Genomic DNA, 144179 nt, shown 5'->3' on the forward strand with positions numbered 1-144179 from the left:
TGGGAGATTGAAGGGGATAAGGGGCCAGTCTGATTGGGAAAAAGCATTGTGATGTGATTGTTGGTCTAGACAGGGTCACAATGTGTCTGTCTGGGGACTGTGGCATTTGTGGCTAATTTGAGGGCTGGTATTACCACTCCTGATCATGTAAGATTAAAGCTTGCCCAAGTAAAGAATTGAAAACCTTCAAAATATTGTTGCTTTTTCCTCCTCTGGATACAGACTTAAAGAGAAACACTCAACATCTATTGTATAATAGTTTTATTTTATTTTTTAAAAGATTTTATTTATTATTTATTCATGAGAGACAGCCAGAGAGAGGCGGAGACATAGACAGAGGAAGAACCAGACTCCCTGCAGGGGACCTGATATGGGACTAGATCCCAGGACCCCAGGATCACAACCTGAGCCAAGGGCAGATGCTCAACCACTGAGCCACCCGGGCGCCCCTGTATAATTGTTTCAAATTATGAAAAGATTTTTCAAATGCATCTTATGTGAAGAGTTCAAGACAAATCGAAATCTTACATGGAAGATTTCAAGGTGGTTTAGCTGGAGTGTCTCCCTACTCAAAATGGACTACATAGTATATCTTTTCTCTGTCGACATGGGCTGATGATGGACATAATTCACCCTTAATGGTCCTGAGATATATTCCTCAAAGAAAAATGAAGAACAGCAAAATATCTGAGAAGATAATAATCTAGAAATAAAAATCAAAAGGAGTAAGACAATTGATGTTGATTTCTTTTAAGCATTCCAGGGGAAAAATCGCATTTTCTAGCCGTTTAAAAAATTGGGATGTTATACAGTAAAACAGGAGTTGTAAGAGCCTAGGCTTTGGAGTCAGGTTGCCTGGATGCTGTTCTTGGTTCTGCCACTGACTAGCAGCATGATCTTAGGCAAGTAACATTGCCCATCTGTGCCTCAGTCTCCCCATCTGAGAAAAGGGGACAGTGACAGTACGTATTTCATAGTGTTGTTTATATGGATTAAGCAAAATAATACATGTGAAATGCTTAAACTGTTCCCGGCATGGAGTACCCAACAAAGCCTACTTTACTACCCTGCTTATGACATTCAAGTCACTGTAGCAAGTTATCAGACTACTGCTGAGTCCCCAAACCAATTTCTAAAGTCCCTGAAAATGTTTGTTTCAAAGCAGTTGATTAGAAGCATTGTTACAGAAAGCATAACCTTGAGTTCTGGTTTAGCCAATGAAACTAAATTAATGTGAAATGACATCGGATCAGACTGTTGTCAGGAGCATTTTATAAACTGAAGAATATTGAGGACGTTCAAGAAATCCAGATGCTGGGATGCCCGGGTGGCTCAGTGGTTAAGTGTCTGCCTTCAGCCCAGGGTGTGACCCTGGAGTCCCGGGATCGAGTCCCATGTCGGGAGTCCCATGTCGGGAGTCCCATGTCGGGAGTCCATGCAGGGAGCCTGCTACTCCCTCTGCCTGTGTCTCTGCCTCTCTCTTTCTCTGTGTCTCTCATGAATAAATAAATAAAATCTTAAAAAAAAAAAAAAAGAAATCTGGATGTTTTCAGGCTTCCAGTTATTTTCATGTCATGGTAAAATAATCCTCCCTTTGGTCACATGAAACATTTATCTTATCTGAACTCAAATCTTTTTCTTTCTTTTTCATTTGCTTTTATTTAAGTTCAATTTGCCAACATATAGTATAACACCACTGCTCATCTCATCAAATGCCCTCCTTAGTGCCTATCACTCAGTCACCCCATTCCCGGCGCCCCCCCCCCCGCCTCCCCTTCCACTACCCTTTGTTTGTTTCCAGAGTTAGGAGTCTCTCCTGGTTTGTCTCCCTCTCTAAATTTCCCAGCTTAGTTCCCCTCCTTTTTCCTTATAATCTCTTTCACTATTTCTTATATTCCCTGTATGAGTGAGACCATATGATGATTGTTCTTCTCCGATTGACTTATTTCACTCAGCAAAATACCATCCAGTTCCATCCACCTTGAAGCAAATAGTAGGTATCCGTCCTTTCTGATGGCTGAGTAATACTCTGTTGTATATATGGACCACATCTTCTTTATCCATTCATCTGTCGAAGGACATCGTGGCTCCTTCCACAGGTTGGCTATTGTGGACATTGCTGCTATAAACATTGGGGTGCAGGTGTCCTGGCATTTCACTGCATCTGTATCTTTGGGGTAGATACCCAGTAGTGCTATTGCTGGGTCTGAACTCCAATCTTTTTCTCTTTCTACATTGCTTTTGGAAGCAATCAGTGCAAGTTTCCCTGACCCCACCCCATGCACACACATATCCATTCTTTACTGTAAGATGGTACTTCCTTTTAATTGAGGATTAATTTTTAAATTTCTTTTAAAAACCGAGATAGAATGTAAAATATTATCTAATCATTTTAATGAACTGTTATCATGCTGGACAGAATTCATGGTCCCTTTCTTTGAAATTCCATAATCAGAACGCATCGCTTCTAACAGCCCTTTACTGAATGTACTCAGAAACATTATACTATGATATAAATGCTGCCATGGGCCTAGAGAAGCAGTCAGAGAAGGGAACAGTCACAAGATCCGGGATGATACAGGGAGGGAGAACACCTAAACGTATAAAGTTATTCTATCAATGTCCAATTTGCAAGGGGGAGAAAGCCAGTTATTGTCAGAACTGTGAAGGATCTGAGACTTTCTCCTTTGCAAGCTAAAACTATTAGCCTGTCACAGTTTCTTCTTGAATGGTGGTAGAAGACCGAAACTCTTGGATCAGATGAAAGTTTATTACTCAGCAAGAGCAGAAGCCAGAGTATTGGCATTTTTATGTTGGCTCCTGGAGTCCCAACACAGTGATAATGGGTTGTGTTATAGGAGAGGAACCATAAATTTAGGAAATCTGAACATTTTTTTAATGAGTGTAAGTATGCCTGCTTCGTGCTCTGAAGACGAACATTATCTTTATTATACTGGACAGTAGGTTGGCTTGCCTTTTGCTCCAGAAGAAGACAGTTTCTTGAACTTCAAAGGCTGTTCACTCTACAAGTATCCTTGAATTTTACTCTGGAAGAAAGGGCAGTCAGTGCCTTACTCACAAAATGTGAAGAAATACCAGAGACCCACGGAGAACTGTCCTCCAAATCTTTAATAAATAAACTATTATACACCAGCCCTTTAAGTACTTAGAATGTGTTTGTCTTATACTAGTTTCAAGTTTCTAAAAAGGATGTCTTATTAGTAAAGGCAAGGAAATACTCCTCAGTGTAAAGGAATAAGGCCCCACTATTCCTGAGAATGGGTGCTCTTTGTCTATTAAAGATGACAAGCACTATTTACGGCTGATGTTTGTAAGGAAAGTAGCTACAAAACACATCTACCAAGAGGGCTTAGCTTGGTAGGCATTAATTAAACAAATTAATAGGGCTGATAATTTCCTGCTCTTTCCAAAGGAAAAAGAAAGGTCATACATATTAAGGTTCTGCAGTCTTTAACTCTAATAGTTCAAGTGTTCTATTCTGAGAGATTTTGTTCTTCCTGGAATGTTGGTAGTTGTGACAAAGGAAACAGTTCCATTGTTCAATAAAGTTTGGGAAATACTAGGGTCAGCAAAGTATTTTTAACTCAGGACTTCTCAGACTCCTAAGCATATTATCATGAATCTCCAAAAGCGATAGAGTATGCTACCAAGGAATTTGACCACAGACCCCTATTTCTCAGGATGCCTGAAGGGGAGAGTTCTAAGGAAAGCTCTTGGAAATGCGTTAGCGGAGGAATGGCCCTAGCTCACTGGCCATGGATAGTGAAGGACAGAGGTGCTTTGAGAAGATATTGCCTGATGGGTCTGCCGTGCTCCAGGCAGATTTCCTACGGATAGCAGCAATGGGTGCCTTCCCTCTTCCTTGATCAAATGTTGGTGATTATACCCATTACTGACTGAAATCTAGGGAGGATACGTATGTATCATTTTAAGATCATTCTGAAAAGTTTTAGCACTGAATAAGTCCTAAGAAACCACCTATTCCAACCCCTTCATTGCAAATAAGGAGGCTGAGGATACAAGGATATTAGGAAACTTGTCCCAAGTCCCCAAGTTAGTCAATGGCAGAGCCACACCTGGAATCCAGGTCTCATTAATCCCAAGCAATGCTCTTTTCACTAATAGCAAAAAAATGTGACCATTAATGACCCCTGAAAAGGAAAACCAGGCTTTCTTGGTTTTTTGTTTTTGTTTTTGTTTTCTTTTCTTTTATTTTCCCAGAGAGGTAAACAACATGAGTAAATTCAGGAAGTTAATAAATGAACTCAAGAAACTACATCATGTATCAGTATGGGTGGTAGCTTTAAGAAGAGATTGGGCGTGGTTAAAGCATTTTCTAAGTTCACAAAGCACCTTCCGTGACAGTTTTCTTATTTTAAAGGTTTTATTTATTTGCTTGCTTGTTTGTTTGTTTGTTTGTTTATTTGAGAGAACACAAGTGAGTGAGCATGAGCAAGGGGAAACAGAGGAAGGAGAGAGAATCTCAAGCAGACTCTGTGCTGAGCGTGGAGCTGGACACAGGGCTCAATCTCACAACCCGGAGATCATGACCTGAGCTGAAATCAAGAGTCAGACACTTAACTGGCTGAGCCACCCAGGCGCTCCCGTGGTAGTTTTCCAAAGAGAGTCATGTTTATGTAACAAGAGCATCTTCGATTTCATTACCCTGGTAAGGTTTCTTGAGCCATCGATATTCATGCCTCAGAGAGAAAGCAGCTCCTTAGTCAAAGAGAAGAAGCAATTCTTTAGGCTTGAAGTTAGGTGCTTTGTCAGGGCTGATGTCACTGAAATTCGAAGCAAGTCAATGTTAAACTGTGACCTGAGATGTTCTAGTACATTCTATATGCATAATAAGATAGGGTGTTAAAAGACTGGAAAATGTTGAGCATTGGAAAAATTGAGTTACCTTCATTAGGAGGTATGTTTTGTTTTAATAAATAAGGAAGTTCTAAGCCCCTAAAGAATGTTTTATTACCTTTAGAATAATTCAGTGTGTGGATACAGCTAGTCATTTACAGATTTAATTAATGAAATAAATGTAAAAGTTCTTAGAGCAGTGGTTACACATGCTTAATAAATAGTAGCAGGAAAATACTAAATACTACATATACTATTTAGTAATAGTATTTTCAAACTCATTTTTTTAACTTTAAGTTTATATGTACCATGCAAGAGTTTCTTATTATCATTGGCCCATATGAATAATAATTCTAAGAAGGAGTTTCTCTGCCTGGTATATTTCATATTGCCCAACCTCAGAGCCACAGACACTTTATGATCTTTCATTAAAAAGTTTGTTTTCAGTCATAAAATGCTTTTCAGCTAAAGAGTAAGCTAAAGAGTAAGCTGTAAAAGTGCCCCATGAAGACACATTTGGGATGTGAGTACGCTTTTGGGAAAAGCACAAACTAATGCCATTTCAAAAACCACTGAAAAAGTACCTTATTGAATATATCGAATATACTTGATGGATTCAATTTTAAAATATTCATTTTTTTCATATGAATGAGTAGTGGTTAAGCAGAACTCTGAAATTAGGGTCCAAATCTTTCTTCTTCTACTCAGTGGTCATATGACCTTTGATTAGTGACTTATTATGTCTGAGTTTTCTCCTCTGTCAATAGGAGGAAATAACTGCCTGGATAGCTAGGGTAAATAAATCAGACAATGCATATGAAGGTAGTACCTAGCACACAGTATGTACCTAGTAAGTGCTTATTTGTTAATATTGTTTTTTTAAGATTTTATTTTTTATTCACGAGAGACAGAGAGAGAGGCAGAGACACAGGCAGAGGGAGAAACAGGCTCCCTGTGGGGAGCCCAATGCAGGAAAGGATCTCAGGACCTGGGGATCATGCCCTGAGCCTAAGGCAGAGCCTCAACCACTGAGCCACCCAGTGTTCCTCATTTATTATTTTTTTAAATTAATTAATTTATTTTTAGAACGAGGCAAGGGGAGGGGCTGAGGGAGAGAGAGAGAATCTTGAGCAGACTCTTGGCTGAGCATGGATCCCTCCACAGGGCTTGATCTCATGATCCTGGGATCGTGACCTGAGTTGAAATCAAGAGTCTGAAACTCAACTGACTGAGCCACCAAGGTGCCCATTATTATAATTTCCAAAGCATATCACAAATTAGTGGAACTGATCACCTCAATCTTTTGCGTCTATGTGTATTGACGGTGGGCAGGAGCTGGGGGTGGCAATAAGACTGATTTTATAAGCATTTGGCCCAAAGTTTTGTCGTATCCTATTTTTAGGCCCTCAGCACCACCAGCTTCTCTGGCACAAATTCAACTGCCATTTTAGGGTCAAGACCACATTTGACCACATTACCTCTTGGGCAACTTCCTGTTCACATGATAGTTTCTAGGGGTGGTTTTATTCTCCCTGTCTTAGCATTTTTAATGGCATAGAGTCAAGGATTTCCAAACTGTTGCTAAAGGTGGATTTTAACTGGCAGCTATTAATTCTGAAAGTGCTAATGGTTGCAACAGAGTTAAGAGCTGAAACCTAAAACAATCATGCTTTCTGTTGGTTCAGGACCCTTCCAGAAAAGCTCAGAAAGGATCTGGGGAGCAGATGCGCACAGGGTGGGTAGAGAGCGCGGAGTTAAACCCTGCTGGTGGTTTTGGTTTAGAATTTAGATTTTACTTTCACTATTACTAGGCAGGATCAACTGACATCAAATATAAGACAAAATATGCCCAGCAGGTTGTCAAGAACAAGACCAGCACTGAAAAAAATCAAGGCTTAAGCAGATACATATACATAATATCTATTGTCAGTAGAAACCCTATGAGTTAAAGGGTTCACATTCTGAAGCCTGAAGTCAAATACAAATTACTGTATACCAAAATACAGTACAAAAAACTGAAACTGTAAAAAACTCATGCTTTCAACATTTAATACCAGGCTGTGGGCCAGGTGTTGACATAGAGATGAATAAAGATATAGTAGTGAAACAAAAATGTAAAGAGATAAATGGCAGCACATCATGGTACGTGCCATGGGAGCACAAGGAAGGAGAGCGCTTGTCTGGAGCCTACAGAAGCTTCAGAGAGAAATCGATTTTTGAAATATGCCTTTAAGGAATGCTATGGCCCAGCCTACGTTTTCTTGAAGCTAACAGAAAAATATAATTACCATTTCCATACACCCCACCATAGGAGTTGCAGATATTCTTTCTAAGTCTCACTAGAACCTTAAAAAAAAAAGTAGGTACTGATTCTAATAGACAGATGGAGAAACTGGGGTTCAAAGATTAAGAAGCTCGGGGTATCATAGATAGTAAGGCCTACACCGAGGATTTGAGCCCAGATCTGTATCATTCCAAATCCCTTACTTTGGCCCTACACTGCCCAGAAAGATCTACTTCAGCTCCCTATGGCCAAGGAGTACATGGTTAACTTGTAGCCATGTGGAGTCTGGGTGTGGGAACTCACCCTGAAAGCCCATTGAGAATGTCAAATTTTGGTCTGAAGAATTGGGGGAGTGAAAGGTGAAGATGGTGGCTCTGTATACATGGTTCACCTGGGCTACCACGCCCTCTCCTTTCTCTGAAATGCAATCACATTTAGTTCAAAATGGTTTATCTTGATTCATGGGCTGCCAGATTCCCTCTCTCAAGCTCTGTGAACATCTTGAGGTCAGGGAATAAGCCTTATCCAGTAGGTTTTGCTTTCCATGGTTTCAGATACCCATAGTCAACGGTGGTCCAGAAGGAGATGATCCTTCTTGTGACAAACTGTCAAGAGGTTAATAGTAGCCTAACATTACATCACAAAGCCTACATCATTCACCTCACTTTATCTCATCATGTAGGTGTTTTATCACCTCACATCATTGCAAAAAAAAAGGGGGGGGGTACAATACAATATGATCCTTTGAGAGAAAGAGACCATACTTACATAACTTTATTATAGTATGTTGTTATAATTGTTCTATTATTGCTGATTTCTCTGTGCCTAATTTATAAATAAAACTTTATTATAGGTATGTATGTACAGAGAAAAACATATCATATATAGGGTTTGGTACAATCTACAGACTCAGCCATCCACTGGGTGTACTGCTGCATATTCCCCCACAGGTCAGGGTGTCTACTGTGCTTCTTTGAGACCCTCAGAGTCCAGCACTCACAGGAGTTGGCTGATTGATTGTGGATTCACCTGGTGCTATTCTGAGGGCTTGGTAAGTGTGGATGTTAAGTTAGGTTGCCTGGGGTGAGGTGACGAGAATTAGAGGTTACACACTCTAAAATAAGAAAAGGTGACCCAAGCAGTACAACACAGTGCCTCTCAGACTTTAGAGTGCATGTGAATCACATGACTACATGTAACCCTACCCAATACGCCCTAGTAAAAAACAGGTAAAGAGTAGACAGACGTATTGTAATCAAGCATCTGGGGGAGGCAGGAGACTCAATTTTCAGGGTTCATATCCCATTTCCAAACCTTGTTACCATTCCTGGTCCTTTTGTTTTTAGGTCTATGAAGAGTATAGTAAGTACATAACAGTTACCACCTATTGCGTACGCATAAAGCGCTTGGTACTATTCTTGCTGCTTTAAGCATGTTATCTAATTCGCACAGCCCCCTAGAGTACTATCCTTATATTGCTGATGATGGAAAAATAAAATAAAATTAGCAGTAACTCCCTTACATTTACACAGGAAGAGTAGGGATTTATTCTTGGCTCACCTGAGTCCAAAGTCTAGCATGGAATAATAGTTCCTTGCCAGTGAGTAATAAAAGAGCATTTCGGGGATGTGTAAGCTTGAAAGCTTGAGGTCAGGGTGACAATGGTACAGAAGGATAGAGATGCTCAGAAAGCACCCGCAGAACAAAGCCCTCGATGGGAGGCTCGTGCTTCTTTGAGCATTTTAATCCAGGTAAGGTATTTGAGAGCTGGCTCTACCTTAGATAGCATCTGGTAGCTTGCAAGGTGCTCAGGATTTTAGCAAATTGCTGAGGCCAGCCTCTGCTTTCCCCCACGAACTCTTCAGGAATTTTCCACCTGCGCTCTAGGGAGAAAGGCCCCACCCTAGATTTCCGTGTGGCTCTAGGTTCATCAAGGCCGGTGTTAGAGTCCTCTCCTGAAGCCTAAGGGGGTTTAAGGTTGACTTGCACAATCGTACTCGGCTTGAAACAAGGGTCGTAGTGGGCCCAGCACAAGCAGGGGAAAAGCAGTTAAAAGCTTAAGAGGACAACTTCTGGGCACATTTTCTTTTCATTTCGACTTGGAACTAGAAATGGGGTTAGAGGAGGTGCCTGCTTTCTGAAGGCTTGCCGTGCGAGAACAAATCACCTGGTGAGACACGATTAGGGTACAGCAGCCTTTTCCCGACGGCCAGGACAGGGTGCTAGGTGGACTGGGGGTTCTCTTAGCATCGCCAGCACCGCTAAGCATCCCAGCCGACGTTATACAGCTTGTAGTCGTGTCTGCATGTTCTTCACGGGGCAGAAGACCTTCCCCACACAGAGCTGTCAGCTTTCAAGAAGACAGTTTGCTTCCTCAACCTGAAATTGGGTCGGAGACTACGGAGGAGAAAAACACGCTTGGTTCACGTCCCGCGAGGGAGCTCCCCGCCCCCCCCCGCCCCCCAAGCTCTTGACAACAGGTGGTTGTGATGAGCGCGGTCCTGGCCTCGGTGCAACTGCGAACACGGCTGCAGGCGGGCGCCCGCTCCTCCCAGGGTCTCTGGGACCTGCTGCTGAGAGAAGAGGGGGCCCAGCCACGGTGTCCGGGACCTGGGGGGGGCCGGAGAGGAGCCTCAGGTGTCCAGGGAGACTGGTTTGAGCCTTTCTCCCCGTCTCCCGCAGTGCGCCCCCCACCCCGCGCCCCATTCTGGGGCTCCTGGGGGTCCTGCTGTTCTCCCGAGGGCGCGGGGGGGTCACCTCTCCTGACCCCGGTCCTGCAGGGGAGGTGCCAGAAGGGCTATTTTAGGTGGCGCTGCCCCCCCCCCCCCCCGGGTTCCCGCCGGCTGGGGATGATGTGATGGGGCCGGGGCCGGCGGGGAGCGCGGGGGGGGGGCGCGGGGTGGTCCCCGGGGCCGGCGGGGAGCGCGGGGCGGGGGCGCGGGGTGGTCCCCGCAGGGAGGACGTTCCCGGGCGGCGGCCTGCGTCACAGCGGGGCCGGGCCGGGCGGCGGCGGCGGCGGCGGCGGCGGCGACCCCGGGCCCGGGCGCTGGGCGGCGCTGGCTGCCGCGGGCCGGGCGGCGCGCGGGGCGGCGCTGGCGGCGGGAGGAGGGCTCTGCGGGGCCGGGCGGCAGCTGCGTCCCGGCTCGGAGCCCGCGAGGAGGACGAGGAGGGAGGCGCCGCCGTGGCCGCGGCCGCAGTGCTCGGGCGCCACCCGCCCTGAGCGGCGGCCCCGCCGACGACCCCGCCGCCGAGCCGGCCCGGGAGACCGCCCGCCGCTCCCCAGCGCCGTCCCCGCCGGCAGCCCGGCGCCCGGAGGTAAGGGCGGGGACCGCCGAGGGATGCTGGCGAGGGCGGCCCGCTAGGTGCGCGGGAGCCGCGGCCCCGCCCGCCCCCGCCCTCGGAGCCCCCCGCTGCCTGGGCTCGGGGACCCCCGCGGGGCGCCCCAGGCTGGCGCCCAGCTCCGCGCGGCCGCCGCAGGTCCTGCGGACTTGGGGGGGCGGACGGTGGGGGGGCCGGGAGGAGGAGGGGGCCGAGGAGGAGGAGGAGGACGAGGAGGAGGAGGGGAGAGGCGGCCACCGCGGGGCGATCGTCCTTCTCCCCTACCTGGAGCCCCCCGCGCCCCCACGGCCTGTCCCTTCTGGGGTGCTCTCCCCGTGTACCCCCGGGCCCCTGAAGTTAGCACTTTCGGGGAGCGAGGAACCGGAGGGCCCCCGACGGGAGCGCGAGCGCGGCGCCTGCCCCCGGCGGGACCGGGGGAGCGAGGGTCGGGCGGGGCGGGCGGGCCCGGGAGCCAGGTGTCCAGGCCGGCGGTGGAGGAGGGGACCGCCGCCCTCCGCCCAAACGCAGGCCGCCGCGCCTTCCCTTTGCAGCCGGTTCCCGGCAGCGAGGTGGCCGGGGGTGGAGTGCGCGACTCCGGAGCCCTCGGACGTGCTCCCGGGACGCTGGTTCCTTTCTGGCCCCCCAGCACCCCCCCAGCATCCCCTCCCAGCATCCCCCAGCGCCCCCCCAGCATCCCCCCAGCGCCCCCCAGAACCCCCCAGCACCCCCCCAGCACCCCCCCAGCACCCCCCCCCCCTCCCCCGCCGGTGCGCAGCACCTCGCCGCGCCTTCCACAGCCCGCGCGCCACCCGGCCCTGAACAAGCCCAGGCACCTAGCCCACATCCCAGGACGGTTATTTCGGGGTGTGAAGACCACACTTCACTTGGTTTCAAATTCTTTTTAGACACTGGAAACTCAGCAAACCCGTTAGGGAAACACTTGCAAGTTTCCATCCTCCTTAAAGTAAAAAATAAGAACCAGTCCGTTTTTTGGGGGGGGAGTGGAGTGCCAGCGTTGGGCAAAGGCAGGCTGAGCTACCCTATTTATGACGGCTTTATGGGGGAGGAATAGATACAGGGAATGACAGTCCTGTTTTGTTCCCATGCTTCTTGCAATGTAAGAAATGGAGCCCCAACCAACGGGCACCTTTGCGGACAGGTATGGAGTGGTTTTGTAAGGCTTCTATGAGCTTCTTCTGGACAAGTCAGTGGGATGCTTGTCTAGATGGGAGAGGTGGCAAAGTGATGGTTACCCTCTTGCTTGGCCAAACACTGCAAAGTCTCCGGAACCAAGGAGCTTTATATGCATTGTTTTCTTTATGTTTTAACGATTTGTGTAAACCCAGAATGTAAGTTGAACTTCCCCAGATTTGCTCAGATTCATAAGCCATGTGATGGATGTGTGGATAGAGATAACCCATCAGAGGTCTACAGCTCTAATCTGTGATACTTGTATTTCTTCTGACTTGCTTAATTGGGGAAGACCTACGGTGTGACCCAGATTTTCTTTACTTTGGAGTGATTAATTTCAATACTGTCTGCTTTGTGTGTTTGCTTTTGAGGGGAGAGTTGGGGACCAGCTTTGCAAGGATGGGTATTTTTCATGGTTCACATAATGGATTGACCACAGATGGGTCCTATCAATTCAACAGTGTTATCAGAGATAGCAAGCATGTTTAACAATTTTCTTAGTAATACAATTATCCAAATCTTTGTTAATGGTACTAATCTTTTATTTCTCAGATTGACTAAGTACTTTGTTTAATGGAATGCTTTTACAAGGGAATGCTTTTAGTGAAAAGAATGTATGAGGGAGTGTAAAAGAATGAATAATTTTCCACTTATGTAAATTTTATCTTTTAAAAACAATACAAAGTTAGCAATTCTGAAAACGCCTAAGGTGCCTAATTTTTACCAAACTGCTGTTATGATTTTCCAGTAGTCTGTAGTGTTTTTAAATTATAGTCACCAATAACGTTATAATAGAGCCCAAGTGTAAAAAAAACAAAAAACAAAAAAAAAAAAAACAGATGGGGTGGAAAGTTATACATATTTTGCCAAGCATTGTGTTGATGATTTAATATGGTAGGTACATTGCTATAATATAGTCTAGCGCTCTAGGTACCTGACATACATTATACTCAGATTCGTACAACAAATGCTTAAAGTAGATGGTGCCACCTATGTTTTATAGAATAGAGGGTCAGAGTTTGTGACTTGCCCAAGACAAGACAGCTAACTTAATGCCTGAATGAGGCCAAGTCTCTTTAACCTTAATGATGTACTTTTCTGATGTCCAAATCTGCCTTTCTGTTTTCTACAAAAATTTATTCTTGTTGTAATGACTGTATGAAGAAGCTGAGGTTGAAGAAGTAAAATCACCTGTCCAGGGTTTTCCATGTAACCAGTATATAGCAGAATTCACATTTGGAATCGGGACCATCTATTTTCTAAACTGGTGTTCTTGCCACTGATCTCTAAAAGGACAGATTAAGAACTTAACCTAAGGGATCCCTGGGTGGCTCAGCGGTTTAGCACCTGCCTTCGGCCCAGGGCGTGATCCTGGAGATCCGGGATCGAGTCCCACGTCGGGCTCCCTGCATGGAGCCTGCTTCTCCCTCTGCCTGTGTCTCTGCCTCTCTCTCTGTGTCTCTCAGGAATAAATAAATAAAATCTTAAAAAAAAAAAAAAAAGAACTTAACCTAATGGACATTTTTATTCTTTTTTGTCAACTCTTCTCATCCACATGACAGTGATGGTCTCATAGGCTGCAATACACTCTCAAGATTTTATACTCAGTCCCTGGAGTGCTGGCTGTATCTCTATCCCTAGATTACTGATGAAAGCATATTTGCAACCAACGAGGGTGACATTATTATGGAAATATCCTTGAACCCACTCAGTTACTGTTAAAATATAAATCACGTTAGATTGGCTTGTGGGAAAGAGCATGGCCTCAAGATGGGAAGGGCTGAGAACAAATTTTGGTTTTACTGTCCAGTAGGAGCATAAACTAATTCACGCTGTGCAACTTTCCCGAGTCCATTTCCTCATGTATACTCGAGTTAATAAAATCTACTTAGTTGGAGTATTATGCAGACTAAATGTAGCCGTATAAAGGATAGCTTCCTACCACCTACTAGGTGTTCAGTTAAGTGGTAGGGATTAGCACATCTGTATCCCAGCATTGATGGAAATTTCAGCTGTATTTTGCTGCATCTATATTTTACATCCATATAATGATATTAGTCACTGCTATCACTGATTCATTTTTCATATGGCTAGACAGAGATCTGATTTAATCTGGCCTCTAGCATCTTTAACTTTTGAATCACATCCTTTTTTTTGTAGTCCTGACTTACAAACATTTACTCACCTTATGTAGTTTTTCATTTGCTCCACTCTGCATATTTTTTTTTTTTTTTTTTTTTTTTTAGAACTTCACTAGCCATATTTCAGCGAGGTGGAATTTAATTTTTGGCAAACACACTTTCCTGTTTTCTGCTTCTCCTGATTTCTCAGCCTTGCTTATCACTCAAGGCATCATGACAATCCCACTATCTTCCCACCACATACCTCACCCTTGACCAGATCTCCACTAGCCAAAATTCTGCATGTCCTTCAAGGCCTAACCCAAATGGTGCCCCCTTCCTGCACCTCATACCTTCCATTTTAAATCCTTTCTCAGTTCACTTGTAATTCGGACACCATATACATATACTCCTAATAATTAAAAAAATTTTTTAAAAGATTTTATTTATTTATTCATGAGAGACAGAGAGGCAGAGACACAGGCAGATGGAGAAGCAGGCTCCCTGCGGAGAGCCCTATTCAGGACTTGATCCCAGGACCCCAGGATCATGCCCTGAGCCAAAGGCAGATGCTCAACCACTGAGTGCCCCTAAAATAATGTTTTTTTTTTTTTAACTTTTAAAGTTATTTGCCCAAATAATATCCTACAAAAGTCTGTACATTCTTTGAGGACAAGGGAATTTTTCTGTTTCTTTATATTTCTTGCTTTGTATAAAATACAAATGGTTTCTCATTTCTGAATGAAAGTTGAGTCAGATATTCTGAGTGAGAGCCTTATAGCCATTAGGAGAGATGCCTAAATTGTCTCTGTTACATGATTATTAGTGACACCTTCCTCTTTGAGACTTGTTTGTCCCAGCCATCTCCACCAATTTAACTGGTATTACATTTACTGGAAGGCATTTTTTTTTTTTTTTAAGGGAAGGAGAGTGGGGCACAGAGGGAGAGGTAGAGAGAATCTCAGACTCTGCAGAGCCTGACCTGGGGCTCAGTCTCACAACCCTGAGATCATGACCTGAGCCAAAATCAAAAGTTGGTTGCTTAACCGATGGAGTCACCCAGATGCCCCTGGAAGGCCATATTTCTTAAAGCCTTGGCCCTTTAGTACTAGGTAAGATAGCTATGTTTCATAATAAATGGCTCCTGTGGTATAAGAATCTCATTAAGTTTGCAAAAGTATTGAACACACCAACAGTATTTGAGTAGTTTGGTATTTTCAATGGTCCAGATGAATTTCTTTAATTAGGAATAGGATTTACCTGAGGGAAAGGAATACCTGTCTTAGAGAGAAGGTTGAGGCAATGAGCAAGGAGGATTTCAAACCACTGTGGTTGGAAATAGGACTCACCATGACCCGGTGTGGAGTCTGCAACTGGAAGTGACCTTCATGAGAGAATCAGCACAGGGAAAAGATGTGGACAGTTTCACACAAGTAGAGAGGTGGAAAAAATGGAAGAGGTAACATAAATGAAGCATGATTATAATAGTATATGACTGAGGCCTGCTAAATATTGGTGTTCCTGGAGTATAGAAATAGGAAAGAGATTGTGAGGTAAGATTGGCAAGAGAGGAGAGGAACTGGTGTGGTATCAAATATCCAGTACCTCGGTATACTCCCATTTATACCCCAGGCTGAACAGAAAGACAAGAAGATAATCTCAGAGGTTTCTTAGATAGTTTGGCAGGAATATATTTAAAGTTTACTAATTATTAAAAGTAGGGAATGACTGAACTCTTGTCCAATATCAGACATGAAAACAAAGAATCTGGGCTAACTGCTTCGAAGTGTAACATTGTCACAAATTCTGGGAGTGAATTTAGGATCATTTTCTGATGTTGGATGGGCGTCCTAAAATATTTAAAATATGGGGGCAGCCCTGGTGGCTCAGCGGTTTAGCGCCGCCTGCAGCCTAAGGTGTGATCCTAGAGACCCGGGATCGAGTCCCAGGTCGGGCTCCCTGCATGGAGCCTGCTTCTCCCTCTGCCTGTGTCTCTGCCTCTCTCTCTCTCTGTGTCTCTCATGAATAAATAAATAAAATTAAAAAAATATTTAAAATATGGTACTATGGTCTGATGGATCTAATTGTGGATGGCAGCTGGTAGATAAATGATAATATGAGTTCAGAGAATGACTAGGACTAAGAAAAGGGGGCAATGGCAAAATTCAGAAATCAATGTTAAGAAAGATGCCTTACTACTTAGAGAAGTAACTGAAGTATTTTGAGTCAAAGGAATCCAGAACTATATGTTTGAGGAACTCTTCTAAGAGCTCAGAAGAACCAGAGCTGTTCTCCTAGTGGAGAAGAGTGGGAAAGTAGAGCAAAAAGGAGTTATTTTGGCTAAGCCAGAAAACTGCCCGAAGGCTTGAAATGCCTTTCTTTTTTCTACAAAAATTTATTGTTAACTTGCTGTAATGACTATATGAAGTAGCTGAGCTTGAAGTTCTCTAGGGAGAACATAATGGAGCTCATAGAAAAACGTTTCCCAACCTTTTTTTTTTTTTTTTCATTATTACTCTCCCTCCAGGAGTGTTTTTTTAGATAAATTGTAATACTGCAGATACACTGTATATTTGTTCATGAACTGTGTCCTTTTGGCAGGCTACAAACCATTATTTAATATATTTTTTTTTACACTGCCCCCAGAACTAATTTTTGACAAGGACGAGATTGCCCACAAGTTGAGGACACATGATATGGCAGGATTCTGTATCATGTTAAAAATTTGAAAAAAAACAGGGTGGCTCAGTGGTTGAGCATCCGCCTTTGGCTCAGGGCATGATTCCTGGGGTCCTGGGATCAAGTCCCACATCAGGCTCCCCACAAGGAGCCTGCTTCTCCCTCTGCCTGTGTTTCTGCCTCTCTATGTCTCTCATGAATAAATAAATAAAAACTTTAAAAAAATCATAAAAGAGCCATATAGAACTAAAAAACATAAAGAAAAGTCAATATATTTATTTGTATAAATGTGTATGATACCTTAGTTGACAAATTCTCTAGAATTAGATTGTTGGTTTTTTTTTTTTTTTGCCTTTATAAAGAAAAGCATACTTTATTTTCATTGGCTCCTAAGCTGAAATATACAAGTAAACAAATAAATATAAGGCTTCTGGTTGTCCTAGTTCTACTTTGGCAAAGTTACTAAATTTATAAAGTTATCTTTCAAAGCCCCCTCTACCTGCATTCTTTTGTTTCCCAGATAGGAAGCCCTCTCCAAACCTTAAATGCTCAACACTCTTTATTTACTTGGGAAGGCTCTGCTATTAACTACTCATTCTTGTGAGAGGTCAATTATACATGAGTATAAATTAGTTTGTCTTTAATACAGCATTTGGACTTCAAGTTGTTTATTTATACTTATGAAACACCATGTTCCCTACCAAAGATATTTCAGTTCCTAACAAGTAGGTATTGCAGGGAGTGGGGCTCTGAAGTCATTCTTAGCTTTTTCGTGTTCTGGTCCTTAACCCAGTTCCCTAGGGAGCAGAAGCCTGGGCTTCTGGTGTCCAGTCACAGGAGCTGCAAGCATTAGAAGAGCTTGGCTTCTTTGTATATTGACTTCTTTCAGCATTTGGAGCCCATCAGCCCTTGCACTCTCCCTCCCCACCCCACCCCCAACAGCTCACCCTCATCTCCTCCAGCTTTTGTTTTACCTGTATTGTTCTTTTCCCTTTCCTTCACTCTCAAGCCGCCACTAATTGTTTTTCAACATTTTTATCTTTTATTTTTGGAGATGCTCTGAAACCTCCCTGAGGGCAGAGATTATATCTGTCTTGTTCACTTCTGTATCCACAGCACCTGTACAGTGTCTGGGATGTAGCTGCTCAAGACATAGTTGTGGGATAAATATTTAATGATAGATGTTACAGCAACATTTCTAACCTACCCGTTTGGAGTGTATCTTTCTCCCTTTCTAGTATTTTAAATTCTGATTATGAAATTTGATAGTGTGATGGGAAGTCATCCTTCTTAATAGGGTCATGAAATATGTACAGGAAAATATTTCTATATGTGATTGGAAATTAGGGGCAAGTATTATATAAAATATTAAGTCAGGACACCAAAATAAATCCAAGGCAAAAGTCACTAAATAAGCCAAATATATGAAAATTCATGAGTCCGGGATCCCTGGGTGGCGCAGCGGTTTGGCGCCTGCCTTTGGCCCAGGGCGCGATCCTGGAGACCCGGGATCGAATCCCACATCGGGCTCCCTGCATGGAGCCTGCTTCTCCCTCTGCCTGTGTCTCTGCCTCTCTCTCTCTCTCTCTGTGACTATCATAAAAAAAAAAAAAAAAAAAATTTCATGAGTCCTATGAGTTTATTCCGTATATTTGAAGATCTTGTCAAATCAATAACAAGTATTCTCTTTCAAATATTGTTGATATTTATGAAAATTAGAAACAGGCTCAAAGGGTGCTTGGGTGGCTCAGTTGGTTAAGCATCTACCTTCAGCTCAGGTCATGACCACAAGGTCCTGGGATGGAGCCCTGCATGGGGCTCCCTGCTCAGTGGGGAACTTGCTGCTTCTCTCCCTCTGCCCACCGCCCCTGCTCATGCTTTCTCTCTCTCTTTGTCAAATAAATAAATAAAATCTTAAAAAAAAATTCAAATATCTTTTTTTTGAAATGGGAAATATATAACCAATAAATCCAACTTCTGGAAAAGTATTATAGAGGATTATTAAGCTAATAACACCTTGCTGTTTCAAAATAACTATGAGAATAGCTTCATTAGAAAAACACTGCCAGGCTAATTTTTATTATCTCCCTTGACATTAGCTCCAGGATGATGTTCTTATCAGCAAAGTTAGGAAATACTCTCCAGCACACACAGCTTTCTAATTAATGCAAAGCTGTGTGGCTCCCTGTAACCAGAGAGTGGTTAAAGCTGAGGAGTAGCAGCGGCATGCGTGTCTAGGGTTTGGTTCTGAGTTGAGGGTTTAGGTATTTTATCCACGAATCTAGGTGGAATAATAGAAAGCATGTATCTTATATTCCTTTAAATGGCTCCACGGTGGTTAGAGTGACTTGGTGTTGAAGCAAGGATTGAAATGAGCTTCGCAAAAATAAAATGAAAAGAAGCGGTCAAAATGAAGCAATAAAATTTACTTAAGGAGGGACGCTTGGGTGGCTCAACGGTTGAGTGTCTGCCTTCGTCTCAGGGTGTGATCCCGGGGTCCTGGGATCAAGTCCCACATCATGCCCTCCTTGAGGAGCCTGCTTCTCCCTCTGCCTGTGTCTCTGCCTCTCTCTCTCTGTCTCTTATGAATAAATAAACAAAATCTTAAAAACAATTTACTTAAGGAAAGTAAAGGGTTATATCTCGAAGAAAAATAAACAAGCCAACCATATAAATATACTAGAGTTTGGTTTGGGTATGTTCATTTCTGCATCACCAGTATTTAGAAAAGTGCCTGAAATGTAGTAAATGATCAATAAATATTTGTTGAATGAATAAATGAATGAAATGCAAGAGGGAAAAAGACTATACGACATGAGGGCAAAAGTGAATTTATTCCTAAGGAAATGGTGCTGGATAACTAGCAGACTGAATAGACTGTCAGAAAAATCTTTCTAGGCAAATCATTTATTTATAAGCATATGTTAAAGTTTTATTTCAGTCTGACATATAAGAGAAAAGGTTTCTGGTATGTCAGCTTGAACATTCATTCTTACAAGGGATAGTAAGTATAAAAATAATGGATGGTTAGACTAGATAAAAATATGGGTTGAAAGTTACTCTTGAGTAACAATTGACAGTTAACTGGGTTGCTTAGTAGCTGGTTTCCAAGGACAAATCTTATCCACATTCCACATTGTATGGGAGGCTATCTAGTGCAATAAGGACAAAAAAAATTAAAGACATAAAGAGAAAGGGTGATGTAAAAGTATCTTTCCTTGTAGACTTTGTGATTAGAAATTAGGTTTCCATATCCTAAGGAATCTACAAATCAGCGATTAACAATAAGTGCTTTACTAATCTCCTAATCTCCGGTTGACCTATAGGTGTTGAAAATTTACCCAAAAATATGTTGACAGTCACTATTTTGGTCAGCCCTTGTACATAAACATGTAGAAGATTTTACTTGCCCTGAGAGCATATCCTAATAATGTAATCACATTAATAACGTTTTATCCATTAGCTTTTTTTTTTTCACATGACAGCTTTCGCCACAATGTGATTGCAATGAACAGAGCAGCCTACTATTCACCCAATTAAGGACTTAGGGAGCAAATCAATTAAAACTAATGATTTCTAACATCTCTTATGAATGCCGTATTCTGTATTCTGGATTGTAGGAGAGGGAGCAAACCTTTGATGCTACCTGGATATTATCTAGGTGTATCAGAAATATTCTGAGTATAAAAAATCTCCTGTCTTTATTGCTCCAAATTTGGAACATAATCTTAAAACAGCAATATAAAATGTTGTCAGAGAAGAATCTAGATGCCCAATGATAAGAGAAGGCCATATTCTGACTTTTAAAAAGTCAGAATTTTAATTTCTTAGAGGCCAGGAATCTCTTATTATTCTGCTTATTTGCTTTTAGTTATTTATAATTTCAGAATACAAAAAGAAGAAAACAAAAACAGTGTAAGAGCAAAAAAGCTGGAGTGCCTTCAAGGCTCAGTCTGTTTAAAAAAAAAAAAAAGGCTCAGTCTGTTAAGTGTCTGCCTTTGGCTCAGGTCATGATCCTAGGGTCCTGGGATTGAGCCCCAGATAGAGCTCCCAGCTCAGTGGGGAACCTGCTTCTCCCTCTCCCTCTATCCTACCCCTGCTTGTGCTTGCTTGCTCTCTCTCTTGCTTTTGCTCTCAAATAAATAAATAGCATCTTTTAAAAAAATAAGCAAAAAAGCTAATTGCCCCTTTTGAAAAAACACATTGAGTTGGCTAAAGACAAAAATAATTTATGCTACCTGAGTAGGTTATATAAGTAAATAATTTTACAGCCTCATATTGATAAAAAGCCATCTCAAATATAATTTCTCTTTTTCAGTTGCAAGTTACCTATTCTGTTAGGCTACTTTAAAAATAATTTTATCTCAACAAGTGTTATTTATCATATAAATCACATATGCTAAGCAATGGTGGATGACAGTATTTAAAATGTTAGACTTTTTTAAGATAAAATTAATTTTGTAGAGCTTATTATAAAATAATGATTTTGATCTTATTGGAATGTTATGAAGAACAAATTATATTTGTATATATGCTATGTAAATTTAAACTATCACATGATAGTATTTTGTCAAAGATTATTATTCATTATCTAATTTTAATGTTAGTCCCATGCCTTAAAACTAATTATCTTGCATTACACTGTACATTGCCATTTAAACATACTACAGGGGGTCTGGGTGGCTCAGCATTCGACTCTCAATTTCAGCTCAGGTCATGATCTTGAGGTCATGAGATCCAGCCCCAAGTGGGGCTCTGTGCTCAGCACAGAGTCAGCTTGAGATTCTCTCTCTCCCTCTTCCTTTGCCCTTCCCTTGCTTGCACACACACTCTCTCTCTAAATAAAGAAATAAAATATTTAAAAATAGCATGATCCCTGTTCATATTAAAATTTTATCAAAGAAATATGACATTCCATGGTTTCACATTACTGCAGCATTGCCTAAAATTTATAACTATTAAAAAAAACAGACACTAGTTATAATTCAATTTTGTTGAACATATCCACAAACATTTAAATTTTTAGTGTAAATAATGATCTGACCTATGATATAAATACAAGGAATTTAGTAACTTCCAATTAAATATGCTTCCTATCAGAGAACAGATGAGTCATGCATAAGCTAAAATACATTTTAACAGCTTTTGAGATATAATTTACATACTATAACACTTATTTGTTTAAAGGGTATAGAATCCCTCTCCATAATCTAATTTTGCAACATTTTCATCACCCCAAAAAGAAACCTGTGTCCATTAGCTATCACTCCTCACCATCCCCCTCCCCAGTTCTCCTTCTCCCAAGCTCTAGGTAGCCACGGATCTATTTTGTTACCTATAGATTTTCCTATTCCAGACATTTCATGTAAATGATATCTACAATATATGGCCTTTCATGACTGGCTTCTTTCATTTAGCATACATTTGAGGCTTATCCATGTTGTAGTATGTATCAGTATTCCATGCCTTTTTATTGCCAAATAATGTTTTCTTGTGTAGATATACCATATTTTCTTTGTCCATTTATCAGTTGATGGACATTTAGGTGGCTATAAGGAATAATGGTCCTATGAAGGTTTGTATACAAATTTTTGTGTAGATATAGGTTTTCGTCTCTCTATTGGATAGATTCATGTAGCAATGGAATTGCTGGGTCATTTGCATCATATCCCAAACTAGAATAAAATCAAGGCTAAGACATTTAACTACCTTTTTATTTTTTTAAAGGCTTTTTTTAAAAAAGGTTTTATTTATTTATTTATTTATTCATGAGAGACACAGTGAGAGAGAGGCAGAGACACAAGCAGAGGGAGAAGCAGGCTCCCTGCAGGGAGCCCGATGTAGAACTCCATCCCAGATTCCAGGATCACCTCCTGGGCCAAAGGCAGGCACTAAACTGCTGAGCCACCAAGGCGTCCCTTAACTGTCTTTTTTTTTTTTTTTTTAAGATTTTATTTATTTATTCATGAGAGAGAGAGAGAGGCAGAGACACAGGCAGAGGGAGAAGCAGGCTCCATTCAGGGAGCCTGACGTGGGACTCGATACCAGGTCCCCAGGATCAGGCCCTGGACTGAGGCAGTGCTAAACCACTGAGCCACCCAGGCTGCCCCCTTAACTGTCTTTTTAATGAAAATTAACAAAAATAGTTTAATTTGTCCAAGTATTCATCATCAGGAATATCCATTGAACTTTGAATATTAATATAATTCAACCACAGTTTGCAAAGTACTATTAAAGCACTACTAAATCTCTTTAAATTTGGGATTAAAAGTTCTGGTTAAGAAGTATAGAAAAGGGGGTCCCTGCTCAGTTGGTTGAGCATCTGACTCTTGATTTCAGTTTAGGTCACAATCTAAGGGTCCTGGGATCAAGCCCCATATTGGGCCCTGTGCTCAGTAAGGAATCTGCTTGGGATTCTTTCTTTCTCTCTCCCTCTGCCCTCTCCCTGCTTGCACTCTCCCTCTATCTCTCTCTCAAATAAATAAAGTCTTTTTTTTTAAGCTTTTATTCATTTATTTATTTGAGAGAGAGACAGAAATAGTGAGAGAGGGAGAGAGATCACAAGCAGAGAGAAGAGGGAGAAGCAAGGGGCCTGATGCGGGGCTCAATATCCCAGGATCCTGAGATCATGACCTGAGCCAGAGCAGATGCTTAACCAACTGAGCCACCTAAGTGCCCCTAAAATTAAAAAAAAATCTTAAAAAAAATAAATATAGAAAGGACTACTGAAGGCTAACTCTATAGCTATTTGTATATTTTTTGGTTCCCTACCAAAGTGACCTGGATACTACCTGTTAATACCAAACTTTTCTTTTATGCATTTTTCCCTCTTTTTATTGTAGGTTGGAGGGGGGGATATTTTTCTTATTCTCTTATTCTAGAAGTATGTAAGTGTTCATTAGCTTCTGCATAGAAAATTTGAAGTCCATTCATTTGAAAATCTACATACAGTCTTGTTAGTTTCCCTCAGGAAAGAAATAAAATAGAAGTAAAATAAATCTGTAGAAGTAAAATAAATCTCTTACTGGTTAACATTTTTTTCAGGTATTACTTTTTTTTTGCCTGGGATGGTGATGGAGAGGCTGCCTTGATGAATTGGATCTGTTTCAGTCTATATCATACTATTTTAATTCACTGTCAGACCAAGACTTGGCAGAAATTTCCCTTAACCCTTTCTCTTCACACCCTTGTAAAATCACCCAGATTTCCCTTTTCCCTTCCTTTCATAGTGAATCTATTTGTTGAAGGAAGTACTCTCCTAATAGACGAAAGACAAACTCCTGCACCACTTAACCTTCATTCTTGGAGGTATCTGAAGCAAGTGGGAAGCTAACGTCTAGTATGGGCCCAAGGGACTCACTCACCATAAAAACAGGACACTATAAATAACTGCTTCCAAACACAGGCAAGCGAACAGAAAAACTCTGAAAAAATTCCTACATACAATTTTAACTGTTAGATGGATGCAAATATAGATGCAAATATGTACACAATCTGCAAGCAAAACACAGACAACTTCAAGACTTCTGTGAATGTTGTCAAAGGATAGTTTTAAAAAAGTTGAACATGACTCTTAATATAGAATGAACATGTCAAGGATTTATTCATGCTCTTAATAAAGAAGGCAGCTTGTTCAAAGAACATTCATCTGAAAAAGGAATGTTAGAATAACATTGCTAGGTTAGATACAAAAACTAGGTAATATCCTTTAGGGCTGTAAAAAGCAAATGAACAATATTTGGGGTTTTCTTTTCTATGAGACAAAAATCTACAAGTCTGGAATTAAATCAGCAATACTTAGCAAGTCAAGGAAAGGTATATTTCTCTAAATCTTTGGGTGGTGGGCTAGTTAAACAGGTCTTTGGTATTACATCAAAAGGGTGTACTGCCTTCCCAGAGTCTCATTTCCAAGTTTTGGATACTTCTTAACAATGCATACTTTTGCTCATCTTAAATTTTCTTTTTAAAGGCTTTGATTATTTCTTCATAAAATAACAGACATTTAGCCATGAAATGTGTCAAATACAAAACACTGGCCATGGAAATCCTCAAAGCATGAGACAGAAACTTTGAGTTTTATACTTGACTCCTTGGGAGTCCTTTATGTCACTCAGATATCAATATACCTCTCTAACCTCATTCTGGGGAGGAGTTCTATTTTAACTTCATCCTCAATTTCAACCACTTCTTAGGGCCCAAACTGCTCTCTAGGCTCTTAACTTGGATGGCAAGTTATCTAAGCCCAGTAGAGTGAGAATTCATTCAGATGGCCAATAGACTTTGACATTCAAGTGCTCAGATTGCCATATCCCAGCAAAAACTCCAAGGCTCAGGAAGAGAAAGACAGCCTGGGGCTCATACCATGAAGTTCCTTAATGTGAGGCTACACACGGCTCTGCTTTCTTTTGAGATGAGTGAGTCTCCATTAAACCATTACACTAGGCATTGGCCAACTGTTGTGGCCCATGTCGTTTGGGTCTGCAACCTGTTTTTTATCTGGCCCACTTGCTGGAATTGGTTTTTACATTTTTGAAGGATTGTTTAAACTTTAAAAAAATATACAACACAGACTATATGTGACCTGTAAAGCCTAAATTTTTACTGTGTCTCCCTTTTTAGAACAGGATTATTTATCCCGGCATTTAAAAAAAAATGACAACTTTATTGTTAGTATGTATCAAAGTTTTACAACAAACTTCCTGTAAGAGAAAAGTTCTCTCGTAGGCTAATTTACAGATTTACTCTTGGTAGGGACATTTTGTGGGAAAAAAGAATGGTTAGAAGAACATTAGATTCGGCATCAAAAGAAAATAATATTTGTTAAAGGGCACTAAACTTGGTTGACAACTGATCAACTATGTGGATGGTAACTAATTTCCCAGGACAAGTCTTAATGTCATTAAAGTTCATGACAATCAATTGCTTAAGTGTTCTGTCAAGAGCACATTTCTGTCTGAGAAGAGGTTGCAAGTTATATCATACAAACAGATTAGAAACAGTTTTTCTTTTTTTTTTTTTTTAAAGATTTTATTTATTTATTCATTAGATTACACAGAGAGGAGAGAGAGGCAGAGACACAGGCAGGGGGAGAAGCAGGCTCCATGCAGGGAGCCCGACGTGGGACTTGATCCCGGGTCTCCAGGATCACGCCCGGGCTGTAGGCGGCGCTAAACCGCTGAGCCACCAGGGCTACCCAGAAACAGTTTTTCTTTAACAAGACAATGTATTGCATATTTTAAAAGCATACACTAGGATGCAATAACAGAAAAGTAGACTCTAGGAACCTTTGACGCCACAGTAAATCTTACAGTTTAGCTTAGGACTACACAAATAAATAGGAAGATGAAAAATTTGGAAGGGAGTCAGAAGACCATCACAAAGAGAATTAGAGCATTGAAAAACTGAATCTCTGTGGAAAAAATGAAAGGAATTAGGATGTTTCAACTAAGATGAGGAGGACAAGGAGAAATTTAACAATCATTTCCAAGGGTATAAAGGGGTCTCCAACTGAACACAAACAATGATTGTACATCTCTTCTCAAAAGAGGTAAAAATTTGGGGCATTGGGATGGCACAGTCAGTTAAGCATCCAACTCTTGGTTTTGGCTTAGGTTGTGATCTCAGGGTTGTGAGATCCAGCCCCTCAAAGGGCTCTACTCTCAGCACAGAGTCTGCTTGAGATTCTCTCTCCCTCTCTCTCTCTCTGTCTCTTTTACTCTGCCCCTCCCACTCGTGCTCTCTGTCTCTAACACAAATACATCTTAAAAAAGAAAAAAGAGGTAAAAATTTAACCTGCAGCATAAGGATGACACCAAGACATCAGCCTTTACATGAGTTTTCATCGAGGCTGGGTCTTTAAGAGACTTTAAAAACAGAGTTGGAGCTCTCTACCATAGGTTGAATATGGTCTAGTCTGAAGGTTTAGCCAGATAACCCCTTGATATATCATGGATTTTTCATTTAAGACCATACTGGGTGCAAGTCACCAGGTCTGCTATCCTCTGAGGAGATTAAAAACCAGCCTTTGTCCTTAAGGACTTACTCTGGGATGGAGAGGGTAAGGTAAACAAATATATGAGTGGCAAAGGTAAGGGGTAGTACTACCACAGGGGGACGAGGAAATATTTGCAAGTATTTTAAATATCTGGAAAGGGAACCATTTAAAATTATGGCTTAGAAGGCAAAGACCTGGACTCAGGTGGGGGGAGCCATCCATATCTGAGGAAAGAGCAATCTGGTCAGAGGGAACAGCAACTATAAAGGTATGTTCTTGGCATGATGGAGGAACAGCAAGAAGGCCAGGGTGAGGGAAGGGCACAGAGCAAGAGGGGAATAGCAGTTATTAAGAGAGGGTGTTGTAGGTTCACGGAAGTGTCTTGTCCTCCCCCTCTTTTTTTAAAAAAAATTTATTTTTAGGTAATCTCTATACTCAGCCTGGGGCTCAAACTCACAACCTGGAGATCAAGAGTCATATGCCCTACCAACTGAGCTAGCAGGCACCCCCTGCCTTTTAAAAAGATTTTATTTTTCTCCACTTCTACTCTGAGTGAGCTGAGAAGCTGTTAGAGGATTGTGAACAAATGAGGGTCAAAATCTGATTTGACTTTTAAAAGGATCAGTCTGGCCGCAGTGTAGAGAAGCCCTCAACCAATTTTTTTTTTTTTTTTTGCCTCAGGGCCTTTCACTCTCAAAAAATTATTGAAGATCCCAAAAGATCTTTGTATGTCTTATATCTTTAGATATTTACCATATGAGAAATTTAAAACTAAGTATATATTTTAAAATAACAATGATAAAGCCACTACATATTAACATAGATAACATATTTTAATGAAAATAGCTATATTTTCCTCCAAAAAAGAAAATGACATTGTTTACAGTTTTACAGTTTCCTTAGGGTCTGTTCACCCTGTTCATTATCACATGTCATGCAGCTTCTAGAAAACTCCACCGTATACTCACAAGAAAATGAGAATTAAAAATGCAAATAATGTGTAGTATTGACCTCACTGATCCCCCGAAAAGGCACACTTTAAGAGACAGAGGCAGAGACGAGATTAGGCTTTGGAGGCAAGCTTGGAAGCCTGGAGACTAGTTAGGAAGCTGTTGCAATAAAGCACAGGAGATGCACTGGTGGCTTGGGTTGTAGCCGTAGATGTGATGAGAAATGGTCCTGATCTGGGGATATTGTAAAGGCTGACCCTAATAGGCTTTGTGGACAGAATAGACCTGGATGTGAGAAAATAAAGGAAAACTCCAGGTTTTGAATCAGAAGAATTGAAATGTGGAATATTGTGGGAAGAGCAGATTTGGGGGTGAAATGAAGAATTCTGATTTGGACTTAACTAATTTAGAAATGCCTAATTAAATATCCAATTATAAATGTCAAGTGTGCAGCTGGATATTTAAGGCTGAGATTTAGAAGGATTTTTTAAAAGATTTTTTATTTATTCATGAGAGACACACACACACAGAGGCAGAGACATAGGCAGAGGGGGAAGCAGGCTCCATGCAGGGAGCTCAATGCAGGATTGATCCCAGGACCCCGGGATCACGCCCTGAGCCAAAGGCAGACGCTCAACCACTGAGCCACCCAGGCATCTCAGGAGAAGGATTTTTTAATTGCTTTTACATCCCTCCAAACTTTTTAAAGAAAAAAATGCATGAAAGTAAGTTTTCTGAGCCTTTCAGTGTCTAAAATCTATTATTTATTCCACTCTCAGACTTGAAAGTTAGTTTGGCTTGATATTTAACTCTGAATTAACATTCACTTTCACTAAGAATTCTAAAGGTTTTCTTTTTAGCCATTATCTTCCGGTATTCAGTATTGTCACTGAAAAGTCTAATGCTGGTCTGAGTTTTGTTCCTTTGTATATATCCTCTAAGCTCCTCTCCCACAGATGCTTTTAGGATCGCCTCTTGAACCCTGAGTCCTGAAACCTCATGGTGGCAGAGGTATTTTTATTCATTCATTGCACTGGACACGTTGGTCAGACTCTTTGAATATTCAGTCTCCTATCCTGCAGTTTGGGAAAATTTTCCTGAAATATTTCCCTGCTGGTTGCTTCATTCATTTTATCTTTTTACTCTATGAGATTTCTGTATTTCAGCTATCAGAGCTGGAATCTATATAACTATTTTTTTCTTCCCCTTTGCCTTTTTGTTTGACTTTCAGGTGAATTTCCTCAGCATTATAATCTAACCCTTATATTGACTTTTTTATTATCTTATTTTTAATTTCTGAGTGTTTTCTAGTATGTTTATTTTATGGACACAATATCTTCTGCTAGCACTCTGAGGATATTAATTATTAATTTAAAATGGATCTGTAGCAGTTTGCTTTGTGTGTTTCTCCTGCTTTGGGTGTTTCTGTATGTTCATCCACTCTTGGTTATATGTTTATATCTGTCTTTCAGGTTGGAAGTATTCCCCAAATGGCTGGTAATATGTAATAGTGTTTTCATATTTAATAATGAAGAATAGAAAGCTGTTTAGGAGTACCATGTGCATTGTAGAATTTATCCACTGAAGAGCTTCACAGTAGATTAAGATGGTAAGCAACCTTTTTGGGAAGGCTTCCATTTAGACATCATTGTTCAGAATTACAATACCTAGCATCTCATTGCCTTTTTCTTTTTCTTTTCTTTTTTTCTCATTGCTTTTCAAGATCATGTCTACCTCATCTTTATCCCCCATGCAATCCAACAGTATGTGTATTGACTGGACAAATAGGTGCATGACTCTTCTTTTATTAATGTAAAAGCATCGGGGCAGTAGGACTTGTCTAATATAGTATACTCAGAGGTGGAGTTTGGTCTCAAACCTTGAACTTCCAGTCTGTTCTTTCTACCACTAATGCTCTTCAGACTTTCTATCAGAACCTCCCACAGGATAGAAGAGATTTTCATAAATCAGACTTTGAGAATTTCAGCTTATTTCAGAATCTGGGGTAGAGCTAGAAACACTCCGTGCGAAGCACCAAATTTCATTTAATAACTTGTATTTTAACTTTAAAAGCACATTAAACTAAAGTCTGGTTTGTTTCAATATAACACTTTCTTTTAATCAAAATCTTTGAGTAAAGTCAATGTGCCTGTAAAGTATGTCATGTGTATCCTACAGATCCTCATGCTCCCCATCTGGCATGCAGTACCTCCTCCAGGCGAGCACTGCCACATGCAACTAAAGAGTTCAGTTACGAGTGCAAATGCTGTCAGAGTCTCCTTTCTCCATTCCTACTACTGACTAAAACAAGAAAGGACGTTCTTCCTTTCTCTCTCATACTAGTCGGAATGTTAATCTTGTGTGTTTGTGATCTAAAGGGTTCAACCTCCTGTCTTGATGCTCTACCATCCTCAATGATCTGATTGAAGATGGTGAGTACTAAGCCTTCATCCCAAATCACAAGTGGGGAGGAGGATATGTTGAGGGCAAATGCCTTGCCTTTAAGGGCACAGCTCAGAGTTGACTATATTCTTATATTTCACTGGCTAGGACTAAGTCACACAGTCACCACTGCCTACAAGGAGGCTGGAACATGTACTTGCCTATTATCCTTTAAAAAGGAGAGACTGGCTGTTGGGAGATAATTAGTGATCTTCTCTCCCACCGTGGTATTGCCATCTTCTAGCTGAAGGCCCAAGGAGCCTAGGTACAGGCACTGCTGACCTTCCCGTAGACCCCAGAAAGGCAGCTGTGTTTGTAGGTGGCAGCAGTCAGAGGAACAGCCTTTCCAAAGTTGTGTTCTTCGTACCAGCAGGCCTGCCTGCCTAAAGGTGTGGGGGTAGTAAAGGGCTTGTTTTCAACTGCTCAGTTAACCTTATCATTACTTTATCATTATCATTAAGATTTCCTTAAACTCAAGAGTTGCCTAAAACTGTGGGTCATACTCCAGAGATGCTAGGTGCTGAGTAAGCCCCAGGAGCCACATAATCTGTGGGGTATCTAGCAGATTTGCACGTTGGAGGCCTCTGGATTTGCAGATACCTAGTTTAAGAATTGGGGGAGGTTGGCATTTTCATGGGGTTTTGTTTCAATATACCCATGTAACAAGGACAGCTAACACATGGAATTAGAGATGATTGATTTGAGGAAACTGGCCTATCTTGGAAAAAAAAAATTATCAAACACCACAATCTTGGGCTACTTTTTAGACACTTTCTGTGAACAGTAAGTACAGTAAATAGGATTTTTGAGGATCCAGAATCTTCCCAAGAGAGAAGAAGCCTAGCTAATATTTTCTTAATTAGATAATGAGGTAGATAATTGTCATATTTACTGCCAGGCACTTTTTGAAGTGTGCATAATTTAAAGAGGTTGGTACAGAGCTAGATTTCAAACCCAGGTCTTTCTAGCTGTAAAATTTGCCTTGTAACCACTACATTATGTTGAACAAAATGGCAAGTAGGGATGGCTTTTTATTTTTTAGATGAGTGTGGCTGTTTATGAGTAAACCTACCATTCTGGGAATGTAGATGTTCAGTGAAGTAATATATACATACAAGGTAATAACAGGAATATTTTTATTAGTTTTATTGTGGGCATATATTGTTATGAACTAAGGACTTTATATCACCCAAGAGGTACACAACAACTGTAATCACTTCATAGAGAAGGAAATTTTCACAAACTATCTTTAAATTTTATTATTAAAATGCTATTGAAATCATGTTAGTGTTCTAAGTAGAAGCATAGCCTGTTTTTGTAGGTCCACCTGAGGATGGTAGTGGGCTCAGTAAGGAGTGGCCACTATGATTTAGATGTATGCTTAATATGATGACAGTGTGCCTCTGAAGAAATTTTCAGGAGATCTGTTCTGCCGTTGAAGAAAAGAGAATTTTTGGTCAAAACTGGAGCCACATACAAGGGACCATATCACAATAGAGTATTTTATACACAAAATCAAAAATGGTGTAGGTGAAGCAGGGTGTATTATCAGTGTTAAGCAGCAAACACATTTATAGAGAATCTCAGGAATGTGAGTGTTTGTGAGCATCTTTACATTTCCTCAGCTGTACTGAGATTTTTTTTTTAAATAGAAATATACCATGCTTTCCAAAAGCCCCCCTTGTGCCACATCCAAATACCAGCAGAATAGTAGGTCCCTTATATGAGGAAACCACAAATCTTGAAAACAGTGGTGTTCCTTGATGTTCTTTGGCCACACAACTGTTTGGTTTAACTAACATTTCTGGTAATGGAATTGCTTGAGTCTCAGAATTAGTTTGCTTAGAATTTTTATGTTCCTGCCAGACCCCTTCCTGTTGACATATACAAACTGAATCAAAATTATTCACATGACATCACAAGCAGTATAAGCATAGCATTTGAAAACAGTCTAAGGCTCTGATATATTAATTAATCTATTTGGGTGTGTTTGCTTGGAAACCTGGAGTGAAGCCTGGTGTAAAATATATTTGTTTTTGGAATATAATCTGAAAAGGAGTTAGAAAATTTGTAACCTCCGTAACATTTTAAAATAGTCATTCTCCATCTCTCAACATCTTGTACTCCAACTAAGACATGTATTTAGTGGAAGTGGGGAAAGTAGAGAAACACAGTATTTTAAAAATAGCTATGTCCTTACTTTGAAAAAGATTTTACCTAAACACCATCGCTTTAAAAAAAAAAGATTTTATTAATTTATTTATTCATAACAGACACAGAGAGGGAGAGAGAGGCAGAGACACACAGGCAGAGGGAGAAGCAGGCTCCATGCAGGGAGGCCCATGTGGGACTCGATCTCAGATCTCCAGGCTCACACCCTGGGCTGAAGGCGGCGCTAAACCGCTGAGCCACCGGGGCTGCCCACCATCAGTTTTTATATTAGAATCACCTATGAACAGGATTAAAGAAATTTTCATTGCCTTTCTTTTTTAAAAGATTTTTAAATTAATTAATTAATTAATTTATTTATTTATTTATAGCATGAGTTGGGGGAGAGGCAGAGGGAGAAGAAGAGCGAGACTCTCAAGCAGACTCCACATTCAGCATGGCTTGATCTCATGACTGAGATCATGACCTGAGCAGAAATCGAGAGTCAGACACTCAACTGACTGAACCACCCAGAAGCCCCTTCTTTGTCTTTCTAAAACTAAGCAGTTGATATAAAAATTGAATCTGTATATTATTTTTCATTATCAATTGATAAACTATGTTTGTTAAAAATATGGAGGTACAGTATGCTGAAAATTTTTCTAACAGGCACATGGACTATCCATACTCTCATTTAGCTATTGGGTGAAGTAGATTCAAGCCTAGTTATTGTTTGACCAAGAGACTGAAGAGCTAAGAGATTTAAAGCCAGAGTGTTAGGAGGCACTACCAATGGAAAAACAGACATTTAAAAGAAAACACACACCGATATAATACACACACACACACACACACACACACACACACACAGAGTAGACATTATACCCTGAGTAGAATATAAATGTAAAAGAAAGCATCTCTGATATTATAATGTAAGCTAACAGGAAATTTTAAGTAACATCACTCCCATTTTCCAAGAGATTTTTCTGTAGAGGAAAAACACCCTTTCCTGCTAACTATTTCCTAAATTAAATCTAGAAGGAATTCAGTGTTCAATTCTGTTGTTTCTATTGTCTGTAGAATGTTAGGTTTGGTGACTTAGAATAGCCGGCTCTAAAAACGGATACCCCGTGTTGCATTCAGGCTTCTCTGCCTATCATTGCGTAATGCCAGGCAGGACATTTAACCATCCACAGACTCGGTTTCTTCTGTAAGAGTGAGCTAACAGTACCTGCAGCCTCGGGGTGTTTGGGGGTGAAGCAATACGTTACGTGTCAAGTGCCACACACTGTCTAGGCGCACGGTAAACCTTAGCTAATGCTGTGTGGGGGGTAGTATTTTCCTTTATACTTAAAGAGGTCTTTGCTAGGTAAGATCAATACTCACTGTCTTTCTAAAATAAAATGCCTGTAAAATAAAAATATATTACAGGTCTACTGTTTAAAAGCATCCTCTGGGATCCCTGGGTGGCGCAGCGGTTTAGTGCCTGCCTTTGGCCCGGGGCACGATCCTGGAGACCCGGGATCGAATCCCACGTCGGGCTCCCGGTGCATGGAGCCTGCTTCTCCCTCTGCCTATGTCTCTGCCTCTCTCTCTCTCTCTCTCTCTCTGTGACTATCATAAATAAATAAAAATTTAAAAAAATTAAAAAAAATAAAATAAAAGCATCCTCTACCTTCAGAGAATGTTCTGGAGGGGTAAATCATTGTTGTCCCTGTGAGGCTTCTTGTCCATGTACAACCATTACTGCTCAGACAACTAGGTCAGAGGCTAGGAGTGAAAAAATAAGCAACACTCTGCCCTTGCAGGATTTACAGTGTGGGAGGGGAGATGGATGGGTGTATAAATAACCCAGGGAGGGGAGTGAAGGAGAGAACAGAGCAGGTAGGGAAAGTGTTGATCCTGGACTACGTATGAAAATACTAAAAAAAAAAAAAAAGAAAAGAAAGAAAGAAAATACTGAGCCACAGGCTTCCAAGGTAGAAGACTGCAGTCACGGCCTAAGACCCTTGCAGATGTCATCCAGCAGCATGTGTTTCCCGTGGGAAGGGGGTCGCATGGAGAGCCTGTCTTGGTGTGGTGGTCTGGGGAAAGAGAGGGTCTGAGGTACATAGTGACTAAAGATGTGATTAACCTATTCCTTATAGCTATAAAATATAAATTCAGAGACTGCTGAAGTCATTTTAAGTAAGTGAATCTGCTTTGATAGACCCAGATACAGCTCTGGCTTTTCCCTCGGATTTCATCTAATGGCTTGGGTTTACGTTTTATCTCAAGAAGAGGGATTAAGATGTTTCTAGGGAAATAGGTTTCAATGTCAGCTGCGTGTTAGAATCACCCGAGCAAACCTCCTGCCCAGGTCCCACCCCAGATATATTGACTTAATTGGACCGAAGCCTTAGTATTTTTAAACCTTCCTTCAGCTGATTCCCATGCGCAGCCAACGTGAAGAGCCACTATGCTACCTACCCTGGGTTTTGTTTTCTCCAAGATGTTCTAATAAGCTTCCGAAGACTGGCTCAGCCCAGATTCTGTCAACAGGTTTTCCAGTTGACAGTTCTTAATTTCTTATCAGTCCGTGTGTTTTGCCTTTGGAAACACATGCCACTTTCTGCTGTTTTGGTAAGTGACGTTGTCTCCCTGGGAAAGACTTCTCTTAGGCCCTGAGTGGAGCAGCAGAGGGCTCTCTCATCTGGCACTCAGCCTCCAGAAAGAGAATCTTGCCTATTTTTCACATTTCGAAGGCATGACCCACTCACTGGCAGGTTTTGTTCTAGAGCCTTCTATTCAATCATTCAATAACACGTTCTTTCTGTCAACCATAAACTTCTCATGTAGCAGCTTGAAGTCTGTTTTTATACACAAAGTTGAAGCATTTTGTGTCTGTACTTTAGTCTGTCTGTATATTTACAGGTGCTTCACTCATCTGTTTGGCTTCTATATTCCTTTTGCTTCTCTCACTCTATGTAACCTTTGTGTAGAGGTTCTGTTTCACAACTGTTTCATTCAGCAAATATCTATTGAATGACAAATATGGGCCGGACACTCTCCTAGACATTACAGACAGAGTAGTGTCCAAATTCCTGCCCTCGTGGGACTTACATTCAGGTGGGAGGAAACTGAAGAGAAATATAGAAGTAAAATATGTGGGATGTTCGAAGGTGCTAGATGCCATAAAGAAAAATAAGGCAGGGCAGGAGGCAAGAAGTGCTGGAGCTGGAGCTGGGTTGTGATATTAAATCGGCTTTGCCATGTTAGCCAAGCAAGAGCTGGTGAAGACTTGAACCAGAGCGGTGGTGACAGAGTTGGTGAAAACTGGTTGGAATCTGGGTAAGTTTCAGCAAGGCCTGAAGAAAGCAAGGGATTGAGCCAGGCAGGTATCACAAAGAGGAGAATTCCAGGAGAAATCCAGGAGGAAGGCACTGCAAATGCAAAGACCCTGAGGGGGAAGTGAACCTGGAATGTTCAAGAACCTTCCAGAAGGACCAGTGCTGCTGGATCAAAGCAAGAGTGAAGGAGAGAGCTAGGATACTGGTATTAGAGGTGGGAGGGTTATAGATTGCATGGGGGCCTCGTAGGATTTTTGTAAAGATTTTGGCTTTTTCCCTAAGTGAAATGAGTTCCTAAGAGGGTTTTGAGCAGAGGATTGCAGTATTATAGCGGTATCATCCGGCTGCTCCATTGACACTCATCTGTATGGGCCAGTGGTAGAAGAAGGGAGATCAGTTCTGAGACTATTGCAATATCTAGTTGAAAGATAATGATGCCTTGAACCCGGGTGATAGCAATACAGATGAATCAGAAGCAGTTGAATCTGGATAGATTTTTGAAGGTAGAATTTGTTGCTCTTAAATAAGCATCTGACGTCTTTCCACATTGCTCTTTAAAGAGTCTCAAACTCCAGTAAGGGACCCAAAGAATTCTAGTTATAGAAAAAGATTAACTTTATGGCTCTTTAATACCCTAAATTCAGTATCCTGTTGTATTTTTAAAGAACAACAGTATTGCTGATTTGGTCTACTTGGGATCCACCATAACTACCCACCTTTTCCCGCACTTGTGCATTGCTGGCCATTTGCCCCTGAGTATGTTGACCCCAGCTATCCAGTGATCACTGTTGCTCTGCTGTTGCTTAGTAAACACCTGTTCTTCTTTCTTGTGACCTTTACCTGATTCGGTGGTAGGTCCCTGGTGGGTAGCTTAGGCAGGCAATGGGAGTAGAGGAAAGAACATAATCCTACTGATATTTTTATAAAGGAACCCAAGGTTCAAGGTAACTCAGGCCAAGAACACCTCTTTTCCCATGCCTGTCTTCCTTCTCCCAACTCCTTGAACAAGGCAAAAAAAGATTTTCCTTGTCAACCTACTCACACATCTCTCAGGTGGCCTTTGATGTCCTCTTTGCAGCCCCTTCGCCCATAGGCAGAGTGCAGGTAGCATGAGAAAATGCAGAGTTTTGCAGAAGAAATCGGGTGGTTCTCTTCCCCAAAACTAAGCGCCCTTAACTCTAAATTCTGGTATTCACGGTAATATTTCTGTTACACATTTGTAACAATTGGGGGAATTTCAGAATAAGTATACACTTGTCTTTCGTTCAGCCACTATTTATTGAGTACTTTTTATGTTCCAGGCACTGTTTTGCACACTGGGAGACAGGAGTGAACAAAACAAAGTTTCTGTTTCTTATGGGTCTGAGTTTATAACTCAGGAGACAGACAGTAACGCAAGTAAACAGTGAATACATATGTAATACATCTGACAAAGAATGCTGCTGAGAAAAGTAACTTAGAATGACAACGGGAATGCTGGGCTGGTGTGCTACTGGTCTTAGCAAGGTAGTATTAATATTTTGAATAGCGTGACGAGAGGGGCGCCTGGGTGGCTCAGTAAGTAAAGTGGCTAACTCTTGATTTTGGCTCAGGTCACGATCTCAGGGTTGAGCCCTGCGTCAGGCCCTGCACTCAGCTTGGAGTCGCCTTCAGGATTCTCTCCCTCTGCCCCTCTCCTCAATTGTACTTGCTCTCTCTCTCAAATAAATAAATAAATCTATAAAAAATAAATAGGGTAACCAGAGAAAGCATCCAATAATATGACATTTGCACAGAAACCTAAGGAAGTAAGAGAGTGACTCAGTCCCGCATCTGGTGGGAAAATGCTCCTTGCTACAGGAAGTCCTTAGGCAGTTTTCTTCTATGTACTTCCTAAGTGACTTCATCCTGCCCCATGGCTTTACCCACTTCCTGTAGGGTGATGACTCCCACATTTTTATCTCCTGCCCAGATCTTCCTAGCTCCAACTTGGTGTATCCAGCTGTGAATGGATCTCATCCCCTTGGAGGTCTGATAGGTGGCTCAGATTTATCAGGTCTCTAACCAAACCCCCTCTTCCTGTGGCTTCCCTGTCCCTTTAGTAAATGGCAATCCCATCCATTCTCTTTCACAAGTCAAAAATCTTGGCGTCATCTCCCTCTCTCTGAAACCCCACATCTGATCCATTAGATCAATCAGGATTACTTATATTGGGGAAAACTAGAAAAGGTGGAAACTTGGAGACTTGGGACAAAGCAATTGAGATAAAGTAGAAAGTAGAACAGTAAATAGAAGTATTTGCAGGGCACTCCTTGATGGTGTGAAGAAAATGGAAGCTAAGGGAATATGAGCCCTGGAACTCAGTTGATGTGAAACCACATCCCTAAAAGAGCTACAACTTCAGAGTGGTCCACTATATTTGGATGTGTCTTAACATCAAAAATTATCTGGTACTACTAAGGCTATAGCCCCAGGATTGGAAAGAGTCTCATGAGAATATTCACATGAAGTTCACCTGAAATTTCTTTTTTCTTTTTAAGATTTATTTATTTTTCTGAAAGAGAGCTGGGGGCAGGAGGGAAAGGAAGAGATAGTCTTGAGCAGACTCCACACTGAGCGTGGAACCTGACACTGGGCTCGATCTCGTGACCCTGAGATCATGACCCTGAGCCCAAATGAAGAGTTGAACTCTTCACTGGCTGTGCCACCCAGGCACCCCTACCTCAAGTATGTTTTGCGGACCTGGATGTGGAAGCCAGAAATGCAGAGTCATGATTTTAAAAAGGCAGTGAACATTTGAACCATTTTGTCGAAAAATCAATCCTCTTTGTGGACATATCCTCAATAAAACAAAACGCTTTGCTGGAGCATCAGGGAAGGGAAATTCTGATAATTCTCTAGGGCCAAGAGATGGTTAATAGTTAAAGTGTGTTGGACAAATTAATTTGAAAAAGAACAATGAAAAGGAAGTCAGTAGTCGCTGTCCTTCTATTTTAATTTGGTATACATTTCCCAGTATTCAAGTTTTCAGTACAGAAGGTTCTTTCTGTTTTGCTGCTCTGAGTTCCTGGAAATCACACGGAGATTCCCCCAAAAAGAGATTGGAACAGTATGAAATTTGAGCATGGCATTCTCCAACCCAGGGTTTAGGGTCAGATGAAAAGTAGTATAACCAGAAGCATGACATTAAAGACTTTCTGTGGCTCTGGTAGAATTCCGTTTTTCTCGCTATTTATGATAGAATAGTAAGTCTCATACCAGTTACTCCTTTATGGAGAGAAGCTGAGTCCTTTATAACCTTTAAGAAATTACCTCACACTGGATTTCTCTCTCAGTGCCAGATTTTAGACTAGAGTGTGCACATTGCAAATATGAATGCCCTGAATCCAGTCCTCAGATAGCTAACTCCTCAAACAGGCATTGTTCCAGTGGATGACAGGGCTGAATTTCCCGTAAAGGAAATTGTTAGAAACTGAAATAATTTCTCTAATAAAGTGGAATGAGCTTGGGCATTGGAATTTGACAGACCTGACTGGGAAGTTTGGCTATGCCGTTCACATTCTTTGAAACTTTGGAGAAATTATTTAATCTCTCTTTGCACACTTCCTCTTCTGTAGAGCAAAGATAATACTACTTCATGGGTCTAATGTGGAAGCTCCACAGATAACATGTTTAATGCCTGGTAATTAATAGACACAATAATATTAACCGTTCCTTATTGTTACACTTTTCCATTTAACAAAACTTACTCAAAGTTTGTTTCTTCTGTTTTTATAAAGAATTATTTTTTAGTGTGATACCCCAAGTTAGAACCGAAGGCTCCAAACACCAAGGAATTCTTATTCTTAATAGCAAACTCCCTATTATAGTTATCAAACTTGATTGTTAGCTTTATTGATGGTAACTTGTAGATTGAGTGCTGGAGAACTGCAATTAGTGTTTGCTACAGTTATCTCTTACACATTTCTCCCAGTAGTCCTGTGAGGGAAAATTCTAATCCTTTTCTCCATTTTAAAGAAGAGGAAACAGATTAGGTAAAACCTGCTCATTGTCACCCAGTTCACAAGCGGCAGCACTTTGACTTGAGCGCTGTACCCTCAATCACGTAATTCTAGAATAATACTTTAAAACTCTAGTACTACATTAATGTGACTGTCCTTGCCTTAATCACCAGGGCCATATCACCTCCAAAAAAGTAGAGATTGGGTATGAAAAATGTAACCTATTCTTTATGTTTGTTTCTTTTGTCTTTTCCTATAATAAAACCAGAGCTCTAGAAGGTGTGAAGGTTCCATGCTATTTGGGGGAAAATGAGTAGGTTGGAAATAATACATAAAGCTGAACTTCTAAAGTTATTTAAGACCACACGTCACAAAGAAAGTCTTCATTTGATCCCTGTATGCCTTTGGGCTCCCCCTGTTTAATTCTAGGAGGTAAAGAAAAGAAAGGTACAGAATGTTTATTAGATTAGCTTAATCTTTATTATATGATTTTAGTCCCTTGGATATTCTCTTTCTCTAATCTGTTTACCTGTTGTTTGCTTGTTGCCATGGGAAAGCCCATTCCATGAGTGAGAGACCTCAGTACTGAAGGAGGTTTTCTTAATGTTAAATTTTGCATTTTCACTTCCACATTTTATCTTGGTGTTACTAGGGCAACCCAAATCATTTCATTTTCTCTTTGAAGTTGATGCCTTTAAAGCTGTTATACCCTCATGCTGACTCATTCATGTTCCTACTTCTTTTCTAGTTTAATTCCCACAGCGGCTTTCTTTACTCAGATCTTTTCTGCTTTTCTGTAGCCACCATGGCTGAGGTACTGTTGGTATAGTAGTTAAGTATGTGGGGGAATTACAAATCCTATTGAGGATTAGGAAAGAGCTATGGACCTTCTCACCAGAGGAAAAAAGTAATGCCAGTTTAAGAAATAATGGATGAATGTACTGTGGGGAAAAGATGGTCTCTTCAATAAGTGGTGTTGGGAAAACTGGACAGCTACCTGCAAAAGAATGAAACTGACCCCTACCTTATGCCACACACAAAAGTAAATTCAAAATGAGGGAAAAACTTGAATATAAGACCTAAAACCATAAAATTCCTAGAAGAAACGTAGAGGATAGGCTCCTTGACATCAGTCTTGGCAATGACTTTTTGGATTGAACATCAAAAGCAAAGGCAACAAAAGCAAAAATAAACAAGTGGAGACTACACAAACTAAAAACCTTCTATAATGGAAAGGAAACCTTCAACAAAATGAAAAGACAACCTATGGGATAGGATAAAATATTTGCAAAACATATATCTGATAAGAGGTTGATATCCAAAATATGTGAAGAACTCATATAATTCAATAGGAAAAAAGTGGTCCTATTAACAATGGGCAGAGGATCTGAATAGCTCTTTATTCAAAGAAAACATACATATGGTATATGAAAAGGTGCTCAACATCACTAATCATCAGGGAAATGCAGACCAAAACCACGAGATATCACTTCTTGTTATATATCAACTACTTGTTAGAACAGTCATTATCAAAACAACAAGAAATAACAAACGTTGGAGAGGATGTACAGAAAAGGGAACCCTTGTACACTATTAGTAGAATATAAATTGATGTCAGCACTATGGAAAACAGTATTAAGTTCCTGAAAAAATTAAAAATAGAACTACCATACAATCCAGCAATTCCACTTCTGTGATTTATCTGAAGGAAACAAAAATACTAACTCAAAAAGATACCTACACCCACACATGCATTGCAGCATTATTTACAATAGCCAAAACACGGAAACAACCTAAGTGTCTATTGATGGATCAGTGGATAAAGCACACACAGACACACACAATGGTATATATATATATATATATATACACACACACACACACACACACACACACCACATACACAATTGAATACTATTCAGCCATAAAAAGAAGGAAATCCTGCCATTTATGAATGTGCATAGATCTTGAGGGCATTATGCTCAAGTGAAATAAGCCAGACCAAAACAAATGCTATGTAATTTCACTTACAAGTGGAATCTAAAAAAAAAAAAACAAAAACAAAATTTATGGAAACAGAGAAGAGTGCTTACCAGAGGCAGGAGTAGGCAAAATGGGTGAAGGAGGTCAAAAGGAACAAACTTCCAGTTGTAAAACAATTAAGTCTTGGGGATGTAATATATAGCATGGCAGCTATAGATAACAGTACTGTATTGTATATTTGAAACTTGCTAAAAGAGCCCATCTTAAAAAAAAAAAAAAAAAAAAGCCCATCTTACAAGTCCTCATGATAAGAAAAAAAATCGTAACTACATGTGGGTTGGTGGGGTATTAACTCAACTTATTTGGGTAATCATTTCACAATATATACATGTACATCAAATCATATACAACTAAAACTAATAGTTGTTATATGTCAATTATATCTTGATTGTGAAAAGACATGATGGAGCACCTGGGTGGCTTAGTCAGCTGAGCATCTGACTCTTGATTTTGGCTCAGGTCATGATCTCAGGGTCCTAGAATGGAGCCCTGCATCAAGGCTCCCCCCTTAGTGGGAGTCTGCCCCTCCTGCCACTCATATGCACTTTCTCTAAATAAATAAATCTTTAAAAGAAGACATGATGGATGAAAATATAGAACAAATATTATCTCCTTATCCAAATTTATTTGGGTCTTGGGTTTTGAAAGCAAGTTGCAAGAATTTGTATAGCAAGGGATTTCTCAAAAAATCTGGCCCAGTTTATTCTAAGTTCAGATTGTGAAAGTTAAGGCACCTGTTCATTTCTGTTTTCTTTTTTTTTTTTTAATTTTTATTTATTTATTATAGTTACAGAGAGAGAGAGAGGGAGGCAGAGACACAGGCAGAGGGAGAAGCAGGCTCCATGCACCGGGAGCCTGATGTGGGATTCAATCCCGGGTCTCCGGGATCACGCCCTGGGCCAAAGGCAGGCGCCAAACCGCTGCGCCACCCAGGGATCCCTCATTTCTGTTTTCATTTTTACTTCATCCCAGGGCAATCTCCTGTCTGGTTTTATATCTCTGTCCTTCTCTGGCAAGTCTTTGGCAAACTACCTGCAGGAGTTAAATGGCTAAATGATATGCATCTTTCCCAATGCTGGTCTGGCTGACAAACCCTTTGGTTTGGAATTCATGCAAAAAACTTAGGAGCAAAGAGAAAAGATGACACATTTTGAGTCTCCTTATTTGACAAATCTGTTGCCCACATATTTGACTATAGCTTCTTATTTATCTTTTATACTCAGTTCTTGACACATAGTTGTTGGATAACAAATGTTAAGAGAGGGAGAGAAGGAGGAAAGATGGAAAGGGGAAGAAAGAAAAGAAGGGGGATATAGTCAAGCGAAAGAAGAAAGGGAGACAATTTTTAAAAATAAACCAAAGGAGACTATTCTCTGGCCAAAGACTGGATTTCCTATGTGAAACTCATAAGTCAGCTCTGAGTTACACATAGGAGGAATCTAGATGAATTTTGAGCTAGGTCGCTTCGCTCCAGGCTGGCACATGTTTGGACAAATGAAAGAGAGAAGTACAGCCCTTGACCCTCATAGATGCCACCTGTGTTCAGTCCCAGAAAATTACCCAGCAAGCCTCTCACTGGTCATGACTGTTCTACAGAGATTTGTGAACAATGTTCACTATTCGTGGTGAGAATTTTGTGAGTTCAGTATCAAACATGGCTAATGCAGCCAGAACTTTAGGGCATCTTTAGACAATTAACAAGAGAGTAAAGGCATTGTGTGGAGAACGATTCAGGAGATTCGGTGGAGGCAGTTCATGGGTTTTAGAAGACAGCTTAGCAGCACAGTACAAGGTGAAGCTGATAAGCTACCTGCTTCTATAAAAAAGGTTACTTTGGGTAAATTTTTAGAAAATTAGAAAAAGACTCTTGGTGAGTATTGGCACCTTTGACATTTCAGCCTAAGAATGTGTAACTTGTTGCCCTCTTTGTCTTGGAATCTGGACCAGCTTGGGCTACCCTGTGTCTCCAGAGATAGAAAAATATCGGATCTAACCTTATTCAAAGTAAACAGAAGCAAGTGATGGAGGGCAAATTGACACATTTTAAAGGGGGGAACAAAAAACCATCATATTGCAGGCCTTTCATTTTGCCTGGAATGTTCTCCTGGCCCTAGCTTCCAACTTTACCTAGATAACTATCCCTACCTATACTTCATATTTCCACGGAGGCATCCCTTCTTAAACCCCCAGTAGCTCAAGTATCTCAGCATATGTCAGTGTCCTAAACTTCTCCTTCATCATACCTATGACAATTGTGATTAAATGGTTATCATTATTGACTATCTGTCTCTCCACTGTAGTATAAGGCTCATAAGACAAGGTTATGTCTGGCTTACTCACTGGTATATCCACACTGGTGAGCTCAATACCTTGCAGCTTTAAGCCACCCTAGGACTTGTAGAAAGACTGAATAAGGGGCGCCTGGGTGGCTCAGTCAGTTAAGTGACCAACTCTTGATTTCAGCTCAGGTCATGATCTTGGGGTCCCAGGATCAAGGCCTGCATTGGGTTCCACACTCAGTAGAGAGTCTTGTTCAAGATTCTCTCTCTCTCCTTCTGCACTCCCCTCAAATAAATAATTAAATCTTAAAAAAGATGAATGAATGAATGAAGCTGCCAGGCACTATGGTAGGTGCTGGGAATACAAAGTTCTCAAAGACACTGCATCTATCCTTGAGAAACGGTTCTCCTGAAATAGGTTATCTTCAAGGATAATTTGTCCCTCTCTCAGCTTCCAGAGGGGAAAGACCAGGGTTAATCACTTGGTATGGCTTTTTCCTTCTCATTTTCTTAAATCCTAGTTCTTTTCCCACAATAATCCAAACATGGACTCTGTTTGAATTTAAGGACATGGAGTAGATGAACTGACCTATCTTTCTACCAATTTCTCTTTGTTGAATGGATATTTATTTTGGTTTTGCCAAAACAATTTAAATTTATGTCTGTGTAGCCATCTTTTTGGTCCCTAAATCATTAGTCTATTAAGTTTTTAACATGGGTCATCTGAAAATAGGATCAACCATTACAGAACAAATAAAAACAAACAAATCCCCACAGTGGTTGTTCCATAAACCTTGATTTTCCCTTGGACCTGAGCCACCCAAAAGATCATCCATGCATTCCTAAATCCCATTTTACTTCAGAACTTCCAGAGTCTCTCAGCTTTGAAATGTTTAACTTTAAAAAGTAAGGCTTTTTTTCTTCTTTCTTCCTTATTTTTTCCAACTAAATCTAAGGTTTTAGATAAATTCCTGTGACCTTTCTACACAATTTTTCATTTTTCAGTATCTGTGATTAATACATAAAACCTCCCAATTTAACAACTATTAAACTAGTTGTGCTCCTTTCAAGCTTCCCTAGTCTACCTTTTCATCCTACTGATAAAGTTGATGACCAAAACAACTTTTGATAACCAGATGGCACCATGCTAGTTGATTGTGGGGCTTCGATATCTTGTTTTCCAGATCTTTCAATCACTTTAAAAAATACATTTAGCAGGGATGCCTGGGTGGCTCAGTAGTTGAGTGCCTGCCTTTGGCCCAGGGCATGATTCTGGAGTCCCAAGATCAAGTCCCACAAGATCAAGTTTCTCCTCCCTCTGCCTGTGTCTCTGCCTCTCTCTGTGTGTCTCTCATGAATAAATAGGTAAAATCTTAAAAAAAAGAAAAACATTTAGCAGGACTCTCAATGTCTTTGAGATCGTTTTCTCAGGAAGGGACTCCACTGGCCCAAGCCATCTTCCTTATTAATAACAGCAACTGCAAGTAAACAACAGTTTGTCTATAAAGGTGGCCCTGCTTTGGGGAGCCAGTTGGGTTGATCAGAGATGGCTTGCCTGAACAAGTGGTGCTAGAGCCAACGTCTGCAGGATCCATAGGAATCTGCAAAGCAAGGGCAGTTTGAAAGACCATTCCAGTTATAGGATTAATGCCACAAGGCCCTGCTACTATTGCTTGAATCTCCTTCATAGTGACTTTTCAAGAGCCACACAGATCACTTGACCTTTGCAATCATGTAATGTATATCACCTCCTTTCACTATTTCTTTTGAAGCTAGAGGTCGTTTTACTGTGTGTTTTTGTGTTTTTAAACTAAAGAATCTATTATCTTCAGAAACAGATGTACTTTAATGAATTGATTCATATTTTCCAAGCTTTCCTTTCATTTAGATTTTTGGCACATTCTAGGTCTAAGAGGCAAGTAGCCTTTTTACCATATTCTTCTAGAGCCTTCATATAAATAAATTTATTCTTTCATTCAGCTTCTAGAATATGAGCCTTTGGGAATATTGAATATCATCATGTTAGATTTCATGTAGCTTTTACTGTGAGAAATTAACAGTTGGAAGAGGGAACTCATATAATATCTAACTGGAAAAGATGGACCATTAAATCAATATGTTAAATTTAGAGCCAAACCCAACAAATATCTTTTCCTGTAGGCAAAAAGCCTTGCATTAAATTTTTATTAGTTGGACAAACAAAAACTTAATATTCTAATTTTTAGGCGCCTTCACAACCATTTTAATATTCTGACAATAAAAATATGGTAGTTGTTAATTTTCTTATGTAGAGTCATTTCTTCCTGGGGCCAGAGGACCTGGACTTCCTTCAGCCTCAGGGATTTTACTGAGCATATCCAACAGGAAAGACAACCTAAAAGCTGACTTCTTAAAAACAACCTTTTTGAAAAGCCCCAAAAAAGGATTATTTAGCAGTTAATATTTTTCTGCTATTGTCAAACCGCCTCTTAAGAGAGAAATTTTAAGTGGTTGATCCCTATAAAGAGGTTAATAAAAAAGGCAATAAAAATGTGATACTATAAATCCATTAGTCTTTCAGTCTCTCACTTTAAACACCAATCTCTTGTTTTCTGAGCAGTGTTACTTTATTTCCTAGTTGTTATATTTAACATAGCTAGAAATTTTAAATTTTGCCACATTTTTTTTTAAAAAGCTTTTTGGAGGGACGCCTGGGTGGCTCAGTGGTTGAGTGTTTGCCTTTGGCTCAGGATGTGATCCTGGAGTCCCAGACTGAGTCCCACGTCGGGCTCCCTGCCTGGAGCCTGATTCTCCCTCTGCCTGTGTCTCTGCCTCTCTTTCTCTCTCTTTGTGTGTGTCTCTCATGAATAAATAAAATCTTTTTTAAAAAAAAGCTTAGCGGGAAAGTTCTTGATAATAAGTTGCTTTAGCTACCTGTCATACTTTTGGTTGACTGTTTTTCTAAGTATCAATCTATCTTTGTTTGTGAAAACTATTTGTAACACAAGCCAAACTGCCTATTGGGACAGACAAGGCAACTTTTCCCCAATAGAATCATTAGGAATTCAACTCACTCTATGGAGCATTTTAGGCCCTAGAGCTAACAATATGCAACAAAAGGTGACCTCTAGCTTTTCAAACCACTTTGAACTCCAAAAAGTAGAAAATAAGTAAGAGCTTTCAGTTTTACAATTCTGAAGGAGAGAATCTTCCCGTATTTGCCACCATTCTCTGCTGGCTGTCCTGTCAGAAAGGAAGTAGCCTTCCAGGTAGACTGACCTCATGACCAGTGCTTGTTTTGTCTGGATTTCCTGGCCTGCACCATATGTTCACAGTAACTATGGGGCTTTCTTTGCTCAGGGGTGTGAAACTGGACTGGAGATAAATCTCAGTTTCTTTTTGTCCATTAAAGGAAGGGAGAGTCTTCAAAGCAGGCATTACAGATTTACTCACTTGAATCCTAGACTTAGTTTTTGGAAGTCAAGACTGATAAGATGAACTGAAATCATGTCTGAATCACATTTAAATGATATCAAGAGTCGGAGGGGGAAATACAGTCTTTTCAAGGTTTAGAATCCTACTGGAAAAAAAAAAAAAGAATTCTACTGGGGAAGGGGTGGAGGTTTATGTGTACACTGTGCCTCTTGTGAGACTGTTCCTGCTTTAAAGGAAAGAGAAACAACCTGAAATGAAGAGGTGACCAAGAAGACCAGTGGGATGCAGAGAGCCCAAGTCATATTTCTTTGGTAGACTTCTGGTAAATTCAGAATGATAGAGATGAGGAAGGCAGTGAGTGACATTTGATGATAACCCTTTATGATCACTTTTTAAGACTATTAGATCACCATGTAGCCTCATTTTAGAATAGATTTCTGAATTCAAACTTACTTGAAATGTACACAATAAGCATTAGTTATTAGTGTCATATAAATGAAGCTGAAGCGCTTTGAGAAAAATTCCAAAGAAAGCAAAGCCTTTTAAGATCTCACCAAGATTTAGAAGAGCACTATTACAAACCATTATGTCATAAACAAAGACTGTCATGTTTGAATCTGGCTTCTGTCTCTTGGCCATTGGGTACACCCTAGACCTAAGGAGTCTTTATCGATCGACATATCCTCTTTAGCACTAGTGACAGAACATTGTACATTAAAATTTCAATGATCCTTAACTTTGAAATTATAAATTATTCCTGACTCTTTTCTTCTTCTCATTCTCTTCAGAAGTGCATGTTCTTTGAATAATCATTATTTACAATGTGAAGCTATACAGTCGGTAATAGTCACTCTTATTTATTGCAGTGTCAAGCTTTATAACAGGATAATAGTAAGAGAGTTTGTTCTTTACTACAAAATGCTCAAATGGGTGTATCTGTGTGTAAGTATGTGTGTATATGCAGGCCTGGTTTGATTTAACAAATATGAATCGAGGGTCCATTCTAAGGCATTGTGTTGTTTTCTAGAAGACAGAGATCAACAAGATATAAACCCTGTCTTCCGGAAAATAAAAATAATTTCTATAAATGCATCATTGGTGCAGGAAACACTAATCAGTCATATTTACAAAGCAGATCGATTATAATTCATGCTTTTGTAGGAATTTCTTTAATACACATTCTCTCATGAGAGTCCACATAGGTGAGGACAGGCACCTTGTCTTCTGTTTTGTTCACTTCCATTCCCCTAGCACCTAGTATACTGCCTGACATATCTGACACTCTCATTATTCTATAGCAAGTGCATTAGTAAAGGTAATCCATGCTTGTGAGAGAAAAAAGTCAGCTGTTGATCATGATATATAACAAATTTTTAGTGGATTCAAAAGCTTCTGACTACAATAAAGATAACTGTGAAAACTATCATGTAAGGCAAAGTCCTTAAGCTGTAGGACCTGAAATAGAATGATTAAAGAGGTTCTTCTCTAATGTGTGAAAGATATAATGAGAAAGAGGTATATCTTTTCTTTGAGAATGAGAATTGTTAGGTGAGAGTAATTTTTGCTTCCCACTACCACTCCCACCCTTAGAAAAACAGTTTAAGCTCAATTCGAGTATTTTCCAAGTAATGTGATTGGGCCATTAATTTAACATATGACATCATGGAAATATGCAAAGAGATAATACAGAAGTACCCATTGGGTTGCCAGTTTCACTTGCCTTTTCCCATGCCTTCTGACTCCAAAATTCTTGCTTTATGGGACTGTGAGGCCAGTAGAACTCAAAGAATCATTTAAATGTATTAATAATAGCTTTTTTAAATGTTATACTATCAAATAGGGATATGAAAAGAGAAATTGGATACAGGAGAAATTCTACTTAAACCCTTTGTTTCTTAGTTTAAAATTCTAAGGATCAACATGATGTAATATTAACTAAGAGCTGTAAAGGGTAAGATTTGGTTAGAAGTTATAGCTCACCATTGGCTGTGTTCCTTGGGCAAGTCACCTAATCTCTCAGCTCAAGTTTTTTACTCATAAAAGGAGAGTTATTGACTAGATAACCTCTGAAGTGCCATTCAGGTTCTAAAATGTTACAACTCGTTTATGGTTTTCTTTTAATTAAATATACTTCTATAGAACCATGTAATTATGATCTTCTTTGGTGGATTTTTCTAGAGATATTTTGTCATGTGTACTACAACTACAGAGTAAAACACAATGTAGGGTCATGTTCTCCCAGGAGAGAAAGGTCTCATTTTAAGAATTGGAAAATTTGGCATTTTCCTCCCATTTTTTATTTTCATCTTTGCACTGCCAGAAGATAAGCAGTTTGTTTTATTTTTATGATTGATGTTTTGAGCACATCCTGATGACTTTATTTGGATTTATGGAGGCTTTGGGTACAACTGAGAAGAACCCCTAAATAAATCATGGTATTTCTATGTTCTTCCTCACTTGCACTCCTTTCCTACACTAGCCTCAGGACACCAGCTAATGTCCTGGCCCTGCAGCTATGGGATCTTCCTCCCATGACATTACTTTGAGACACACTTTGCCTTTACAATGATTATTTCTAAAGCTAAAGGCCATTGCACCCCCATTGTTTATTTTTTTAAAGATTTCATTTATTTATTCATGAGAGACACAGAGAGAGAAGTAGAGACATAGGCAGAGGGAGAAGTAGGCTCCTTTGAGGGAGCCTGATGTGGGGACTCCATCCCAGGACCCTGGGATCACACCCTGAGCTGAAGGCAGAGGCTCAACTGCTGAGCCACCCAGGCATCCCACCCCCATTCTTTATTAAATTTACTACATATTCACTAATTTATGCAGCAAATATTGAGTGTTTACTGTATTGTCAAGCATTATTTTCTAAGTAGTTGGGATATATCAGTATACAAAATAGAACTGAAAAGTACCTGCCTTCATGAAACTTACATTCTTGTAGGAGACAGACAAAAAATTAAGGAACACAATATATTTTGGCAGATTGGATGTGAGATGTAAGAGCCAAAAAAAGTAAGGGATGACTCCAAGGTTTTCGGCCTAAGCAACTGGAAAGATGGAGTTGCCATCAACTGAGATAGGAAAGTTGCAAGAGAAACAGGGCTTTGGTAGAGTTAGGAGGAGATAGGAACAAGAGATTGGAACTGGAGTTGTTTTGGGACATACTGCTTTAACATGTCTGATGGATATCCAGATAGAGCCATCTAGTAGACAGCTAGGCCCATGACTTTGGATGCAGATCTGAATTTGTGTTTAGTATGAATGCTCTTTAAAGCATTGTGACTAGATGCAATCACCAGAGGATGAATGAGTTTGGGAGGAGAAGAGAACCTGAACACTGAGGACTCCAAAGTCAGAGGTCAGGGAAAAGGGGAGAAAACAGGAAAGGAGTTAAAGAAGGAACAGCCAGGGAAAGAGGAGGAAAACCTAAAGGCTATGGCATCCTGAAAGTCAAGTATGGGCAAATTATGCTTGTGCTGCTCATACACTGATAGAGCAAATAGGTGAGGGCTGAGAATTGGCCATTCGATTTAGTAATGTAGATGAACAATATGTGTGGATTTCTTTTCTGTAGAATTTATATTTCATGTGCTCAGGAATTACTGAATTTTCTAAAGGAATGATTGAATGTTTAAATTCATTTTTGTAATGAGCCACTCCCCACATTACAGTTATAATACCTGTTATCATTAGGAATGGGTTCTTATTCCCTTGAATTATGTATGGTTGTACTGTCTAAAGGTGATGCCAAGGCACCTGGGTGGCTCAGTCGGTTAAGTGTCTGCCTTTGGCTCAGGTCATGATCCCAGAGTCCTGGGATTGAACCCTGCATCAAGCTCCCTGTTCGGGGTGGGGGGTGAGGGGTGAGGGGGTCTGCTTCTCCCTCTCTCTCTGCCCCTCCTCCTTGCTTATGTTCTCTCTCTTAAATAAATAAGTTAAATCCTTTAAAAAAAAAAAGTGATGCCACTTTCCGACTGCCAGAAGAATGTGCAACAAAGCCAATGCTGGCCATAGCTGTCTAATAGGCATTAGAGAATAGTGTTAGCAATCAGGTTTCTATCAAAGTAGAATAACTTAATATTCTTAAAGTTAAGGGTTAATAGAGCAGAATTTGCTCCGTGTAATTAATTCTGAAGAAGAAATATTAAGATTCTCCTGAGAGGGAGGAAGACAGATTATTCAGGAAGAGCCAAATAAATGAAAGAAATAAACTCTGGGTTTGCAACTAACTTTACCAATATTCTTTACCAAAAGATTATACGATAGGATCTTTTTGAGAAGTAAATTTTGTAGAGCCATTAGAATGAGTTTTGGAAGTAAGTGTTTTTCATAAGGGAAATACACATGGATTTCTGCAAAAGGACACAGAGGCAGATATATAAAATAATGTAAAAATTATGCAATTAGGACACCAGAATCTCATGATTGAATTGAAATGCCGTATTTCCAAAGATATCATGTAATTAGGTAAACTAAACTCTTACATAATAAGTTAGAAATCAGAGTTGGAAGAAATATAATCATTACATTTCTAAAATAGAAAAAAAAATAAAATTAAGCTGATTGATATTTAGGGGAAAGAACTGTTTAAACCCAAGCAGTTTATTCAGAAGTGATTCCTTCAGCTTGAAACAGTAACTCTTGAAATGATAACAAACCAATCAGAAGCTACAATAATAATGAAGAGAAATCAAGTGTAGTCCCTGTTAATGCATGTTTGTCAGAGGTGCTGAAATTTGTGAAAGAATACAAAAAAAATTATTTTTTCAATCAGCAGGCATAAAGCCTGTCTGCCTTCTCTTTGGTTATTGGAGTTTTTATTTTTTATTTTTTTATTTTTAAAGATTTCATTTATTTATTCATGAGGGACACACACACACACACACAGAGAGAGAGAGGCAGAGACACAGGCAGAGGGAGAAGCAGGCTCCATGCAGGGAGCCCCACGTGGGACTCAATCCCGGGTCTCCAAGATCATGCCCTGAGCTGAAGGCGGCGCTAAACCACTGAGCCACCAGGGCTGCCCAGTTATTGGAGTTTTTAAATCAACTTTTTTATCCCCACCCTTTTTTTGCCTAAAAAATAATTCCAAGAATTTTTGCTGTGCTGGATGTCACCTTTGAGACTTATATGTTAAAATAATAAATTCTCTCTGTGTGTGTGTGTATTTTATGTCTGTCTACATACATTCATATGTAGTATATATGTACACACATACATGGCATGCATATAAACATGCCCATATACATACACTCACCCAAAGAGGTGAAATGCATTAAGAGCTCTAACACAAAAAAGATATGTCATCTTGACCAGCTGTTTCTCAACCTATCTTTAAAAAAAATTTTTTTTATTTAAATTGAATCAATGAACATATATATATATTATTAATTTCAGAGGTAGAATTCAGTTTTTCATCAGTCTTTTTTAAGATTTATTTATCTATTTATTTAATAGAGAGAGCACAAGCGGGGGAAGTGGCAGGCAGAGGGAAAGGGAGAAGCAGGCTCCCTTCCAAGTAGGGCGTCTGACACAGGGCTTGATCCCAGGACCCTGCCATCATGACCTGAGCTGAAGTCAATGCTTAACTGACTGAGCCACCTAGGTGGCCCTCATCAGTTTATATAACACCCAGTGCTTATTATATCATGTGGCCTGCTTAATGTCCATCACCCCTCACCCCTGTCCCCTCCAGCAACCCTCAGTTTATTTCCTATGATTAAGAGTCTCTTATGGTTTGTCTCCTTTTAGGATTCATCTTGTTTTATTTTTTCCCTCCCTTTCCTCTATGCTCCTCTGTTTTGTTTCTTAAATTCCTCATATCATAATTGTCTGTCTCTGACTGACTTATTTCACTTAGCATAATACCCTCTAGTTCCATCTATGTCATTGCAAATGTAAGCTTTCATTCTTTTCGGTGGCTGAGTAATATTCCATTGTATATATAGACCACATCTTCTTTATCCATTTATCTCTTGATGAACATCTGGGCTCTATTGTGGACATTGCTGCTATAAACATTGAGGTACAGGTGCCCCTTTGGATCACTCACTACATTCATATCTTTGGGGTAAATACCTAATAGTGCAATTCCTGAGGCATGGTGTAGCTTTAGTTTCAATTTTTAAAAAGTTTTATTTATTTATTCATGAGAGACACAGAGAGGCAGAGACATAGGGAGACAGAGAAAGAGGCTCCCTGCAGGAAGCCTGATGTGGGACTCGATCTCAGGGCCCAGGATCATGACCTGAGCCAAAGGCAGAGACGCTCAACCACTGAGGCACCCAGATGCCGCTGTTTTTACCTTTTTGAGTAACTTCCATACCTCCATACTGTTTTCCAGAGTGGATGCACCAGTTTGCATTCCCACCAACAGTGTAAGACAGTTCCTCTTTCTTCACATCCTTGCTAACATCTGTCATTTCCTGACTTGTTAATTTTAGCCATTCTGACCCATGTGAGGTAGTATCTCATTGTGTTTTGATTTGTATTTCCCTGATGCCAAGTGATGTTAAACATTTTTTCGTGTGTCTCTTGGCCATTTGTATGTCTTCTAACAACCCGTCTTAATTAGGCTGTGCCAGAATTAGGAGGCAGTGCATAATATTTAAGTTTCTTAGATTCCTTAGTTTCTCTTTATTTTCCATATTAAGAGACTAATGCCTGTGAAGACAACTAGGCCAAGGGCTCAGAGAACATTGCTTATTCTAAGTGCCCAGGGTTTGCTTTTTTAACAAGAGCTGCAGATAAAGAAAACAGTGAGCCTTTACCTCAGTGCTCCTCAAAGTGTGGTTCATGGAACCCTGGTGGCCTAAACCTTTTTAAGGAGTCTGCAAAGTCAAAACTATTTTTCAAGGCTAAGATTTTTCTTTGCCTTTTTCTCTTATGGTGCAAAAGCGATGGTGGGTAAGGCATCTTAGCATGAATCAAGATAGAGATATCAGACTGTACTGTGGTGAATATATTCTTCATTGGCATACACTGACAACTTGAAAAAAATGCTAGTTTCATTTAATGTCCTTATCGACCCAATAAAAATTGTTTTTAAAATTCACAACCCTTGACTACATATTGTATTAATGCACTGTATGATGGAGAAAATTACATACATACAACATTTCTGCTACATTTCACAGTACAATGGTTGTTTCAAGGAAAAGTTCTTATTTGAGATGAAAGTTGAATTAGCTACTTTATCATATTACACCATTTTTACTTGACTAAAACAACTGATTTTTTGGACTATAGCATGTGGAAGTTATTTTCTCAAAATGAATGAAGTGAGTCTAATGCTTCAAGAAAAGCCACTGATACTATTTGCTGCCAGAAATGAAAATCAAACTTTCAAGTAGTGATTAGAATTTTGGAAAAATTCCCATTCCTTAAAACTTTTCTCATGGAAGCAGTGATGGTATAAATGAATGTGATTTTTTAAATATAATTTGTTAACATTTGGGAGATCTGCTTAACTCAGTGGTCCAGTATTTTCCTGATGACCAATGTATGATGTTACAAACCATGTGTGGGTAAAAGATCTATTTGAAGTGCAAGATAGATGAATGAGTTTTAATATCATGAATTTTAAAAAGTTCATTGACATAGTCTTCAGATTCTATAATTCAGCTAACCAAGTCAGTTTGATATATTATCAAAAATTAATAACCACAATTATATGAAAAGGCTGTTAAGATACTCCTCTATTTTCCAACTACATATCTATTTGATTCATAAATTTCTATCAAAATAACATATTGCAGCAGATTAAATGCAGAAGCAGATATGAGAATCCAGCTATCTTCCATTAAACAGAGGTTAAAGAGATTTACAATAGTGTAAAACAATACCATTATTCTCATTTTTTTTAAGACTGGAGTTATTTTTCATAATACAATTTAACATGTAATGGGCTTATTTTTGTTAGTTAATATATTGATTTTAAATTTTCTTGGCTTTAATTTCTAATATGGTAAATATTGAGTAGTGTGATCCACGTAAAAGATGTTCCTTGAGGTCCTTCTTAATACTAGAGCATGAAGGGGTCCTGAGATGAAAAAAATTGAAAACCACTGCTCTATGCTGGTGCATTTTATTCCTGAAATTGTTCTTCACTTTAAAGAATGAGCCCATTTGCCTCCAAGGTGTACAGGAACTTACCATGAAAGAAACAACTAAGAAATCCATCAAGAATGTAGACTAGAGGGGCGCCTGGGTGGCTCAGTGGTTAAGCATATGCCTTTGGCTCAGCTCATGATCCTGGGGTCCTGGGATCGAGTCCTCCATTGATCTCCCTGAAGGGAGCCTGCCTCTCCCTCTGCCGGTGTCTCTGCCTCTCTCTCTCTCTCTCTTTCTCTCTGTGTGTGTGTGTGTGTGTGTCTCATGAATAAATAAATAAAATCTTTTAAAAAATGTAGACTAGAGCACAGGTACAGTCCTTGTTAGCACTGACTGTGCAGCTGGTTAGGGCTGCCCCAGATTTGATATGGAGGAGCAATGCTCCATGAATAAGCATCTGAATTCACTCATTCACGTGTTCAGCAACAGTTGTTTAGGGCTTCCTCCTGTTTGCCAGGCACAGTGGTAAGTGATGGGGATGCAGCACAGGATAAGACAGTAGTGGGGTGCCTGGGTGGCTCAACTAGTTATGCATCCAACTCTTCGTTTTGGCTCAGGTCATGATCCCAGGGTCGTGGAATCAAGCCCTACAACGTGCTCCAGAGTCTACTGAGTCCATCTACCTCTGTAGATCTCTGTCCATCTACCTCTGCTCCTCCCCCTGCTTGCTCTCTCTCTCTCTCTCATGAATAAATAAAATCTTTTAAATAATAATAATAATAATAATAATAATAATAATAATAATAGTAAGACAGTAGCTTCTGAAGCAGAGCTTGGAGGTTAAGAGGAGTTAGAGCCTCTGCGACCGCCATTTCAACCATTGGGACTAGGGAATACTTGAGGCAGTGAGGTTGTAGTGATTCACTGAGAAGCAAAGAGACCATGAAGTATCAGGAAATCAAACTTTGAACTAGTGTGAAATGTCAAGGATGCTAGGAATCTGCAAAGTTCTTTATTTAGCTTGTGTGACTTGCTAGCAGCATATGTTTTGAGAACACACATGCATAACATACAGGTTCTTCCTTCAAGAAGCTTCCAGCCTAGTGATAGTAACAGAATGGAGTAAGGAGAGTTGTGTTTTGATAAAATGAGAAAATCATTAAAAAAAAAATCGTATCAAATGCTGCACAGACGTCCAGTCAGTAGGTCATAGGTGAGAGTGGCACTGGGCTGTTGAAATTTTCAACATTGTGTTAAGGGAACAAACCACAAAGAAGACAAATCTCTGCTTAAGGAAGTCGGCTAAAGCAACAGGACAGAATGGATAATGTTATAATGGTTTCCAAAGATAACCACCAGTGAAGTCAACAAAAGAGGCTTTGCTTTGCTTTGGGCTATTGATTGTACAGCCCTTAATTCAGGATTCGGGAAGGAAAGATCCATGACCCAAACAGAGCTTGGGAGAATAAGCAGCAAATGTAGCCTTGCCCTTGCTCTTTACTTAGGACTAACAAGGACAGATGCAGAGAGCTAGATTATTGGATCCCAAGGTGGCAAAAGGGAGAGAAATTTTCTCTTTGTCCCACATTGGCTGCCATAAGATAAGAAAAGAACATTCCTTCTCACAGTAGCGGGGCGATGAACTTCAAGTCCCAGATCACAGTAAAGGCAGTGGGCCTGAGCCGGGAGAAAGTACAACACAGACCAGAAGAGCATGTGTCTCTTTCTCCCCTTCCCCAGAGCCTCCGGTGCATCTTAATCATTTACCTCCTGTTATTTCGGTGGAGGTGGACATTTCCAGGGACAACGGATTTCTCAGAGGAGAAAATCAGGATAAATTTGAGGTTCATGATGAAATATGAGGAATACAGAAAATAGAGAAAAGAGATCAAGCCAAAAGCACAGGGATAAAAACAGGGGAGGCAAGAAAAAATGAGGTCCTTTGCAAAGCACCCCCACCCCCTATGGCAACCACCACCTCGGAGGTCTTCCTTCTCAGGAGACCAGGACTATGTGGCAAAGTCATCTGCCTTCCCGGGAGCAAGCGCTGTTACCTCACAGAGAGACCAGTAGTTGACACAAGCCAATGCTGAGATTACATTTAATATAGTTTAAAGCTGCCACCAGGACAGGAAGGTAAATGACAGAAGCATTTCAAGGGTTGGACTCTATTCTCTCTAGCATCTTTGTAGTCTGTTGAGGTGACGGGAGAGCCCAAAAAATAATGCTCTGCCCTGGCCCTGGTCTCTGCGGTTCCCGGGGAGCCAAAGGGAACCCACTTAGGGAATGGTAGCCAGGGAAAGGACTTGCCTCCTCCCTGTGGAAAGCACTCACCACTGGTTCTGGCCAACAAAGCACTCGGGCCACAACAACTCCTGGGCTAGTCCAGACTGTTTCTCCTGGGCTGCAGCAGCATTGCTAAGGCTGTTAACGGGGCAGCCCGGGTGGCCCAGTGGTTTAGCGCCGCCTTCGGCCCAGGGGCTGGGCCTGGAGACCCGGGATCGAGTCCCACGTCAGGCTCCCTGTGTTGTGGGGCCTGCTTCTCCCTCTGCCTGTGTCTCTGCCTCTCTCTCTCTCTGTGTCTCATGAATAAATAAATAAAATCTTTAAAAATATATAAAATAAAATAAATAAATACAAAGGCTGTTAACACAGTGTGTTGTGCATGCAGAAAAATTAATTCACCACCTTTCTTTTCTTAGAAACATGATTCCGGTAACAGAATTCCGGCAGTTCTCTGAGCAGCAGCCTGCCTTCCGCGTGCTGAAACCGTGGTGGGATGTGTTCACCGACTACCTCTCGGTGGCGATGCTGATGATCGGTGTGTTTGGATGTACGCTCCAGGTAGGTGCCTGGACTCAGTCGAATGAAGCCGGAGCAAGGTACTAAGCTGTCAGACCCTTTACAAAGAGCTGGCAGGGGGATTTTTAGCCACTGAGTTCTAGTTGCCCTTCTTGCCTTGCCTACGACCTTTACGGTCACAGCAGGGAGGCCAACACACTTATTGTACTGAACTCCCTGAGCCCAGACAGCAGGTGACTGTAGCCAAGTAACACTAACATCAGAGGGAATCCCTCGTCTTTCAAAGTTGGCTTTATAATAAAATATAGCATGTGACAGCCACAGTGTGATTTACATTGCCAAAAGGGAACCTTCTTTTCTTTACCTTATACTAATGCCTGATAGAATTTTCCAAAAGAACTAACATTTTGATGAGATGTTATTTTACTCAATGATTGATTGATTGATTTTAGAGAGAGAGATTGCACACCTATGTGTGTACATGAGTGGGGGGAGAGGCAGAGGGAGAGGGAGAGAGAGAATCTCAAGCTGAGTAGGGGCTGAGCATGGAATCCAAGAGAGGGCTCAGTCTAATGACCCTGAGATTGTGACCTGAGCCAAAATCGAGTCAGACGCTTGACTGAGCCACCTAGTTGCCTCCCTCCATGTTTATTCTGAATTACAATGTATGTAACCCAATCAAAATTTATTCTATATAGATGCTGTATATTCATATATTGAATCCAGATACATTTTGCATACCTGCTATGTGCCAGGCACTATACTTTGAGGATAGATAGATACAGATATAGATAGATATAGATAGATATTTCATTACTTGGGTGAAACTAAATAAACCAGCAATCAAGTGTTATATTATGATAGAGATAAACCTAAAGCACTAAGGGCATGCAGAGGTGAATACTGGGCTTGGGGAATAAAGGAAAGGGGATGGTTGTATTACAACTTGGAGAACCAGGGTACCATCAGCTCAGGTCATGATCCCAGGGTCCTAGGATCAAGCCCCACATCGGGCTCCCTGCTCAGTAGGAAGTCTGCTTCTTCCTCTCCGTCTGTGCTTACTCTCACTCTCTCTCAAGTGAATGAATACAATCTAAAAAAAACAAAAACAAAAACTTAGAGAACCAACTATAGTCAGGGGGAGGGAGCTAGGGGTGGCAAAAGTGCCAGAAAGGAGAAATAAAGTTCTAATGGCTGTGGGGAAGAACATGATATCTTTAGAAAACTGTCAGTAGGACTGGCAGTCATTGGGTATCATCAGTGTAGAATTGAAGCCATGCCTGTGAATGGACTCACCAAGGAGAATGTGACAGGTGAGATGATGTCAGGAGTACCACAGCATGAACAAAGGAAACAGGGGTGCCTTTGCAGGAGATTGAGAAGGAGCAGCCACACAGATAGGTCGAAACCAAGAGAGAGGAGGAGCTCAGAAGTCAAAGGCAGGGGTGATCAATGATGGCAGCCATACAACTAACCCATGGACTAAGGAGAGAAAAGTAGCATGTTTAGCTCTTTCAGAAACATAGTTTGAGTGGTTGGAAAAGCAAATGGAAATTAAAGACTATGGGGTAGATGTGACTTTCAGGTAGATCAGCTGAGGGAAAGATAAACTTGGAAGAAAGGGGTGTCTGGGTGGCTCAGTTGGCTAAGCATCCAACTCTTGATTTTGCCTCAGGTCATAATCTCAGAGTCATGAGATCAAGCCCTGCATTGGGCTCTATGCTGGGCAAGGAGCCTGCTTAGGATTCTCTCTCCCACGTTAAGCAGGGCACACGATTAGATGAGCACTGATGTTATACTATATGTTGGCAAGTTGAATTTAAATAAAATAAAAATAAATAAAATTTAAAAAGAGGATTCTCTTTCTACCTCTGCCTCTGCCCTTCCCCCTCCTGACCACCCCCCTCTCTCCTTCTCTAAAAATAATAATTGATTTCAATAATAGCTAACACATAGTGCTTCCTAACTGTCAGGTACTCTTCTGAATACTTCAGACATATTTTAACTCATTTCATCCTCATGGCAACTGTAAGATGTGGGACTATTATTATCCCCCATTTCCAGGGAGGTAACAAAGGCACAGAGAGCTTAAGGAAACCTCCAGGGTGAATGGCAAAACACTTCCTGAGACCCAGGCAGTTTGGCCCCAAAATCTCTGCTCTTAATTTCTAACCCCATGCTGCTTTTATCTGTAGACTGAAAACATTTTCCCTTCCTCCACCCCCAAAAAAGGATGCCAATGAAGAGAGGAAGGACATACATCCATTAGCAAATAAAACAAATGGTTGTTGAAGAAAACTACTGGGTCTCAGGTACTGTCCTAGGTGCTAAGAATCATCACTGCAGGAGGAAAGAGTCAAAGACAAATATCCCCGCCTTATAGAGTTTAAATTCTGTGGGTAAGCCAACTAAGAAAAATCAGTTCATGGAATTCCATGTATTAGAAGGTAATAAGGACAATGGAAAAGAAAATAGAGCATATGAGGCTGGTCTCAGCCGGTGATGTTAGGAGTTTGCAGTTCTCAAATAGGAAGCCTTCATTGAGAAGGTGATTTTTGATGAAGGAATTGAAGGAAGTGTGGGAGCAGGCCACGCAGATGTCTAGGGAGGAGCCTCCCTGGTAGAGGGAACAGCAAAAGCAAGAGATGTGTGGACAGTGTTCACAGATTCCTTCCTCTTCTCCAGGAGAATTTGACATTTGACTTTCTCAACTTTCTAGTTCTGTTTCCCTGGAGACCTGATAAAAGTAGAATGCTAGCTGTGTTACTAGGCAACACTGCTGATGGTATAAATGACTGCTGTTGGGTCAACTGCATCTGGCCTGGAAGAATGATAAATGCCTGGGAGGAAGCCACACTGCGGGACTTCCGTGATTGTGGTGACACCTATAATTGGACATGTCCCTTGACACACGAAAAGTGTATCTATTGAGTTACAACAGATCTTAGTCTCTTTGAGCATAAGGCTTTTAAGCCAAGGTAAGTGCAGACTCCACCTCCAGTGGATTCCTTTTCCTGGTTTCTGAGATGATCTGGGGAGGAGGGGCTCGCAGAGAGCCAAGGTCCTGGGTGGGGTGTGGACCATAGACAGCCAGTGACGAAGGTTCCTCCTAAGGTAGAAAAAGGCTGATGCCACTTTACTTGCAAGCTGTGACTTTAATCCGGGATCATTCTAAGTGATTCTGGTGCCAGATGAACGTTAGGATAATCATAAAATCTGGATGTTGATATGAACCTAGAAAGACTCTGGTGACATTACAGGCCTGTGTGTGTGTGGGGGGTGTCCCTGGCATGCTGGAGGAAGAGCCAGGAAGTCGATGAGCTAGAGCAGAACGAGTGAGGGGCAGGGTAGAAGAATAGGGCCTGAGAAGCAACAGCTGTGGATCACGTAGGGCCTGGAAAGCTTCGAGCTTTGCTCTGAGTGGAACGGGACATGTTTGGGGGTTCAAGCAGAAGGTTGTCATTATCTGACTTGTGTTGCAACGAGACCACTCTAGTTGTTAAGAATACAGTGTAGGGGGCAAGGATGGAAGCAGGCAGATTCTTTAGAAGGCCAATGTAGTGATCCAGGCAAGACACAGATCAGATGGCTTGCTTGCACCAGGATGGAAGCTGTGGTTCTGGATCTATTTTGAAGGAAAAGCACCCAGATTGGCTGCAAGATTGAATGTGATATATGAGGGGGGAAAAAAGAAATCGTGACTATAAGATTTTTAGGCCTGAGCTACTGGAAAAAGTTTTTTTGAGCATAACTAGATATCCAAGTAGACCTGTTAAGTCAGCAGTTGGATATAAGACCAAGGCGTTCAGGGTAGGTGAAGAAGGATGGTTAATCTTCATGAAGAAGGGGGCGATGGATCCAGGATGCAGGTAGCAGGATAACCCTCGATTTGGGAAAGAGAGTCTTCCCCCAGATTGGGAATGACGGCTATAGATGCATTTTATTGGGGGGAGGGGCAGGAGAGGCACAGATAGGATGACAGTTTATGTCTTATGGCTTCTGTGAGGTAGAAAGTGACACATCTGTGGGGAGCGTGGGAGGGCAAGAGAGGTGGCAGGATATGGCAACAAAGGAGGCATAGCGCAGGGTCCTCAAAGAGAGGGCAAATATTTTAGAATGGCTGGTTTGAGAAGTAGAGAGGGAGGTGACATAGACAGGAGGACGCTGCATCTGGTTTACTTTATCACCATGTCATGGCGCCCAGACCACCACAGGACCTGCTTATGGAGGGTGGGAATCGTTTTTCTCATTTGCGTACCCATGGCACGAGGAAATGCAGAAAAGAGAAACTGCACAGAGTGTCTGTAAGAACTAGTAGTTCACTTGGAACAAGAGCATGAACCTATGAAAATGTCTATAATGAACATCATTTAAGAAATGTGCCCACAGTGAGTTCAGAAGGTACGAGTGAATGAGTTTAATAAGTTCAAGCATGAGTTGATCATCTCTTCTGTGCCATGGTCAGGATCATCTTCCTAGAGCACAGCCCTGTCATGCCTCTCTGCTGTGCACTAGCTCCTGGTGCTCCCCACAGAGCACCCTGCCCAGTGCACTACTACTCTTCAGATAGTGACCTGACCTGGGTCCTTCACACATAGGCCTGTTTCATCCTCACGGCTTTTAAAAGAAGACAGACCTCAGGGCACGTGGGTGGCTCAGTCGGCTCGGCTCGGCATCTGCCTTTGGCTCAAGCTGTGATCCCCAGGTCCTGGAATGGAGCCCTGCAGCAGGCTTCCTGCTCAGCAGGGAATCGGCTTCTCTCTCTCTCTCCCTCTGCCCCTCCCCACTGCTCTTTGTCTGTCTCTCTGATACAAATAAAATCTTAAAAAGAAAAAAAGACCTCAGTTAACTAGAATACAGGGAGTATAGTCTGAGATGTCAAGGCTCTAAACAATGTGGAATGCCTCAAAGGAAGATTGCATCAGAATATGAAGGCTTCCAAGCTCAGAATTCATAGGGAGTAGACCATTTGATTCAACAGACATCCCTAAGTATCTACGATATGTCAGGCATTGTGTGGGCTGCTAGACACTGAAAGAGGAATACGGTACAACCCCTGCCCTCAGATTGCTGATAGTCTAAAGACCATAGAAATCCATAAGAGGTACCATTCATGTGTAAGCACCTTAATCGCAGTAGACTTCGAGAGCATTGAATATGGTGTCATCTCAGCTGCTGGAAGTTAGGGGCTTGAGATGAAAATTGAGCTAAGTATCAAAGAATGAATATACAGAACCAATATGTATATATTATATCTGTATATAATATATATTATATTATATATATGGTTCAGTAGATATATATATATGTAGTACATTCGTATGTTTTGTATATGTATGTTAAAGGAAAAAGCACAAACAGAAGACATAGTATGATCATTTCACAAAGCCCTCATCAATAGGTACCAGTGGCATTTTTAGGGGGCATCCTGCAATGGGTAGCTCATTCCCACACAGCAGACTTGTCTTATCCAGAGTAGTAATAACATTTCCATTGAGTAACCCTGATAAGGGAACCTATCCTAGAATCTCCATGTACTTTAGGTAGATTAGTCCCATATTTTGGATGAGAATTTTCATCCAAAAGGTAGGTAACTTGTCCCAAAGCCAAAAGGAATGCAATGGATGTTTAGATCTCAGCATGGGTCTTTCACCCTTGTGCACACTGCTTTGGAACAGTATGGAAGCATTAAAATTGCACAATCATATGGCCAAATATTGGCTTGTGAAACAGGATCTCAAGTATAAAAATAAGTGCAAAATGACTGAAAGGGAAAATAGTTAGAAAAAGAATGAATTCCTGAATTACATCTTAGATTTTCTAAAAGATTATTCACTATACATCTGCCATAAAAAAAAAAAAACTTTCAACCTATAATCAACATTAAAGAAACAAGAAATAAAATATGGTATAAATTAATTAGGAGAGTAAAAACATCCCATATACCCATATCACAAATGAAAGTAATGTTCCTTAGGGGGAGAATTTGAGCTCTTATTTTAGTTCTTTTTGTAAAGATTTTATTTATTCATGAGAGATACAGAGAGGCAGAGACATAGGCAGAAGGAAAAGTAGGTTCCCTTGGGGAGCCTGATGTGGGACTCAATCCCAGGACCCCAGGATCACAACCTGAGCCAAAGGCAGACACTCAACCACCAAGCCATCCAGGTGCCCTCTTATTTTAGTTCTGATATAATCCTCTGAAATGGATTAACGATTGATAATTTCATAAACAAAAGCTTCTCTGTGAAGCTAAATTGCTTTCCCAATTCCAAGGCAATAGTTTAAGTACATAATCATTAAAATCACATCATAAAATAGGTTTTTATGCCTTTGGTTTCCTTTTGTAAAATGAAAATGTGATCATTATTTCTGGTCTTATTTATAAAACAAGTTACTCTTATGGTTCAAAAACATGACAAAGCAAAATCTACATAAGGAAGGGTTACAAGAGCATTCAGTGGTGGTAAAATAGTAGTCCAATGACTTTTTGACTCTTTGCAAAATGGCTTTTTCCAATGACAAATAAAAGACGAACATTTATTCCGAAAATATTGTATTCAGGGGTGCCTGGGTGGTTCAGTCAGTTGAGCGTCTGGCTCTTGGTTTCATCTCAGGTCTTGATCTCAAGGTTGGTCGTGGGATCAAGCCCCACTCAGTTCTGAGCTCAGCATGGAATCTGCTTGGGATTCTCTCTCCCTCTCCCTCCCTGCCTCTCCGTTGTGTGTGCGCGCACACACACAGACACACACACTCTCTCTCTCTCTTTAAAATAAATAAGTAGAATCTGTAAAAAATATATTGTGTTTACATAGGTTTAACACCATACATTTTGAAAATCCCAGGGAAAGGAGGAAGTCATTACCTATTGACCCATTGTTCTCAGTGTTCACTTTTTTGCTCTGATGTAAAAGGATTACAGTCAACATGCTGGTCTTACTCTTCTGACAAATATTTGACCATTTCCAAGCAAGTAGCTATTTTCAAGGCTGCCGTGCAATAAGATCATGTATAAAAAGCATTCCTTAGATTACATCAGTCCACATGAGAAGCAAATGCAAAGTCCTTATAAACCAGGAGACTCTATGTGTCCTATTCCTGTACAGTCATACAGCCTTAAGGACCAGTAGTGTAAACACCCAACTTTGTGCTATAAACAACACTATTCAAAACTCAACACACTCAATAAAATGGAACAAATCCTGAAAGGTCAACACATTGCTTCCTGGAAAAATAAGATTGCTTTAGATCTCTGCTCAGCAACTCCAGGTTATCTTATTATGACCAAATCCCAAACAGCCCACAGGCAGGCTGTTACCAAATATAGAGTTAGTAGTTAGAAACCAGAAACAGGAACTGGAAGAAACAAGCCCCCTGGAAGTCCAAGGGGACTGCTTTGTGACTGTTACACAAGAAAGACATTTCCTGCTTTCTGAATTAGGAAAGAAAAGAAAGCCAAGAGAATAATTTCAATGACTTGAAAGCACCTAAAAAAAAAAAAAAAAAATCCTTAGGGACTTGACCCAATCACCAAGGAGCAGTCTGGCCAGCAGGGTCACACTGGAGAGGAGTTTGGTACACCTGAGCTTGTTGGTCAGAGTCGGCCCCCCACCTTGATTTGGGGTACACGCTGAAGGTAACTTTTGCTTCTCTGAGTTAGAGCCATCGGTGTCGGCTCCATGGCAGATGGCCTACAAATGAAGAGGCTCCGAGGCAGTTCACTGGAAAGTGCAGGTGATAAAAATTAGAGACTCTTGAAGGATTCCAGAGAAGTTCTTTCTTTCTTTCTTTTTTTTTTTTTAAGATTTTATTTATTTATTCATGAGAGACACTGAGAGAAAGAGGCAGAAACACAGGCAGAGGGAGAAGCAGGCCCCATGCAGGGAGCCTGACGTGGGACTTGATCCCGGGTCTCCAGGATCACACCTGAGCCCAAGGCAGGCGCTAAACCACTGAGCCACCCAGGGATCCCCGAGAAGTTCATTTTTGATAATGTGCCCTGAATTCTGGTTTCTGTCTCCTTCCCCTACCCTCTGTCACATAGTGTCTGGATTTCTAGCAGATCTTTTTCTTTTGTCAAATTTGAATTTAGAGATAGAGACTCAGAAATTCTTACTTAGATTAATTAGCCTATTTTTTTTTTAGTGTATTTTTATTTATTTATTTATTTATGAAAGTCACAGAGAGGGGGCGGGAGGCAGAGACACAGGCAGAGGGAGAAGCAGGCTCCATGCACCGGGAGCCCGACGTGGGATTCGATCCCGGGTCTCCAGGATCGCACCCTGGGCCAAAGGTAGGCGCTAAACTGCTGCGCCACCCAGGGATCCCTAGCCTATTGTTTTAGGTGAAACTCCGAATCCTGATGAAAGGGCAGATGACCCTAGTGAGTAGACTTAAAATGAAGCCTTCATCTAAGATATGTTTTATAAAGTTTCTATGTACCCTCATGTCACCAGTCTACTTTGGGCCTTTGAGGAGTATAAAACAGAAATCATCTGATGATGAAAATAACTTTAAAGAGCAACTTTTCCCATTTCCATAGGATGGTGGTGGATGCCGTAAGGGTAACACTTTCCAAGTCCCCGTTGCATTTAACTAAAATATGCCTCAGTGAGGACTTTCTTGTTATCATGGTTTTGATACTTTTGATCTTCCCTAGAACTTTACTCTTGTCATCTATCACCTTGACAATTTAATGTACCATGAATTCTTGGCCATGAGAATAATATATAAGTGCCTTTCATCCTCATCCTCTTAGGTTTAAATGGGTGTGAATCTAAATGCTTTTTTAAATCATCTGGTGCCATCCAATGCCAGTTAGTAAATGAGGAACATTGCCTTTTATCTCACCATTATGGATTGTTATGATCATGTTACCTATTGATTGTTTAATAACATATTTTTTCCCACAAATAACACAGCACTGAGAGACTGTGTGTGTGTGTGTGTGTGTTCCTATAAGAAGCAAATGAAATATACCATGTATTTAGTCTCTCTCGTTGATCCTGGGTTATAAGTCACCAAGACCTGTGCTTAAAGGTCTCTGTCAAATAGGTTTGCTCTGATATGGAGGGCATGATCTTGTGTTTCTAATCACTGCCCTGCACTGGAGACCCTTTCCAGTCCTCTAATCTTATCAGCCAAACAGACACACTAGTCCTCCTCTGCCCCCACTTGGTTCCTCTTAAAGTCCCCTCCTTCACATTTCACTGAGGACACTGACAACATATGGGTCCTCTTATCCACACAGGGGCCCTGAGATAAAGATTCAGCTAATACTGGGACTACATTTTAATTGTAAGTTTAGTAGGTTTCTAGGTTTTATCTGGAGTCTTCTGTTTAATATAAAAGGTGCTACTCCTTCTCCCTCTACAATACTGTCTTCCTTTTAAATGCTTGCATTTTTGTTATGTTTATTTTATAATTTCTACTGTTTTGGAACATCTAGCCTTTGTATAGTTTTAAAAAATTAACCCAGTATTGTTTTGTGCTCACTTTTAAAAATACATAATAAAACACTCCCAACTAGAAGATTCATACCAATTAGAACTGGTAAACACAGGAACTTCACAGAAAACTTTAAAATGTCTAGTAAATGACATATAGGACAATTTGAATTAATGGAAAGGTATATGTTCTTAGCACAGAATACGAAGAGACCCAGCCACACAAATTATTTTATGAATTAAAAGCAATATTAATAAAATTCCAATCTGATTTTTCAAGAAATTTGATAAACTCATACCAAAATTTATATGACAAGTGCTCACTTGTGGTGGAATAGAATAGATAGAATAGAATAAATGCATAAAGGGATAAAAGGAAAGAAAGAGATGGAGGGGGCAGAAGAGCAAGGGAAGGAGGAAGGAAGGGGTATTGCAGGAATGATAATATATTATGCACTGAGGAATATGGATAATTCAACTTTATGCCCTTGAGATTAACCTCTCCCTACCACACTCACACGCACACATACATACCCCCCCCCCACTATATGAACTGATTTATTCAAATATTCTTTATAGAATATATGTCAAGTGCTCCATTTCAATCTCATCCTTTTTTTCAGTTGTAAACTTCCAAATCTCCGTGCAAACATTTCTGTTGTATTTCGCAAGCTGGCAATTTCTTTCTTTTTTTTTTTTTACAAGATAGAAATTTCTTAACTCTAAATTTCACAAGCAGAATCATTAGCTGTAAGATTTCTCATCCTTTTGTTTCAGAAGCAAAAATTTAGCTGGAAGAATAACTTCTAAGTATTATAAACTCCATAAGGGGGATCCCTGGGTGGCGCAGCAGTTTGGCGCCTGCCTTTGGCCCAGGGTGCGATCCTGGAGACCCAGGATCGAATCCCACATCGGGCTCCCAGTGCATGGAGCCTGCTTCTCCCTCTGTCTGTGTCTCTGTCTCTGTCTCTGTCTCTCTCTTTCTCTGTGACTATCATAAATAAATAAAAATTAAAAAAAAAAAAAACTCCATAAGGCCATACCTCATATCAGATTTATCCTATATACCCAGGATCAAGAGTAGTATCGGGCAGGTGTAGGTGTAAGTGCTCAGCAGCATTTGTTCTGTGGAATGAAGAGGTGAGTGAGCAAGGAAGAGTAGATGAGGCCATTTTTGCCATGTGCTAAGTAAGGAACAGTGAGCTTCTAACAGCTACGGAAAAGGGCCAAAACCTTTGAATCACAGAGAGAATATATCCATTTGTGAGTATCTCTCACACCATAACTTAAGAGACTGCGGCCAGTACAAGAGAGAGAAATCCACAACCCCTGTCTGTGGCCTGGTGGGAGGTATGCTGAGCCTATAGGTGAGAAGATTGGCTGGGATGTGAGAGTAGAGAGCAGATACTTGAAAGGCTGCCATGTGGAAAGTTGAAATGACTTAAACTTAGTTCACATGTCCCAGAACATCAAATAGAACCGATAACACGAGTTTTAGGAAAGAAGGTTTTGGGTCAGTATAAACCCAGACTCTCAAAAAGTCAAGAACTTTCTGAAAATGTCATGTGAAGTAGTGAGTTTTCTCTCTTCAGAGATGCCCTTCTAGAAGTGAATGGCCCAGGAATCCATGTGTCATACAAACAATGTTCCTTTGTTCTCCATGTGTAATAAATAGTCTAAGCAGTGAGGTCAGAGTGATAAAAAAAAAGACGACAAGTCCCTGATAAAAAAAAAAAAAACAATTTAAAATATAACATTCAATATAAGTGCTTTGTGAAAAGTAAAGCCATGTAAGGGGAGAGAGCGACAAGTGTCCTACTCTAAGTAGGGTGGTCAAGGAAGTTCTCTCTGAAAAGGTGACATTTGAATAGAATTAAAGGAACTGGTAGAGGAAGGGATGTGAGTATCTAGAGGCAGAGAATGCCAGCAAAGAAAACCCAAGAGGATAGGGTGCCAGGTCCAAAGGGAGCACAAGGAGTGTGGCCCCTTGCAGTTTTTCTTGTTCACATCCTCTTCGTCAGGCTTGACATTAGTACTAACCTAAATTGAGCATCACCACTAGTGCCCTGGAGCACGGTGCTCCCACAAATATCAGAGGTCTTAGATTTAAGCTTTCAGATTTAAGTCTGACTCATGAGAGTTAAGACAAAGAATTTAATTCTGTAGGGTTCAGAACCTAGGACCATATGAACTGCTAAAGCGGTTAGCGTGACCCTTTGTTGACACTTGAGACAGAGTGTGTTGCAGAAAATGTCAAGAGCATGTCTCATTGCTCCCACAAGTACTGACGTTACTAAGAGGCAGGATGCACGTCTGATTCATCTTTGTGCCCACCTGCATGTCTTAGACTTAACACGCACTCAAGAAATATGTTGAGTGGATGCATTAATATGCTTCAGCAGCTCTAAGAGTTCAGTGTTTGTCTTTTTTTTTTTTTTTAAGTTTTTTTATTTATTTATGATAGTCACACAGAGAGAGAGAGAGAGAGAGAGGGGCGCAGAGACATAGGCAGAGGGAGAAGCAGGCTCCATGCACCAGGAGCCCGATGTGGGATTTGATCCCAGGTCTCCAGGATCGCGCTCTGGGCCAAAGGCAGGCGCTAAACCGCTGCGCCACCCAGGGATCCCCAGTGTCTGTCTTAATAAAAACACTTATATGAACATGCAGCTTAAAACTGAATCATAAATTGAGGGAGGAAAGCTTTGTGTGGGTAACTGATGAGCTAATAAAAATGAGATCTTCCCCCAAAAGTAGAAAAGGCAGCCAATGGCAAATAATCTTCCTTTAGTAGTGTCAGAGATTAAACACACTTCTAGAACTGGGTAAGCATGGGGGAAGCATCATTCTTAGGATAATTAGCATAAGCCCAGTGACAAAGAAGTGAGATAGGCCCTATGTTTGAGCAACAGACTTGGGGAAAAAAAAATCCTTTGAGAATGTATTGCAATAATGTGCTAGGGAGAGACCAACACACCCTGACTTATATATGGTTATGTGCCGTCGTGTGCTAGAAAACTAGAGCCAAAATTTGTATAGAAAAAATTCCATACTCTTCTTATAGCAAAGAAACTTCCAGAAATTGAGACACCTCAGCAGAGCAAGTTATAGAAGCAGTTGGGTGAGACCAGTAGAATATATTTTACAGAACTGAAATTATGTTATGTTTTGGCCATATGTGGTTGTTTTATAATAAAATTGTAACTGACAGCCATGGTAAAAACCAGGTCTTTCTTATCCAGACAGTTGCCCATTTATTCAGATGTTGTGCAGAGAAGTATAGTGCCAGCATCCCAAAGTAAACCATATTATGGGCAATGATTAAGTTCTATAACAGTATTAATACTTGACTTTGTACCCAGTGGTTGGATTTTATGAGCTTTCCTAAGAGTCTATAAACCCCATGTTGTTTTGTGGGAAAATGGTTTCTTCATTCTAAACAACCAATTTTCAAATGGACTTTTGCGGGCTTTTTTAATGTTCATTATCTCTTTAGTATATTTTAGTTTTGCAGGGATTTTTAAAAATTAACTTGAAATTTAATACTTCTTGAGTAGTGGTGATACGTTCATAATATTGGTTTATTCTATTCTCTGAAGTTTGTGGTCCTGTACCAATTAAATTTCTTAAAAAATAAAAATACCAGAATTTCAGAAGTGTCAGTGAATTTAGAGGTGATTTAGTACAAGTTCCCATCCAATATAGAAATAAAAATTAAAGTACAGTATTTATTGAATGTTGACCAGGTGACCAGGACTAAGTTAAGTATTATAGGGAAAACAAAATAATTAAGGCTTTATCTCTGCCCCAAAGGAGCTTAAGGAATAATTGGAGAGGCAAAGTTACGTATTCATTCATCATACCATTTTATTTTATATGCTATGTTACATGCTAAGTTCTGACAACACAAAACTTGGTCTTGCCTGTGAAGATGTTTACACTGTTGTAAATATAAATGTTCATATACACCCTTCTAAAATGCAAGATAATTGCTCCAGTGTGTATGTGTGTGTGTGTGTGTGTGTGTATCCATGCGTGTGTGTTCATATTTCAATGACCATTTATTGCAATGACTACAAAGGAGGAAGAACAGTTAAGACTATGTGGGGAAATCAAGTTTGTCAATATTTTATATACGATTTAAATTATATTCCTAAGAGAAGAAAGTTTATGGTGTGTTACAAACAATAAGATTTGTAAAGCAAAATAAAATTTAATGTATATGCACTTGGAAGATTCTAGCAAATAAAGACTCTTAGGGTTTTTTTGATGTAACAGCACCTTTTCTTCCTAAAGAATAAAGGCTTTTAAATATTCATAGTGACTTTTCATCATGTAATGGCAAGTTCTAAACATTAGGTTTCCTAAGAAGTAAACTATGCTAACTGGCAATATTGGGGGCAGCTATTTTAAAATTAAGCTGATGTCTCCCTCCTCAAAGTATATTAGTCCTTAAGAGCTGGGGTGATTCTTTGCACAGATGCCTAAAGCTAAGGCTCTGAAACTTTAAGTTCAAAATGTTAGCTTATGTTTTGGGATGTTGATGTTAACTTTTAAAATGTAGATGCTGTGGTGATATGTGGAATTGTTGAATCACTATATTATACACCTGAGATTAATAGAACATTGTATGTTAACTGGAATTAAAATAAAAACTTAGTTTAAGGGACAGCTGGGTGGCTAGCTGGGTGAGTGACTGGCTCTTGGTTTTTCGGCTTAGGTCATGATCTCAGGGTTGTGGGATCAAGTCCTGCATCAGGGCTGCTCACTTAACTCAGACTCTACTTGTGATCTCTCTCTCCTCTCCCTCAGCCCTCCCCTGCTTGTATGTGCTCTCTCTCTCAAATAAATAAATAAATCTTTAAAAAATAAAATAATTTTCTAAAAGAGGAAGAAAAAAATAAAATGTAGGTGCTAGATCATTGGACTCAAAAATGCTTAATGCATGATGAGAAAATGTAGATCTCTTCTGACTCACTTTTGTGCATGATTGTATTGGTTAGTCACTTAATTTTATATTTTTAGAAATTCTGCACCATCAACCACAAGTCTTTTGTCTAATAAACAGACCATCAATTACATCATCATTTTACCTTGTAAGAAACCTCATACGCTTACTGGAGATGCAAAACCTGGGTTGATTTTTATAATTTCAACTACATCAAGTAAATTCAAAGAGAAAAATTAAATCCTTCCTCCAAACTTCAAACAGAAAACATGAACTCTTTCATAGATTTTTAGGTAAAACACATTGCTTTTCTGAGCCTCAGTCTTATTAAATGAGCAGGATAGGCATCATTTCCTTTTTACAGTTTATTGTGAAAAAAGTGGTGGTAAAATAGAAATGTATTCTTTTTAGTCTCTTTAACGATAGACTTCAAATGTCTTCATATGGTGCATTTCCTTAAAGCCCTAAGTGTGATTAGTCAGGTTCTCTGGTAAACAGGTTGAGAAAGGTCTAAGATAAAGGACCAAATGCTCAGTTCTTCCTTCTCCCAGAGGGCCTTACAAGACCTGGGTAGAGGACAAAACCAGGCAAAAGAATATTTGATGAAAGCTCAGCTCTGGCCCCAAAGTCACTCTGTCCATCTCCTGGTGAGCTAAGCCAGACATCAGGTAAGTCACAAGGCCTTCCTTTGCCTAAGCACTGAAGGCTGTGTGATCTGGACAAGAAGGGGATGGGGGCACCTCAAGAAGCTGGCTTATCCTCTTTCCCTGCACTTTAATCTCTGCCTACCCAGAGTGAGAAAGGGGACACTCAGGCAAGGAAGAGACCGAGGGGAAAGGGAGAGTGGGGGAGGGGAAGAGGAGATTGCTAATTCACCCTAAAGCCAGGGGGAGAGCTTGTGTGAGCCATCCTCCCCAGGCCCTCCTAGGACATGGTCCATTTCCAAGAGAAAGGCAGCTCCAGACCCATCATATCACACCAGCTTCAAGATAGAAAAGAGACTTCAAAGTGGTGACTCCTGAAGGAAGCTCTAATGAGAGAGGCCTGACAAACTAATCTTGAGAGCTCCTGCCACTTGAACCCAGAGCCTTCACACCTTATGAGCACCTGGGTTCACCACTTTTCCTTTAATGCTACCATTAGCGCTATTTCTTCTAGAGAGAAGGAAGGGGGAACAAAGAAGAGTCCTGGGTTCTGCCCAGGGTTCAACCATCTAGACGAGTCAGAGAAAGATCTGTAACTGAAATTGACCCTATGTGGTAAAAGACCTGTTTGCCTGGAATGTGTGGAAACTTTCTTATACAAATTCATGATATTTCTGGAGTCCAGATAGGTTAGCCTCCAAAGAGCATGAGGATGTCCTACCATCCAACGAACCTAAGTGACTAAGAATTGCCCTGAGTCTTGCCTTACCTGCAAGCCTTCTGCAGTGTCTCAACAGGTACAGGTATTCTCTCTTAGAGACGTACTAGCTTTTCCTTCACGTAAGATTGACCACAGCCTTGGTTTCATTCTTTGGCTTGCTGAGTGCTGTAGCAATTTATTCTTTGATTATTAGAGTAAATTTCTAAAATTAATCATTTTTTTAAAAAATCCTTTCGGTACAGTTTTTTGTTTGCATGTTTGTGTGCTTGCCTTGTTTAGAATTATGCATCTTTGTGGGGCTTGTACATGGTCTAGCTAGTCCAGAGGAGCTATGTTCCTCTTTGGACGCCACCAATTTCTTTCATCTTACTCCCGTTCACAGATTTATCGGTGAACTGCAGGATGTCCAGGGATAAGTCAGTTGAGTACAGAACAAGATTTTAGTGCCTGGAAATTGCTTCAAAAAGAGCTTTCCCTTCATTATTTCAAGAGCATAATTATAAATATTTTAAATTCCTTAGGCAACTGAAACAAACTGTCTCTATTATGAATCATTAGCTGTCGGTTCCTAATGTTTAACCATAGTTTTTTTATATCCACTAAATTTTCTCACATGGTTTTTGACTTTGAAATGCTTTCCACTTAAATCTTAAATTGCCATGAATCAAATAATTCACTAGTCCACTTGGCTTATGGAAAAATGCCATGAAGCAAAATGAAAACAGTTTTGAATCAGTTCCACTGCCTTATTTAAAATTTCTTTTCTTCTAATTCCTTTTGTGTCCTGGAGCAGCTGGCCTCCAAAGGAGAAGAAAACACAATGTAGATAATGCTAAGTTACAGGAAATGAGAGCATCCTTGATGTCTGGAAAGTCTCAAGCTAACCAGAGGTTAAAAAAATTAACATTTGGGGTGCCTGGGTGGCTCAGTCAGTTAAGTGACCAATTCTGGATTTCGCCTTGGGTCATGATCTCAGGATGGTGAGATCAAACCTTTAGTTGGGTCTCGCACTGACTCTGGAGCCTGCTTAGGATTCTCTCTCCCTCTCCCTCTGCACCCCCGCCTCGCCCCCGCACACAGACATGTACTCACAAACACATGCAGGTGCGCACTCTAAAAATGAATAATTATAAAATAACATTTATAGTGTGTGTAGTCATCCTTACCCTCGAAAAGTCAGTGTGTTTGTATTTACAGTGATAGAGGAATCGCCTTTATTAAGGGAAGTGTCAAATGTAGACATGATCCTAAAGCAGATGTGCTGGTTTCCTTTTCATTTAGGAATAAATAGATGGTGCCTAAGAGTAAGCACTAAGCTCGGGCTTTAGGAATCAGTAGGCAGACATCACTGGGCAATTTGGAAGATGTGTGTGAAACGAATTGGTTCATCTCAGAGGAAGGTAGCGAGAAGCCAAATATTTCCAGATGTTCACTGGCATCTGATTTTATAAAATTGTGCACTTGCCATTGTTGTGGTTTGCTTCCCTGGGTGGGAAAATGTGTTTGTTTATCCACCTCATATTTATTGCAAAGCTATTTCCTGCCGGGCAGGGTTAGTAGGATGAGGCCACTTTTAAAAAGCTTCCTGGTCTAGGAGGTAAAATGATGAGCAATGATGCCGTGTTTCCTTAGGTGCTGTGATAGGGGGCACACCAGGGCTTAAAAGACTGTTGCAGTTCTGCTTCGCCTTAATCCTCCTCCTGTATAGTAATGACTCGGGAAACTATGCTGTAACTTTTTCAGTGTTTAATTCTTCTACCAGACTAATGGCATTTTATTCTCTCAAGCACAGAGATTTCTGATAATGCTTAACTCGAGAAGATGTGCTTGATGCCTGGGTTTTAGTCATGTACAGATGACTCTCTTTTTTTTACTCTCTGGCTATACCCTTCCTCCGTACACAGTATGTTCCCTGTCCATCATATAAGTTTGGGTTTGTTTGTTTGTTTGTTTGTTTGTTTTTGGAGATTGTATTTACTTATTTGACAGAGAGAGAACAAGTAGTGGGGAGGGGCAGAGGGAGAAGCAGACTCCCCGCTGAGCAGGGAGCCAGATGTGGGGGCTCAGTCACAGGACCCTGGGATCACGACCTGAGCTGAAGGCAGATGTTTAACCGACTGAGCCCCCCAGGCGCCCCCATCATATAAGTTTTAAGCACCATCCTTTAGGAGAAGTCAGGCGCCGTGCACGTGGCAGTCAGGGAACCCCACACCCTCGCAGCCTGTGTTCCCACTTCCCCTTGAGACAGGCGCTGGCTTGTGCTGATGAGAGGGATGCTGTGTGTGGTGCTTGGGGATGTCTGTGTTTGTGCTCCAGTGGTCCCTGCCCCCCAATCCGCGCACACTGGCCTCGGAGAACAGCAACACGTGTGAATCAGACATTTGCTGAGAATGAAAGCATTTAGATGGTCACCCCCTTTAAAACCACCTTTCTACCTTTTTCAGTTCTTTTTCTTTCTTATCAAGATTTGTTTGTACTTAAGGTATTTCCGGGGGTTAGCCCTGAAACAACTCTGCATTTTCGGAATGAATCCTGTCACTGCTGGAGGCAAATGCTGTCTCTTGAGAGTAGGTGCTTTATCTTCTAGCACCTTGTTTCTGGGAGAGTGAGTTTGTTCATTAACTGATAACTTAGAGACATGAAAATTAACTTCCTTCCCTTGCATCTCTATCCCTCCTCCCAGGAGAAATGAGTGTACCTCAGAGAGGAAGAGCCACACTCGATCTCTGGCATCTTTTCTCTTGCTCTTCCCAAGTGTAGCCCTGTGTCCCTGCCTCTGGAACCTTGAGGTTCTGACCTTACCCTCCCATAACCTATTCAAGCCAGTAGCTTCAGAGTCTAAATGAAGGTGCTCCAACCCCAAGAAGCCTCCCCTGCCCACTCTAAGCTTGGTAACTCAACTTACCACACCCTTCACTTGGCGTTTATAGTGCCTTGTGTGCTCCCCTGTTTGGCTTTTCTTATGGCTCTTTGTGTCTCTCCAGTAGAGTTGGAAGTGCTTTTAGAACAGCAACCCTTGGTTATGCCTCCTTGATTTTCCTACGATGCTTAGCATAGAGTAAGATATTCAAGAAGTTTTAGTTGATAAAATGAATACTACTCTATCCTTAGTATCTCTGAACAAGCCCTGGGGGATAGGTCTTTAGGATCTGTTTCTTGCTAGGTCATTCTTGGGTTTGGAGAGATTCTTTTGATCTTCAGATTGGGGGCAAATCTGGATGGTTAGCTGCAGGGAGGATAGAACCCTTTGGAATCAGCTGTTATGTGAATCTGTGGGGTGGAAGAGGATAAGGTTAATCACCTTTATATTGGCCCATCTACCTTTTTGTACCTGCTGTCTACCTGTTTGTAACTAGGCCATAACCAAGTGCAAGCACAATCTCTTTAGGGACACCTGGGTGGCTCAGTGGTTGAGCGTCTGCCTTTGGCTCAGCTCATGATCCTGGGGTCCTGGGATCGAGTCCTCCATTGGGCTCCCTGCATGGAGCCTGCTTCTCCCTCTGCCTGTGTCTCTGCCTTTCTCTGTGTGTCTCTCATGAATAAATAAATAAAATCTTAAAAAAAAAAAAGAAATAAAAAAGCACGATCTCTTTAAAGGATCAACCACAATCTAAAGAATGTGCTTGGATCACAAGTTAGCATATTGGAATGACACCTGCCATTTTATCATATGCAGCAAATTTTCTCACTTTTTTCAGTTATAATATAGTCATAACTATGACTCAAAGTCTAAACTAAGAAATAATTTTGGTGTTCTAATATATAGAAAAAGAGTAATGGACTTAATTGTTGAGGAGGTGAGAAAATACGTATCTCATATGCTGTTGTTGGGAGATGTATAAAGACATTCAGCCTTTTTTTTGTTGGGGAGAGGAATTTGGCATGACAGGTGTATCTTGTTTGGCACTACCCAAGTGATGCTGATTCTTCATAATGTTCATCCTGAGACTAAATTTTTATAATAAAATACACACACTCACACATTCTTCTGGAAAAGATACCAAAGCAAGTGTTAATACTTCAAAACACTCCCTCTGCTCAATGTACATAGCCATGATAAAGCATAAAAAGAGATTTTTAAAATGCATACATGGACTCAAAAACAGGACAGGAATGGAAAATGAGTGGGGCCAAAGCAACTGCCGGCTGTTAGCCAAAAGCAGGCAGTAGCAGCCAGGGGCTCAGTTCCTGCCAGTAAGGGGAGCTAAAAATGCACAAAACAAGATAAGAGCCTGGTCACTGTTGGAAGCCAAAGGGCCCCCGCTCCTGAAAGGAAGCTGAAAAGAATGACAAGTAACTGGATGGTGGGCTGGTGCTTCTGAGGAAATCGTGCCTTCTAAGCAGGAGCTAAGCCAGCCCGCCTGCTCTTTCCCACCCGGATCTGTGAGACCCTGACATAGGGCTGGAACAGCAGGATACCACGATAAGGGCCAGTGGGAGGCTGGGGGGGCTGGGGGTTGGGTGCAGGAAACCACAAGAGTGCACTAGGGATGGTGGGAGACAATCTCCATCTCAGAACCAGCCTACCCCCCAGAGCACAGGAAGAGAACAATGCTGAGAAGGCTCTCAACAAAATTTGCCCGTTGGAACACTGATTCACTTGAGTGAAACTGCATTTTGAAACATATAATGAAGTTCAAATAAATATACATACAGTGGTCAAAGAGATAAGGATAGGATATTTAAAAATGGATAGATATGACAAGAGAGCAAGTGGATATAAAACATTTGGATGGGGGATCCCTGGGTGGCGCAGCGCTTTGGCGCCTGCCTTTGGCCCAGGGCGCGATCCTGGAGACCCGGGATCGAGTCCCACGTCGGGCTCCCGGTGCATGGAGCCTGCTTCTCCCTCTGCCTGTGTCTCTGCCTCTCTCTCTCTCTCTGTGTGTGACTATCATAAATAAATAAAAATTAAAAAAAAACAAACATTTGGATGGTTGAGTGGCTCAGTGGTTGAGAATCTACCTTTGGCTCAGATCATGATCCCAGGGTCCTGGGATCGAGTCCTACTCTCTGCCTATGTCTCTGCCTCTTTCTCTTTGTCTGTCATGAATAACATCTTTTAAAAAAATTTAGAAACTTTGGAAATAAAAAAGTCACTGAATTTAAAAATATGAAAAATAAGACTATGCTCAGCTGCAAAAGAAGTAATGAATTAGGTAAGAGTCCCAGAGCCAAGCACAGAGAGAGGTGAGGATTAGAAAGCACACATACACCCGTGGGTGATCGATTGAGAGGCTCTAACGTATGTCTAATAGGAATTACAGGAAGAAAAATGGAAGAAATGATGGAGCAAGTGTGGAGGCAATATTTAAAGAAATTTTGCTGAATGTTCCAAAATTAAATAAAGTTGAGTCCTTAGTTACAGATACTGAGCAGGATTAATCTACATCCATTCAAAATTACAGTGAAATTGTAGAAGATCTGGGATTAAAGACAAAATCTTGAGAGCTTCCATAGAGAAAGATAGATTGCCTACTAGAGGACAAACTCGAGGTGACAGCAGGCTTCCCAGCAGTGAAAATAGAGGCCAGAGGAAGACAGGATAGTATTCTAAAATGCTGAAGGGAAATGGCTGTCAACAGCGGATTTTATAACTTTCTAAACTATTATTCAAGATAGAAAGCAATAGAAACGTGTTCAGATGCACAAGGGATATGAGCTTCCTATCCACAAACCCTTGGTAAAAGAATTATTAGGGATATACTTCAACCAAAAGGAAAATGAACCCAGAGAAAAGATGCAGGAAGTAAGAAAACTGGTGAGGGCATGATTTGCTAAATCTATAAATAAGCTCAACCAACTGTACGTCTTTATTTCTTTTTTTTTTTTTTTTAATGTGTGTTTCAGAGAAGAAAACTACAACAAACCCCAAGAACAACAAAATGAGATGGTTAGTGGGTAGTTCAAACATGCTTGGAGCAGGGTAACAATGCTGAAAACTTTAAACGCCTGTGTTTTAAGAAATTATAGGTAGCCTCTTTCTAGACGTTACTAACCAAGTGAGGCGGGGTGGGAGATAGGAGGTGTGGAAAATGTTATCAGTGCAGCAGAAGGCAGGAAGAAGGAAGGAAAAGGATATATTAAAAAAATACAGAAATCCACACACCAGTAAATATCCAAATATGAGTGAACAAAATAATGTAATAGATTAAATTCACTGTAAAAAGAAAGAGATGATTAGTTTGGATTTTTAAAAAATTCATAAAAGAGACACCTAATGAGGCACCTGGGTGGCTCAGTGGTTGAGAATCTGCCTTTGGCCCAGGTCATGATCCCAGGGTTCTGGGATCAAGTCCTGCATCGGGCTCCCCACAGGGAAGCCTGCTTCTCCCTCTGCCTATGTCTCAGACTCTCTCTGTGTCTCTCATGAATAAATAAATAAAATCTTTTAAAAAGAGAGACCTAAAAAATAAAACAAGATTGTAGACAAGGATGCAAAATAGATGAAAGAACAATATATTCTTTTTAAAAAACTGGTGAGGTACTTAATATTAGGTGTCATTTAGTCCTGCCATCTTCAGGAATATACTCTTTATCAAAACAAGATATATCTTTGAGTTTTAAAACCTGCATAAATGCCTGTAATCATCATCACAAACAGGATACCGAAGAATCTCAGTACCCCGAGGAATTCCCTGGTGCCAAATCTTTGCAGAGAATCCCTGACAACCACCCATCTGTTCTCCGTCCCCTGTGGTAGAATGCTGTGTAAAGTCAGACGGCTTGCAATTTTTTGACACTCACATTGGTTTCAATAGAAAAATGCCCTAAATGCATGTCATCATTGGGATGTTTTTAGTAAATTATAGCATATCCACAACTATGAATTCTATGGTCCTTAAAATGAAGTAGAGCCCTATGTGCCAACGTGTTAAGGTCTTCAGGACATAGAATGAGAGGGAAAAGCTCAGGAAAGAGTCACATGGAAGATTCCATGTGTTTTTATGTCCTGTTTATGAAAATGCACAGGTGACAGACCTGGAAGAGTGTGCTCCAGACCTACCAGGGCTTACTAAGGAATGGCACAAGGGAGGGAAGGAAGAAACGAGGACTCTACCATCTGTGTTAAAAAAAAAAAAAAAAGTTTGTGCTAGCAAATAATAAAAATACTTGGGCATAACTTAACACCAGTGTCCAAAATCTATGTGAGGAAAGCTGTAAGACACTCTTGAAAGGCATAAAATTGGATGGGAACAAATGGAAACACACCGCGGGAGAGGAAGGATCAATGCCGTAAAGACATTAGTTCTTCTTAAACTAGTTTATAAATGTAATGTAATTCCAACAAAAATACCACCAAGGTGGGTTGTTGGGTTTTTCCCCGCCTCCCCTTCTGGATCTAGATGAGTTGATTATAAAATTCATTGTGAAAGGCAAGCAAGAGTTTTTTGAACAGTTACCACACTGATTCCTGATTAGTTGTCTTTCCCCTGTGCTTGACCTTGAAGGGCTCCTTGTTCTTGGTATCCCTAAAACCTACTGTCTGACGTACAGTGGATAGGCCAGCGTGGTTGACTTCTCCTGACGCACACGACTACAGCTCTCTCGGCCTACTGCTCCGGTCAATGTCATCTCTATCTCTGGCATGTAAGCGATAAGCTGGCACTTAACTTAGGTTGCTCTGTCTTTGTTATTTCAAGCAGCTTCTCTGAAGCTAAGTGGTTTGGTTTTGTTCTGTTTTGTTTTAACCTCAGCTCTTTGGTGTCTCTTTCATGCAAATGTGATGCTTTTTCAACTTGGTATACCCCAGGTGGGTTCTGCTTTTCACTGCGTCCTTGGCGCTTTTCTGGAAATCGTCTAAATGAAGTAGATCTTATTTTTACATTATAATAGTGGATGTTAGAATTCTGACAAAGTACTGAGAATCAAATAACTATCATCAAAGCCATATTATGCAATCAAAGATGTAGGCATGACCATTAATGATTTAAAATAATGAAAACTAGGGTTAAAAGTTTCTAATTTTGAATTGATTGTGTGAGGCGTATTTCACTTAAAAATGCATCTCCTTGCTTATATAAATTCGACAATTATGCTCTTAAATAGTTGATTTCTTTTCCTAGATCTGAGCAGCACTTCAGGCATAGTTTGCCTGGGTTGTTACCTTTATTTAGGGAGCTTGAATTTTTGCTTTCTTTGTCTCAAAAATGCACTGAGCTCCATATTTTCCCCCTATAAACAGCAGTTATGTTGTCTTGAAATAATTTACAAGTGAGAATTTATGAATGCAAATTTTACTGAGCCCATTTCTGCAATCCCTTAAACCCTTGGGTTTCTTTTCCAGAAACATTGCCTAGATATTATCACAGTGATGGGATGATTTGGCATGTATATTTTTATTCCTCCGGGGCATTGAACTGTAAGGCCTTAAGGAGCATTTTATATGCTTGTCACCTAGACATCAGTTGCTCCTGAAGATCTAGAACATGATGGATCAAATTCCAGTCTGTGGCCCTATGGCCGTCTCCAAGGTCTAGGGACTCCTGGAAGGATTTGGTTCTTTTTTTTTTTTTTTTAAGGTTTTATTTATTTATTCATGAGAGACATACAGAGAGAGAAAGGGACAGAGACACAGGCAGAGGGAAAAGCAGGCTCCATGCAGGGAGCCTGACGTGGGACTCGATCCCGGGACTCCAGGATCACACCCTGGGCTGAAGGCCCGCACTAAACCACTGAGCCACCCGGGCTGCCCAAAGATTTGGTTCTTATGGTCCTTGTTCCTGCTTCCATGGAAATGGTTTGGATTATAGATTTTTACTATCCCAGGCAAATTCTCCCTGTCTGTACAATTTTGATCCCAGCAGGAAATTTTGTTCCTTTTTGTTGTGATTTTTCTGAAATTTACTCATAAAAGCTGTGTGTGTGTGTGTGTGTGTGTGTGTGTCTGTCTGTCTGTCTGTCTCTGTGTCTGTGTGTGTGTCTTGGGTCTACGTAGCAGATTTTACCAAAGTTTTGGGCAAGACTAAAAGATACTTATATCTCAAAATAGAAATAATGACTATATATTCCAGCCTCCTAACATGTTGCCTGACCTATTTTCTTTGATTCTGGCCCCTCTGCTCTGCTGACTCACCTCCTCCCACCTCCAGGCCTGTTCATCCCGTTATAGAGGAGGGTCAACCATCTTCGTTGCCATGGCTTCACCTGACCTTTGCTGTCACTGACTCACCTTATTCTGTATCCTACCCCTCCCGGCTCCCAAACCAAGTTAGACATTTTCCTTAACACAGATGATTTTTTTATTCAAGAATTATCCTCATATCTGCCTCGAGGATAGTAACTTTCTCACTTTGTTGTATTTTGGATTGGATTCTCTTGTTTGTCCTGCTTTTTCCATTTTTTTCCTCTCCCTGACCCCATGTCCCTCCCCATCCAGTCTATCCCTTTTCCTGCCCAAACACACATCTAGCACCTACTCCCAAACCCTTTTCCTCCAAAGGCATTCTGAGGCTTGCCTCTATATGAAAAGGGTGAAATTCCTCTACATTGTTGATGCATTGTGGTATGTGTGTGTGTGTGTGTGTGTGTGTGTGTGTATGTGTGTGTGTGAGAGAGAGGGAGAGAGAGAGAGAGAGAGAGAGAGCTGGTGGTGAGCAGAAGGGGGGCTTCCTCCCTGCTCACCCCCCAGGCAGACCAGCAGCCTGGAACCCTGATAGTCCTTTGAAATTCGTGTTGCAGCCTTTCTGTAAGGCTTGTTTGGTGCTCTAACCTTTAAATTACCGGATAAAGTTAAAGAGAAGTGAGGTATATAGGTTAACTAACAAATTTCTCAAAAAAGCAGGAAAGATGAAACAAAAAAGATTTCAAGTTCTTACGAGCTGCTGCTTCTTACAAAGATACCACAGAATACCTGAGCTGTTTGTTGTGGTTCTTGCTGCTGTTTTAGGGAGCCTGGCTGCCTTATTTTTGTCTGTCTTTCCCTTTTTTACTGTCCCTTTGAGAATGCAGATCCTTCTCCCAGTTGTCAAGGCTGCAATGCTCAGAAGCACCCTGTGTGTTGAACGTGCGGGGCCACTTCCTGCCTCCACCCTGTGGCCATCTCACGCTCAAACCCTCCCGTCTGCTCTTGCAGGTGGACTCCTTACCTGCGCTGTTCCTTTTCTTAGACCTGAATTAGGCGACCTGCCTGCGTCCCCACTCTCTGGGAATTCTCCTCTGAGCTGTGTCTCTGCTGGAGTCTTCTGTTTTTAAAAAAGAAAAAAAGGGGGCACCCAGGTGGCTCAGGGGCTGAGCATCTGCCTTCCACCCAGGGCGTGATCCTGGAGACCCGGGATCGAGTCCCATGTGGGGGTCCTTGCACGGAGCCTGTGTCTCCCTCTGCCTGTGTCTCTGCCTCTCTCTCGTGTCTCTCATGAATAAATAAATAAAATATTTTTAAAAAATAAAAATGAAAAAAATTTTAAAAAGGATTGTATTTATTTATTTGAGAGAAAAGAAGAGGAGAGAGCACAGAGGCAGAGGACGAGCAGACTCCCTGATGAACTGGGAGCCCCCATGCGAGGCTCCACCCCAGGATCCCAGATCAGGGCCTGAGCTGAAGGCAGAGGCTTAACCGACTGAGCCACCCAGGTGCCCCTGCTAGAATCTTCTTAGGAAATGTTCTCTCAGCAGCAGGAGCACCTATTGTTTATAGGAACTGAATTCCAGCGTTTTTTCTACTCTGTGCTCACTTCTGATTAGTTAACAGCTGCTGGAACCGTCCTTCTCCTCCTGGGCTTTAAGTGAGCACGTTTAAAAAATTCTGTCTTCGTGAAGACCGAAGGGGAAATCTGGCATCAGGAGACTGAGAGGAACTGAGGGAGATCAGCTCTGTCCCCCTCCCCTGCGCTGGGCTGTTCTCTGAAGCCCTCCTCGCAGAAGCCTGGTGAAATGAGAAGCCGCGTGCAGTGGTAGGAGGACAGAAGTCAGGTTCATATTCCTGTGCTACCGGGACGCCTGGGTGGCCCAGTGGTTGAGCATCTGCCTTCAGCTCAGGTCGTGATCCTGGGGTCCTGAGATCGAGTCCCGCATTGGGCTCCCCAGGTCTCTGTGTCTCCCATGAATAAATGAATAAAATCATTAAAAATAATAATAGTATAAATCAAAAAATAACTTCCCGCACTACCATTTCCTGGCTATGTGAACTTGGACACGTTATACACATTCTCTGAACCTGAGTTGGTCTTTTCCTTTTGCAGAATGGGGAGAACGGCAGGTGCTAGCCAGGCAGGTTCCTTTGTGCGGAATATAAAAAGGTACCCCCACCTTGTGACCATAGACAGCCGCAAGAGGATGGGGCTTCTATCCCGCCGCGGGGAGTACAGCAGGACTTCAGCGCACCCCTGCCCCTTGCTTGGCACCCGTGTGCAGCGCATAACCTGAAGCCCCAGAAAGGCAAGCTCCAGACGTCTGTCGTCTTCCACCATTAGGAGCAAGCTGGGGAGGTGCAGGCCGGGCCGCAGGCCAGGGCGTCTGCCCGGGTGCTTGGCAGGGAGTTAGCACTTGAAGAAGGTGCCTGGCTGCCTTTTTACCTTCTAACTGATTTTCCTTGCACAAACCAATTCTTCTGTGTTTTTGTCACAACGCTGAAGATGCCACCTTAACACCAGCTCACAGGTGTCACTCTTGGCAAAGGTGCTCAGGGAGGCGCTCCCTTCCCCTGCTCATCTCCAGCCCCTACCTTCTGCTTACTTTGCAGACTTGTTGGAGCATTAAAGGAGACCGTGAATGGGAAAACATCCAGAACATGACCCCAGACACTGAATTGCTTACTTCTCTTTCTCCTGTATTCCTTCAGGGTAGTCTGGCATTTGTCTAGACTTCCTCCTGCTATTTTCTATTCCAGGGGTTTCCGAGGTAGAGTCCTTGACACCCCCTCCACCAGAAATGCAAAGGATGCTGCGTTGAGATGTGAGATAAAAATGAAAACTTTTAGTTAGACAGGCACACCTCATTTTATTGCACTTCCCTTTATTGCACGTTGCAGATGCTGTGTTTTTCACATATGGAAGATTTCTGACAATGCTGCATCGAGCAAGTCTATTGACTCAATTTTTCCAACAGCATTTGTTTCATGTCTCAGTGTCACATTTGGGTGATTCTTGCAATGTTTGAAACCTCTTCATTAGTATTATATTTGCTATGGTGATCTGTGACTAGTGATTATGACCTGCTGAAAGCACAGATGACGGTGTACATTTTTTTTGACACTTTTGCCCTCTTAATAGACTATAGTCTAATGTAAATGTAACTTTTCTCTGCACTGGAAAACAAGTCAAGTATCATTTGACTTGCTGTGTTGCAATATCTGCTTTATTGTGGTCCTCTGGAACTGAACCTGCAATATCTTCAAGGTATGCCTGTATTTATTTTAAGCTTCAAGGGAAAGGAATTATGCTTTTCTAATATTTCACGTATGGATTGACAATACTTTATGGATGTAATTATGAATAAGACATACATATACTGAGTGGGCACGCTCAGCATTTTTTCTCTGACATAGGTAAGTGATAAAAACACTTGAAGACCACTGCTCTGTTCTCACATCTCTGTAATCACTGATTCTATAAATGCAGTCACGTGTGTGATTTCTTGTTGCTTCTTCTGATTGACATAGTAAGTAATTGCTCCCTGCTTTATCTTCCAGGACAGAGCGTTTATAACTGTTTTATAGTTATAAACTCTTTTATAGTGAGATTTCCTTTCTTCCCCTAACCTCATTTCTTTCATTGTTATTTGCGTACAGTATTGAAGAAGTGAGCTCTTTTCCTAGGGCATAATTTGCATAAGGAAATTTGTTACTTATGATAAAGTCAGATTGGGATCTTTTTGGTTTAATTCTAGAAATGCAGTAAAATAAAATAGGAAAATGAGCTCTGGGTCCAGGTGGCCTGAGCAAGATGGCATTAGCTAGTAACTTAACCTTTCTGGGCCTTGGTCTCCTCATCTATGAAATGGGAGTAATAAGAGTACCTGCCTCATCAGATTCAGGTGACAATTAAAAGGATGAATACCCGTGATATTTTTAGGATAGGGTCAGTTGCATATTAAACATAGTAGAAGTTTTCTGTTGTCAGCGGTATAATCACTATCCTTACCTTTGCCCCCAGGATGGGCAACACACCAGACATATGCAATTCAGAACTGGAAGTTCCAGTGTTGGTTCTGGGTTCATTCATTTTTCTCAGCAGACACATGCTGGTGGTCTCCTTTGCATTGGGCACTCTGCTCCATGTTGGTTGCTCCATTCCATTGTCAGACCTTGTACTTCTGTCTGCTGGGCTGTATCTCTCCGGTCACCAACTTGTGATCACATTCCCCTGCCACAGTGGCCCACTTTGCAATGGATTCAATTTCTGCTTCTATAATCGATATAAAGGACTTTGCTATTTGTTAGCAAAATCGCTAAATGTTTTGTTGTTGCTGAATCACTGAAAGCTATGGATTTCCAGCCATTTGACATTTTAAGGTACAAGTAGATTTTCCCTGCATTATTGATTCCACATGTTACTGCTGTCAATTCCTTGGCTATTATTTTCCCTCTGAACTGTTTGTTTATTGTTCCTAGGGACAGTTTTTCCAGGTTGTTCAAAGAGTATTTGGCCTCATACTCCTTCATCTTTAAAAAGGATGCACTCTCAGGGTTCCTGGGTGGCCCAACAGGTCACGGGTATATGCCTTCAGCTCAGGTCATGATCCCAGAGACCTGGGATCGAGCCCTGCATTGGGCTCCTTGGTCAGTGGGGAGCCTGCTTCTCCCTCTCTCTCTTTGCTGCTCCCCCTGCTTGTGCTCTCATGCTTGCTCTCTCTCAAATGAATAAATAAAATCTTAAAAAAAATAAAATAAAAAGGATGCATTCTCTCTTACCAAAAAAGCAGTGTTGTGAGACTATTGAACATTCTTAGGATTTACTGGGTGGTTGTTGTTGTTGTTGTTTTCGACAAATTGAGATATTGCTGGAAGGATAAAAGTTTTCAATGTAACATTTTGTGTGAAAAGCCAGCAAGTTGAAACCTAATTATTTTACTATGGAGCAGAGAGATGAAATGGTTTTTATAAAAGCTTAGTGAATTCCCATTTTATGAAGGCCATTTGGATCCATCTATGCATGCAGTCCAGGATATGGGCAGAAAGTAAAGGGGAAATGATAAAGACAGGAATTTCTTCCAACATTTCCTGCTGCCAATCCTGTTAATTCTCATATGCAAGCCCATCTAATCTTGGGAGCCGTCCAATTCAAGATCGAGTCTGATAAGGGGATGTACTTCCCAGACCAATGACTGATTCTCCCAGGCTCCAGTGAAAGAAGAAATGCAAAATTTTAAAATACATGAGCGTTCCTCAAATATTTATTTTGTTGTGAGTTCTTCTGTGGCCTAGAAAACTGCTGTGTTTTATGTCATAACTTACACATGATGAGCAAAGTCAGATATCTCTTTTTCCCAGCACATGGGCAGGGAATAAAATCTCGGTGCTGGAATCGAACGTTGCATTCTCCAGGCAAAGGAAATGGACATTTATTGGATGTTATGGCTGCTTTCTTCACACTAATGACATTATCATAGCTCTTTGAATAATATAATTTGAAAATATTACTTCTGTGTTTCAGGTCATGCAAGACAAGATAATCTGCCTTCCGAAAAGAGTTCAACCTTCTCAGAATCACTCTTCCGTTTCAAATGTCTCTCAAGCAGTTGCCAGCACCACCCCGCTGCCTCCCCCTAAACCATCTCCTACCAACCCCGCCACCGTGGAAATGAAAGGACTAAAGACAGATTTGGATCTTCAGCAGTACAGTTTCATAAACCAGATGTGTTATGAGCGAGCCCTCCACTGGTATGCCAAGTATTTCCCTTACCTTGTCCTCATCCATACCCTGGTCTTCATGCTCTGCAGCAACTTTTGGTTCAAATTCCCTGGCTCCAGCTCCAAAATAGAACATTTCATCTCCATCCTGGGCAAGTGTTTTGACTCTCCATGGACCACCCGGGCTTTATCAGAAGTGTCTGGGGAGGACTCAGAAGAGAAGGACAACAGGAAGAACAACATGAGCAGGTCCAACACCATCCAGTCTGGCCCAGAAGGCAGCCTGGTCAACTCTCAGTCCCTAAAGTCAATTCCCGAGAAGTTCGTGGTTGACAAATCCACTGCAGGAGCTCTGGATAAGAAGGAAGGGGAGCAAGCAAAGGCCTTGTTTGAGAAGGTAAAGAAGTTCAGGCTGCACGTAGAAGAAGGCGATATACTGTACGCTATGTATGTTCGCCAGACTGTCCTTAAGGTCATAAAATTCCTCATCATCATTGCCTATAATAGCGCCCTGGTCTCCAAGGTTCAGTTTACGGTGGACTGTAATGTCGACATTCAGGACATGACTGGATATAAGAACTTTTCTTGTAACCACACCATGGCACACTTGTTCTCCAAACTGTCCTTCTGCTACCTGTGTTTCGTAAGTATCTACGGATTGACGTGCCTTTATACCTTATATTGGCTGTTCTACCGTTCTCTACGGGAATACTCTTTCGAGTATGTCCGGCAGGAGACTGGAATTGATGATATTCCAGACGTGAAAAATGACTTTGCTTTTATGCTTCATATGATAGATCAGTACGACCCACTGTATTCCAAGAGATTTGCGGTGTTCCTGTCGGAAGTGAGCGAGAACAAATTAAAACAGCTGAACTTAAATAACGAGTGGACTCCCGACAAACTGAGGCAGAAGCTACAGACGAACGCCCACAACCGGCTGGAACTGCCTCTGATCATGCTCTCTGGCCTTCCAGACACAGTTTTTGAGATCACGGAGTTGCAGTCTCTCAAGCTTGAAATCATCAAGAACGTGATGATACCCGCCACCATCGCGCAGCTGGACAATCTCCAGGAGCTCTCGCTGCACCAGTGCTCTGTCAAGATCCACAGCGCAGCCCTCTCTTTCCTGAAGGAAAACCTCAAGGTCTTGAGCGTCAAGTTTGATGATATGAGGGAGCTGCCCCCCTGGATGTATGGGCTCCGGAATCTGGAAGAGCTCTATCTGGTTGGCTCTCTAAGTCATGATATTTCCAGAAATGTCACTCTTGAGTCTCTGCGGGATCTCAAAAGCCTTAAAATCCTCTCAATCAAAAGCAACGTTTCCAAAATCCCCCAGGCAGTGGTGGACGTTTCCAGCCACCTCCAGAAGATGTGCATACATAACGACGGCACCAAGCTGGTGATGCTCAACAACTTAAAGAAGATGACCAATCTGACAGAGCTGGAGCTGGTCCACTGCGACCTGGAACGCATTCCCCACGCCGTGTTCAGCCTGCTGAGCCTCCAGGAACTGGACCTCAAAGAGAATAACCTGAAATCTATAGAAGAAATCGTTAGCTTCCAGCACTTGAGGAAGTTGACAGTGCTAAAACTGTGGCACAACAGCATCACCTACATCCCAGAGCATATAAAGAAACTCACCAGCCTGGAGCGCCTGGCCTTCAGCCACAACAAAATAGAGGTGCTGCCCTCCCATCTCTTCCTATGCAACAAAATCCGATACTTGGACTTGTCCTACAATGACATTCGGTTCATCCCACCGGAGGTCGGAGTCCTACAGAGTTTACAGTATTTTTCCATCACGTGTAACAAAGTGGAGAGCCTTCCAGATGAACTCTATTTCTGCAAGAAACTTAAAACCCTGAAGATTGGGAAAAACAGCCTATCGGTACTCTCACCGAAAATTGGAAACTTATTATTTCTTTCCTATTTAGACGTGAAGGGCAATCACTTTGAAATCCTCCCTCCCGAACTGGGCGACTGCCGGGCCCTGAAGCGAGCCGGGCTCGTGGTGGAGGATGCTCTGTTTGAAACTCTGCCTTCCGACGTCCGGGAGCAAATGAAAGCAGAATAACTGATTTTTTGCTTTAAAGCTTGACCGAAACGCGCTTCTACCAAATACAGTATAAATAACTAGGTAGTCTTGATGCCTTTCCTATTTTATTTTATTTTTTTCCTCTTTCACACAAAAGAAAATGTACACAAGATTGAGTAAGGAGTGTGTATTTTTTAATAAAAATTTAATTGTATTTTTTCAACATTAATATTTTAAAGTTTTATTTGTCCTGGAACCTGATGTATCTATTATTGTTTTCTACTGACAGAAACAGATGGTTCCATCTGTTTGTTTGTTTTTTGTCATTTCACTCTTATGGAAGGGAGGGAATCTTGAGTTGCATGCTTTTTGGTATTTTTGAAAGAGATATTTTGCCAATGCCATTTTTAGCTTGTTTACACCTGTACAGGGTCCTTACTTTTGTTTTCATCATGTATGCGCCAAGGAGTCTGTGCTAGTTCTTGTAATACCAGCTGCCTTCTGCATTGGCCAAGTCCTTCATCCTACAGAACACTCCTCTCTGGAGTGTAAATTCACATAAGTGCATTGTCACAGACTGTTGTTTTTAAAATTACTCTTCATCTCCAACAGAACCCTGAATTGTGTTATTTCATATACCTGACAGTCAATGTGATATTGTTAGGCTAGGATTTCATAAGTGGGTGAAAACAATGATCTTCCATGGCTGACTGATCTGAATTGGTCATTTATAATCTAACTTGCATTTCCACCAACATTTCAAAGATATCATTTTAAAAACAAAATACAGAGGCTCCCCTCCCCCCACCTTTAATATTGCTATGTAGTACTGGTGAACAACCTTAGAGAAGCTAGATTTATTTTAATTAAAATAGGTAATTAAATTAAAAATCAGAATCAGAAGCCTGGTTTTTAAGTAATTTAATTATCTTTGATATCTTGATATGTGGGTACATCAGAGAGAAAGAAAATTCACTGCTTAAGCGCTCTCTGAAAGAGCTGGTGTGCTGTACTCAAGTGCACTGGGTGCTCCGGCCAGGGTGGGGTGGCCATCTATTCAGATTTTCCCTGTTATGCAGAATAATCCACATCTATGAAATGGATCTTCCAAAATCCTGCCCTTGCTACGGATGCTAGTGATGTGAGCACAGGACATCTGCTTTTTGGCTTAAAATAAGCATCTCATCTAAAATGGTTCTGTGACTTTTTTCAAAAGGGGTGAATAAATTGCTAAGTGGATGCCACTTAGAAATCATTTTTGTCTGATGGTCAGCAGAGCTTTTATTTATCTTCGTATTTAAGCCAACGTAGTATATGCATCTTGGGCAAAATCTGCTACTGATTCTTAAGCTGTGTAGAACAGGAAAATGAAAACACTATTTGTGCCCTCAACCCGTGACCAGTATTACGGATCATAGGAATATTGTTTTATGTGATAAATTCACACTGACTGTTTTCGGAACTCTAGTCTGATCTCAGAGAGTTTTGTGACTTAACAATGAAAGAAAATAGAAAGATGATTTGGGGTTTCAAAATACTGCTTTTAAATTTTGCTCCTTGATCCTGGTGATTTTGCGCAGTGCTGCTTGGAGTCATAGACAGAGTCATATACAGAACTACTCAGCAGATACATGTACCTCAGTCACGTTTGAAATGCTATGAGATGTCGTGGAGTGAAGGATTTGGGAAAGAGATGCTTTCATTTGTTTAGTAATGAAATCATGTAATCCAGATTGCTTTATTGTTTCTGCTCTATGTCAAAGTGTTGGAACAGTGATTTTGTATAACTTATTTCCCACCTAGAATTGAAATGATATGTTTAAGGTAGTCACATGGCTATGTTTCTTATAGGAGACAATATTCAATTCCAGAATATGGTTAGGATCTTGATTATAAATAATGGGTTGTATTTAGAAACACAGCCCTCTTTGTTTTAAACAAAGAAACAAAAGACTTGGAAGATTCTCCATGGCTGATCATGACAGAAATACCCTGTTGAAAGGTAAGCTTAAATAACTACTGTTACAACACTGGGTGCACTATTTTTCTGGATAAAATTTATAGTTATTTTCTATATCACCCTTTGAAAGGGATCTATTCAGGTTAAAAATCATATTTATGCTGAAGTCTTTATCTGGTATTAATTCATGTCACAGGGGTTCATAACCAAAGTGACTAGTAGTTTTATCACTTGTAAAATTTGTTCACAATTCCAAAAGACTCTGATTTGTTTTCTTAATGATTTCACAGGCTGACCCCTAACCTAAATTCTAAATAACATCCAGTAAATCAGTATTGTTCTATGACTTTATGTTTTAACTAATAAGGAAAACTCATAGATGTTTCTATTAGATTTTATAAAAATTCAAAAGTCTCCAATTCCATCTTGAGTCTCAATTTTCTGACTCTGGCCCTTTTCAATATTACAAGTTTTTGTTCACATTTATAAGCAAAAAGTATTCAATTACATTTAGCCTTTAAATGGGAAACTCAGGTAAATGAACTGCTGACTTTTCTAAAGTCCTTTAATGGATCAACTCAGTGTAAAAGGGGTATTTACCTATTCCCTTTCTGTATTTTACAAGTGCTCTTGCTAAAAAGGAACAACTAGCTCTATTTCTCCAATCTCTGTAGGATTCATGAGAAGCTGCTTATGTAAATATAAAAGCACCACATGTACTCATATCTCCTATGGCTGCTTGAGGCCCATGATGGGTATGCTTTTGGGTCAGTTTTAATGGTTAAGTATAGAACAGGTCTCCAGTGATGGTCTGGTTGAAGCAGAGCATATAATTATACCCCAGTGGAACTCACCTAAGACCACACCTCAGAAAACTAATTATGTATGAGGTTTTTGCTTTGTTTTGTTTTTAACACAACACTTTAATATATGTGTTCTTGATACAGTGAGACAACTGTAAATTTTTCTTGTCGTTCACCCACCTTTTCCCTGCCATTACATTTCCCATGTAGCTACTGCAAAGACTTCCAGCAATTTACATGGCATCCTGTTCAGCAGCACTGTATTTTCAGAAAGGCCTGGAAAATATGCCTGCAATGAGTATTTTGTTCATTCAGAGGTGCCTCTTTATCTGCCTCTCAAGCTGTCTTCTTAGAGAGGATCTTAAACAACCTGGAATCTTTCTCGGGTTACTTGGGGTGAGGAAAGTCCAAGTTCTTGCAATATGCTGTCTTATGATTTCTGAGACAAAGAAAGAGAAGACAGATTCTTTGTGTCTCTTCTTACCATTTCCCCCAAGAGGAGTTTTGCTATTGTTTGTTTTTCTAGTTCTATTGTTTTTAAAAAGTCCATTTTTAAGTAGTTTATTCGACTCTCTAATTTCTTACCAAATCCCTGATTAAGAGTCATGCTATATTTACTTAAACAGTGAACACTCATGATCCATCTTTATGAATGAAAATGGTCAGCAGTACTTAGCAGTGAATGGATAAGATAAATTTTAATATAATTTCCACTTGTGTTCTCCCATTAATTCTGAATGTGATAATGCTAGCCAAGCAGTTCACATTTTTGGTAGGGTCTCAAGAACTCACAGTAGGTTCCTGTAGTGACCCTAAGTTAGTAAGACAAGTGAACAAAACAGCCCAGTTACGAGTGAGGGAAATGCTACCATTGATTTATCAGATTTAGTGCTCGCTTTGGCAGCACATGTACTAAAATTGATTTATCAGATTTAGGCCTCAGCGACATGCTTCTAGGACAATTTCATACCAGCCTTTCAAACTAGGTGTCCACTCTTACTGCCTCTTCCCAGAGCCATGTACTGACACAGGTAATATCCTTAAGTTCATTCTGGGGAGAGGGAAGAGTGTCCTCTGGCCCAGGGATTTTTTTTTTTTTTTTTAATCAGAAGACCCTGAAAAGGGGTACTTTGAACAACTTAACCTGTTGGCCATGTTAAGTAATGGTTCCTATGCATGGTTTTAAACGTAGGTACAGATTTGCTCTCTGCTGAATACTGTTTCCTCCCCGACCTGACTGCCTCTCCAATGAGTATTTTTACTGGAGTTGAAACTCAATGCCTTATGTGCTCACTTAGTTGTTTCTTTTTCTGCTACTTATTTTCTCTCACTGTCTGTCCAGATTGTGTCAAATGCTGGTAAAACCTCTAAGACTGTCAAGAAAATGCTTGAGAGTCGATTCATCAAAGCGCAAATTCCTGACAAAATGTCTTCATGTTATTTGGCTATGTAGCACATAGGAACAGAAAATAACGGAAATAAAGTCATTTTTGTAATTCAAAATTGAGATTCGTCCCTTATTCGATTACAGAAGTTGTGTTTATCTCTTGCATTTCTCCTGGGTTTTGCATATGCCGTTGCTAGGGCTCTCTGTACTGTGCAGGAAATAGGCAGCATGCCTTCTTTCACTTCGTGTTTAGCGAGTTTCTGCAATTGTGACTAATTATTTCCTTCCTTAATTCACTGTGCTGCTGCATCCACCTCAGGTGCCCCTGGAGTTCCATTTGAGTAATTAGTGCTTTAATATGTAGTCTGGAGTGCAGCGGCTGTGCCTTTGCCAGATCAGATTATGCAATTGCTGTCCAGCGCAGCTTTCACAAAACACTTCCACGGTAATGATTGTGGTTACTTAAAGGAATCAGGATGCTTCTGCTCAGCTAGGAAGCCTCCCCTTGTTAGCCACATACCCTTCGGGCTTATGGAAGTCCTTTTTAAGAAAACTTTATATGCCACTCACGCAGAAGAAAATAACTTTTGAAGCTAAATTGTCACTTGCCGTGTTTTCCTATAGTCACTTGTGACTCCATCATTTTACTGATAATCAACTGATAGCCTTTGGGAGAAAGACTTGAGACCAAGAAGGATTCTGAGTGTGGCAAGAGGCCCTGTGAGTGTGTGCATCAGAAACTCACACAGGATCGTGTGGCAGCTCGAGAAATTTTGGAGACATGAGCTGAGAAATGCAGTAGAATGCAGAGAGCTGGCGATTCAGGGCAACTTGCACATACAGAGAAGTCGGCCCACTGGTGCCTTCCAATGGCCCATCTTCTGGCCCTTTGATTTATGCATAATATTGAGATAAACACTGATGTTGAATAAATTGATTCAGTTATTCACTATTGTTCAGGCTAGTGAGATATAAGCATTTTTGTTTGTGTTCAGAAGTATATAAGAGGGAAGTCACTAAAGACAATTTTAGACTCTGTGAGATACTCTGACCCTATGTATTTCTGAGTATAAGTTTCAATATTATCCTAAGTATCCAAGTAAGAAAAAAACGAGAGGCTGTATTATTTTTGTGAGCAATTCTTTGAATGCAGGCTATATGTTTTAGATTTCATATTTGAACAAAGCAAGGTACAAACGTGAATATGATCAGCATACCTTAGATGAAAGTATTTGCAGAGTTTAAATATTTTGCATAAAAGACATAGTATTAGACAAAGGTGTTATTACCAAACATAAACCAAACTGGCCATTCTGATTATTTTGATTTAGGGAATCTTGTTAGAAAGTTTGTGAACAGGGCACCTGGGTATCTCAGTCGGTGACACGTCTGCCTTTGGCTCCGGTCATGATCCTGGGTGATGAGCTCAAGCTCCTCATCGAGCTCCTTGCTCAGTGGGGAGTCTGCTTCTCCCTCTCCCTCTGCCTGCAACGCCCCCTACTTGTGCTCTCTCGATCTCTCTCTCTCTGAGTCAAATGAATAAGAATCTTAAAAAAAGAAAAAGTTTCCAAACAAGTGGAAAATGGGCCTTCTCTTCATTTTTTTAATCTTTCAAGAAATTTATTTTATTTCAACTTGTTACATTTAGATATCACCATTTATTTTCTCATTTTTATTTTTTATTTTTTTATTTTTTATTATTTTAGGGTTTTTTGTTGTTGTTGTTAAGATTTTATTTATTTATCCATGACAGACAGAGAGAGAGAGAGAGAGGCAGAGACACAGGCAGAGGGAGAAGCAGGCTCCATGCAGGGAGCCCCATGTGGGACTCCATCCCAGGTCTTCAGGATCAGGCCCTGGGCTGAAGGTGGCGCTAAACTGCTGAGCCACCCGGGCTGCCCTATTTTTTAGTTTTTTAAAAGATTTTATTTCTGAGAGACACAGAGAGAGAGACAGAGAGAGAGGCAGAGATAGGAGAAGCAGGCTCCATGCAAAGAGCCCAATATGGGACTTGATCCCTGGATTCTGGGATCACACCCTGAGCCGAAGGCAGATGCTCAACCTCTGAGCCACTCAGGCGTCCCAAGACATAACCCTTTAAAAAATATTTATTAGTTCAATTTTTAGTAATAGATCCAGGTAACATAGCTCTTGGGAAAAGTGACACAAAGGAGGCAGCACATACTTTTGTGTTTTATATCTCCTTTATGGTCTAAGATAAAAATAATAAACTTCCAGCAGTGATTTTAATATAAAAATCATAATATTTCTTCAATCTTAATTGCAATGGTTCTTGGGATTCCTTTATGATTTCATATAGTCTTCGTGGAGTAATCTTGTTAAAATTATACTCTAACATTTGGACAGCCTAATTCTGTAACTGGGAGCCTTGGGGCTCTGAAGGGGCCATCAGCCCTGTCCACATTGGTTCGGGGATGGATTATTTTCCTAGGGCTTCCATAACAATCTACCACATGTGGGCTAGCTTCCACAAACAAATTTATCATCTCACAGCGCTAGGTCGAGGTGTCAGTAGGGCTTGTGGCATCCAAGGGCTGTAAGAGAAGACCTGCTCCACACCTCTCTCCTGTCTTTTGGTGGTTTGTCTGCAATCTTTGACAATCCTTGATTTACAGGTGCGTCACTCAATCTCTGCTTTCATCTTCATTTGGCATCTTCACTGTGTGTCTACCTCTGTGTTCAAACTTCCCTCTTCTTTTTTAAAAATTTTACTTATGAGAGAGAGAGAGAGAGAGAAAACACAAGTCACATGAATGGAGGGAGGGGCAGAGGGAGAGGGAGCCCCACATAGGGCTCAATCCCAGGATCCTGAGATCAAGACCTGAGCAGACACTTAACCAACTGAGCCACCCGGGTGGCTTCCTGTTTTTATAAGAATTCCATCATATTGGATTAGGGCCCACCCTAATAATTTAACCTTAATATGATAATCTGCAGAGATTCTATTTGCAAATAAGGCCACTTTCCCAGGTACAGGGGATTGGGACTTCATCATTCTTAGGGTGCCGGAGAGCAAGAATTCGTGTCCTCTTCAAAGTCCCTCTGGCTGGACTAAGAATCAAATTGATATGAGACAAATTAGCAGGAGAAAAATCAATTTTAATGACATACCTATGGGGAATCCACACAGACTGGAAATCCTAGAAACAGGAAAAATGAGATCTATATGTCATCCTGAACTAAGGAGAAGGGGGTGGAGGTCTGGGACTTCCAAGGGAAGAAATGCAATTCCCAGGGCAGGAAGAAGAGCAGATGTTTGGTAATTAGATGTTTGCTGGACCATGTAGATAGGTCACTCAGATAAGTGCATCTCGGCTGATAAACCTCATTCTGGGAAAGACTTCAGTTTAGATTCTTCTGTGTAGTTAAGGGAGAGGCAAAAACTTTCTCAGGGCCTCATTTGCCTTCAGCTCAAAATTATCTTCATGCCAAAGTGGCCCATCTCAGGGTGGCCTGTCCTTGGCCACTACAGGGAACACGATTCAACCCATAGCACTAGGCAAGATCCTGCTCTTTCTTAATAAGACTAATACATCCCAGGATTCTTAGAAACATAGAATTCAGAGCCCTTAAAGATTGGTTAATTCAGAGGTTTTCAAATAATGTTTCAAGAAGCTCTCTAATTGTCCAATGAAATCTCTCAGGAGGACTGGGGACTAGATAAGGCTCCTGTTTCCTATCTGTTCCAACTACTGTTGCCATGTAACAAACCCCTCCAACATTTAGTAGGTTAAAACAACCATTTTCTTATACTCCCAGATTTTGTGGATATGGAATTTGGAGGGCATAGCAAAACCAGCTTCTCTCTGCTCCACGGGGTCTGGGACCCCATTTGGGAAGACTCCACTCTGGGAGCTAGCATCACCTGGAGTCGTCTTCACTCCTACATCTGGCGATCACCTAGAACCTCGTCTGAGCCTCTCCGTACAGCCCGAGCTGCCACACCGCGTGTCAGCCTCCAGGTGACCGGAGCTCCTATGTAAACCTCGTGCCTCCCAAGAGACGATTCTAAAAGGCAGAAGGCTGCAGTATCATCTTCTATGACCTCACTTTTGTGACATCACTTCTGCCCATTGTATTGGTTGAAACTCACCCAGTTTAGAGGGGATACAGACCCCACCGTTCAATGGGAGGAGTGTCAATGTCCCCTTGGAAGAATAAGTAGACAAGGAGATCCTGTGGTGGCCTCTGTGAAAATTACAATGTGACATAAGCCACACCAGTCTCTTCAACCAGAGGCAGCACCTGGCCCTGACTACTGTTCACTAGCAACTGCAGCTAGTAAATCCAGGGCCCACAGAGGCCAAATAACGCTGGTACATTTTACAGTATCTTCCTCCGCATATCCAATGATAATTGTAGAAAACCAGAAAATCAGCAGGCTAATGTTCCCTTCACCATTTTCCTTTGTTTCTAATTTCCTTGGGCAAGATGGGAGAGCCTGGAAGAATTTGTTACAATACAACTGCCATGCAAGTCACCGTTTCATTTTATTGACTCGCATCTTAAAAATCATGAACCTAACCAGGGGCAGCTGGCTGGCTCAGTCAATAGAGCAGGTGACTCTTGGTCTGGTGGCGGCCCGAGTTTGGGCCCTGCTTGGGTTTGGGGAGGGCTTCCTAAAATAAATGTACAGCTTTAAAAGAGTTGTTTTTTAAGTCTTCAACATTTTGATAGGGTTTAAGCGAGAGGGGCTTTCACAAATTTTATTTGACTGTCCTGTGTTTCTCCCAGTGACAGCCCAAATTTCCTGCGGTGCTTGGAGACGCCCGTGTACACACACGCACCCCCGGTCCATGACTTGCAGTAATCAGAGGAAAAGTCTCATCAGTGTTTGTGCTGAAAGGTGGAGAGAGCTGGACCAGCCCGTGAGCCTGGTGCCTCAGCTGCCACTCCCCTCCAGGCCTGGGAGGTGGCCGGTGCCCAGCTCCCCACCCTCCTCCTCGGCCTCCAGGGCGGCCTCCCCGGCGGCCTCCCCAGGCGGCCTCCCGGGCCTCTGGCCTCCCCTGCCTCCCGCAGGAGCAGGGCCCAGCCGACGCCCACCCCTTGCTTCTCCACAGCCTTCTCTGTTAGATCCCATCCTTTCAGCTCCAGGAGGAACATTTGGGGTTGGGAAAAGTTTTCTAGGAAACAATTACTCACAAGCAAAGGGACCAGAAAAGTCCCAGAGATGTTCTCCAGCAGACAGTTTCAACTAATGACTCGCAGCTGGGCAGCCTGCCCCTGGGCCCATGTGCACCAGGGCCGTGTGATGCTGCCCTAGGATCGGTGGCCTCCCTCCAGCCTACTCATCTTCAAACCATTCACTGCGGGCTCCCCTCGCTCATGTTTGCTCTTGTAAAAATCCACCAGCGTACTTAGCGCATTCGGAAAAAATAACTATTTAATGGTATGTCTCTCCTCATAAGGTTGTACCACAGAGGTTAGCTGGAGTCTGGATGTCCCTTAAGGTTCAGATGAAATGGGCTATCCACCCCCATCCCAAGCCCTTTGGAAGTCCGGTGCCCTCCCCAAACCTCCACAAATTTCCAGTGTGTTCGTGGTTTCAGGCCATTGGCTCTGAACCTCTGTTTCTATGGAATGTCTCCCATCATCACCCCACGGTCCCACGTGTTTGCTGCCTCTTCCAACCTGAAAGGTGAGTCTGCCCTGATCCTTGACTTCCCCCAACACACACACCAGGCTTTGGTGCTTTCGGAGGCTCTAGTGAAGGTCTGGGGAGAGAGCAGAGCATTCATGGGAGCCGTGCAAGCCGCGCTCCAGCCTCAGATTGGTACGAGCCCTCAGCCTGTCCACGACTTGTTCATCCACCTCCCCATCCCCCCTCCCATCCCCCCCTACATCTCTCCTCCACCCCCTTTCCCTTTCCCAAGGCGCTCTCTCTCTCTCTCTCTCTCTCTCTCTCTCTCTCTCTCTCGTCTGCTCCATCACCACCACCACCCCCAGCTCAAATTCCTCAGACCAGCACAGGACATTCTAACTTTCCCCATCTTCCATGGCCTTCTGCCATGGACCTCCTTGCTCACCTCTTCCACCCTGGCAGCTTATCAAAGATTCTCTCACCACAACTCCATAAGAGGAATGCTGGTGTCTGCTGTTAAATTGTTTGGTCGGCCTGTCTGCTGCAAGTCCTTGCTCTGGGCTGCACCTCTCTGACTGTTGCTCCGGTCTTCTTCAAAATCCCTTCCTCTCTCCTTCTCTCTGTATATGCCAAATCTCCAAGTTTCATCCTCAGCCCTTTGTTCCCCTTGGGGGGGTCCTCACAAGAACCTTTAGTGACCTCAGGACTTTCAGGGTGATGCCTGCTGCCTTTCGATAGCAGCTCCCGGATCTGCGCCCCTGGTTATCACAGCCCCCACGTCTCACCTCCAGCTGCCTTCTGGGTGTTTCCTCCTATCCTGTCGTCTCAGACTTGATGTGTGTGAGAGCAAACTCATCTAAGCACAACTATTGGCAACAGCCTCCCGAATGGTCTCTCCACAAACTGCTCGTCCCTCCCACCTCACTTTCTCCTCTTCTCTATTGCTAGGCTGGTTTTCCAAAATGTAATTCTGACCTCGCTGCCCCTTCTGCTCAAACCCTGCTCGCTGTCTTATTAACAGAGTCTATAGGTAAACCTTATCCTGCACTTCAAGGCCCATCGCAGTCTAGGTCTGACCTGCATTTCCAACACAGGCCCTGGAGTCCAAAGTGAATTCAGATCCCCACCATTCATTTACCTGATGTATAACCTTGAGTCAGTTAATGTAAACTCTCTGGTCTCTATTTATATTAAAGGAATCCATATTCAGGTCCCTCTCAGGAAGTGCTAAAATGTTATGTCTGCCCATGCTGGTACTACCTCCAACTCTGTCCTTGCTAAATTACAAATCAATTTTCATGGTTTATTACCAGTCCTGGTTCCAATCAAGGTAAAAGACAATCTGTGCTCTGGAAATCCTACCTATATCCTTAGCCATAAGTCATAGCTGTTTTCAGGGTCTCTTTGGCATGACCTGTGGTTTGATAGCAAGGGAGTGAAATGAAGTAACAATATGATCATATATACAGTCAGCCAAGTGGATGGTTAGCTATATCCTGAAGCAATTACTGGGCTATGAGGAGACATGGGTGGAGTTAGGGAAAGATGATTTGTTTCCTTTTCTCCAGAAGTTCAAATGCTGACAGGTAGTGGTAAAGCCTACAGCCAAAAATCTGGCTGCCTCACAGCATCTAGATTCCAACCAGAGTTGACATCTCTTCACTGTCACTGTCTGGATGTGTGTATTGGAGCAAATCCCTTAGCTCCTTGAGTCATGGTCTCCTTCTCTGTAAAATGGGCAGCAGGGAGGGGATATCCTTAAAGGCTGTTGTGATGGTTAGTAGTGTGATGCATACACTGTGCCTAGCCCAGTGCTCACACTCAAGAGATTTGCTAGCATCATGATGACCGCGGGTGATGTAAGAAGTAGCCTACAGTACTGTACATTTTCCTAAAGACAACATACATTTAATATGTAGATGTGCTAGACATTGTCTTAAAGGCACCACGAAGCTGGAGCACCCCAGGACAGTCACAGGTGAGTAGCAACCGAGGGCAGCGTGAGGAGTGGTGTAGCAAGTACTCTGGAAACACAGGCTCTTTCTCCACCAACCGCATTTTCTAAGCACCCTCCAGGTACCAGACCCTGTTCTAGGTGCTGAAGGATCAAAAATGAATGGGATCCCAGTTTTGAAGCAATTCCTAAGCTGATAGGGAAAGACAGCCAAGTACTTAACAGCTAGAATGTGCTACAAGAGCTCACACTACACGTGGGTGCAAGGGGAGTGTGGTCAGATTCTCCGGGAGACCGGAAAGGTTTCTGGAGGTAAACCTGAGCCGAGTCTTGATGCGGGGAGAAATGAGAGGACTGTGGGGGAAGAGCTTTTGGGTGGGCACACAGGGTCGGAGAAGGATAGAGAGCCACTGAGTAGACGGAAGGGCGGATGGAAGGACACACTAGATCAGCTTGCAGGGCCCGGCCGCGCCACCCACGCCAGAGGGCTCTTGAGCTTAGCCTTCGCGCTGGGACGTGGGAAAGACTTGAAGCCCATCCTCAGTTACATCCAAAGCCTGGATAATCTTGCAAAATCTGTCTGAGAGCTTCCTCTCTGTTTTCAAATCCTTGTGAAAAGGAAAAACCTACCATCTGGTCTTGCAGAAAACCAAAAGCTGCAAGGGGGAGCCCCGCGCCAGGCGCAGACTGACAAGGCCCAGAGCGAACTTGGCCGTGCTCATGAGACCCAAAAACAAAGTGTTGCTTGAACTTGTCCTTGGCACTAAGACACCTCAGGGAAACCACCCAGGGACTCATTCTCCTCTGTCCCTGCCTCTTCCTCTTCTTTCACACCCTAGTTTCTTCCTTTGCTTTGCTGCCACTTTTTTAATAGCCCAGCTAATTGCGGGAAATTGGCCCTGTTTAGAGTCTGGAAAGTCATGAAGGAGACCGCTCAATTGCACTGAACTCTCAGTGTCATTCTCAGGACATGACTCTCCTCCTTCCTCTGCCCCTACCTCCTGGGGTGCCGGGGTGATCATTTGGAGGTGCCGTTGATCTCAGGGCACACGAGGGGGGTCCACGCTTTGTATGTGCCACCCCCCTGAAGCCAGCTCCTGGGTGAGCCCCAGCTGCCTTCTTGGCGTGGGTGGGTGGCCCAGACCAGGAGGAGTGGAGGAAGGTGTGGCTCGGCTCAGCCAAGTGTCCCCATCTGACCTCTTGCTCTTTTTCTGTCCCCAGAGGAAAGGTGGAGCTTTCCTGCCCACAGAACTTAATTTCCTTTTCCCGTTCTTGACAACACTGCCTTCCTGCCCTACCTCCTGGGGAGAATGGGACTTGGTGTTTCGGGAGGACGGCATTCCACAGAATCCCTTTTTCTTTCTCAAAAGCAAGGGCTTTGATGGTCCTCCAAGCAAAAGTACGGGTTGAAAAGCTAGACGTCATCCCCTCCTCTGCTGGTACCATTTCTTACTCGCTTGCCTCCCCCTGGGAGGGGAGGGCTCGGAGTCTGGGAGGACCCCCGTGAGCCTGCCACCGTGGGAGCATCTCGGTCACCTGGGTTCCCTCTGACCAGACCAGGGACCCCTTCCCTCTCCCAGCCACTTCCAGACACAAAGGAAGCACAGCACCTCTGAGTATCAATCTGCTCCGGCAATGGCCACCCAGAGGGACCAGGGGACACAACCTGGAAGCAGGGGGAGTTCGTGCCCAGTGGGATTTACTGGAACCAAACACAGAAAGGAGACCCCAGAGAGCGGGCAAATATACTTCCCCCTCCCCTTCCTCCCTCCTACCCATCATCCCCAAACTGAAGTGTTGGGTATGCCCTTCTGGAGATGTCCCACGTCAGCAAGAAACTGGCTGTGTTTTATCCTGAAGCTGTGACCAACAACTCATTAACCAGTATTTCCTCTCCTCCTTCCCTGCCTTGATGGTCTCTTTTTCTCATTTTTATAGCCCAGCCATTGCACCTCCCAAAGAAGTATTAGCAGGTAAGTGTTTCCCTAGACTGTTTTCTAGGAAATCTACTACCAGCAGCCCACTGACCTCAGAATAACAGTCTGGACCCATTAATTTGGTTGCTTTGTTCCTGGACTGGCCTGGGCAGTTATATAGTTATATCCACCTCTGTCTACCATATTCTAAAACTTCAAAATAAGGGCATTCCTGTTTCTTCCTTGGAGAAGTTCAGATCTACAGATTTCTGGAAGGCATTTAGGCAGAAGGAGAGCCATCCATCACAGCACTATTAACAAGACTGGGGGTGAGGGGGAGATAGAAACAATCTAAACTTCCAAAAAACAGAGTGATTTTTTTTAATGGTACATTTTTTTACAATAAAAGACCAGATGGACATGGAAAATTACATTATAGGCATATTTAATGACATATAAACTTATTCATGATGTGTCAGTTGAAGAAAATCAAAGTATAGTGTGATCTCATGTTTGCAAGAAACAAAAAAACATATAACTGTGATTTTAAAAATTGTGGGGTTATATGCCAAATGCAAACAGAAATTGTCATTTTGTGGTAAGATTATGAGTGAGTTATCCATTATTCTTTAAATGTAATGGTATTTTTTATTTTTCTTCTAAGAAATATTTATTAATTGTGATTTTTTTTTTTAATTTAAAAGGAAAACTGTGTCCTGGGACTGTTGCTCAAAAATACCTGTTGCTCAAAAATGCACATTATGCCAGTAATATGCTGTAACTTTAGGAGGAAAATGAGATGAAGACCCCAGAGAGATTCCAGAAGACTAATGATAATAGATAAGTTTTCATAATTTTTTATCTTTGGTGGAAATTATTATTTTTTTTTAAATTTTTATTTATTTATGATAGTCACAGAGAGAGAGAGAGAGGCAGAGACATAGGCAGAGGGAGAAGCAGGCTCCATGCACTGGGAGCCCGACGTGGGATTTGATCCCGGGTCTCCAGGATCGTGCCCTGGGCCAAAGGCAGGCGCCAAACCGCTGCGCCACCCAGGGATCCCTGGTGAAAATTATTAAGAAGATATGGTTTGTAACTGTTCCAATGAAAAATATATGTTAAAGTATAAAGATACAATGTCTATATCTCTAATGAGAAAGGGCATAGTAGTGGAAGGGGAAGTGGGCAGGGGGTTGGGGTGACTGGGTGATGGGCACTGAGGGGGGCACTTGGCGGGATGAGCACTGGGTGTTATGCTATATGTTGGCAAATTGAACTCCAATAAAAAAATTAAGAAACAAATAAAAATAAATAAAAAAGAGAAAGGGCATAATATTGCCATTGTAACTATCTTTTGTGAGGCAGCTCTTAAAGTACACCCATGTATTTCATTACTTTATTATAGTTAATCATATATTATTTTTCAAAGATTTTATTTATTTATTCATGAGAGACACAGAGAAAGAGAGGCAGAGACACAGGCAGAGGGAGAAGCAGGCTCCATGCAGGGAGCCCGACGTGGGACTCGATCCCGGGACTCCAGGATCACTCCCTGGGCAGAAGGCAGATGCTTAACCACTGAGCCACCCAGGTGTCCTGTATTATTCTTTAAAACATGCGTTGATCGCTTCTCGGCCTTTTGGCTAAGATCAAGTGTAAAACATGCGTTGCTCCTTCAATATTTTTTGCATGGATTTTAGTTCTTGAGAATTTTTTTTAAAGATTTATTTATTTCTTTATTTATTTGAGAGAACCCATGCACAGGGGAGGGGCAGAGAGAAACTCAGACTCCTCCCCGAGGGAGCCCATAATGGGGCTCGATCCCAGGACCCTGAGATCACAACCTGATAGTTGGAGGCTTTACGCGCTGTGCCACCTATGGGCTCCTAGTTCTTGAGAATTTTTAAGGATATGCCATTGCATTTGCACGGGGTAGGACAAATCGTGGGCAGTCCATATAGTACACTAAGCTTTGTCCATTTTTCAGAAATTAAGTGGGTCCTGCAGAATCCAAAGTTTTGTTGTTGTTGTTGTTTTAAGATTTTATTTATTCATTCATGAGAGACACAGGGAGAGGGAGAGAGAGGCAGAGACACAGACAGAGGTAGAAGCAGGCTCCATGCAGGGAGCCTGATGTGGGACTTGATCCCAGGACTCCAGGATCACGCCCTGGGCCGAAGGCAGGTGCTAAACCGCTGAGCCATCCAGGGATCCCCAGAATCCAAAGCTGAAGACATGTGCTCTTCCATCACTGAGTTGGTAGGGGAGCAAGGACTAGTAAAATGACATCCGTGGTTGGCCATAGCAGGCACTGTAAGAGCAGGCCAGAGCTCTATGGGCCACAGGAAAACATGTCCTCCAGACTGGGTAGATGCATGGTCAGGAGATGCTTTCCCAGCATAGATGGCATCTGAACTGTATGTTGAAGGATATGTGGAAATTAGCCAAAGTAAAGGAGAAAGGCATTCTAAGCATAAGCTAGGAGAAGTAGAAAGAAGCAGACCCAGGGTCTAGAAAAAGCAAAATCTGTTGAGCAGTGCTATCCAGAACTATGTATAGTGATGGGAAAGTTCTATATCTATACTGTCCAAAATGATAGCCTCAAGCTACATGTGGTTATCAAGCAAGTGAAGAACTAAATTTTAATTTTATTTCATTTTTTTAAATTTAAATTTAAATGGCCACACATAACTAGTGGCTACGTATTTTTTTTACACCACGTTATTGAGGTATGATCTGATGTGACGATGTGGGGTCTGGAAGTGAATGGTCAAGAAAGAATTTCTGAGGCATTTTCAGGAATATTCTGTGCAAAAAAGGTGGTCTTATTAAAGTATAGGGACAGGACCCAGTAGCACAAAGACCTGCACTGGGGTTGTGAGGAGCTGTTGGTTTTATACTTTTATGTATGGGGGGGTGCGGGTAGAGACAAAGAAGTTTCCCAAAGCATTCACATATGTTCAAGAAGACTTACAGGATGCTGGAGGTCTGACTATTGTCAAGCAAAGGTTGCTTTTTCCTTTAGCAAAGCATTATCATTAAGACAGCCGGGAGTTCCTGGAGGAATGTCCTACTCTGCCTGTCTCAAGTACTTGTCAGTGGGCTGCAAGTTGTAAGGAAATCTATTTTTTTCTACATCTCCTTTTGCCTTTGTTCTCCACATCATGATTGACATACACGAAACTGTGAAGAATCGATGTATTCAACTTGATGAGATTAGAGGACACCTGGGAAATCATCACCTCCCAAGGTTTGCTCCTGCCCTCTTTATTTAGTGTGTGTGTGTGTGTGTGTGTGTGTGTGTGATACGAACACTTAATGAAAGAGCCACTCTGGCTACTGTATTGGGTGACATAGCAGCAGGTGGGGTCTGCTGCTAGATCCTTCATGTTGTTTCTTTCTGGTAAGTTTCATTTTCACTCTAAAGGTGGAAAAAAGTCACTGCAAAATTTCATAACAGAGTAGTCACATGAGTAGGCTTAGAGAAAATGATGACTTGTAAATTAGGAAGCAAACTAATTTGGCCAGTTTTTAGCACGTGTTCATTTTCTCTGAACTTTCTAGAGAAGGTGACAAAGAAGCCTGTAAAACAAGCACTGCCATAAAATTCAACTTTGGAAACAGTCTGACCAAAGGACCAGTTAGCTTCCTACAAACCGATCAGTAAGAGAGAACCCTCGCAGAAGGAAATCGAGTAGATGGCAGGAGTGGACCATTCCCCAGAGCCTGCTTACAAATGACCAATTAAATGCATAAAACAGGGTTTAAAATAAATAAAAGAAAATAAAATAAGATAAGATAAAATAAAATAAAATAGGCTTCATCTCACTTGTATTCAAAGTCATTTCAGTGAAAATGAAATTCCCATTTTCAACAACCAAATTAGAAAAGTTTTATTTTGAAGACCATATGTTGTTGAAGATGGAGACTCACTCTCTTAAATGCCTTTAAGAGAATAAAGGTATACATCCATACATTCTGGAGGCCAGTTTGGCAGTATTTTTAGCAAAAGACTTGAAAATGTTTAATCCCTATCAGCTAGCTATTCTGTTTCTGGGAATTCGCCATAAAGAAGTGATTAGGGATTCCTGAAAAGATTTATGCACGTGGCTGTCCATGTCTGGGTTGCATACAACAATAAAAAAAATGACAATAGATTTATTAAATAAATTTTGATACATCTAACAGCTGAGAACCACATAGACATTAAATGTCCTATTGTGCATGAATACTTAACTGCATGGGGAAACCGTGTGGGATATATTTTTTAGTGGAAAAAATCAAATCCCTATGAGAATGTAAGCTTTTGGTTGAATATTAAACAACTGTATGAACAGAAAAAATACTTGGAGGATATTCACCAAAATATTAATAGTACATATTGCTTAATAGTGATTTGTCATTTAGTAATGGTATTTATCACTTATGTGATTTTTATTATTTGTTTCTCTGTATTTTATGCTTTTCTACAATGAAAAGCTGTGACATTTAAAACAGAAAAGCATTTTTTAAATCGAGATTGTTAATTATGTAGGTAGTGTTCAATTATAACAGAAGTAATTTAAAGTACGTAATTGCCACACTTCTGCTATACCAGATAAAATCATTAAAGTGGTGGCAGGCCTTTGCCAGTCTAGACTTGTGGACAACAGAGCTTTTAAAGAGGTGAAGTGACTTTGGAGTCCTTTCCAAGAACTCTTCCCTGCTGTTGGGAGCAGCAGAAGTGCTTTAGTTAATCAAGATAAAGTGTTTCAACCAGAGGTAATTACGTATATGAAGATGATTTTGCAGCCAGATTTGTGGGTGGTTTATATAAATAGAAAGGATTTTCCCCTTGTTCGGTTCTTCCCAATATTTTAACCCTGATGTATCTGCCAAAGAAGACAGTGGCAAGGAAAGCTTCCACCAGAGACTAAACAACCAGAAACTTCAAGCAATCAGAAATTCTTCTGCCTTTGACTTTTAGGAGAGAATGGAAAATCTCAAGAAAGTAACTGTAAGTTGAGAATTTCTCATAACCAACCTTCAGGATATTTCTCAAGGCTTTGACAATTCAGACTAGTCTCCAGACTTTCTATATCAGTATTTGTTGTTACAGCCGATGAAAATAATTCCTAGTGGTGAATCTGAAATTCCAGAAGAATTTTTATCTTTTCATTTTTTTTCAAAGATTGTATTTATCTATTCATGAGAGACACAGAAAGAGAGGCAGAGACACAGGCAGAGGGAGAAGCAGGCTCCACGCTGGGAGCCTGATGTGGGACTCGATCCCGGGACTCCAGGATCATGCCCTGGGCAGAAGGCAGATGCTCAACCGCTGAGCCAGCCGGGCATCCTGGATTTTTATTATCAACTGAAACAGATTAAATTGTGTTCTGTGTACTCTACTTGCTATACAGAAGGAAGGGGAAAAGGAGGGAAGGAAGGAAGGAAGGAAGGAAGGAAGGAAGGAAGGAAGGAAGGAAGGAAGGAAGGAAGGGAGGGAGGGAGGGAGGGAGGGAGGGAGGGAGGGAGGGAGGGAGGGAGGGAGGGAGGGAGGGAGGGAGGGAGGGACTATATACATAGACTGGGAAGACTGAACCCCATCAAGGCCTGCAGGTCAGCATCAGAGATCTGGCTTCCAAGGGCCTGGTACATCTCTGTGTAGTCTGGACAAATGTCTAGTGTCCCCCTCGGCCTTGTAATTCCCTGGAGGAGTAAGAATCCTGCCACCTTTCTTCTCTAGCTCGTCTTGGAGGCTCCTAGATTTCTTCATTAATTAGGGTGATGACTGTGAGTCAGAGGTGAACTTCATCACTGAGGGCCAGGCGGGAGGTGGGGGAGGTCCCAGAAATGGCAGGGAGACTTGCTGGGTTCTGTCCCTGGGAAGGGGACTGGCTTTTGCTATTTGTGTATTTATACTGTATCATAGGTACCACACTTTTCCTTACTGTCTGTTATATATTAATTTTCTTGTTTGTGATACTTTCCCATGCCAAGATTTGTTTATATTTTTTCAATGTTAAATTAAATTGATTTGGGGGACACTCGGGTGGCTCATCGGTTAAACATCTGACTCTTGATAACAACTCAGGTCTTGATCTCAGGGTCATGAGTTCAAGCCCTGCGTTGAGCTCCACACTGGGCATGGAGCCTACTTAAAAATATATTTTGGGGGGCGGGGGCGCCTGGGTGGCTCAGTCGGTTAAGCATCCAACTTTTGATTTTAGCTCAGGTCATGATCTCAGGGTTGCAAGATCGAGCCCTGTACTGTGCTCTGTACTGGGCATAGACCTGCCTAAGATTCTCTCTCACTCTCCCTCTGAAAAGGAGGAAAAAAAAGAAAAAAAAGGCTGATGACTCTACACTCTTTAAAAAATAAATTAAATTGATTTGGGTAATTTTTTTTCAAAAAATAAAAGCCATTTCCTGTCTTTCCCATTCCTGCTCTCCTGTTAGTCATGCCTCACTCATACCGTAGGGTCACAGCGGGGGCCCTTCTCTGCTCCTGAATCTCCCTGGATGCTCTTCTGGGATTCACTGATGAACTATCTAGGCAACTCTACTCACACATTTCATTTCTAGTTGTGCTTAGTGACAGGAATGATTTCTGTTTTGACATTTGGAAGCTTCATTAATTAGCAATGACTTCTTCATCTCCCCTGGTTCTGGCAGATGCTTAGAGGAAGAAAAAGCCACCTTCTATTTTAAAGTGGCTTGGGTGGATAATAGGGTTTGGGCCTACAAGCAGAGACAGAGGTTAGTCAATGACAGACAATGGCAACTAGAGGTCCCGGAAGGTTATTGTGACAGTTACTGTGATGTGACCACACCTGTGTGGGGCAGTCCTGGGTATCTTGTGGGTCTCAGTATGAAAGGAAAAAGGACAGTATGAGAGGCCTGTAAAGAAACAGATCCCTTTATATTATTTATTTTTTTAAGATTTTATTTATTTATTCATGAGAGACACACACAAAGAGAGAGAAAGAGAGGCAGAGACACAGGCAGAGGGAGAAGCAGGCTCCATGCAGGGAGCCCCGATGTGGGACTTGATCTGGGTCTCCAGGATCACACCCTGGGCCAAAGGCAGGGGCTTAACCGCTGAGCCACCCAGGGATCCCCCCTTTATATTATTTTTAAGTGTGTTTTAAACATCTGTGATCAATAGATGCTGAGACAGAGGCAGTATAAATAAATGAGCAATTTCACGTTTTCGAGAGCTCAACTTAGTAAGTCTAACCCTACTTCAGAAGGTGACAGGACTCATCTGTTGCCCCCCTCTCCCTTTTCCTGTGGCTATAATTAGATACCTTGGATAATTCAAATGTATATATAATTTTTTTTTAAAAAAAGATTTTATTTATTTATTCATGAGAGACACACAGAGAGAGGCAGAGACACAGGCAGAGGGAGAAGCAGGCTCCATGCAGGGAGCCCGATGTGGGACTCGATCCCAGGACCCCAAGATCACGCCCTGGGCTGAAGGCAGGCGCTAAACTGCTGGGCCACCCAGGCATCCCTCAAATATATATTTTATTAAATGAAGTTCCACTGAACTTGTCTGTATCCCCAAGGCCTGGTGCTTAGCACATAGCTGATGTTCAATAATTATTTGTTGAATGGGATGAATGAGTGAATGTGAATAATTTACGTGATCACTCCTACCTTACAGCGTTTCCATAGTGAATCACCTATGACATTGTTTCCAAATCATGCCATCCATCTCTGCCTTTGTCCGAGGAAATGACTAGTATCTCCTCGGGGATGAATAATTTAGCTTAGAGCTCTTCTCCTGAAGGTAGTCCTCTCCAGCGCGCTTGCTGCCCGGTGGAGCAGCCCCTTCTGCCCAGCGCCCTCTGTCTGTGCAGGAAGGCAGGTGCGGTTCTGGGCATTCTCTGAGCACCGCCCCCCTCGCCCCCCAGCATCTCCATCCTGCAAAGTGAGGGCAAGGGAGCTGGGAGTGCTCCAGCCTGCCCCAGATTCCTTTCTGAAAACGTGGAGAGCCCTGACCTGAGGGCCAATGTATCTGTTCGTCACAGAGGGCCTGGAGCACATGATACTTACAGAGGCCCACAAAAAATGTTTTATTTTTAATTCCTTTTAAAATCAGGAAAAATGAATATCATAATGCTTATATAATAATGATTCTAGCCCGGATTATATTCATCTTTATAGCCACATAGCTATAAAATATAATTTTTGATTCTTTTTTTTTAATGAAGGAAAGAAGTCTCCAGGGCCCACAAAAGTCCTAGGGTGGCCCTGGGTGTCCTGAGAAGAGCAGCAGCATTAGCCAAGTATTGTGCGGCCCAAGAAGGTCTGCTCCCTCAGACTCGTCCCCAGAGACCAGCAAGCTCTGCAGGGAAGAAGGCAAACCTTCTCTACCACCACCCCCGGCCCCAACCCAGGGAAGGTAACCTCCCCAGCCTCTTAAAGGAGGCACATTCTAGTAAGGTGTACCCTCTCCCCTCACTCCGGGGCCCCAAATAAGGGAAACACATCATGATCTCATTCTTTCTTCTCACCAAAAGGTGAGCCCAAGTGTGACCTCACCCCCTGACTCAAGTCATCAATGACTTCAACTCCTTTTCCCCTAAAAGGTCAAGCTCAAGCATGACCTCCCCTCAAACCCAGTAGAATCAGGCATGATGTCACTCACACACACACACACACACACACACACACACACACACACACCCATACCTCTCTTCCACCCTCCTGGTGGCTGACACATTTCCACCCTGACGGCTTCTCAGGAGTGGCTCTGCCCAAAGGCGTGGGTGTCTGGCTGGAGGCTAATTCCTGCCGGCTGCAGGCCAAGCCCACCAGTCTGAAAAGCAACTCCCAGCCAATGAGAAGTCCCATCACCGTGACTCAGCATGCTGTGGCAGATGAGAGTTTACTCAAGGCTCAACAGTAAATGAGGAGCTTTTAGGCAAGTCTGGAGGGCAATATGAGACAATTTAGGATGAGAAACTAAAAAGCAAAAGGGGAAATCCAGGGCTGAGAAATTCCTAGAAAAGTAATCCCAACCTTGGCCTGGAAGAGGAAGTCGCTTGAGTCGAAAGGGCTGCTAAGTGGGGATGGCCAAAGACCTGCGGTAGCTCATGGGCCTGCAGCACTCAGGAGCCGGCCCCCGGCCTGTGTTCCCTGTGTGTCCTTCTGAGCTCCTGTGCAGGCATTTATGAGGGACAGTGGCAGGTCCCCCGACAGACAGGGCAGCCCAGGAGTGTGCGGGGGAGTCAGCATCTAGTGATGAATAGTATTTGAACCTGCATCCCAGATTTAATTCATAAGAACGAAGCAAGACAGGGCACGAGTCAACCCTGTAAATAAAGTCGAGCAGGAAAAAAAAAAAAAAAGTCGAGCAGGATGTGGATAGTCAGGGAGGCTGTGAGTGTGTGAGGGCAGTGGGTATATGGGAACCCTCTGCTTGCTGCTCAGTTTTGCTGGGAGCCTAAAACTACTCTAAAAACCAAAGTCCACTTTTAAAAATTGGCTGTGATTTCTTTTTCAAGTCTCTTCTATGGCCACAGAACCCTGCCTAGCATCCGCAGAGGTTGATCGTAGCACAAGAGGGAGACAGGTAAGCAGGCCAACTAAGCCATTGTATTTATGGGAGCCACAGGAAATGTAACTTTTCCTCTATCTCGATACACCCTTGGCTCATCTTCATCCCTTGTGTTACAGTTCCTCAACTGGGTACGATTGCTTTGCATTCTACAGCTCGGAAGAAAGCCATAGCAGACACTGCTGGGAGAGACAGGCTCTAACATATGAATAATGAGATCTATTTTTGCAAAAAAGGTTTTATATTCGAAGCCTCAGTTTCTTCACCTGTAACAATATTACATGTCCTACAGAGATGTCAGATGGATCAGTCTTCAGGAAACCTTCCCCATCGCCCTATTTAGAAGAGCCACACCCTGCCCTCCTGAACTCTCACCAGTACCACCTAGCACCCTTCATCATTTTATTTTTCCATCTTGATGGGAAGTTGGTTCTTTCCAAATGTACTTGCATTGCCTCGCTTCCTAAAACACACACATGCGCGTGCACGCGTGTGCGCACGCACACACACACACACACACACACACACCTCCTTGTATATCAAGCTCAGTTTTCTCATTGAAATGCCCTGCTGATCCTCAAAAGGGAAAGGAGAAATTCCTCAAAGTCATGATGGAGGGGTCACTGTCTTGATGCTTTGAAAGGACCAGTGTGAAATTATTTGTTCGGTTTCTTCATGTCACTCCTACTTCCCTCACACGGAGGTAGCTCAAGGCCTGGAGCTGAGCTAGTCACGGCAGCCCGTGCAGTCCAGCAGACTGTCCTGGCGTGGCTTTCCCAAGAGAAACAAAGAGAAGTCTAGTGAGTCTGCTACAGGCAAATGATTCAAGGGACCCAGCGACACATCCAGTGCGTTTATGCCAACTATAGAAAGTTGCCTCCTGCAGGCCTGTGGATTGGAAAAGTTTTCTTTCCTCAAGGCTGAAGCATCCCTGAGCCTGGTGGGAGAAGCAGGGCTATATTTCAGCCCCTCCCATCCCCTCCCTTTGTTTGGACTTCTCCGTGCAAGACAGAAACTGCCTAATTGTACCTGGTGGCTGGCTGTGTGCGAGGGGATGTTGCAGGGCTGGAGGTACATGAGGAACAAAATGCCTGACCCCTACTGTATACACCCCACAGCTAAGACCCTTTTCCTTTGCAGCCAGGGTTTAGTCTGTTGTTGCCTCTGCTCTAGAAGAGGCTAAACTCCCAGTCTTTCTCGTTCATGCTGCCCCCTAGCCACCAGCCAGCCCTGCTGGAGGCCTGTGGTGATATCAGTGCTCAAACTAGATAGAACTAGGAGGAATGTCTTTCTTGGGTTTAAAGGTTGAACAAGTAACTTGAAGCACATTTGGAAAAGGACAATGTGGTGTTATGGAAAGTAACATATACCACAGTGTATGGATGGAATCAGCTGACCTGGAATGGTGGCTTGATAAGTGTTAACTTGGCAAGGCTGAACTACATTTTCCAGAATTCCCTTCTCTGCATGTTTCCCATTAGAGTTGGCACAAGAGATGTTCTTGTGTGAGATTTGAAGAGGAGCAATGAAGCAATAGCCATTTCATAGTTGCATGTTGCCGGTAATCTGTGGCTCACCTCACTCATTCCCCCAAATAAGGGTCTTTTATTGCTGGTCTTGCCTTCCCAGGGCTCTCCACTGTGAGAGCAGTTGCTGGTGCTGACCTACCTCTCCTACCCCATTCCACACTTCCTAGTTCAAATTACTCCTACAGTTTTCTCTGACAGCTAAATAAACCAATCCCAGTCCTGTCAACTGACCTCCATCCCCTCCCAGGTGAAATAGAAGCATTTTCTCAGGGTCTTTGAGAGATGGGGGTGTTACTAACACAAGATAAGATGTGAGTAGAGCTTGTAGACCGGCTGGTGGAGGAGGTACTTTAGGGTGGTGTCCTCCAAACTGCAACATGACTGGCACCATATGCTCTGTTTGGATTCACAATAAAGGTGATTACTTACGACCCTACTAGCAGAGAATATATATATAAAGGCCTCCACTGTTTAAATTCTTTTCCAGCTTTATGGGCTTGCTGGAATATTGAGTATTCAGACAAGGAGGCTATTTACTACTCCCTCAGCTCTGTCTGTATCCTCCACTGCCAACGGCCATGCATACACCCTTCCTAAGGCACTTTCTCCCTTTCATCCTGCTGTGTTATCACCCTGTCTTCCATCTATCTTGTCAAAAGTGAACAAAGGGGTATGAGCTACCCTGGGACAGCTTGACACAAAAGATGTCCTATCAAAATTCCAGAATGTCACGATGAACTAGGTTAGAAACAGTATGATGCACTGCATTGGCTTTTCCAAAGTCAGTCTCTGGGGAATAAATATTGAACCTTTGACTCATTCACTGACAATGTGGGAAATTAAATGGATGAAGAAAAAAAAGAAGAAGAAAGGAAGGAAGAAATGGCTTCTTTTTTGACCATAGGTATCTGATTCAGGGCAGCTCATGAATCTTGGACTATAGTCAGCTATAATCATGGGTGATCCCTCCAATGAAGAGGCCAAACACTGGCAAAACAAAAAGCAGATTTGGTCTGCTGCATCCATACCCTAATGGATGATGGGAAATAGATGCTCTCCAACCACCCATGGATTTCCTGGTACTTTGCTCATTGCAAAATGCCAGCTCCTTCAAAGTATCATCTCTTGCCCCTGCCAGAAAAAGCCAGCCTTTAAAAGAAACTGAATCCAAGGTCACTTACTTCCACATAAAGAGAATATTTTGTCAGCTGCCAAAATTCGTTTTTCTAATGTACTCTTACCCAGTAACTTAAGCTTGGTGTGCTGGGCAGAGTCCAACTTGGGTAATTCCATTCTCACAACCAAATTCCCTCAAGGAGCTTAAACTGGATATGACATTATTCTCCACTTCTTCAGCTATCATATTATTAATCAAAATAATGCTTTTCATCCCCAAAGCATGATGGAGATACAGGATAGAATTTCTAAAAAGGGATTATTCTTAAGAATTTAGTGAAGTTCTTTGGAAGTCAAGTCTAGACTCATTTATTCAATGAATAGTTATTAAAGTATATGCCAAGTGCTATTCTCAACACTGCAGATGCAGCAGGACATGGAGAACATTTTTGCCCTCAAAAAGTAACTATTGAAAAAAAAAAAGTAACTATTGGAGAGAAGGGCAAGAATGAAACCATTTGAGTCATGATACAGAGTTAGGATATTATTATAGGTGCAGTTGGAGAATATTGGTGGAAGGATATGATCAGCTTTGTTTTGTTTTGTTTTGTTTTTTATAAGATCACCATGAAGAGGAGAAGCCATTAAATAGGCTATCTATGGGCCTCCTAGCCTTCTGCTACTTTCCGCTGGAATTAAATCACTCCAGGATTAACTCAACTGCGGCCATAGTTTCCTCCCTACAATCCTTCAAACAGCATTGCATCTTGGTTAGCTCAAAGGACCAAGGAGGCCACAGCCCTGGTTTGATCATGTGGCCATCAGCATTTCACTATTCCATGACAAATCCTACCCTTCTTCCTCTCTAGCTGGCTGTACTTCATAGGCTCCCTTTGGTCATATAGGACACCAGACAAGAAGATAAATGAGGAAGAATTAGTTCACCTCCACTGCTCCAAGAGCTGCCTATGATTTCCTGAAGGTAGTTCTGTGGCAAAATCAAGGAGCAGAAGTATCTCTACGTATATGTGACTTATTGAATGATTCTTAGAAGTTCTTCCAAGAACTTATTGATGTATGATTGTGCCAAGTACTGTTGGAAGGGCTGGAAGGGAACTGATATCCTGCTTCTGCTAAATGGTCACTGATCCCACGGAAGCCCATTGCATCATTAGGAAGTCCCAGTGATCAGAATATGCCATGTATCCTCTTCCCTCTGACTATAGGTCTGTTCTTGCATGACATACAGAGCAATCTCATTCCTTCTCCTCATGACGATCCTTCAAATAATTAAAAACAGCTTCTGTGTCCCCTTTCAGTCTTTCCTGCTGTAGGCTACACATCCCTAGATTCCTTCAACTGTTCTCAGATGGCATAATGTCATAGGTGCCAAACTTTCGAATTGAAAAGGACTTCAGAAATTCAAGTCCAGATCATCTTCTTTACCCAGGAGGAAGATGGGATCTAGAGGACTGGAGTACAGCTGGCAGGGGGTGGGTTCTACCCAGAGTCACCTGGAAGTAGCAGATCCAGAACTTGAATCTGGATCTCTTAGTTCCAGTCTAGTGCTTTCCCCATATATTTCAGCAACCCTTACTATCCAACTTATCTTGCTCTGGATTTCTTCCAGATTCTTAGATTTCTTCTTTAAATGTAGCCCCTGATGCCAAACCCACTTGCAGGCGTGTTCCAGCCAGCCAAGAGAATAAGGCAGTTGTTATCCACCTTATAGTAAACTCTATACATCCACTAATGCTACTGGGATTACTTTAGGTTTCTTTGGCAGACCCTGATGATTTATATTGTGTATGTAGTAAATTAAAACCATTTGTATGTTTATCTTTAAATTGAAATATGTCAAGTAAGTTACTTTTCACCTTGTACTAGAATGGTTCATTTTAAAATTAACTTAGGTATAGGATTTTATATTGAACCCTCCTAAATATCTCTTTGTGAGTTTAGATATATTCTTCTACGTACTTAAGGTGTTTTTTTAATGTTAATTCTCCTATCGTGCATATTAACTAGCCTCCCATGTTTCGTGAAATCCATAGACTCAACAAGCACACTGTAGCAAAGACAGTTCTTGCCAAATATGCCATGTCCTCCCCTACTTTTCCCAGACTCTCTTGTAATTGGATTGGAATCATATGACTACCTTTGGCCAATAGATTGTGAATGAAGGTGATGTCACTTCTGGGTCAAGTCATTAAAGAGCCAATGTGATTCTTATATTCACCTGATATAGAGATCTTGCAGGCCACGTGGTTCTAGATGCCATAACTTCAGAGGAGTTTACATGAGCCTGTGATGATCCATTAAAGATTGTTAACAGTATTCCATTAAAGTCTCTATATCCAGCTACAAATTCAATTTATTGCCCAAAGACATCATAAATGACTGAATTAAATGCCTTGTTAAAAGCCAAATATATGAAGCCCCAAGGAGCATGGTAATCCATTGTAGGATATTAAGCGTAGGTGTGCTATACTCAGAGTTGAATTTTAGAGCTGCATGGGATGGGGTGTGATCGGAAGGAGCTGGGATTAGGAGGAGCAACTAAGAGGTTGGCTTTTGAATGTCTGGAAGAGGAATGTGATAACTGGAGCCAATACGATCTTACAAAGAACAAAGTTTTGTCGATCATTTCATTTCTACTCTTTCCAGCGTTGCTAGGCCAGCGTAGCAGAGAGAACCAAGGCCACAGTCCTGGCCTGTGACCTGCTGCTCAGCTGGCCCTGTTCCATTCTCTCTCTCTCTTCCAGCCATTTGTACACTTGGATTTACTTGCATTTACTTGGATGCCTTGAGGATTCCCTCTGGTGCTGGGCTTTTACATGAGTCCTTCCTTCTGTTTAGTATGCTTTCTTACCCTGTCCCCCTTTCTAGCCTAAATCCTCAAACTTCAGATTTCAAGTTTTTCAGGGAGGCTTCTGAACACCCCCCCTTCTAAAAAAGTTAGATCTGTTTAGACCATTTGCCCCATACCTTTCCCTTTGCAGAACATTCAATACCCCTGAAGTCACCACTTCTGACAACATCACTTGCTCTCTCCTTGAGACTTAAAATTCTTTGAGGACAAACGCTATCTCTGTGGTATTTGCAACTGAGAACATAGTGCTCAGTAAGTATTCACATAATATTTGTTGAATGGGATTATCTAATAATTTGTTCTGGAAATGTGCCAGAAATCAAGATTAACTAAATAGATTATAAATTTTAAAATCACCTCTTCTTATCCTCTGCTATTATCCAGATTCTGGGTATTTCCTCTTTCCTGCAGGGCTCAGTGTTGACTGACAATGATTCTCTCAGTTTTCTGGGGTTGTCATTGCTTTGGTGCAGGGATCTCCAAACTACAGTGCAGTCCAAATCTGGTTAGGTGCCTGTTTCATAAATAAAGTTTCATTAGAACAGAGCTACATCTGTTCATTTCCAAGTCACCAATGGCTACTTTCACAATATAAAGACAGAGTTGAGTCGCAACCAAGACCATGTGGCCCATAAAATCTAAAATATCACCTTTATAGAAAAAAATTTACCAACCCCTCGTGTAGTGTAAATATTTTAACTCATTTAAGACAACTAGGTGATTTCTTTCTGTCATCTCATCTATATTTGACTTCTTTTTTTTCCCTATCTTTGAGCTGCCTTTTTACAATTTGAAATTTATTCTTTCATTAAAGAATTCATAACAAAATAGACAGATGTCTACTATCATCTAGTGATGTATCTTCTGTTTCATGTGGTGTCTCTACTACATTTGTCTCTTTATAATAAAAATCATTTACTAAAAACAAAAATCAATATTTTCCTTTCTTTATTCAATTCACATTTTCTTTTCTTTTCCAATTTTACTGAGGTATATTTGTAGGGTTTTTTTAAAGATTTATTTATGAGGACAACTGGATGACTAACTTGGTTAAGCATTTGACTCTTGATTTCAACTCAGGTCATGATCTCAGGGTTGTGAGATACAGCCCCACATCAGGCTCTGTGCTCAGTGGGGAATCTACTTTTCCCTCTCCCTTTGCTCCTCCCTCTGCTCATGCACTCTCATGCTCTCTGTCTCTAAAAATAAATTTTTATTTTATCTTTAAAAATTAAATTAAATTTATTTTTAGAGAAAGAGAGTGCATGAGCAGGGGAAGGGTAAGAATCTCAAGAGGACTCCATGTTAAAAGCATGAGGCTTGATCTCATGACCCCCAGATCATGAGCCAAAACCAAGAGTCAGATGCTTACCAACTGAGCCACCCTTATTGAGGTATATTTGACATATAACCTTGTAGAAGTTTAAGGTATACAATACAATGATTCCATATATGTATATATTGCAAAATGATCACCACAGTAAGCTTAGTTAACATCCATCACCTCTTCCACATTTGTTCTTCTTTCTCTACACATGTAACAAAGCTCATTTCATTGCCCTTAGAATTTTTATAAGATGTACTTCACTCTTAGCTTTCTTTTACAAGTTATATTCTTTGTTGACTCTGTACCCCTTCCATCAACAGTTCTTCCACCACCAATGACTCCTTATAGTAAGAACTAACCAAAGAGCTCTCTTTGCAGACAGAATAATTCCTTCAGGATCGCTTTTACTTGTGTTACCAGAATTTTATTTATTTTTTTAAAAGATTATTTATTTATTTATTCACGAGAGACACACAGAGAGAGAGGCAGAGACACAGGCAGAGGGAGACGCAGGCTCCATGCAGGGAGCCTGATGTGGGACTCGATCCTGGGTCTCCAGGATCAGGCCCTGGGCTAAAGGCAATGCTAAGCTGCTGAGCTACCCGGGGTTCCCCCAGAATTTTATTTCTGAGAGTTATCTATGTCTCATGGTTGGATCTTTCTATTATACCTGTGAGCTTTTGTATTTCTTTTCCAGAAATTCCCAAATTTTATCTTTTTTTTTTAAAGACTTCTTTATTTATTTTAGAGAGAGAGAGTGAGAGTGCATGTGCACATGCATGAGTAGGTGAGGGATAGAGGAAGAGGGAGAGGGAGAGAGAGAATCCAAGCAGACTCCGCACTGAGTATGGAGCTGGATGCAGGCCTTGATCCCAGGACCCTGAGATCATGACCTGAGCTGAAATCAAGAGTCAGAGGCTTAACTGACTGAGCCACCCAAGTGTCCCTCCAAATGTTATCCTAAGAGTTTTGAAAGCAGGTCAGAAGCAGCGCTCAATTTTTGAACTCTCAGATCAGAATCTACTATCTTTCTACAGTTCCCCAACCAGTTCTCCTACTTGGTCAGTGTTATGGGTTGAAATATGTCCCCCCAAAAAGATATGGTGAAGCCCTAATCCCCAGTACCTCAGAATGTAACCCTTCTTGGAAATACGGTGTTTATAGAGGTAATCAATTTAGACAGAGATCATAACCCTATGATAATGATATCTTTATCTCCAAAAAAGAAGAGAGATTTGGACACAGGGACAGACATGCCATAGGAAGAATGCTATATGAACTTGAAAGCAGAGATGGGCTGAGCATCTGCAAGCCAATGAACACCAAAGATTCAGAGCAAACACCCAGAAGCTAAGAGAGAGGCATGGAACAGATTCTTCCGCCCAGGCTTCAGAAGGAACCAGTTTTGCTGACACCTTGAACTTGAACTTCTAGCCTCTGGAACCGTGAGACAATATGTTTCTGTCGTGTAAGTCACTCAATTGTGTGATACTTTGTTAGAGCTGCCCTAGCAAAGGAATACAGTCAGAATCAGCCCACAGATGCGAGAGTTTGCCCACTGATTCCAACGTGAAATCTACTGGTTTTCCTGCTCTAGTTCATCCCATCAGAGCCCATTAAAAATTCTCAGACTTGAGACATAACCTCCAGAGGTTTTCATTTCAGTAGCTGTAAGGAGAAGCCTGGGAATCTAATTTTTATTAAACCTAAGAGGCAATTCTGAGGTATGAGAAGTAGGAAGGACTTAACAGACTTTGTGTAGTTTAGTCTCCTTCCTGGCCCAGGGCCATAGCACATCTGAAAACTGATGGATCTGCATCCCCTGCTGAGCTCAGCCAGGATCTGATGGCCTCAGTGGCAGCCAGTGGGATCTGGTGCTGCCTGGTGTTCCTTGGGGGCCCATTCTCAGGACCAGGTCTAAGCTGGGAGCCTGCTATTCTCTCAGACCCTCGTTAGCCCTCCCTCTGAGAAGAGCCCTGACCCTAGACCCCAGACTGGTGGCTAAGCCACTAAACTCAGGACAGATCTCCCAAATGACTGTTCACTCTCCTGCTTCTTGAGCAACCTCTATCAATTTCCAAGTGTGCTCTGGTTATTTGGGGGGACTCCGGTGCCCAGCATGGGAAATATTCTCAGTAAGTGGTAACTGACTTATGAAGGGCCCTTCTCTGCCCTCTAGACACTGGAGTTTACCTGTGAGTTTTTGTGTTCCTTTTCCAGAAATTCCCAAATTCCCTGGCTGCCTCTCCATAGCCAAGCCCAACTATTTGGGGGGCACAATGTGCTGAATCTTGTACTATGCACATCCCTTCTGGCTTTCATGTTAGGCTTACAGTCTAATGAAGGATACAAAAAGGTACATGGATGCACATTATCTGTGAGTACAGGGTTCTAAGGGCAAGGAGGTAGAGCACCTGACCAGGGTCTGGAGGGTCTGGAGGGTCTGCAGGTAGGGAAAGCAGCTTGAAGAAGTTCCCATTTAAAACCAAGACCAAAAAAAAAAAAAAAAAAGCCAAAAAAAACCAACAATAAATAAATAAATAAATAAAGTTATTACATAACATACCAATATATTTTCTTAATGTTGTATAATGTTATATATAATAGTAATATTATATGACACAGAATGCTAATATATAAATGCACAGTAATATATTATTAACATATATTAATATAATGTCAAGAATATAATACATTATCAATATATTATTTATTGCAATGAATACTTATCCATGTTACAGGGGTTGGGAGGAAGGAGACACATTCAGCCTCAAGGGCCAGAGAGAGCATGATGGTTTCTGGTGAGGGCAAGTAGCTGGAGGTGTGGGCAGGAGCAAGGGCTTCCCAGCCCTATCATGTCCCACCGGAGAGCTTGCCCTGACGAGACTAAAACTGACAGATGGCTCCCACTGGCCATTTGAGAGCACGTCCCCCGCCGGCCAAGCCCGGGGAAGGTGGGTGCATTTCAACTGCCCCTCAGCCCATCTGTGCCCCGTTCAGGCTCCGACTCTCCTCTTGTCTGCTCTCTTCATCCTCCAGATTTAATGTCTCTTCCACGCGACTCAACCAGCCTCACGAGCCGCAAAAATCATCTGGTACTGGTACTGGCTGGCAGCTTCCTGGCCCGATGACGCTAACTGTTGGCGATGGGACTCGGCCACCAGGCCCTGCAGCGCCCTCCCCATCCCTGACCACCCAGGATGTCCCGACCGGCGGCCTGCAAGGAAATGAATTCCTGGCTGGAGGGAAACAGCAAGAAGTTTCTAGCCGTCTAGAATTCACATGAACAACTGAAGAACTCCAGACTGGACATGAGACTGGGCGTGAAAGCCCCTCCTCGGGTGCCAGGGATTTGAACTTGCCTGTGATGGACGTGATCACCTGGACGGCTTCGCACAGGTGCGCTCTCGCACTGCCAGTTACACCTTCCCACTTAGAGGACTGTATTACTCAGCACACAGGCGGCTACCAGGGAAAGCGGTGGCAGGAAGGGAAGGCGACCCTTTCCTCACTAAGCAAAGGAAGAGGTGTGAATCTGGGGACCACAGTCTGGCCCTGATTGAAGGTAAATCACCAGCTGATCAGAAGGCTGTGGATACCCGGAGAGAAGCCTCAACAGGCAGCTGGACTGCATGAGGAAGAGGGAAATTAGAGAGGGCACAGGGGTGCTGAGCAGGGACAGGGCTCGGGGAAGAGGACGGGGGGTGGAGGGTGGCTCCGTCCTGCCCAGGCGACAGAAGCAGGGAGGGACCTGTAGGAAGCGCTCTGCAGCCAGGACAGCGCCCCACCGCCCACTCCAGGCTCCCAGCCCCACGGCCCTAATGAGCTCGTTATTGCAACACAGGAAGTATCGATGGCTTCTGCTCAGTGAGGAAAACCTGTTTTAGGTTATGTGCAATCTGGAAGCTTCTCACGTCCCACCACAAAAGCCACTCTCGTAAAAAGCACTCTCATCCCCGCAATCTATAGAGACAGAGTCCATGCAGACGTCAGGGAGAGATAGCACCGCCCGCCCCCCCCCCCCCCCCCCCCCCCCCCCCCGGCCCCTGTCTAGCAGTTTCTGCAGCGAGCAACCACTGAAAGAAGCAAGCCCCTATGAACTGAGAGCTCTCCGCAATTAGTGCAAGGGCCTCGGGCCAAGGAAGGACAGAGTGGTGTAACCAGGAAACCAGGGCGCCTCTGTGTGTACCCAAAAAGATCCCCTCTTCCTCCTGCAGATCGAGGGAGAGAGTCTGGCCGGCCTGGGAGGAGGTGACTGGGGCAGAAACGGTGGGGGAGAAGGATGGTGGCTGCAATTTTTGCACTAGTGATGGACGTGAGTTTAGCAAAGAACAGACAGTGGATGCCTTAATCCCACAGCATTACTGTCTCCATAGCGCTGAGCCCTGCCCTACAAGCTTCTGTAAGGCCTAAGCAAGGCAGCTGTGTGCGCTCATTGTCCAAGGAGAGAACGCAGAAAGCATATGTAGCTGCTGGGTTAGCTCAGCAACACTCCACCCTCATTTCCCTTGGGTTCCAGCCCACAGGCCCTGGAGATGCTCTCACAGGAAGGAACTACTGGGGGAATGGGACCCGGTGACCACGCCAGTTACAGAAGGAACCATTCCAGTGTGACACAGCAGAAGACACAAGAGGATGGGTAATACAGGACAAAGAAAACTGGGAGGAGAAGTTGGGGAAGAGGTTTTAAGCTTCTGTAAAGTCATTTCTTCAGCCACACCCAATTAAAGGTGTCACTAATTCCCTAAGACAGAGGCATTTTAGCTTATGCCACACTGGATGCTTCTGGAAGCTGATTGGGTGGATACCACATTTGGATGTTATTGATACAAGTTGTTTAGCTGACCGGATCCAGTTCTCATTCCACATGGGGAGTTAGTCACTCTCAATACAGCTTTTGATGACCCCTATACAAGTCAGGATTAAAGAACCCACTAAAGCTCTGGGGGTGCACAGAACTGACACGGTCAAGATTACAGTGTTCTGAGGGCAAATTCCAGGTAAGTAGTCCCTTTTATCAAATGTGTCCTTGTAGCTCCCTGCATATGACACCCGCCACAAAAGCCAATTTACCTCAGACCACTAACGGGGGTGTCACACGTAGCTTACACTGGAAAAGGAAAAATTCAGAGATTCTTTGAACTGGTTTGGGGCCAACTTTTAGATGAGGACAGAAATGAAACCGAGTTCACTTCATCTGGTGTTAACATGAACGTTAACATGCCAAATATCTGAATCACTGACTAAAAATGAGAACAAATTGGAGAACTAAAGGGTGTGACTGGGAGGAAGAATGATGCCGAAGAAAAGGATGTAAGAACATGAGGAACTCATGTTGCCAGCTGCTTCCCTAATGGACAAGAAATATGAAGAGCACACAAGTAGGCATTCTGGAGCATGAGGGCTTTTTGGTTTTGTTTCTGTTTTTATTTTTAAAGATTTTGTTTATTTATTTGAGAGCAAGCAAGAGAGTGCCCAAGCAGGGGGAGCGGCAGGCAGAGGGAGAGGGTCAAGCAGACTCTTCTACTGACAGGGAGCCCAATGCGGGGATCCATCCCAGGACCCTGGGATCATGATCTGAGCTGAAGGCAGATGCTTAACAGACTGAGCCACCAGGTGCCCCTGTTTTTGTTTTCTTAAAGATTTATTTATTTGAAAGAGAGAGAGAGAGAGCATGAGCAGAGGGAGGGGCAGAGGGAGAAGGAAACTCCCATCTGAGTGAGGGGCTCGACTCAGGGCTCAATCTCACAACCCTGAAATCATGACTTGAGCTGAAAGCAAAAGTTGGACTCTCAACCAACTGCACCGCCCCCTCACAGGTGCCCCTTGGAGCGTGAGATTTTAAGAGACCTTCAACAAGGATGCCTGGGTGGCTCAGTGGTTGAGCATCTGCCTTCAGCCCAGGGCATGATCCCAGAGTCTGCGGATCGAGTCCCATGTCGGGCTCCCTGCATGGAGCCTGCCTCTCCCTCTGCCGGTGTCTCTGCCTCTCTCTCTCTCTCTCTCTCTCTCTCTCTCTCTGTGTGTGTGTGTGTGTCTCATGAACAAATAAATAAATAAATAAATCTTAAAAAAAAAAAAGACCTTCAACAAAACTATCCTTTTTTGGGCCACTATATCTTCCCCCACCCTCCAAACAATTCCTGCTGGTGAGAGGCGTGTTTCCAGTAATCCCTTAAATTCATTCAATCTTTCATCTCTGGCATCGTAGATGTGAGGATGGAGGGAATAAAATAAACATTTGGTTCCCACAGACCCAAGAAGTACAACCTACTTCTCTTAAGGCATCTCTGTTCTGTTTTCCTAAAGACGGCAGAGGAATCCCAAGAAGCTAGAATGTGCCCTAAAGGAGCCAATTTAAAGCGTTGCATCTACTTAGTTCCTAGGATTCTAGGTTGGAAGAAGTTTTATTTGTGAACCTTGCACCAGCTGTAGCTGCCCCATTTTTCCACATAATTTTTTCTCTGCAACCAGAAAGTATAAGTAAAAGTATATCCCAAGCAAGAAACATTTAACAAGGTAAGACTTTAGAACTGCTCTGGTTAAAACTTGCTCTCCAAAAATTCTGCTGCAAGAAAAAAAAAATACAGTCCTTTCCTAAAACTGATCAATATTCACGTGATTCCCATCAAAATCTGAGCAAGTTTCTTTGCTGGCCTTGACAAGTTTATTCCAAAATTGATATGGAAAGGAAAAGGCCCTAGGATAGCCAAGACAATGTTGAAAAACAAGAATGAAGGGGAGAAATCACTCTTCCAACATTAAGGCCTTACGTATAACTACAGTATCAAAAAAGCATGGAGGGAAGAGGCACATAGTTCAGTGGAACGGAATAAAGAACCCAGATCTAGAGCCACACAAATATTCCCCCGACTAGTTTTGATAAGGGAATAATAGCAATCCGATGGAGGAGAAATAACCTTTTCAATAAATGATGCTGGAAAAATTGGACCCAAACCCCACACCTAATACAATAATTAACTCACAATGGATCGTGGACTCACATGTGAACACAGAACTATAAAATTTGTAGAAAAGAACACAGGACAATATCTTTGGGATCCAGGGCTAGGCAGAGTTCTTAGACTTGACCCTAAAAACATGATCTATCATAGAAAAAATTTACAAATTAGACCTCATCAAAATTAAACACTTTTGCTCTGTGAAAGACGCTGTAAAAGGGTGAAAAGACAAATAAGAGGCTGGGAGGAAAGATTTATAAATCACGCAACCAACAAAGGCCTTGTGTCTAGAAGACATATAAATAACTCTAGAAACTCAACATTTAAAAAAATGGATCCAAGGCATCCTTCAGCACCACGTTTCAGCATGTATTCTTTTTTTTTTAATTTTAAAAAAGATTTATTTATTTATTTTGAAAGAGAAGGGAGCAGGGGAGGGGCAGAGGGAGAGGGAGAAAGAGAATCCCAAGCAGACTCCCCACTGCGTGCAGAGCCCAATGAGGGACTTGATCTCATGACCCTGAGATCATGACCTGAGCCCAAATCAAGAGTCAGGCACTCAACCAACTGAGCTAGGCCACCTGACTTAGGATCTTGGGGGTTTGGTAAAATGCAAACTCCTGTTCTTCACTTCAGAAATTCTGATGCCATAGATTTGAGTGGGGCCTGAGAAATCTTTCTTTCTTCCTTCCTTTGCTCCTTTTAGAAATCTACCTTTAAAACAAGCTACTCAGGGATGCCTGGGTGACTCAGTGGTTGAGTGTCTGCCTTTGGCTCAGGTGGTGATCCCAGGGTCCTGGGATTGAGTCCTGCATCAGCCTCCCTGCGGGGACCTGCCTCTCCCTCTGCCTGTGTCTCTGCCTCTCTCTTTGTGTCTCTCATGAATAAATAAATAAAATCTTAAAAAAAAAATAAAACAATCTACTCAGGGTGTCTGGCTGGCTCAGTTGGTAGAGTATGCAAGTCTTGATCTCAGGGTCCTGAATTTGGGCCCCATATTGGGGGTAGAGTTTACTTGAAAGAAAGAAAAAAAGAAAAAAAGAAAGAAAAAGAAAGAAAGAAAGAAAAGAAAGAAAGAAAGAAAGAAAGAAAGAAAGAAAGAAAGAAAGAAAAGAAAGATCAAAAATCAACAATGAAAAAAATAAAACAAGCTCCTCAAGAGATTTTTTTTTAATTATTATTATTAAAGTTTAAGAACTCCCACAACTATTCAATCTAGTGAACTATAAAGGAAGAGCCACATTGGGAAGGAAATCGGGATTGAGCCACTTGTGCCCTGAAGAGGCAAATAAGAACAGAGACTATTAAAAGACTAACAACAAACCACAAGTGTTACAAAGAATTTCTAAGGAGCAACGACTCTTGATTTATCGGATGTAAATGAAATGATGAAGTGGCCCTCCCCACACACTCAAGTATACAAGTATTAGGAGAACTTGCGGCCTATGGAGAGGCTTTAAAAAAAATCTCATAGCCATGCTGCTCGAGGGGCCTGGTGTTCGGAAAGCACCTGTGAGAGCCCAGGAAAGACCGTGTGCTCTGAGGTTGGGCATGTACTTTAGCCAGTTGGGGGACACTCATGACCCAGTGTTTCTGGGCCTATGGGGGGCCCGCAGCCAGGGACCCCAGCTATGAGGGGTGAAGGCCTGCCTCCGGCTTCTCCAGCATCACTTTCTCTCACCACCCTTCCCACTCACTCCCACGCAAGTACACATACACACAGGCCTAGAGATGAAAGAGCAGCTCCTTCTCACCAACCCCCCAACAATCCATGTTTCTGCCTTCACCATTGTGCTTCCAACCCTTCACAGGTGGCCAAAGGAGAGCCCAAGGATAAGGCAACATGACCGAGTGCAGACACAGGTTGAAGCCAGGCGCCTGAGCAGCTGGTGAGTAAGAGGGCTGTCCCCACATCTCGGGGAAATGTGACGGAGGCCAGCCTGGCAAGGAGATAGAGAAAACTGCCAGGGGAAGGTGAGGCAGGTAGCTGTTAACCCCTCAAAAAGGGAGGTGGCCTTTAGAAAGACCTCGACCAGCGCACAGAGCTGCTGGCCCGGCGGAGAGGACACAGACACCTGCGTCTCAGGTTGGGAACGGCCCATCTTCGGCTCCAGGCCCCAGGCTCCTGAGATGGCCTTTGCTCTGCGAGCCTGCTGCCCAGTGGCTTTTCAGCGGCTTTTCGGACCGCACAACCCACGCCCTGAGCTTTCCAGCCTTTGCTCACTGGCGTCTTGCATCTCGGCTCGGTCAAAACTGATGGGAGCTAATTAGTGCTGAGGCAGAGACGCCAGTTCACTTCCCTGCACCTCATCATTTGTTTTCCTTGTTTCCCGGAGGCATGCTTAGGTGCGCCACGCTCTCCCAGGCATGCACGCGTATTTACACGTGCACACGCCCCCTCGCCCCCACACACTCACACACGTGCACCTGTATGCGTGTATATACGTGCACACATATTTACACGTGCACCACACACTCGTGCGCACCGGCCCAGGCCGCTCCAGCCGCGGGCTCCTGCAGGGTCTCTAACCTGGGCGCCCGGGCACCTGGGACAACCTTACGCCGGAGTTTCTCGGCTCCCCCCGCACCTGCAATCCTCAAGTCATCCCTCCACCTTCCGCCCCGTTTCCAGCCACTGTCAGTGGAGCCGGAGACCTTCCAGCCCTGCGTGTCCGTGAAAAGCGACTGTTGGAGACCCAAGCCCCGACGTTCCAGGGCCTCGCCGGACCGTCAGCGCCCCTGCGCCCCAGGCTGGCTCGGCCGAGGCGGGGAAGCCCTCTGGTGGCCGCGGCCGATGTGACAACAGGCTCCCAGGCTCGGTGCTGCGGGGACGGCGCTCCCCGTGAAGACACAGTCTGCGAAGTCCCTGCGGCCTAAATGCACCCTCCCCGTCGCCCCCAGGCCTCACCAGGTCCCCGCAGACAGCTGTCCCCAGGCCCGCCGAGCTCTGTCTTCGCGCCCAGGCGGGGTGGGCCGCCGGGGACCCTGGCCCGGACACTCAGGGGAGGTCCCCCGAGCTCTCTGCTGAAGGCTTCCAGGCTCCGGTGGCGGCTCTCTGGTGGAGATGGGCCAAAGGGACCCTTCCTGGAGAGGCACACCCGTCTCAGGACAGGTCGGGCAGCACTGGCACACACAGGCTGGAGCTGTCCCCTTCCCGGACCGTGCTGGTGCTGAGCCACTTTCTGGAGGTGTCCTTCCTCCAGGTACCCTGTTCCTCAAAGGTACCGCGCTCAGGAAAAGATAGAGAACCACAAGTCTTCTGGGCAAAAGTTCCAGCATCCACAGTCTGGCCTCGAACGTCCTTTCTAGCCTTAGAGTTAAGTATAGTGTCCGGGTCAGGGGCTAGAATTAGACGGCCTGGGCTAGAACCCCAGGTCCCCAACTTATTGGCTATGTAACTGTGTGGAAGGTTCTAAATCCTTCGTTTCTATGCAAGGTGGTTGATATTTTATTTTTTTACTCTTTATTTTTTTTATTTATATATATATTTTTTGGTGGTTGATATTTTAATGAGGTAGCCTGTGTATCGGCCTTAGCCTGGTGCTTGCCACACAGTCGGTGCCCAATTGACGACAGCTGTCACTAGTACTCCTCGGTCAACAGGCCGACTGATCTGCTCACAGGTCAGGCACATGCTTGCACTTTCCATCTCTGCACTTTGGCTTGTGACACTTTATTTGCCTGGAATGTCCTCTCCCTGTTCTCTAATGTCAAGACCTCACCTGTTCTGCTGAGCCCAGCTCAAATTTCTTCACCTGCTTAGGGAACTGAGCTAATCCTGGACTTAGGAACCTCACGCGTTATTGTGAGGGGAAACAAATACTTTGTGATAGTGCAGCGTATAAACGTATACGTGTGTGTCATAGAAAAATGTGCATGGTATTTTATTGCTTGTACAATCATTCTACAAAATTAGATAAAGCCTTATAATGTGTATTCCTGCATTACCGGAATAGTTACTCAAATTGTTTTGACATTTTACTTCTCTGCGTAACTATATAATAAATGCCATGAGGATAAAAGCTCTGTTTTATACTTACATTGTCCATAGAACGTATCTTACATGATACTTTCGCTATATTAGGTACTCAGTCCTCATTTCGTTAAGAAGTAACTGCATCTTTTATAAGAGTAGTAACATATGTCCTTGTCCCTTTTTTTTAAAATTTTTATTTATTTATGATAGTCACACACAGAGAGAGAGAGAGAGAGGCAGAGACACAGGCAGAGGGAGAAGCAGGCTCCATGCACCGGGAGCCCGATGTGGGATTCGATCCAGGGTCTCCAGGATCGCACCCTGGGCCAAAGGCAGGCGCCAAACCGCTGTGCCACCCAGGGATCCTGTCCTTGTCCCTTAAAGCAGTTTTCCACTCATTATCTCATGAGCTTTGATGATCTAACTTCTACAATATCCCTAAAAGAAAAGCAAAGCCTAGGCCTATTTCATAGGGAACTTCTTATTGGAAGCAGGTTGTGTTATTTATATGTGTTATATCACAATAACACAATCTCCAAATGGAAAGATCAAAAAGGGCAGGGGGCAGGGAGTAAATTTTTTCAAGTATGCCTATACTGTGTTTATTTACAAATCATTTGGAATTTAGCCTATAAATTATATTCTGAAGTCTCAAAACACTTTCACTGTACATTTCAAAAATAAGTGGTGTCCCACAATGACATACCACTGCATACCCATTAGAATGGCTAAAATATATGTAAAAAACAAAATTGACAATACCAATCATTGACAAAGATGCAGAACAACTATGACTTTCACACAGTGCTGGTTGACTTGCACAATGATATAGTTGCTTTTGGAAACAAGTTGGTAGTTTCTTATAGAGTTAAACGTTACCCATATGAACCAGCAAACACATGTCCAGGTTTTTACCCTAGAAAACTGCACACTTATGCTCACACAAAAACTTGTACACTCATGTTTATAGTCGATAAAGATAAAGAACAGATTAGTAGTTCCCAGGAATTATGGGTGGGAGAGGGTTTGGCTACACAGGTGCAGCATAAGAGAATTTGAGGAGGGGAAAAGGGATGAAAATTGTCTACATCCTGATTGTGGTAACAGTTACACAAATCTATGCATGTTAAAAGGTCATAGAACTATATACCCAAAAAAGTAAAGTTAGCTGTATATAAATGTAACAGTAAAACCATGTTTTTAAGAAAATTCGGAAGCAAAGTTCAGGAAAAAAGTGAATGGTGTCAATGAATTCAATATAAAGATATTGATCACCTGTTTATGTATAAGGCACTGACTGGGGTAGGCAAAAAGGGAACCAGACCCTAGTGATAAAGGAGTTTTAGGAGCAGTCGCTTTGACATCTGCTAGAGCTAAGATTAAACCCCTGGTCTCTAATCTCTTATGAAATGTGTGTTCTTAGGGAGGTTCCCTAATGTCTTTGAACTTTAGTTTATGAGGATAATAAAACATTGAGTATAGACACAGTAAGAGGTTGAAAAATGATAACCATTATTATCCCCATAGTGTTGCTAATGCTAAAGCTGGTAATGTCAATAAAAAAATCATTTTTATGCTCTGTGGCACCTGGGTGGCTCAATTAAGCCTCCAACTCTTGGTTTTGGCTCAGGTCATGATCTTAGATTTGTGAGATCCAGTGAGCCTCCCACACCCACCCCTGTGTTGGGCTCCGCTCAGCAGGGAGTCTGCTTCTCTCCCTCGCCCTCTGCCCCTCCTCTGCTTGCATGTGTGCAAGCGTGCGCACACCGCTCTCTCTCTCTCTCTCAAATAAATAAATCATTTTTTTTAAATAATGGCTTTTAAAAAATGATGGCTTTACCTTCAAAATACACTCAGAATCTAACCAGTTTCAGTAGTGCCACCACTCTGATCCAAAAACCACCATCACTTCCCATGATAGCTTACTAACTGCTCTCTCTGCTCCCATCCTACAGCCTGCTCTCAACCCAGCCTCCAGAATGACCTCTTTAAAATATAAGTCAGATTATGTCATTCATCTGCTCAAAATGCTGTTGTGACTCCCTGTGTCACTCAGAGTAAAAGGAGACGTCCTCCCATGTCTTCAAAGATCCTGTGGCTCGGACACCATGTGCCACCCATATTATCTTCTATTGCTTCCCCCTCACTCATGCTTCTTCTTTTTTTTAAAAAAAGATTTATTTATTTGTGGGACGCCTGGGTGGCTCAGTGAGCATCTGCCTTCAGCTCAGGGTGTGATTCCAGGGTCCTGGGATCAAGTCCCACATTGGGCTCCCTGCATGGAGCCTGCTTCTCCCTCTGCCTGTCTCTGCCTCTCTCTCTGTGTGTCTCTCATGAATAAATAAATAAAATCTTTTTTAAAAGATTTATTTATTTGAGGGAGAGAGAGAGAGAGAGAGAGAGAAAGTGAGTGGGGGCAGGGAGGGGAGTGTAGGGACAAAGGGAGAGGGAGAGAGACTCTCAAGCAGACTCCCTGCTGAGCATGCAGAGCCAGATGCCAGGCTTGATCCCATGACCTGGAGATCATGACCTGAGCTGAAACCAAGAGTCAGATGCTCAACTGACTGAGCCACCCAAGTGCCCCCACCCTTCTTCTTCCACACTGACCTGTTACCCTGACTTGAACACACACGGTCTCTATTAACAGCCTTTGCAGTGGCTCTCCCTCTGCCTCCATCGTTTCCCATGTGCCTGCATTGCTCACTTCCTTGCCTCCTTTGTGGCTTTGCTCAAATGTCACCTTCTCAAAAAGAAAAAAAAAAATAGGGTAGTATCCTAACTACTCTATTTAGAATTTCAACCTGTTCCACTTTCCCCAGCCCTAACAATCCCCCTTGTCTTGCCCAACTTTTCCTTTTCCATATGTCTCATCACCTTCTCTACAACAAAACCAAACACTGGCAGATGGTTCTTTCATAAATTGCTGGTGGGAGTGTAACTTGGTGCAACCACTTTGGAAATCTTTTAAAGATTTCAAAATATTTAAGTCTTCCAAATTTAATTAAAGATTTAAAAATCTTTAAACCCTTAAATGTAAAGAATATCTACTAGAGCTAAAAATACCCTACGCTTCTTCTGCATGTAAATCCAACAGAAAGGAATGCCAAAAGGTACATATTAAGAATGTTAAAAAACAGTTTTATTCATAATATCTTTCAACTGAAAACAACCCAAATATCCACAGTAGAGTGAATAAATAAATCATGATATTTTCCAGCAGTGGAATAATACACAGCAATAAAAAATGAATGATGATATTCTTAACAACATGAATGAATCACAGGACTAATATTGAGCAAGAAACAGGGGAATATCGTATATGATTTATTTGATGTTCAAGAAAGGCAAAGGCTTTAATGATAAAATCAAAATGGAGCCACTTATTTCCCTAATGGGAAGGTAATCTAATCTCTCTATAAAATAATGATAATAATATCCATCTTGCGGGCTAACTGCAGGAAATGTATCTTTAACATCTAGCAACAGATCCTGGCACAGAGTATTGGCTAACTGAATGATAGTTTGTATTCATGTATTTCTTGATTTATAATAGTTTAGTAATTGACAAGTAAAAGATAGTTTTAGGATACCCAACACAAAAGTTTCAGTTGTATATACCATTAGTTGCCTCCTAATAGCCACTCCCTTTTTCTTCTTAATAATAGAATCTATATTTTTGTTCAGAAAAACTATATGCCCAGCCCAGAATGATGAAGCATGACTAAACCAACCATGAAACTCCCATGTTCCTTTGCCAGAGCCACCTTCTCAATTCCCCCTTACACCTAGGGATGTCCATGTACCCAGTTTGGGCCAATCAGACCTAGAGAGGAATTCTAGTAGGAAAATGTTCGGAAAAGATTTGTCCTCCTTGCTAAAAGGAGAAAGGCACATATTCTCTCAGTGCCCCTGCCCCCCATTTTCTGCCTCTGGATGAATGACGTGTAGAGCTGTGGCAACCACCTTGTGACCATGAAAATCATAGAGAAAAGGACAAATTGTCCCAACATATCAGAATTAGCAAATCACCTACCTTCAAAGTTTTCGTACTAAGAATTAATTACCATTATTATTTTAAGCTCTATTATTTAAGCCACTATTAGTTGAGTATTCTAGTACTCCAGCTGAAATCATTCCTGCGACTATTCCCTTATAGAATACAAGTATGCAAAAGAGAAAGCTTAAACTGATAATTAGGACATCTTACCATGCTCTCTTTAACCTGCCCAGGGTCTGAGCACAATCCACCCCCTTTCATGGTCCTTCCACGAGTCTCCTCCTTGCCAATTTACTAAAATGCCTTTACTTTCTAAGGCAGACACCTTTCGATGACATATGAACACACTAATGAGGTCATCACTTTCCTACGGAACGAAACTTAAAACATAGGAAAATTCTATTCGATTCCTGAATTTGTTGGAAGGTAAGCAACTGTTACCTGTTGGTGGTCACACACACTAACCTGCATTTGCCCACAAGCACCCCAATGCACCAATGCTGTAAATGTGCAAATGTGCTGTGAATAGGTGGCTCATCCAAACAGGACTCATTTCTCTTTGGCAGGACAGATTTATCTTGAAGTTAATGACATTCCATGGCCCTCATGTGCCCACATCTCTTTCTTTCAAGGGGGGGGCCCAATAAATGTGTTCACGTGGTAACATGCTTTTGTAAAATTTGGAAGTATGTTAGCCACAATTAGAGAAGACCTCTGTCTCTTTCCTCTCCAATTCATCCTCTGTTACACTTGCCCATCTGTAGGGTGGTGTTAGAGAGACCACGGGTTTAGGATTCAGCTAAGGGGAAGTTGAGTTGAAGATCCACAGAGTCTGGGTTAAGTAGGTTATATTTATGTGGTTTACTTTCACATCTAGTTAAGTTATTGCTAGCTATTCTGGTGCAGGAATGGCTTCTGGCCTCATTCCCACTGCCTGCTTTGGCAATGCCAGGGGTCATACTGCAATATGAACATGACCTATTGTACTGAGCATTAAAAGTATATGGGTATTGAAGAAGAAACAGGTTTCCAAAACAATGAAGCAAGAAGCTAGTCTGTGAAAAATTCTGCCAATCTTAAGATATGTACAATTATAAGCAGAGGATTTAATTCTCATACATGCCCAGTCAAAACAAAAATTCTGTCCTGCCAGGAACATACTGAGTAAGCACCGTATGCAGTAACAAGCCCACAATATTCTTTTATGTAAGTCACACAAAATAGAACTTATCAGAATTCTTGTGCTTGGGAGGCACAAAGCAACCCCAGTTCTATGGTTTGTTTGTTTATTTGTTTATTTTAAAAATCCAATATATTAGGGGTACTCGGCTGGCTCAAACAGTAGAGCATCTGACTCTTGATCTCAGGATCAGGAGTTCAAGCCCTGCACTGGGCATGGAAACTATTTTTAAAAATTAAAATTAATTTTTTAAAAAAGGTTAAATCCAATATCTTGGGTCCCATCCTGAATAGCAGTTTTAAACATAATGGGATAAAAAAGTACCCATAATTTTATGGGTAATTTTATGGCAAAGGGAGAAGGAGAGAGAGGATCGCAAGCACAGTCTGTGCTCAGCGTTTAGCCTAATGTGGGGCTCAATTCCACCACCCCGAGATTATGACCTGAGCCAAAACCAAGAGTCAGATGACAACCAACTCTGCCACCCAGGTGCCCCATGTAATCACATTATTCTTAATATTATATATGTTGCTTTGTTTATAAACATGTATAATGATTTTGAGTTTTGCTCAAAATTAATGGGCAATTTTTTATCCATGCTCTCTATCACTGAAATAGATAAATCATTAAAAAAAAAAGAATAGTGTGATTACATAATCGAGTAGCTAATGCAATGTAGGGTTTTGGGGGGAGGGTTTTAGATTTTATTTATTCTGAGAGACACAGAGAGAGAAGCAGAGATGGGCAGAGGGAGAAGCAGGCTGTAGGGATTTTTTTTTAATGTGTTTTAATTATTCCTTTGTATGCCTTAATTCAATATAATCTTTTATATTCATTCAGAAATTTTGATCATATCAAAATTCAAAAGAAAGTACAGAGATATGTGTTAAAGACCATTTATTCATAAACGCACTATGTAATTTTTCTGGATTTTTGGTGTTTGTGGTACAGCCAGCATCATTAAAGCTTGTGATTTGTTATAATTTTTTCTCATTCTAAGTAAATATTTATTTTTATGGCCAGTTTTGTATTCCTAATTTTGCACTTACTTCCTTAAAGAGTGTCCCCTTGAAGTGTGAAATGTACTCAACCCAGAGCTAGTGCTGCTGGCCAAGTAACAGCTTTGATCAGTAAAGATTGCAAACATCATTTACCAATTTGGGGACTTTTCAAGCTTTGAAAGGGCAAGAATATTAAATGAGAAAAATCGAACTTACTTTATGGGACACCCTACATAGAATTTAAGTGAATGTAACCTGATGTTAAATAGAGCACTCTCTTCTATTTCTCCAGAGGGACTGATATTATAGCTCTCACTTACCAAAGTATTATATGAGACAGAGTGCTGTAAGAGGAATCTCAAAAAGAAAAAAAAAAAAAATCTGAGGTATACCTTCAAAAATTCAGGACATTTATCCAGGGACTTCTTTTGTACTTCAAGAATATAAAAAGTTTCTGGAGGGGCACCTGGGCAGCTCATCAGTTGAGCATCTGCCTTCAACTCATGGCCTGATCCTGGGGTCCTAGGATCGAGTTCCGCATCAGGCTCCCTGCAGAGAATCTGCTTCTCCCTCTCTCCCTCTGCTTCTCTGTGTCTCTGCCTCTCTGTGTGTGTCTCTCATGAATAAATAAATAAAATCTTTTTAAAAAGTATAAAAAATAAAAAATGAAAAGTTTTCGGAGAGTAAGAAGCAGGAGGGAGGATTCTGTTGGGAAGGATTTCTTGGGGGAAATTCATGCTGAGAACTTCAAGTCCTCCCCTCCCATGAGGAAATAAGAGATGGGATGCCTAAACCCCGCCCCCCTCAAGCCCTGGGGGACCTTCAACACCACCTCTTTGAGGGGCTGATGTGTGTAGCCTGGAGTTTGAGGAATGACGAGCTGCCCCGGAAAACATGCAGGGCGGGAGAGAGGCTGGTTAGCTGTGTGGGGGTGGTGGAGTCAAGGCAAGTGACTGCTTCACCTGGAAAATTACCCCATCTCCTCCTGTAGCAGGACGCAAGGGTGTACAAGGTCAAGGACCTGCCCTCCCCAGGCTGTCTTAGGGCCTGCCTAGAAGACCATCCACGGGAGGCGGTGGGGTTCCAAGAGTGAGTGGGTCTGCAGAAAAGGTGGGGGGCAGCCAGCCAAGGAAGGGGCATCAACACATCTCCAGAGAACCCAGCAGGGGGGCCCCCCACCGGGGTGCTTAAGAAACTGAGAATCTCAACTGTGAACAGAAGCCTGCTCAGCACAAAGCCAAGCAATGGCAGATAAAACAGAAGTAACACTGGTTCCTGCTTCTGTCTTTCCTTTCTCTGTGTGTGTTCCAGCCGTAGGGGGGAGCCCAAGGAAGGAAGAGGGCCAAAAAAAGAGAAACAAAGGGAGAATGTGGGCCACCAGCCACCAGTGGTGTTGTTTGACAAATGACAAATGGAAACTTGACAGTAAATAAAATTCAGAGTCTTAATTATTTCCAGGGCTGGGTATTCTTTTCTTTTCTTTTTTTTCTTTTTTTTTTTTTTAGATTTATCTTTTATTTATTTGACAGAGAGAGGGAATCTCAAGCAGACTCCACGCTGGATGGGAAGCTGGATGCAGGGCTCGATCTCATGACCTGAGCTGAAATCATGAGTCTGGTTCTCCACCGACTGAGCCACCCGGGTGCTCCACCAGGGCTGGGTATTCTAATGGGTGCATTAGACGGTGTTTGTGACTTCAATGCTGACAGGACCGGCTATATATTGCCTACGAGTGAATCACATTTATCCAGGGCAGGGAACGATGACCATAGCAGATAAACTTCACAGGATCTGTAAGAACAAAAGTAAAAGCTGTTTTATCACTTTCTACAAGTCAAAACTACATTAACTTTTGCTACATTAACTTAAGAATAAGGAAATAGCGAGCAATAAATAGGAAGCAATAAATAACCTAAAGCTATAGTTGTGGCATTGATTGAACATCATTTTCTAATCCTTTCTTCAGAGAGCTTTACTGAAATCCATATACAGAAGTGGCCAAACCCCTGTGTCTGTCTTGTTCTTAATCTCTTTTTTTTTTTTTAAGATTTTATTTATTCATGAGAGACACAGAGAGAGAGAGGCAGAGACACAGGCAGAGGGAGAAGCAGGCTCCATGCAGGGAGCCTGATGTAAGACTGGATCCCCGGACCCCAAGATCACGCCCTGAGCCAAAGGCAGACGCTAAACCACTGAGCCACCTGGGCATCCCATTGTTCTTAATCTCAATCACTCATTCAACAAATACTGAATGAGACTTGACAAGTTTAGCTTCCTAAATGCTACTTTCGGTCTTGCCACTCCCCTACTCGGAGCCTTCTGTAACTCCCCACTGCTTACAGCAGTGATTTTCCAGGGGATGAACACGCCCCTGTGGGGAGAGGGGATACCAGTAGGGTAGAGCTTTAATTCTCCCTCAGCTCCCTCTCTTTTTATTCTGAGATATGCCTTGCGGTGGGGGGGGGGGGGGGAGGGCTTTACCTCCCTCTGGCCTCATTGCCCTAAAAGCCACTGTGATGCATCAGAGGACTCATTTAATTTGCTCTCAGCAGAGCTCCTATCCTTTGTCCACTGAAATCACTTGGATAAAAAGGAAATAGAATTATATTTCATTTGGATTCAACTTACATCTTCTTTTATTTTTTTATTAAGCTGGGAATAGGATATTCTCTGTTGGCAGCAGCCCAGCGATAATCATTTTAGCTCAGATGGCTTCTCTAATGCTATATCCTGGGGAAGAAAAGCTTATGGGGCTTTCATGACAGCCTTTTATCTCTAGGGGCTCTTTAGTCTCTGCCTCTTGCACCTGGCCTGACAGAAGGTTTGGAGGCTTTGGGGGTCAAAGTGGTTTGGTTAGGAGAGAGCGGATGGGGCAGCAGTTACCGAGGTCTGACCTGCACCCAGCTTGGAGAATATCCTTGCCATTCACACCTTTACGTGAATTGCTCTAAGACAATAGCCCGCTGCACTCCCTCCTCTGTGGTCTCCAGGACACTTTGTCTGGGAAGGTTTTAAAACTAATTTTTTCCATTGAGTATGATTATCCTGTTGCCCCTTATTCTATATCCCACTGGAAAGGCTAAAAATAATTAATGTTGGAAAACATGTTCAAAATTCAGGTGTTGGAAGATTAGATTGACACTTGTATTCTATGGTCTCTTTTTCTATTCCTTCATTTTTGGTGTCTTTTATGCTCAATACCATCATTACTCACTATGTGCTGGACATCAGCGATTAAACAAATCAACAAGAAAGATGGGGTGTCTGGGTGGCTCAGTTGGTTAAGCATGTGACTCTTGACTTCGGCTCAGGTCATGATCTTAGGGGCATGGGATCCAGCCCTTCAATGGGGCTCTGGGCTCAGTCAGAAGTCGGCTTGAGATCCTTCCTCTCCCTGCGCCCCTTCCACAACTTGGGCCGGCTCTCTCTCTCTCTCTCACTCTCTTTCCCTCCCTCTCTGTCTCTTTCAAATAAATAAATCTTTAAAAAAATCAATAAGAGAGAGGCCAGGGGGAGGGGCCTTTGGAAAGGAGGAGGCGTGGGGGGATTTGGCCTGACCATAATCTTCAGCAGCCACCCCCAAACCATCCCATTAACATCAGGATGATGATGATAATAGTATATGAAAAGTGTGAAATCTTATGAAAAGAGTGCAAATGCCATCCTCGTGGATCTAAGCCTGTATTCTCAAAACATAAGCTGATGAAAATGCAGCTTCAAGACAAGATTTAGACCTTTCTTCCCATCAGATTTGTAAAGCTGCCACAAGAGAAGCTTATGCTCTGTTGGAGTCAGAAACGGATGTGTGCACAATCAAATAAATTACTAGAGGGTCAAGGCTATAATGGAGCATTGTGTTTTCCTAATGACCCTTTCCGGGGTAGGCAGAGAGTGCTCATTTTCTTCTTGTAAGCAGCAATCTGGCCCCAAGAGAGAATCCTCTCCCAAATACCTGGTCAGCACCAATGTCTTGATACTTCCAAGGGGTGTCCTCCTGCACTTTGACCTCCCTTAAGAGGCCATGAAGAAAATTTTCCTTGTATCCCTGAACCCATTGCCATTGCTTACTGAGTGCCTTCCCAGGAGGTCCTGCCCTGAGCCATCAAAGTCAGTCATGGGTGGAAAGGTATCTGTATATCACTCAAGACTGCTGGATTTTTTTTTTTTTTTTTTTTTACCTAGGACAAAAAAAGAAAGAAAAAAAAAACCTGATTCCATAAATGTATGTTTTGCAGGGTCAGTTGACTTTTCTATCGCTATTACTTCAGGAGCATTTTCTTTACGCCAGCATGGTGCTGTGCGCTGGCCATGCTAGGACAAACAAGATGAATGTCCCTTACCCACTGAGTTCCTCGCAAGATAAGTTACCCTGGCATATCAAGTTTTCTTTTCCCTCCCTTGATTAGAAAGACCCATCCAAGCTTTCTCCTCTCCAGCTGCCCCCCAAAGACTAGTCCACATACAAGCAGACAGTTGCTGGTCACATGGATTTCAGCACTTATAAAATACCATACTTCCCCGTGATATTCTCTTTCACAGAACCCAATTTACTGGTTTCGTGAGACTTAGAATTTGAGGACATTTCATTAATCAATTTGTTCCTTTGTTCATTACGTCACCCTCTCATTAGTATGGAAATTCCGTGAAAGCAAGGACTGCTTAGTCCCGGCCCTGGCTGAGTCCTCAGCACCTCACACACTGCAGATGCTCAGTAATACTCGCTAAATTAATATGTGGTAGGCCGGAAGGAAGGAAGGAAGGAAGGAAGGAAGGAAGGAAGGAAGGGGAGGGGAGAAAAAGGAGGAAGGAAGAAAGGGAAGGAGATAGAAGGGAAAAAAGAGAGAGAATGAGAAAAGGTAAAAAAAAAAAAAAAAGAATGAGGAAAGGTTATGCAAGGCCTAAACAAAGATAGGGTCACCTAGTTTCTTAAGGGCTTCACATACCCTTGAATACATTCCATTTCTAAGGGGATTGTGGGTCTGGAGTGGCCACTTTCACTAGTCTAGAGACCCACAATCAAATCTCGCAGACATTCTCTCAGGCTAAAGAGTAAAACACTTTGGGCCTTGCAGACCCTGACCCACACAGCTCAAAGAGGTTAGTTTTTTGATGCTGCCAAGTAGAGAGAAAGGAGCACAAACCCCTGGGCTCGCAGCAGGCAATGGCATCTGGTGGTTTGGATGTGTCCTTGGAGACAGAACACAAGCAGGGATCCAACAACTTTTTCCTTTAAGTAAGGCAAAAATTCTAATGAAGATATTTCTTCCCGTGCCTGGGTGGCTCAGTTGGTTGAGCAATCAATCGACAGTGATTTCAGCTCAGGTCCTGATCTCCGTGTCATGAGATAGAGCCCGGATTTGAGCTCTGAGCTCCTGCAAGGAGTCTGCTTAAGAGAGTCTCTCTCTCTCTTCCTCCCACTCTGCCCTTCCTCCATGTGTTCTCACACTCCCCCCATAAGTAAGTAAATAAATATAATCTTTGAAAAAGAAAAGACTATTTCTCATTTTATTAGACATTTAAATACATTTTTTCTAATATCCTTAAATACATTTTTTTAGAGTTCACATACATAGACTGAAAACAAACCTGTTAAATTGGGTAAGCAAGGATGTGTGTAGACAATGAGATCATTGCAGGGAAATGCATGTGATCAGAGAGGTATGATCCCTCAGAACCACAACCTAAGCCTGTGTTAAGAATTTTAGGTACCGGGGATCCCTGGGTGACGCAGTGGTTTGGCGCCTGCCTTTGGCCCAGGGCACGATCCTGGAGACCCGGGATCGAATCCCACATCAGGCTCCCGGTGCATGGAGCCTGCTTCTCCCTCTGCCTGTGTCTCTGCCTCTCTCTCTCTCTCTGTGACTATCATAAATAAATAAAATAAAATAAAATAAATTAAAAAAAAAAAAAAAGAATTTTAGGTACCTGGGGCACCTGGCTGGCTCAGTCAGTAGAACATGCAAGTCTTGGTCTCTGGGTTTGAGTTTGAGCAGCACACTGGGTGTAGAGATGACTTAAAAATCTAAAAATTTATAGAAGAATTTTAGGGACCCGAAGTCATATGTTTATTCCTATTTCCTCCATTTATTTTTTTTTTAAGATTTTATTTAATCATGAAAGACAGAGAGAGAGAGAGAGAGGCAGAGGCACAAGCAGGCTCCACAGGGAGCCCGATGTGGGACTTGATCCCGGGTCTCCAGGATCAGGCCCTGGGCTGAAGGCAGCGCTGAACTGCTGAGCCACCCGGGCTGCCCATATTTCCTCTATTTATTAAACATTTCTTGAACCCGTATTATGTCTCCAGTGGATTCATTACTCAACGATAAACTTGGTGGAAACCAGATCGCACTTTTGGGGGAGGGATAGGTAGTGGCCACTGCCGGATGTGCTGGATACTTAGTACGAGTGTTCCGTGCTGCAGTGTGTTGAATACACACATCACTCGCACACCTGGAGAGCAGTGTTCCCCAGCTGAAGTGCATTTTGATGCTCCTAAGTGTTCAAAGATGTCATTCAAAATTTTTACATCAGAAAGTACAGTAGGGCTTGCTGC

The 144179-nt window shown here is 42.1% G+C and overlaps 1 protein-coding gene, 2 long non-coding RNA genes and 2 pseudogenes across 7 annotated transcripts; 2 read left to right on the top strand and 3 right to left on the bottom strand.

Moving 5' to 3' along the window:
* Positions 1-13, bottom strand: part of LOC140637921 (palmitoyltransferase ZDHHC6-like) — a 4653-nt pseudogene extending 4640 nt beyond the window's left edge.
* A 4395-nt stretch (positions 14-4408) lies between these two features.
* Positions 4409-9612, bottom strand: LOC140637553 (uncharacterized). Of its 2 annotated transcripts, none has more exons than XR_012034644.1 (3): positions 9330-9612; positions 4687-4805; positions 4409-4577 (listed from the first exon to the last, which is right to left on the bottom strand). It is a non-coding gene; the product is annotated as an uncharacterized lncRNA (long non-coding RNA). The 2 variants fall into 2 exon arrangements; XR_012034643.1 differs by lacking the exon at positions 9330-9612 and adding an exon at positions 7466-7798.
* A 717-nt stretch (positions 9613-10329) lies between these two features.
* On the top strand, positions 10330-94760 carry LRRC8C (leucine rich repeat containing 8 VRAC subunit C). Of its 4 annotated transcripts, none has more exons than XM_072834401.1 (3): positions 10330-10477; positions 57813-57954; positions 88260-94760. In XM_072834401.1, exons 2-3 carry the CDS (start codon positions 57817-57819, stop codon positions 90531-90533), a joined length of 2412 nt encoding a protein of 803 aa, XP_072690502.1. In that variant the 5' UTR covers positions 10330-10477; positions 57813-57816; the 3' UTR covers positions 90534-94760. The 4 variants fall into 4 exon arrangements, with proteins under 4 accessions (XP_072690502.1, XP_072690503.1, XP_072690505.1 ...); XM_072834402.1 differs by lacking the exon at positions 10330-10477 and adding an exon at positions 29008-29023; XM_072834404.1 differs by lacking the exons at positions 10330-10477; positions 57813-57954 and adding exons at positions 60684-60890; positions 81120-81258.
* LOC140637928 (uncharacterized) lies at positions 90266-99528 on the bottom strand. Its single transcript, XR_012035033.1, has 2 exons — positions 98531-99528; positions 90266-97376 (listed from the first exon to the last, which is right to left on the bottom strand). It is a non-coding gene; the product is annotated as an uncharacterized lncRNA (long non-coding RNA).
* Positions 99529-105739: 6211 nt separating this feature from the next.
* Positions 105740-105910, top strand: LOC140639255 (U2 spliceosomal RNA; annotated as a pseudogene).
* The last annotated feature ends 38269 nt before the right edge of the window (positions 105911-144179 follow it).

The sequence above is a fragment of the Canis lupus genome, chromosome 8 (assembly GCF_048164855.1).
Source record: "Canis lupus baileyi chromosome 8, mCanLup2.hap1, whole genome shotgun sequence".
Lineage (NCBI taxonomy): Eukaryota > Metazoa > Chordata > Mammalia > Carnivora > Canidae > Canis > Canis lupus.

Excerpts from the sequence above, each read along its gene's own strand:
- LRRC8C (XM_072834401.1), top strand. The coding sequence starts at position 57,817 with ATGATTCCGGTAACAGAATTCCGGCAGTTCTCTGAGCAGCAGCCTGCC. Across the intron at positions 57,955-88,259 it reads TGTTTGGATGTACGCTCCAG|GTCATGCAAGACAAGATAAT; the intron begins GTAGGTGCCTGG and ends TCTGTGTTTCAG.